General features: G+C 32.0%; 10 protein-coding genes and 1 long non-coding RNA gene across 13 annotated transcripts; 7 read left to right on the forward strand and 4 right to left on the reverse strand.

The window, feature by feature from the left end:
* The first annotated feature begins 7,460 nt into the window (after positions 1 to 7,460).
* LOC133703924 (transcription factor VOZ1-like) lies at positions 7,461 to 12,642 on the forward strand. 2 transcript variants are annotated; one of them, XM_062128672.1, is made up of 5 exons: positions 7,461 to 7,623; positions 8,490 to 8,750; positions 8,919 to 9,068; positions 10,890 to 11,412; positions 11,549 to 12,642. In XM_062128672.1, the coding sequence occupies exons 2-5, from the start codon at positions 8,523 to 8,525 to the stop codon at positions 12,115 to 12,117; spliced, it is 1,470 nt and encodes a 489-aa protein (XP_061984656.1). In that variant the 5' UTR covers positions 7,461 to 7,623; positions 8,490 to 8,522; the 3' UTR covers positions 12,118 to 12,642. The 2 variants fall into 2 exon arrangements, with proteins under 2 accessions (XP_061984656.1, XP_061984655.1); XM_062128671.1 differs by lacking the exon at positions 7,461 to 7,623 and adding an exon at positions 7,644 to 7,800.
* Positions 12,643 to 25,309: 12,667 nt separating this feature from the next.
* LOC133702555 (cyanidin 3-O-galactoside 2''-O-xylosyltransferase FGGT1-like) lies at positions 25,310 to 27,050 on the forward strand. The gene has a single exon (XM_062126863.1). The coding sequence runs from the start codon at positions 25,427 to 25,429 to the stop codon at positions 26,813 to 26,815; it is 1,389 nt and encodes a 462-aa protein (XP_061982847.1). The 5' UTR covers positions 25,310 to 25,426; the 3' UTR covers positions 26,816 to 27,050.
* Positions 27,051 to 30,357: 3,307 nt separating this feature from the next.
* On the forward strand, positions 30,358 to 32,421 carry LOC133702591 (uncharacterized). Its single transcript, XM_062126897.1, has 8 exons — positions 30,358 to 30,706; positions 30,874 to 30,911; positions 31,022 to 31,093; positions 31,181 to 31,267; positions 31,345 to 31,379; positions 31,562 to 31,647; positions 31,995 to 32,060; positions 32,137 to 32,421. The coding sequence occupies exons 1-8, from the start codon at positions 30,640 to 30,642 to the stop codon at positions 32,169 to 32,171; spliced, it is 486 nt and encodes a 161-aa protein (XP_061982881.1). The 5' UTR covers positions 30,358 to 30,639; the 3' UTR covers positions 32,172 to 32,421.
* An 892-nt stretch (positions 32,422 to 33,313) lies between these two features.
* LOC133702590 (ras-related protein RABA1f) lies at positions 33,314 to 35,158 on the reverse strand. The gene is made up of 2 exons (XM_062126896.1): positions 34,852 to 35,158; positions 33,314 to 33,953 (listed from the first exon to the last, which is right to left on the reverse strand). Exons 1-2 carry the CDS (start codon positions 35,070 to 35,072, stop codon positions 33,521 to 33,523), a joined length of 654 nt encoding a protein of 217 aa, XP_061982880.1. The 5' UTR covers positions 35,073 to 35,158; the 3' UTR covers positions 33,314 to 33,520.
* A 2,463-nt stretch (positions 35,159 to 37,621) lies between these two features.
* On the reverse strand, positions 37,622 to 41,777 carry LOC133703672 (WUSCHEL-related homeobox 9-like). The gene is made up of 5 exons (XM_062128280.1): positions 41,642 to 41,777; positions 40,508 to 41,278; positions 39,889 to 40,112; positions 37,831 to 37,989; positions 37,622 to 37,675 (listed from the first exon to the last, which is right to left on the reverse strand). Exons 1-5 carry the CDS (start codon positions 41,775 to 41,777, stop codon positions 37,622 to 37,624), a joined length of 1,344 nt encoding a protein of 447 aa, XP_061984264.1.
* Positions 41,778 to 60,494: 18,717 nt separating this feature from the next.
* On the forward strand, positions 60,495 to 61,525 carry LOC133702713 (uncharacterized). The gene is made up of 3 exons (XR_009843788.1): positions 60,495 to 60,607; positions 60,688 to 60,763; positions 60,896 to 61,525. It is a non-coding gene; the product is annotated as an uncharacterized LOC133702713 (long non-coding RNA).
* A 1,573-nt stretch (positions 61,526 to 63,098) lies between these two features.
* LOC133703044 (rac-like GTP-binding protein RAC13) lies at positions 63,099 to 65,027 on the reverse strand. Of its 2 annotated transcripts, XM_062127440.1 has the most exons (8): positions 64,926 to 65,027; positions 64,687 to 64,836; positions 64,500 to 64,587; positions 64,226 to 64,335; positions 64,040 to 64,103; positions 63,757 to 63,821; positions 63,619 to 63,684; positions 63,099 to 63,478 (listed from the first exon to the last, which is right to left on the reverse strand). In XM_062127440.1, the coding sequence occupies exons 2-8, from the start codon at positions 64,783 to 64,785 to the stop codon at positions 63,380 to 63,382; spliced, it is 591 nt and encodes a 196-aa protein (XP_061983424.1). In that variant the 5' UTR covers positions 64,786 to 64,836; positions 64,926 to 65,027; the 3' UTR covers positions 63,099 to 63,379. The 2 variants fall into 2 exon arrangements, with proteins under 2 accessions (XP_061983424.1, XP_061983423.1); XM_062127439.1 differs by having other exon boundaries at positions 64,687 to 64,994.
* Positions 65,028 to 74,693: 9,666 nt separating this feature from the next.
* On the forward strand, positions 74,694 to 75,923 carry LOC133703673 (LOB domain-containing protein 27-like). The gene is made up of 2 exons (XM_062128281.1): positions 74,694 to 75,241; positions 75,350 to 75,923. Exons 1-2 carry the CDS (start codon positions 74,694 to 74,696, stop codon positions 75,921 to 75,923), a joined length of 1,122 nt encoding a protein of 373 aa, XP_061984265.1.
* Positions 75,924 to 88,267: 12,344 nt separating this feature from the next.
* LOC133703923 (pathogenesis-related genes transcriptional activator PTI5-like) lies at positions 88,268 to 89,119 on the forward strand. Its single transcript, XM_062128670.1, has one exon. The coding sequence runs from the start codon at positions 88,373 to 88,375 to the stop codon at positions 88,910 to 88,912; it is 540 nt and encodes a 179-aa protein (XP_061984654.1). The 5' UTR covers positions 88,268 to 88,372; the 3' UTR covers positions 88,913 to 89,119.
* Positions 89,120 to 92,966: 3,847 nt separating this feature from the next.
* LOC133703674 (ethylene-response factor C3-like) lies at positions 92,967 to 94,817 on the reverse strand. Its single transcript, XM_062128282.1, has 2 exons — positions 94,782 to 94,817; positions 92,967 to 94,093 (listed from the first exon to the last, which is right to left on the reverse strand). The coding sequence occupies exons 1-2, from the start codon at positions 94,815 to 94,817 to the stop codon at positions 93,218 to 93,220; spliced, it is 912 nt and encodes a 303-aa protein (XP_061984266.1). The 3' UTR covers positions 92,967 to 93,217.
* Positions 94,818 to 102,024: 7,207 nt separating this feature from the next.
* On the forward strand, positions 102,025 to 104,216 carry LOC133702715 (GDSL esterase/lipase At5g45960-like). The gene is made up of 5 exons (XM_062127044.1): positions 102,025 to 102,342; positions 102,474 to 102,604; positions 102,717 to 102,950; positions 103,528 to 103,798; positions 103,911 to 104,216. The coding sequence occupies exons 1-5, from the start codon at positions 102,054 to 102,056 to the stop codon at positions 104,102 to 104,104; spliced, it is 1,119 nt and encodes a 372-aa protein (XP_061983028.1). The 5' UTR covers positions 102,025 to 102,053; the 3' UTR covers positions 104,105 to 104,216.
* Positions 104,217 to 107,493: the final 3,277 nt, after the last annotated feature.

Genomic DNA, 107,493 nt, shown 5'->3' on the forward strand with positions numbered 1-107,493 from the left:
ACTACAGTTTCTATAATTTTTTAGCGTGTAATAAAATTAGATAAAATATTATCATGTATAAAATTTACTCTAAACTAGTTTTTTTAAAAAAAAAATTTTAAAAAATTAATACATTAAAAAAAAATGTCCACGCAGTGCAAGTGAATAGTGAACAGTGCTTAATTGAAAGTGAACAGTGTAAAAAAAGTGAATATTATCATGTTAATTGCTTTGTTAATTGAATAGTGCAATTAAAGTGAACAGTGTAAAAAAAGCAAGGAATTCTTGCTTTTCAAATACTGCGTTTCCAACGCAGAAAAGAGATGGGATCCAGTGAACAGTATGCCTCCTCTTTCTTTAATCAAACGGCTGCAACTGCGTTTTAAATAAAACGCAGCCACAGCCGCAGAGCCAAAGGGGCTATACATGTAATGCTTGCAAGCATAGTTTTTAAATCTGGCGCAGTCCAAGGCCCGGGTTCCGGGCTTTGACCGGGTCATCGGGTCGGCCGGGTTAATCTCTATTTAAAAAAATTCAAAACAACGTCGTTTTAGTAAAAAAAACAAAAGTCAACGGGTTGCAACCGGGTTTTTGATTGGGTTTTGCCGGATCAACCTGCCGGTCACATCATGTCATGATTTTTTCTATTTTTTTATTAATTCGGTCTGGTTTCAGCTCTAGATCAGCCGGCTCCCAGATCGACCCGCCAAGCTAGTCCGAGTTTCAAGATTGCTTACAAGAATGTCGTTGACATTTCAATCCGTATTTTAGCGCAGGTAACAGAACTTCATAATAATCTCTCTCTCTCTCTCTCTCTCTCTCTCTCTCTGCTAAGCCATACGAATTCATTATGCCAAAAGCCCATCTCTTCTGATTGAAAACGAGCATTGGAAAGCTTTAGCAGGAAATGGATGTTATCTTGTCTGGATCTTTGAGAATAATGTCATGCCTTGTCGGTACAAGTTGGCTTATGTCATTAATCTTTTTCCAAGTTTTACTGCCACAGTGAGAAGATTTGTTCTACTTCCCAAATCTGGAGAGGGCTATCCTTTTCAGTAAACAAATTCAACAGCTTTGTATGGTTTGAAAAATCCTGTCCTGATGAAATGCATGTAGACACTAGAATCTGTAAACAAACTAGGATATACTATTATCAACATGCCCGATCACTGGCTTGTTATCTGCTCATTTTTTTCACAAAAGATTATCAGAACACGAATTTTCTCCGACGAACTATCCGGATTTGGTGTATTGGCAGGCATGACAGAGAGAATGAAGAAACTCTCACCGCCATAATTATTACAAGTTGTCTCCGTTCTGGTGTCTTATCCCATAGTAAATTCTGAAATACTATAGTCTTATTTCAGATAATGATAAGATACCGACCAAATTTATTGACATAAGATGCCAAGTGTCTACAATAGATCGACCTTTCTGTGACTAAGCACCTTTTAAGATTCTATATCAATCACGATCGGAATCTGTGGATGATAGTGGACGTGCCCTTTATGCCTTTCTTTCATTACTCATCTCTCTTTCTCACCCTCCAGAGTTGGCTGGCTTTTATTTTTTTCCCTTTCATGGTACATAAAAGTGAGTGTCGTTGGCTGGTTTCCTCCATGATTGACCAATAAAATTTGTCTTGCCAACGTTGAAATAAGGGAGTACATACCAAGATTTTGATAGGGTCATTTGACAGAAATTGCCTGTGTAACTTCTTGCCCAAGAGGGAGGTGTTCATCAGAAAGAACGGAAGTTTAGAAATTGATTTCATTGAGAAAATTGCGTGCATACTCTAATTAGAAAGACTTGTAGCAGCCGCCATAACAAAATCAGGAAAAAATAAAAATAAATTATATGACAATGAATTATATACAACTTGTAAGCAGAAAAAACAAAATCATGCCATAGCTAGTCGGAATTAATGAAATGTTTTTCCTGTCCTCTGTTAATTACAGAACAGTGGTATGAAAATTATGAAAGCTTTTAAGATGGACTAATTAGAGAATGATTTTCATTTTTTTAATCTATTAGTAATTTAAGTTTCTTGGAACATTCCTATCTTGTTCCATTTTACATTTTCTTAAATACCAATGATAATATTTTATTTTACAAGGAAAATATTTTTCGCGTGTCGCAATAGTTTTAGTTTGATGTCCAAAAAATAAGCTAGTGAGAATAAATATTTAATTTATTATAACAATTTAATTTACAAGAATGCGATGTTATACATCATTGTAAACTTGCAAACAACAAGTAATTATATCATATGAAGATTTTTGCATGCATCTAAAATAACATAAGAAATTGAAAAAGAATATTTGCATGCATGTCAATGTATTAAATTAAATGAAATCAAAATAGAATATTTGTTGAAGCATTTTAAAGAAAATGATCAAGCTTTGTTGTTGTCAAGAGTTAATCATTTGTTCTTAAATCTTTATTGCTCTTCACTTGGTACAAAATGATGTTTACAATAAGCTTTTCAAGATTCCAACATAACTACATTGTTTAGATGCACATCTAAACAAGGTCAATGAACCAAAAAAAATTATAACTCAAATATTTTTTACGAAGACTGAACTTAGCTCTAGATTGGAAGGAAAATCAAAGAAGAAACTTTACTTAAAAAAAAAAGTAAGTAGAAAATAAAAGTGAGGAAGAGTATGTAAAATCTAGAAAATCAATGTATAAAGCTCTTTTTTCAACCTTTTTTTTTTATAGTGTATTTTGGAACCAAAACAAACAAAGAATTAATTATGATAATTACTAGAATTAATTTCCACCATTATCAACTTTGGTTACTTGTCATAAAACTATAATTAAACTTGAATGTTTTAGCTTTAAATTTGTTTTGAGCTGAAAAGAATTGTAGAGATTTGAAAAAACTCTTCTAGAAAAAAATTGATTATATTCATAGGCTAGATTAGACAAAACTATAAACTCATGCCTAGGACCTTGAACTTGGAACCTAGAGCCTGAGGCCCGAGATCCAAAGCCAAAGCCCGAGGTCTAAAGCCCATGCTTAAGCCCGCGCGTGTGGGTTAAATCCATACTACTTTGCTTAGATTTATTTATGACCCTTCAACTTTCCACTATATAAACTACAAGAAAATCTATATCTTCTCCATGTGGGATAGAGGATTTTGAGTTTCATAAAATATGTCAAACTAAGGTTCTTTGAGATTAATTTCTTATTCACCTACAACTTTTTTTAATCATGTTAATGTTTCATGTTAAAGAGCTTTTGTTATAGAAAAAGTTTCAACAAAATTTTAACCCTAAAAGTGAGTACATCCTATTTTGAATTTGACCTCAAATATACTCATTAACAATGTTTTAATAAAACAAATTCCAATAATCCTTCACTTAAATGAAGATTTTTTAACCAAAATAAAGACTTGAAAATTTGTAGAGATATACTAATTTGGTGGAATAGGTAGCTTTTGACTTTGAACACATAGAGATTTTTTTTTTGGTTCTCACTATTGTATTTATTTTGGTTCTGAATAACTTCTAGATTTATTGGTGCTTTACAAAATTCAGCATTTATCAAAATTCTCAAAGAAACATTCACATTTCATAATCCAAGACAAAAAAAGAAAATCAAACCAAACCTATGCCTAATATATAAGACCAAGAACCTAAACCCCAAGTCCCAAGGTCCAAAGTCCATGCCCGAGCATGTGCATGTGGATTAAACAAATACTACTTTGCTTAAATTTATTTATGACCTTTCAACTTTCCACTATATAAACTACAAGAACATTTCATTTCTTTTCTATATGGGATAGAGGATTTTAGGTCCTTAAAACATGTCAACTAGGGTTATTTGAAATTAATTTCTTAGTCTTATATAATTTATTTTAATCATGTTAATATTTCATGTAAAAGAATTTTTGTTTAAAAACAATTTTCAACAAAGTTTTAACCTTATAAATGAGTATATTCCATTTTAAATTTAGCCTCAAATGTGCTCATTAATCATATTTTAATAAAATAAATTCCAATACGATTGCCATCTTGTATTGATAATAAAGGAAAAAAAAATAAAGAAAGTGAACAAAGATGACAATTTAACTTGAGCTCGATAGATATCAAATTAAATGCATAAGTTTTTTTTATATAGTTATTTAACCCAATATAAAATAGATATGATATGGATATTGTCAAACCCAATTCAAAATCTAATTCAAACCTGATCCAAGATATATATATATATATATATATATATATATATATATATATATATATATATATATATATATATATATCTGTGTGTGTGTTTACCTTTCAACTTTGTTTTTTCAAAGGAATTAAACCTTTTATGGTATCTCGTTGGAAGTATCATTAACGTTCATATGCATGAACACATTATAATTAAACAAATATATGGTTTGAACATTGAACTTGATATTCAAGTGAATGTGTAATGTGTTATTGCTTAATAATCTTTATTAAATTATTTTTAGTGCTGAAAGTTTATCCAACTACCAAATTAACGTTACCAACTAAATTTCTAGAATAAATAGACCAATCATTATAAATCATGTCATCAACTTTTGTATCATAACCAAATCCTGGAACAAAAAACCTCATTATCTCATCATTGTCATCTGATGTTTTAACTAAAGTCATGACACCCTCATCTTTATTATCACTATGTTTGGAGGAGTAACACTTATGTTAATCACTGTATACAATGTTAATCCTACTTGTCTAAGTGATCACAAACTTTTATAAACATATCTCTCACTGTCCTAAACGTACCAACACCAATAAAATGCGATGCTTATGGTCGAGCAGATATGAGTAAAAATACAGTAGCATATCCATACTCTATATTATTGGAGCTTCTATGTTTAGGTCAACTAATTATATACAACTCAATTATATTTGATCTATTTTGGACGAACAATTTCATCATATTCTCAAAATCCATATCACATGTAATTGGTATAGAAAAATATTGATGTTTTCCAACAAGATACCTTTAGGTGATATTTATTTTTTAACATCGTTATGATTCAACCCAAGTCTTCCATAAATAACTTGTTTGATATCTTTAAATGACATGCCTCTACCATTGACATTTAGGTGCATAAATGGCATACCTCTTCCATATATAATTGAATGAATGTTGAACTCAATATTCAAGTGAATGTGCAATGTGTCATTTCTTAATAACATTCATTATATCATATTTAGTGATGAAAGTTTATCCAATTACCAAATTAACACTATCAACTAAATTCCTATAATAAATAGACCAATAATTAGAAACCATATCATCAACTCTAGTATCATAATCAAATTCTAGAACATGAATCCTTATTATCTTATCATTATTATCTAATATTTCAACTAAACTCATGACACTCTCATCTTTATTATCATTAGGTTTAGAGAAGTCATATCTACACTAATCATTGTATGTAGTGTTAATTCTATCTTTATCACAAATTCTCATAAACATATCTTTCACCATCTTAGACGTGTTAACATTAACAGAATGTGATGCTTGTCTAAGTGGTCGAGCATATATGAAAACAAATATAGTAGTGTCTTTATGATCCATATTATAGGAGCTTATACATTTAGATCGATTAATCATATACAACCCCATCATGTTTAATCCATTTTGTATGAAAAATTTCATTATATTCCCAAAATACATATCACATGTAATCGATATAGATGTTCCCTAACAAGACACCTCTAAATGATCTCTTTTTCAACATCATTATAATTTAACTCAAGTATTCCACATATAATTTGTTTAGTATCTTCAAATGACATGCCTCTAGTAGCATTTAAGAACTTAATACTTTTGTCAATGTTAGTGATACTATTATTCGTACAATGAATAACGGTGCCATCTTAACGAAACAACATAAGAAGTTGAAAGATATAATTTGTAAAATAAAAATATCTATTCATAAAAAAATAATTAATCTCAAAATTCAATACAAATCCTAATTTCTATTATTTTGACCTTAATAATATCAATGAAAACATATTTAATTGCATTAATTAAAACCTACATTAACTTAGTTGAAACAAAATCCCTAATTACAACATTTTTTACCAAAATTTAACGCAAAGTGTAGTTGCTATGATTTCGATTATAGCTTTATTAATAATATCAATTGATTGAAAAATTAACTAACTGCATCAATTAATTTTTTTTTTATCTTAGTTTAAAAAATATTCTCAAATATGGCAAGTAACCCCAAAATTCAACTTAGGCTATAATTTTTCTAATTCAAACCAAATTGATTCCATAAATAACACCAATTGCATTAAAACACACATGATTGCTTGACTCAAACCCGAAATTATTTTAACATCAACAAAACACATAATTATCAAACACCACATAAACAATCATAAATCAAAACTTAAAATTCCTCAATCCAACAATAAAACCCATAAACTAACAAAAATACAACTATTCTACCTTGATTTTTTTTTACGATAGGGTGGTAGTTCTATCGATTGTCGTGGAAGGGAGGTTGTAAAGCGCAAATTGGATTGACGATTTACAACAAAAAAATAAAAATATTTGTGAAGAAAAAGGGAGGATGGTTTTTGTGTTTTGATGGAAGATTGAAGGCGATTTTCAGTAATTAAAAGCTATTCTAGTGATAGCTTTTAAGGTTCTAGAGCTTTTTTCTTTTAAAGGAGCGGTGGATTGTAATTGATATTCAGAATTGCGTTTCTATTTTGATAATCATAGTTTAAAATCGTGATTTTAATAATAAATATATTCAAACTATGTTATTTTTCTAATATTTTTTTAAATTGTGTCATTTCACTAAAATATTTTACCTTGTTTTCAAAATTTCTTAATGAACATGAATGTAGAAATTCAATTAAGAATTTTATAAAAACACTAGGAATTTAATAATGGCAGAGTTCCTAAGAGGCTTGATCAATAAGCTCGGTATAACAAAGATACTCATTTATGGTTTTGCTAGAACAAAATAATACATAAAGAGGGGACCAAAGATTATTAGGTATTTCAAGTGTAATATTCCCAAACGACTTCATTTAATTTTTTTTTAAATAATTAGAGTTGATTTAACCGAACTTATCTAGGTTTAGTCAGATTAATTATATCTGATAGATTAATTAGATCTTATTGAATTATTAGGTTAACCAAATATAATGGGATGAATATTTAAAATAATTTTAAAAAAACTTAATTCTATATTTACGATCCTTAGAAACTAAGATTCACGAGTTAAATCGAGTTTAATATTAATTATGTACACACGTCAGACGGTGAATGATCAGTGGAGAACTTCAACCACTCCAGATATGTCCAAGGTCCAAACCTATCTCCTCTACGTGCACAGGAGGTCAAACCCCGCAGGGCAAAACTGCAATTTACTTTAAACATAAGGGTAAAACCAAACCAAAACATCCAAATAAGTAGTATAAATCGCCACCTAATGAGCTTCTGCCGCGTACACATACATACATTCCCTCACACCCGCACCGAAAACATACCATTGTTAGAGACACACTCTCTTATCCATCACCCACACACTGTCTCTTTCTACAAAATCTCGCTCCCTCTAGAAAAAGAAAAAACAAAGAAAATGGGAAAATAATAAATTTAGTACCCAAAAAAATAAGGTAAAAAAATCAAGAAGAATCTTTACTGCTTTTTGTTTCTGGAATATATTTACTTATAAAGAGCTTTTTTTTTCCCATTTCTTTGACACCTTTCATTGCATAAGAACACCTCTCTTTCTCTCTGTTTTGTTTTTTTTGTTCTCTCTCTCGGTGAGAACTGAAAGAAAGATTTTCGTAGTAAGTTTGTGATGATCAGTGATTAAAAGTTTTTTTTTTATCTTGGATTTTATGTTATTTTTATGTCAATTATTGTATGTGTTTGGATTGTTATGGTTTTGTGTCAGTGATTTAGTTTTGCTTTTACTGATTTGCTAATTTAATATTTATAGAAGTGTGCATGTTGTTTAGAATTCAAGTGCAAAAACCTAATGATGAAAAAAGATGGGGGCGTGTTGGATTTTCTTGAATTGCTGATTTAGTTACGATTCTGTGCTATTTTTCAGCTGCTTTGATTTTTGTTATTTAAAAAAATGAATTCTATTATTGCTCATGCTTTCAAAGGGTTCTATGGACAATTGGGTTTTCTTTCTTGAGGTTAAACATTGATATTTTAAACCTTTTATTTGTTTATTTATTTATTTTGGTGGAGAATACTAATTCTTTGAAAACATGATCAGTCGTTAGTGGTGGTTTTTTCGACCGAATATGTTTTGTCAGGATATTTTATTGGTTGACATTTAAACTGAATTTATTCAAATATTTTCTTTTTGTTTATGGTGGTTATTGACAATAATCTAATTGGGATTTTCTTGAATGGCTAGTATGGAATTATTTTGGTTTAAGCTAACTTTACTTGAAAATGTGCTTTATGTTCATTGTTGATTAAATGCTATTGTGCCTGGTCTTAAGTGGAATTTTGGTTGTAGGGTTTTGTGGAGAGTAAAGGGAGTGTTACTGTGATGGGGAAGGGTTCGAAGATCAATTGTAAGTCAGCATCTCATAAGCTTTTCAAGGACAAGGCGAAGAACCGAGTTGATGATCTTCAAGGGATGTTCTTGGATCTGCAGTTTGCAAGGAAAGAAAGCCGCACGGTTGATGTGGCTGTCCTTGAGGAGCAAGTTCATCAGATGCTTCGTGAATGGAAAGCTGAGCTCAATGAGCCTTCTCCAGCATCTTCTTTGCAACAAGTTAGGATTGAATATCTTATCCCATTTATAGTCCATGTATATCTTTACATACCATGTATGTATGTGAGAACTTGGCATGTATTCAGTTCATGTGATGAGAATGCATGATATTTTGTTTGTACTGGATGATTATCATAATTGTGAATTGCAACCTTTGTGGGATTATAGGGTGGTAGTCTTGGGTCATTCTCAACGGACATATGCAGGCTGCTGCAGCTTTGCGAGGAGGAAGATGATGCCACTAGTGCATTAGCAGCACCAAAACCGGAACCTAATGATCAGAGCTTGCAAGTTGGAAACAATGTTGTCTTTCAAGAGGTAGGTTTTTTTTTTAACCTTGTGCAGTTATTTTGTGAGGTTTAGTGAGAGTTTGGTAATGCGGTATAGATTGCTTTTCAAAGGTGCTTTTCAATTGAAAATGCATTAAAATGAATTTTTTTTTTTGAAATCAGCACATCAAAACTATTGAAAACACCTAAAAAAGCATCAATTAATTGCACAATTTGAAAATCAAATTCAACCACAAAAACAAACAATCCGTATAGGCTTTGCTAATGAAAAAACAGATTGGAGATCTAGAATACGATTGCTGTTTGTTGTCACAAGGTAATTGAATTAAGCATGTGTTGGTAGAAAGTTCAGCTCTCTTCTCCCTTCTATTGGATATAGTTTTTTGCATGTGTCGCTTTCATATTTACAGCATTGGTTTGCTGTCCATGGTTATCAATCAAATCACTAAACAAGGTTGAAAGCCGGACTTGAGTGCTCATGCAGCTTAAAATAGGGAATCTTGAGAAGAAATATGGACCCTTACTTGTTTAGAAAGTCAGGTCTTTGGCGATTTCAGTTCAGTTATGTTATTAAGCTGCACTCTTGTGGGTGGAAGGCTTGATTTGGTAATGAATTGAATTTTAGAGCTTTATTCCAAAAATATGAAATCTGATCCAGTGTTCAGATTTTACGTAGAGTTGGCCATTGCATGGTAGGGTTCATGCAATGTTCACATCTTCTTTTAAGGAGTATTTGCTTTTCATATTTACTTGCGCATCCATTATGCGCTAAATGACAAAAAAGAAAGAACAATTCAGAGATTTATGCTTGAACTAAAAGGAAAAAAAAAGATTAACTTAATTCAATTCCACTAATTTTGGATTTGTACCCAACAAGTGAATTTATTATACACTTCAAGACAATTTTGTTAATTGATTTTAGTCCAACTCCTCCCCCAAATTTATTATTGGAGGCTGTAAAGAAAACCAAGGAATCTAATTTCCCCAAGAAATCTCAAGGGCTGGAATAGTATTGGTAGAGAGTGGAGAAGAAGATTATTGTAAGGTACTCTGTCTGTTGTTTTGTGCTTATTGATTCAAATGTTGCCCATGATGACGTTTGACTCTTCGAACCTAGTCAGAGTGCAAGTTAAAAAAATAAATTGCTTAGACAAGTATTAAATGGGTTTTGGTGATGGATGAGGTTTGGGGGATACAATAATGCACTGCTATAGGCCATAATGCAAAACTTGCTTACTCTACGCTCGCTTGGGATATTAATGGAAGATTAATGATGGATAATAACCTTCTACTCTTGGGTGCCAGTTATTTGCAGTTCTTTGTGTCTTATTCTATCTACATTTCATCTTATTTCTAGTCCGAGTCTGTCTGATGATTTGCCTTCTGAGTTAATAACATTTGAGCGATTTTCTTGAAATAAAATTTCATCTCGAGTACCTGCTCTATAGGTTATAAGTAGAAAATGTATATTATCTCAGCATAAAGTTGGTATATTTCTGGTGTATTCAGATCATAAAATTTCCTTACTTTTGTATGTTTTCTGCAGTTGTCTTGCTTAAGAGTAAACAAACTATGAAAAGATGTATAAAGTATGTTTTTTTTTTCAACTTATCCTCTTTGCTTAGTGACTGCATGGTGATTTAGTTTGTGGCTGTTTGTAGTCCTTGTGTTTGTTTGTTTTGAGACTTGAAATACTTTTACTTATAGCTTAAAATGGCTTAGTTTTACCTTGTCATGTTTTGAGAATGTTGCATATCTAATTTGCTTTATTTGCATAATTGCATTAACTTTGGTGTGTGGCTAAAACTGAGAAGGATGCTCACAGGTGATTCTGGTTTATTTGATGCAGGGATATGTTGTGAATCATGATCAGCAAGAGCATGTCTTCCCATTTGTTGATCAATGCAAAGACTCCCCTTCAGGAGTTCGTAGCATGGTGATTAATAACATGGAAGTGGTTGCTCAGTTGGAATACCATCATTTTGATTTACCTCAGAATTCTGAGCAAAACTTTTACACTGGTTATAATGGCATGGATTTGGGTGAGGATGCTACCCATCTTGTTTCCAGCTATCTACCAAGCATGTGTCCTCCGCCTTCAGCTTTCTTAGGCCCAAAATGTGCCCTTTGGGATTGTCCAAGGCCTGCACAAGGAGGGTTGGACTGGTATCAGGACTATTGTAGCAGCTTTCATCATGCTGTAGCATTGAATGAAGGGCCACCTGGACTGAGTCCGATTCTGAGACCTGGAGGAATTGGTCTGAAAGATGGTCTTCTATTTTCTTCCCTTAGTGCAAAGGTTGAAGGAAAAGATGTTGGAATCCCAGAATGCGAGGGAGCTGCAACTGCGAAGTCCCCATGGAATGCACCTGGTATGTTAATATATGTTGCTTTATGTCTTTGGTGAGCAGTAGCCATTTTTTTTATTTCTTTTTGAAGCAGAATATGTCTTCTGATAAATCCTTTGCAATTTTTGTATGTTCAATTAATTTTCTTCTAATATCACAGAGCTATTTGATCTTTCGGTTCTCAAGGGTGAAACAATTAGGGAATGGCTCTTTTTTGATAAGCCTCGCAGAGCATTTGAAAGTGGGAACAGAAAGCAAAGGTCATTGCCTGATTACACTGGGCGTGGTTGGCATGAGTCAAGGAAACAAGTTATGAATGAATTTGGAGGGTTAAAGAGATCATATTACATGGATCCACAACCACTGAACAATTTTGAGTGGCATCTTTATGAATATGAAATCAATAACTGTGATGCTTGTGCATTATATAGATTGGAACTGAAGGCTGTTGATGGAAAGAAGAGTGCTAAGGGGAAACTAGCAAATGAATCAGTTGTTGATCTGCAGAAGCAGATGGGGAGACTCACTGCTGAATTTCCCTCTGACCACAAGCGTGCTGTCAAAGGACGGACCAAAGTGAATGCTAAGGCCGGTGTCAGAAATGTTTATTCAGGCGCAACCCGGGCGGCACCAACCAATGAAGCATATGACTATGGGCCAAGTCCGCATTATGATTATCTCGTTGAGAATCTAGGAGACTACTATCTGACACAGTTTAAGAAACCATGATTGATGTGGAAACAAGCATTGTTTGTCGTCTAGTTGCATTAGCTTAGGCAACTTTTCATAGTAGTGATGCATGGGTCTTTAGTTTTCCATCCTCAATAACATGAGTTCAAGAACCTTTTTCACCACAGAATTGTGCATAGTTCGTTCACTTGAGCGCTGCCTGCATCACTGTTGAGGAAGCTGGAGCGTATTCTAATTTATTGAAGGTGAAGAAAAATGGCTGTTTGTCCTCAGTCCATTTTTATATAACTGATATGATATGCTGATTCACCCTGGAAAGTGGAAAATCACCAGAATAGCAAGTGATGGATGCAAACAATTGCTAATATACTGATATACTTTACATTTTTTTTTGGGAGGGGGGATTTAAGACTATGCTACTAATAGCTGCTGTTTTCATGCTAATGGAAGATACGTTTTCATTAGGACTTACCTGCTCTCAAGTATATGATATTGTCTGTTTAAATTGTTATGCTCTCTACTCTTTCTCAGGAATTTGTAAATATTAATTCGAAATTTTACAAATCTAGTTTGCAATTCCCATTTTCACGTTGTGTTGTTCTTCCTCTGACAGCCTATTGTGATACAAGATTACAGTGATTTTTCTGGAAATATTCATAGCCTACAATTATTTCAACTTCAGCTCACTCATTAACACAAACTGCACAAGCTTTATCACATACCTGTGACAGTCGTCCTGAAGCTCTCATGATATCATGAAAATATTTCGGTCAAAGCTTGGCCATTTAAAAACAACACAGGAACACTGTTTTGAAACCAAAATTTGATATCTTTCTCAAATATAATCTCTAAAGTCACCAACTCATCCTCTTCATTTTCCCAAATTTCTTTTCTCAAACCTGATATCTTTCTCAATCGATTCCAACTAGACTTGACTGCTTTCAATGACCTGGGATACCAATTGAGTCAAGAGTCAGCGAGTTATGTTCGATCCAGTTCATCTTGTTTTCCTAATCTTCTCTTTTCTAAGCATGGACCAAAACAACACAGATTCAAAGACTTCAAAAACCCAGAAATACATCTCTTAATAAAGCTTATTCACCTTTACTACAATAACTACGGGTCCGGGGTATCAAATTTAATTTATCATATTTACAAATTATAAACTTGATTTATTTATTTTCTTGTACTGAGTAGATTGAATATATCAAATTGAATTAATTTTTTGTGTGGATATTACGAGTTGAATTTATATTACTTATTTTCATGGGTTTGCATTTAAAGATAGATTTACATTATAAACTGTATGTGTCATGACACCTATAATATTAGGTTAATTTTTATATCTTGAACCAATATCAAATTCTAGCTATCTTCCCTTTTTTATTCAATAAAGAGACTAGTTATTTTTTTGTTATGTTAAAAAAATTCGATAAGAATCCTACTAATAAGAACTTTGAAACCAAAAATTTTCTAAATAAAATAAAATAAAATTAAAGATTCATTTATAAATTATTAAATATATAGATAAAAGAAGTATAAACCATACGAGCTAAGTCGAGTTAATTGATTTTTAAAAATTTTGATCCATCATTAAATCTATGATATTTATTTTTAAAATTTATTTATTTATTTATTTTTATAATATTTATATTATCTAATTTCAACAGGTGAATCATGCTAACTAATACAAATAGTTTTTTTAACACCACTTCTGATTTTGTACAAAGAGAATGGAGTATTGAGTTTCTAACACCCCTAGTGTTTTTGTCGATTTTATTAATTTCAACGGGTAAATGAGACCCTACCAAACGGTACGGTACCAATTATCTTAACGGATCTCTTTCCACTTGCTAACTTCAACTACAAGAAGAACGACGACGTTCCATCCACAATTCTTCCAACTCTCCATCAGCTCATACGTGACAATCAGCTATGGCAGCCTTCTCTGCTCAAATAAAAGCCAAAAGCCAAAATATCATTGTACTTACCGTGACAGAGATGGCCATAGGATTGCTGGGGGCACCATAAAGACGAAAGGCTTTCCACCACCAAAGATACATACATTCAGATATAAGTGTGTATTATTATAGATTTGTGAAAAAAATTATAAAAAGAATTATATAAAAAAAACTATTGTAATTTATAATATTTTTTTTAAAAAAACTACAAAGTTAAATTTTTAACCTGTTTAATATTTAAAAAAATAAAATCAACAAAGATAATTTTGAAAAAAATCATAAAAAACCAAAGGAAAAAAATCAAGCAGGAACACTATAGCAATCTATAATGTTTCATGAGAAAATTTAAAGTTGTAATTCTTAACTAGCTTAATATTAAAAATAATAAAATAGATAAAGATAATTTAAAAAACAATCATGTGGGGAAACACTATAGTAATCTATAGTGTTTTAAAGAAAAAAATATGAAGCTAAATTCTCAACCAGCTCAATATGAAAAAAATAAAATCGACAAAGACAATTCTAGAAAAAAAATCATGTGGGGAAACACTGTAGCCATCCACAGTGTTTTAAAGAAAAAAACTACAAAGCTAAATTCTCAACCAGCTCAACATTAAAAAAATAAAATCGACATGAAAAAATAATTCTGAAAAAAAAACACAAAAAAAATGAAAAGAAGAAGAAGATAATTTTGAAAAAAAAAGAAAAAAAATAAATAAATAAAGAAAAAAAACATGTGGGGAAAGTTAAAGCTAAATTCTCAATTAGCTCAATATTAAAATCATGTAGGAAAACATTGTAGCAATCGATAGTGTTTTGTGAGGAAATATATAAATTCTCAACCAACTCAATATTAACAAAATAAAATCAACAAAGAAAATTTTGGAAAATATCACAAAAACACGAAAGGAAAAAAAACCATGAAGGAAAAAACTGTAGCAATCTATAGTGTTTCATGAGGAAATCTATAGTTGTAATTTTCAACCAGCTCAATATTAAAAATAATAAAATCGATAAAGATAATTTTGAAAAATATCATAAAAAAAAAAATCATTTGGGGAAACATTGTAGCAATCAACGATGTTTTAAAGAAAAAAATTCAAAATCTAAATTTTCAACCAGTTCAGTATGAAAAAAATAAATTCGATAAAGACAATTTAAAAAAAAATCGATAAAAAAAAACATGTAGGGAACACTGTAGCAAGGCAAAAATCATGTGGAAAAACACTGTAGCAATTCATAGTGTTTTAAAGAACTATAAAGCTAAATTTTCAATCAGCTTAATATGAAAAAAATAAAATCGACAAAGATAAATCCGAAGAAAAAAAAACAAAAAAATCATTAAAAAAACTATGTGGAGAAACACTGTAGCAATTCACAGTGTTTTAAAGAAAAAAACTAAAAAACTAAATTCTCAACCGGCTCAATAGTAAAAAAAAAATCAAAAAAAACAATTCTGAAAAAAAAAAGACAATTTTTGGGAAAAAAACAAAAAAGAAAAAACAAAACATATGGGGAAAGCTAAAACTAAATTCTCAACCAGCTCAATATTAAAAAAAAAATTCGACAAAGATAATTTTTTTTAAAAAAACATGTGGGGAAACACTGCAGCAAAACAAAAATCATGTGGGAAAAACACTGTAGCAATCCACAATATTTGTTTTTTTAAAAAACTAAGAAGTTAAATTCTTAACAAGATCAATATGAAAAAAATAAAATCGACAAGGACTATTTAAAAAAAAAGAAATAAATCATAAAAAGAAAGGAAAAAAACCATGTATGAAAATATTGTGGCAATTCATAATGTTTTTTTTTTTAAAAAAATACATAGTTAAATTCTCAACTAGTTCAATATTTAAAAAAATTGGTAAATATATTTTTGAAAAAAAAAATAAAAAATAAAAAATAAAAAAACAAAAAAAAAGAAGAAGAAGTCAATTTTAGGGAAAAAAGAAAAAAAACATGTAAAACAAAAAAAAAGCAAAAAAAAAAACATGTGGGGAAAGCTACAATACTTTCCCCACGCCTTTTAAAATGTGTGTGCGTGTGAAATGAAAAGCTAAAATATGTGGGAAAACACTATTTTTCATCACAAATTAAGATGGATTACTATAGTTTTTCTTTACATTATTTTTTTTATTAAATACATGTTTCTTTTTTCATTTTCTTTTCTTTTTTATTTTTTTACTATGATTTTTTTTAAAATTATTTTTATCAATTTTATTTTTTAATATTGAGATGGTTGAGAATTTAACTTTGTAATTTTTTTTTATCTTTCTATGAGGTTAGCGTGATTTGCAGGTTTATCGAGGTAACCTAGGTTGCCCCAGCTTATGAATTTTGTGGGTTTTTTTTTAATTAAACTTGGTTTTTTTATAGTTTATTGTTTTCTCATATTGTTAAAAACATATTTTTCAAAAAAAAAATCATGTTATTAAACTTTATAAAATAATAAAATCATTGTTCACCCAACACAATTGTACTGTGGATTACAATAGTAATTCACAATGTTTTGCTTTCTTTTTTATATATATTTTGAATTTTTGTTATAATTTTTTTTCAAATCTATTTTTGTTGATTTCATCTTTGAGAATTTAACTTCATAATTTGCTTCTTTTTATTTTTCCTTTATATGAGGTTGGCGTGGTTTACGAGTTTGTCAAGGTAACCTAGATTGCTCTGTTTTACGAGTTTGGCAAGTTTTTTTTAATTGAACTTGACTTTTTTTTATGGTTTATTTTTTTCTCATTTAGTTAAAAAAATAGTTTTAGAGAAAAGTGATGTTATTAAACTTTATAAAGTAACAAAAATTAAAGGGTATAAGGAAATTACTGTTCACCTATACACATTGCATTGTGAATAACAATAGTAATCTACAGTGTTTTGCTTTCTTTCTTTTTTCTTTTTCTTTTTGAATTTTTATTATGATTTTTTTTTCAAATTTGTTTTTGTCGATTTCATCTTTTAATGTTGAGATGGTTGAGAATTTAGCTTCATAATTTATTTATTTTTATTTCTCCTTTCTATAAGGTTAGCATGGTTTACGAGTTTACTAAAGCAACTTGGGTTGCCTTGATTTACGAGTTTGGTGGGGTGTTTTTTTAATTGAACTTCACTTTTTTATCGTCTATTTTTTTCATAAAGTTAAAAAAATAATTTCAGAAAAAATTATGCCATTAAACTTTATAAAGTTCATGGACCTATTCACATGTTTGTTTGGTTAACTTTGTTTGTGGGTCTAGTAAGTTGAAATTATTTAAATTAGTTTTTTTTTCATCCTTATATACTGGGTTAATTGAGAATTCAATTTTATAATTGGTTTTGTTTTGCCTTTTATGAGGTTCATCTCGGTATTGGGTTGGTGTTTGATTTCGCAATCATATATTTTTGTTATCATATAGTTAAATAAAAAATAGTTTTGAAAAAAAATATAATCTTAGTGGAGTCCATAACTCAGTTCACAGGTTTGGCGTACTAGCCCGACTTACCCGATTCACAGGTTTGACGAGTTTACCTACCGATATGATATGATTTTATTTTTGTTTTTGGTCTTTTAATCATTTTTAATTTATTTTTTTAATTTTATCATTTAATATTGAATTGGTTGAGAAATGGACTGCATTATTGATTTTTTTTTTTATTTCTAGGGGTAATTGTCTCAAATAAGCGTTTATTTTTAGGTTGGCGCGTAATTTTGTAAGCATTTATTTTTGTCATATAATTAAATAAAAAATTTATAAAAAAATTTATTAAACCCAATAGAGTCCATGACCCGAGTTATAGGGAGGTCGAGGTCGATCCTATTTGTCATTGACTCATTTTTTTTATAAAAAAAATTATCATCTTGAAGTTTTTTTAAAAAGTTAAGTCGTATTTTTATCGATTATTAAAATTGCATTGGACCTATGAAATTGATAGATTTAAGTTGAACTAGCTCTCACATGATTTAATAAAAAACTTGAGTTAGACAAAAAATTAAGTAAAAAGATTTCAAAATTAACCTATTTGGTCAGCTTTAATAACACTATTAAAAAAATTCTCCGTGCTCTTAATTTATTTTTATATATAAAAAATATTAGTTCAATCCGCAGCAGAGCACAAACTAATATACTTTTATATATATAAAGGCAATATTTACAAAAGCTAACATGAGGCTAACTTAGTGTAAGGTTTAGGTTATTGGTTAAATGAGTTGATTTAAATTAATAAAATAATTTTTTAAGAAAATCAAAATAATATCATTTTAAATTTTTTAAGTCAAACTAAGTTTTGGTTGGGTTGATTAGATCACGGGTTGACTTGCTAAGTCGACCAATATAACTCTAAGTTGAGTTTTTTTACACCCTGCTTAGTTAAGAGAAAAAATAGCTAAATCGTAAGACAACTTGTCAGACCAGATCAAGTTTAATAGTAATAATCAAAGCTTATAAGCATAATGAGTGTTATTTTTATGAGAAATCATTTTTTTATAAAATAGTTCTATGTATTAGCTCAATTGAAAGAGGAAGGAGTTTAAAACAATATTTTTTTTCTCTTTTTGTTGCAATGATTAGGCAGATATACATGATTAGATTAAATTTTAATAAGGTCTTATAAATCAATAACAAGAACTAGGGAAACTAGATTGTTTTTAAATTGAAGGGGAGCTAGATCCATGTTATTTCAAAAGTCTTTTTTATATATAATTTGTAAAATATTATGAAATTGTAACATAATTTTAAGATTGATTTATTTAGATTTTATATGAAAGTGATTCTAAGATATTTAAATTCAAAATAAGTTCACACTTAAAATTATAAATTAATTTTGTTTCACATTAAATTTTCAAACTATAAAAACATTCAACCGACTTATTAAACTTCGATCTCTTTATATGTTATTTGTTCTATTTATGTCATAAGTTAAAATAGCTAACTGTTTTTTTTTTTACTAGTCTAAGGCTTAATATGACAAAACCCACATGTTACAAGGTTAAAATTATAGGATAACACCTTATAAGTTTCAAATCAAGATTTATTTGTTAAAGTTAGTTTTATTTTTCTTTTATATGTTAGAAAGTTATTATTGATGTTTAGGTGTTGCATGTGTTAATTTTATATGAAATTGTTGTAGACAAATGATGTTTATATTTCACTAGATAAGGTGCTCATGCTTACACCGCGAGCGGGTTATCTCACTTCTATAATGATTTAAAATGATATAATATACAAGCGCATCGTTGAAACATGTAAGAGAAGGATCAATGATGAAATGTAAAGGAACCATTATCAATGATGAAAGAGTAAAGTGGTTCAATGACCCATCAAAATAATAATAATAACAAAAGTTCTAACAAAAAGTGTTGTTAACGACCTTTAGGCATTGTTCTTGTTGCTTTTGCGAGGATAAAAAAAAAGAACATGCAATGAACAAAAGAGAATAGCAGGTCTAAGAGGTAAAGAAACCACATCACAAAATATGAGTATTATTAATAGTTAATCCATAACTTTGGTTGAAGTTCTTTGATCGCATACAGAGTTGGAAAGGTAGTGACCTTGCTAGGGGAAACAAAATAGGTTAAAAAGAGAAAATAACATGTATAGAACAAAAGAGAAACAATTTATATAGGCTAGTAAAAACATGAAAAACAAAGATGACACAAGCGCGCGCGCACACACACATGTCCCTTCAAATAAGGGACATATGAGTAGCTCTTGTAAATCAAGAGAAACAAAACAGTTTGAGCAACAATCAATCATATGTAGAAGTTTTCCTTATTAATGCAACAATATCATCCAACTCTCTTACATTTAAAAATTAAGATTTATTTTGTTGGAAATTCTGTCAATTTCCAAGGTCAAAATCTGATGCTTCCAAAGATAAATTTATACATAAAAATGCACAAGCTAGTGAAAATAAAAGTTTCATATGTTTTTTTTTAAAACACTGTAGCAATCTATTCATAAAAAGATATAGTTCCACTTTGCCTATTTTGTAACTTTCTTACATGGAAGGATTTTCAGATCAATGAGAACATCAATCAAACAACTTAATCTCCCATTAGGGTTTATTTATTGTTGTTGTTGTTTTTTTTTTATCATATAATTAAATGAAATGATCTTATTTAAATAATCTAGTAGGGTCTATGACTCGAGTCATGATTTTTTTTCTTCTTTAAAACACGCTAGCAGTGCCTAAACATTATATTTTTTATGTTACAAAAAATTCAGCCTAGCCCTCTGCAAAATGCAGATCATCTATCTAGTATAACCTTAAGAGCTTGTTTGTTTTTGTAATTGAGGTTGAGGTTTGTGCATGAGATCCACCAAAAAAATTAGAAAAAAACATGAAAAACTAACTTTTGTAGTTGAATTTTGTGCATAATTGGATTGTATCCAACCTCAACATCAACCATAACCACAAAACAAACACACCTAAAACAAATCTAGCTTTATACTTTCAACACTTCTTTTCAAACTAGGTATGTTGACACTCTCCTTCACACCTAACTTCATTCATTCCAAGCATGTCCTTTAATTTTTCAAAGCTCTTGAAGGGTAATGGTTTGGTAAAAAAATATCAACCACTTACTTGAATATGTGGCAATATACTAACTCCAATCTTCTATTTAATATGATCTTTGATGAAATAAAACCTAGTTCATTTTTTCTCTTCTCCCATATTATATTAGATTATTGGCTAACTTTATAGTTAATTTATTGCCCATATAAATGATATTTGATTTTTTTTTGGATGCTTTAATATAGCTAGCAAATTATTTAATAAGATGGGCTCACAAATTGGTGAGCTCAAATCCTTGGATTTTTTTCAGCTATTTAGGTGGCCCAACGACTGAAGTTTCTATCATTAGCTTAACCCGACACCTTACCTTGGTTTTTATCCCCAATATGCTCTTTTATATGTTTTTTGTAGGTTCTTAGGAATCAATGTATAAAGTTTTCATGCACACAATATTTTATTCATCTATGTACATAATTTTTTTATGCCAATAGTTATTTCTTCGCCAATATTTCTACTAATGACGTGTACGACACATCATAATTAACTACATCTCCACCAATGGTAAGCATCACACGCTCCTCAATATTATTTTATATTCCTAGGCTTATGCATAACACACCACCATGGTTAGTCAATAGGTTTTTTTTTTCTATATGAAAAGCATTGGTTAGAATTGACAAGCATCCTTTTTTTCTCCAATGGATTGCCAATTCCACAACCAATGATAAGCACCAATTTTTCCATACAATGATATGTCTCTTTCTACATGAAAAATATTAAAAAACTGGATGTATAAATATACCCTATCACTAGGGACAAACATGATATGAGGTTAGTGATTACATGATCTTCTAAGAACGAACACCTTCCTCACTAAGTAAAAGACTTTCCACTTTGTCATCAAGTATTACACACTCATCTTCAATGAATATGTCAAAACAAGTTCAACTTAGACAACTACGATAATCTTATAGATCTAGATAGCACATCTAAAATGTTAGAAGTATCTTAGAACTTGTGACATAAAAGAGTTATGTCATATGTAAAATTCTCCTAAAACAATCTATAGATCTACTTAAGTGTCGTACAATAGCCTTTATCATGGCTTTATATTTAGTTTACATGATGTTTGTGTTAAATAACAATAAGTTATCATGTTTATATAATCAACAATAGCAATAATACTCATCATTTCATACCAACACACACATACAATGCATAATAAAAATCATTCCACTCACCCAGAAAGTAGAAGCAAATCGAACAAAAGACTCGAAACTGAGGCAAATAAATCACTAGTGTTTAACCAGAGTAGTATCTGTAGAACCTAAATGAATAAATAGGAGATACTAAAAAAAAAACAGATCGAAGAAGAAGTCTAAACACTAAACATACTAAGACATAAATGAAAATGCTAACCAACCGATCGACTGCCTCTTCATTTGTTTGACTGTTTAAAATAAAACAAGCCTACCTCACAACTGTTTCCCCAACCGGTCAACCAACCATAACCCAAACGATTGACCGCGTCTTATATCCAACAACCGATCGATCGGTTCACTTATATCGGTCGACCGCTTGATCGGGAATCCTAAAGAATCTCAACTTGCAATCTATTTTGATCTTACCCAATCTCAACAACACATTCAATAACATCAAAATAGTTCTATCCCAACCCTATACAGTCCAGATACATATTATAAAACATTCTAACAAGTTCTCCACAATCGATTCCATCAAAAACATCAAAATCATTCTAACCCCAAATTCATTCATCGAGCCCTAGCATGCCAAAATTACTGTTCATAATCTAAAAATTAAAGAGTTAAGGATGATCTTACCTTGTTACCAGTCCCACAAATAGCCCCAAACCAAAAAGCCTTCACGCCTAAGCTTAAGGAATTGTCTAGAGAAAACTCCAAAAGTCATACTACTTGTTTAAACATTGTTTCTCTTTTGTTGTACTGGATAACTTTTAATGTTCTTTTATTATTTTAGAAAAAATGATTTCCCTATGCTTGGGTTATGAGCTGTTTTAGGCTCACTAATGGTCTTGAGGCCTTTTAGGCCCTAAGCCACAACCTGGGTCTTACACTTAGTTTGTTATAACTAATGGGTTAAGGTCTTATCCTTATATCATCAGCTCTTGATTCCTTATAATCAATGGTTGAGGCTTATCATCTAATAACTATAGTTTTTTGGTTCAGGTAATCACTAGCTAGGTTCTTTTCAACTTGATTTTAGTTTTCTTAGGTTATATTTAATCTTGATTGTGGGTTTAATGGTTTTTACCCTCCGGGTTCGCATCAGTTAGTATCAAAGCAAGACTTTAAAATTAGGTTTTATCTATTTATGTTATTAGGTTTTTTATTTCAACTTTACCTTATTTTCTAGTTTTCTCTATGTTATTGATTTTGTTTTTACCCTAGTTTTTATATCTTGAATCTAGCTTATTCTCTAGTTTAGCTTGATGTTGAGTTTTCTTTGAAATTTATATAAAAAAAAAAGAAAAAGAAGATCAGAATCGCAAAATAAAAATAATATTTCTTGCAAAAATAAGGCAACATCCAAGCAAGTAGATGATTTCAGGTCGAATCTTTTAATGGAGGGGGGATGATGAGAATTACCAAACAACACCACATGATCCATTACATATTCCAATTCAGCCTATTACAAGGTCAAGAGCTAAAAAGGTTAAAGGAAACTCAATGGGTTAATTCAAGATATTTAAGCTTTATTTTCTATAAAACTTGTAGATTCGACTTATTTTCATATTTACACATGAATTGGGCTTCTTATCCTAATATCCAGTTTTATGTTAATGCCCATAACTTTTGATCCGAGCTGAAATTTTGTTAAATGATTCTAAAAGCCTTGTTTTCTATAGGGTTAAAAGTTTATAGTGATCAGACATTAAGAAGGTCTTGCAATAAAGACAAAAATCTACTATATAAGAATTGCATTAGTTTTCTAATTGATTTAGGATTCTTTTTCCTATTTTATTTAGAACTTTTTTGTTATTTTTCCAACCTTGTTTGGAACATTTTACCTAGTATAAATATGATTATTTATCTTATATGTAGGTTTTAATTAATTAGAGATGGGTTGATTATTAAAAAAATAAAACTTGTGTGAGAGGGTTTGCTCTTACTCTTAGTTCCTCATGCAACTTTTTCAGAAACTTATCAAAAATCATATCTTTGTGACATTCATGCTTATACCTATGGTTTTTGGTTTGTTATAACCGATGGGTAAGGGTCCTATTCTTATACCTTTGGTTCTTGGTTCATTATAATCAATAATCGAGGTTTTTCATCCAATAGATATGGTTTTTTTGGTTCAAGTAATTACTTGATCGAGTTCAATCTTGATTATGGGTTCAAGGGTTCTTACCCTTTGGATTCACATCAATTCTTGTTTTACCAAGATAATCAAATGTGATAATGAAAAGAATTCTATCAATTTTGGTTCCTAAAAAGAGAAGAGTTTTATGGTTGGTTTTTTGTGTACAAGTCTTGCTAAATGTATACTGAAGTTAAGTTTCATTTGTATAGTTCTAGTATATACTTAGTATGTATGCTAGGTTTCTATTTTAATATTTTATGCAAGTTTATATATTTTTTTAGTAAGCATGATAATCTTTTGTTATGATTACAAGTTTATCATGTTATTATTATTTTACTTGATTATACTAATTAAGTTTTTTGTTCATTAATTTATCTAATAATTATGTAATTTTTGACAACAGGTTATTTATAAGGTATTAAAACGGTAAGACCATATCAGCAATGACCTTGTGAAATTAATGCCTTACATCTTATTACACCGTTCTTTACTAAGAGTTCTTATGCTTTGAGATCAAGTAATATCTTGTATTACCATTAGAGGCAGTGTTGTTTTGCACAAAACCTCTTTTTCCCCCATGCTATATGCCTGTGAGAAACAGGCCCCTCATGCAAATATTTATGTGGTAATTAACAAGTTAAGCTGTCAACCCGAGTTTAAAGAAAGGATTAAAAAAAAACTGAAATAATTTTCCGAGTAATTCACGATCCAAATGTTTAACAATCGAGAGAGATAATTGCTAGTGGTCATTTGTTTGTTCCATTCTCTGTTGAAGCTTTGAAATAGTAGTTAAAAAAAAAGACTGGACAGCCGTGTTCCACTTCCTCAGAATAGCATCCTAAGCCCTAACTTATCGTTTCTTTTTTTCTTTTTCGAAGCTCCTTGCATAGCCAGGGGTGTCTGGCTTGAAAGTTCAGTAGCTTTTTTAATACACACACACACTACCGAACTTTACCGAACTTTCAAGCCTATATATATATACACTTTTATTGGATACCATTAAAAAAAGCTTATCGGTAGCTTTTTTTAGTGCTATCCAATAAAAGTGTGTTTATATATAGGCTTGAAAGTTCGGTAAAGTTCGGTAGTGTGTGTGTGTGTATATTTGGCTTAAGTGAGATATAATTTGTGCTTTTAAAAATACATATATATAAACACACTTTTATTGGATAGCACTAAAAAAAGCTACCGACAAGCCTTTTTTAGTGGTATCCAATAAAAGTGTATATATATATAGGCTTGAAAGTTCGGTAGTGTGTGTGTGTGTGTATTTGGCTTAAGTGAGATATAATTTGTGCTTTTAAAAATACGGTACACCTCCAAACCATACACACGTTGTCTAGTAATCGGTTACCGAGCGCGTGATAAAGCTGTTTAAAATAGATCAGTTTGAGTAATACATATGAGGCACAGCAAAGCTGTGCTCATTTAAAAGTAAAACCTCGGAGGAAAACAGAAAAGGCATCCATAATTAGCGCGAAGGTTTAAAAGTCGTCTACTTATAAAAATGGCCAGCCAATTGTAAGGCTTTGCAATCTAAAATGAGCTCCAACATAGCAGCTCGGAGCAGCAAAGCCCTTCACATAGCTATGTATCCATGGTTTGCCCTAGGTCACCTTACTGCATTTGTCCATTTCTCAAACAAGCTTGCAGAGAGAGGCCACAGAGTCTCTTTCTTCTTGCCAAAAAAAACTCAATCCAAGTTTGAGCCTTTCAATCTTCATCCTGATCTCATAACCTTCATTCCTATCACTGTCCCTCATGTTGATGGCCTCCCTACAGGCACCGAAACAACTACTGATGTTCCCTTCCCTCTGCATCCTCTTTTAATGACTGCGATGGATCTCACAGAACATGTCATCGAGGACCATCTTCGCATCCTTAATCCTCACTTCATCTTCTTTGATTTTACTCATTGGTTGCCGGAGTTGTCACGCAAGCATGGTATTAAATCTGTGCATTTCTGTATCATTAGCCCAGCTACCATTGGTTATATGTTAAGTCCTGAGAGAAAACTTGAGAGCTTGACAGCAGCTGATTTGATGCAACCTCCGCCGAGTTTTCCCCCGTCATCAATTAAGCTGCGTGCTCATGAAGCTCGAGGAATGTGCGCTGTTACTGTAAAACAATTTGGAAGCAACATTTCATTTCAGGAACGCAATATATATTCTTTAAGTCAATGTGACGCTATTGCCTTCAAAGCTTGTAGAGAGATGGAAGGGCCTTATTCTGATTATATTGAGGACCAATTTGACAAGCCTGTGATTCTGGCAGGTCCTATCGTGCCAGAACCACCAAACTCAGTCTTGGAAGAAAAGATTGCCAAAATGTTGGATAGCTTTAAAGCTGAAACTTTGGTATTCTGTGCCTTTGGGAGTGAATGTATTCTTAAGAAAGATCAGTTTCAAGAGCTGGTTTTAGGTCTTGAGCTTACAAGCTTGCCCTTTTTCGCTGTCCTCAAACCACCTATTGGAGCTGAAACAATTGAGTCAGCCTTGCCAGAAGGGTTCGAGGAGAGAGTTAAGGGAAGAGGACTTGTTTATACGGGTTGGGTCCAGCAACAGCTGATCTTGAGGCATCCTTCTGTAGGATGTTTCGTGACTCATTGTGGATCTGGGTCGTTGTCAGAGGGTATGGTAAATAAGTGTCAATTAGTCCTCTTGCCAAATGTTGGAGACCAAATAATCAATGCAAGAGTAGTGGGTGGAGATCTGAAAGTTGGAGTTGAAGTCAAGAAAGGTGAAGAAGATGGCTTGTTTACAAGACATGGTGTCTGCGAGGCAGTGAAAGCTGTGATGGATGATGATAGTGAAGTGGGGAAATTGGTGAGAGCAAACCATGCAAAATGGAGAGAGTTTTTGTTAGGCAAAGAGCTTGAAAACTCTTATGTTGATGGTTTTGTCCACAGGTTGCATGAACTTTTGGAGTGATCCGGTTTGATGAATTGAACTGTTTTTGCCTCTATTTTTTCTCTCTCCCAAGTATACATGGCCACATTATGCAGAGGCACGCAGCTTATGGCTAGAAATATGCCTTACCTTAAATGCTATGTTGTTATAAAACTGGGTAATTGGTGTTAGTTTAATATTTCTTGAATGTAATCGGTTGGTTACATGTTTTATTATTATGTTGTTATTAATAAATATTTAATTTATCTTTTATGTTTATATTTTTAATATTTCATTAATACTGTAAAATTTTAATCGGGAGAAAGCTTTATTTCTTTTTTATTTTTAATATCAAAAATAAATATTTAATAATTAAAAATCTCATACCAATTATTTACTTTTATTTTATTTTATTATTATCAGGTTTTCTCAAACATCGTAAAGTTTTCTAATTGGAGGTTTACATAAAAATAATAATATTGAAGTCTTATTTTACAAAAACTATGTAATTAAGTATGTATGTGTATTGATGTACAAGGGGATTATTAATTTATATATAAGTGAGAACTATGTGTTTTTCTAAGTATATTATCTTACAAATTTAATGAATTATTAATTTACCCAAGTTGAGATTATTAAAAAAATTTATTTAATCAATATTATTAATTTAGAGAGTAATATTTTATCAAGGTTATAATATATGCATTATTTAAGTACGATTACATGCATACCGGTATATAACCGTTACCATTACCAGGAAGAAAGAAATCATGCACAGATTTTGGGGTATATATATATATCCTTGAGTAGGAAAGGATTTCCCTACCCTATTTTGGGGTATATATAAATCTACTGCCAAATATAACCCAAAGACAGAGTTCTATATTTATGATTACTGGTGAGCTCCTCTATGGCAATTGCCTAACTTCTTCTATGTCTTTATTCTTGGCTAGGCATATGCAACATTCCTGTCAATATCATAACACAAATATAAGAAGAAGAAAGAAGAAATCATTAGGAAGATGATCATCAATGGCTTTTCAGCTCATGCTCTGATTGCATGCATGCTGATAAGGTAGTTTAGCTACGTGTATTTTCAAACTAGGACTTACCAGATCTGCGCTTGCAACGGTTGAATCACAATCAACACTGTTGCGAAACTCCGAATCCGTGTCCACAGCTTTGTACCTCCGGCTTGGTAGTCTGGATATTTGGTCATCGGACGCCCCTCTCTCGGCAGACCCCATGCTCATGTTGTAACCAATGACAGTGCTAATGAGAAATATGGTGATTTTGATTCTCCTTTTGCTTTCACTCTAAAATTATTTGTTTATTTAATAGCAATTTTTGTGAAATTGGTTATTCAACTTGAAGGCAAAATCCAGGATAAAAGGATTTGCAATGACACGTAATCGTTTATTTTATTTTATTTTAATTTTTTAATATAATTTTCTCGATATATACTGAGGGAATATATCCGTCAGAAATTTACCAACAGAAATATTTTTTTAGTATTTTTGTTTGTATTTATCAATTTTCTAGTAGTGTATAATATTAGATTAATTAATCTAGAGTAAAGATAAAATTCATTGAACAAAAATGTTTTGCAAATAAAATTATAAAGTTGTTATAATTATAACATTACTATTGTATCAAAACATTGTTTTTAAAATATTCATGATTGATACTCTTTTAAATACTAGACATTCATTAAAACTATAAAAACTTATACATATTATATTTTTTTATTTATAAAAAGAATTGCAATTATTCTCATAAGTTGAGGTGTGAAGGATACCTAGAACTAATACATAGATGTTTATCATAAGACATGTACACTAAACTAACATGCATGAGAATTTTATATAGAAAGATCACATATGTCTATAGAAAGGCTCACATGACAGTCATGTAAGTAATCCTTAAACTTAAGATCTCTAAGTCATCTTATATAAAGAATGTTATGTTTTGATCCTGTTACATGTTATCTTAATTGAGGTAACAAAATGGCATATATTGGGCATAACATGAACTATATAAAGGTACTTGAGTAATAAAGAGAGGATTCATCACCTTAAGTGAATTAAGAAAAATGTTTCATCTATTATCAAATAGTATTGACTGAGAAATCTTTGGTTAAGGTGAAATGAGATTTGAAAGGAGTTTCAAATCTTATTCAAACAATCAATGACTATTACGTAGAGAATAAATATGATTTAGTATGACAAACATACTTCATACTTTAATGTTAAATTAAAATATTACTGATGAAAAGATATTAATTACACTGAGACATCGGTCACTAAAAAGTTAAGTCAAACCGCTAATGACTTTTATAATATTTTGGAGATCATGACATGTTACTAGACAATGCATCTAATTTTTAAATATAAATTAATTAATAATAAATTAATAATAAATTAAATTATTTAATTCTATTTAATTATAATTATAATTTATATTTGGGCCAACATATTAGAAACTTAATAAGTTATACACATTAAGAATCATTAGTCAAAATTAAATTGAGATGATTTAATTAAGTATTACTTGATTAAAATATATTTTAAAAATTAAGGACTAGATTATAATTAATACATGGATTATATTTCTACACCTAGAAAAATCAAGTAAGGACTTGATTGAGTTAATTTCTAAAATTATCTTAAATTAACATATAAATATTATTTAAGGAGCAAATTGATATTTTGTCAATCTTTATTACTGGCAGCTCGGATATTTTTATTACTATATAAAGTCAACGTCGAACCATTTGTCTTTATAGGGTTTTTTAGATTTTTCTAGCTATAAATAGCAAGTTATGCCTCTTATTTTATCAAAAAAGTGGTTATCTGATAGATAGAAAACTACGTAAACATAAAATTAGGGTTAAAGGAAGAAAGGTTAAAATTCATCATGAACAATAAAATCGATTGGGTTTAAAAAGTCTTAATTAATTAAAAAAGTTAAGGGAAAACTAACGAAACAATTGTGAATCATGATTGATAAAAGAAAAGTAATTGACCAGAACTAAAGCTTACATGATACATTAAAAAGTTTATTTCTATTTATAGTGGGAATCCTTGACAAATTAAAGTAACAATGCGGTATAATTTAGTTAAGATTCAAGACATTATTAACAAAAAATAATTTGTATTAAGATTCAATATATTTTTTATTTGATATAATTTACTTATGTAAGACTAGATAAAATTTAAATACTATATTAATATAATAAATGAGATCATCCTATTACTAGAAAAGATGAACCACCTCACATGATCAATAAATAGTTAGTTAGGTTGGGATTATCATGCATTAAATAATATTTATTCAGTTTAAAATTTAAAATTTAACAATTAAAAATTATTTAATAAATATAATAAAACATGCGAAGATTCAAATCCAAATTTTCCTTTTGGGTTACAAGACGCCAAGGAGGTTGAGCGATCTGATCTGGGCTAGGCCTGTATTTTGATTTTCAGGCCTAGGCTGGCCTGCTTCACTGTGGGCCCCAAAGCTTTCATCAGGCATCTATCGCATCTTCACCGTGTGATCAACAGATTTACCACGTAAAGGCATCGAATCCATGTGGACAAAACAGACACAATAAAAAGTTCCCCTCCACCGCACGCTCGTCCAAGTTTTCTCCTCTAGGGTTTTGCCTTTGGAACCCATCCATCCATCCATCCATCCATCCATCAGGAAGGATCAAATCAAATCAGATCAAGTCCTCCTCTCTTCCACTTCTAAATCAAACAGAGTACATCTTCCTTCTGATTTGAACTAAAAGCCTATCAATCCTTCTCTTTTCCCTTAACTTTTGATTTTATTTTTTTGAGTACTTATTGTTTTGATTTATTAAGATGGGAAGAGGAAAGTTTAAGGGAAAGCCTACCGGTCAGCGTCACTTTTCTACCCCTGAGCAGATGCGTAAGATTGTCTTCTTCTTCTTCTTCTTCTTCTTTTAAAAAAAGAAATTGCAGTTGGATCTGGATTATTATTTAACCATCTATAAAGTTGTTGCTTTCTGTTTATTTTTTATTCTTGTAAAAATTAAGGTTTTTTTTTATTTGTTTGTAATATTCGATTTATTGCAGTTGCTGGCACCTCAACCCGTCCTCGCACGTTTAAGCGGGTATGTCTCTCGTCTTATCCCAGCTCTGATTAGTAATTGTGTTTTTTATGTAATTGTTTTGGTGAAGTTGATACTGTGTGTGAGAGAGAATCTGTATTTAAAATGCTCAGGAGGAAGCTGAGTATGAAGAGGAAAAGAGGGAAGAGGAATCTGAGGAGGAATCTGAAGAAGATGATCCTGATGTTAGTAATTATTAAAGTATTTACATTTTTTATTTTTTATATATTTGGAATGGCTTGTTAATTGGAAATTGATTGAATAATGTTTAGCAAAAGCGGAAAGGAACTCAAGGTATTATTGAGATTGAAAATCCTAATTTGGTGAAAGCGAAGAACTTGAAAGCTAGAGATGTTGATGTAAGTTTCGGTTTCTATGTATTTTTAGTGATTATATTAGATCGAGAAGTAATGCTGTTATTATTTGGTGTTTTCAGACTGGGAAAACAACAGAGCTTTCAAGGCGTGAAAGGTTAGCATATTGTGTATTGAAGAAGGAATTCGTTTTTTGTTGAGATGTAGAGAAGATATCAAACTGTTATGGCTGTGCTGAAACAGGATATAATATGTTGCTCTTAGGGCTCAATCTTTAGGGGTTCTAGATTATACCTGAAGAAATCTTGTTTGACAATGCTTGCATCGATTCTTTTGCAGGGAAGAGTTAGAGAAACAAAGGGCTCATGAGCGATACATGAGGCTGCAAGAACAAGGGAAAACAGAACAAGCTAGGAAAGACTTGGGTAAGAGATTATATGCTCTTTGGGCCTAATGTGAATATTTTGTATTCGAGCATGGGTTGAAGGTATTTTTATATCCGCCATATTAGTGTGGTAGGAAGTGAAACGGTTACCTCTAATGATTTAGATGTCATATAATGGTGTGCTATTGTATGGTGTGCTATTGTATGGTGTGACATGGTTAGCATGTCTCAGGTTTGTGGGCTTATCCCACCAATATTACTCTTAACAATCTCATTAGATTTCTGTGAGATGGCTTTGGTCAAAGAATGTTTCTTTCCTTCTGTGCTCTATTTGCAGCCCACATGTTTTTCCATCTTTTTAAGTTTCATATTCTATTTTTCATGCAGAACGATTGAGTCTCATCCGCCAGCAAAGGGAAGAAGCTGCGAAAAAGCGAGAAGAAGAAAAGGCTGGTATGGTTCTAGGAGAAACTGCTTTGCCCTCCAATTTCATGTTTTCTTGTAAATGATAGAAACTGTGTATTTGCAGCCAAGGAGCAGAAGAAAGCAGAATCTCGGAAATGACCATAGGAGGAAAGTATCAACAATTAGTGCCCTCCATAATATGCTAGAAAGAACTTGCTAGTCGGCCTATAATATTCCTATCTTGGTGGACAATGTTATTGGTTTTGAAAAGCAAATAGATTATTTCATGCTTTTTAGAAAGTTGAACTTTAATTTGTATACAGAATATTTTGATTGTATTGTATTTGAACATCCAGCTGTAGCATTTGATGCTATTCTGAATTCCAATTCTCAAACCTATTTGTTCGCAGCTTTCTACGTGTCTTCTTGGGAATGCCTGAACTGTTGCCCCTGCACTATGATAACCATTACTTGTTTTATATTATTGAACATGATTTGTCACTGTTGCGAGTCCTCGAGAATGGAGAATCCAGTTATGGTGTGATTTTTTTTCTTCTGCAAGCCCTCAACTCTGGCATTGTTGGCGGACTAACCGAAGGATTGGGTGAGTTGGTTGCAAAAATAGCTGTTAAAATGCTTTATGGTGTCGCTTAACTTGGGAAGCAATGTATGGCACATTGGAAAGGTAATTGGTGTGCTCAGAGTGTTATCTATTTTTCTTTTTAAATATTTTACTTCATTTCTAGTTTTTATTTTTTAATAAAAAATCAGAAAGCCTTTTCATTTTTTAATGTTTTCAAATATTATTTCAATTAAGAAGCTAGAAACTATCTTCATACTGTATTATTTTCTATTTGAAGATATATAGTAATGGAGAATATCGTGTTCAAAATGAACTTGTCTTTTTGGATATTTTTGACTTTTTTTTTTCTCATCTTAAAAGTAAACAAATCCTCTCTCATTTGAGCGTTCTTCATTAGAATTAAGGGATAGCTTAGTAGATGCATGAAGGAGTCCACCTACCATAAACTTATTAAAAAATTGAGCAAGCTTATAATTATAACATCTCATTGATTTAAATACGATATGGTTCTTACATTTCTATAATTTAAATTAGATGCGTTACATGAATAAGTTGAAAAATAATATTACCAATAAAATGAATTTTTAGCCTTGAGCTTTCAGTATTCCAGTCTTTACACGTTTATGACCTAGACAACCAAACTTCACATAAAACTGCAGCTATCACATGGAGGGAGGGTGGAGGCAAGCAAATACTTTATCTGGAGAGGAACAACAAATAAAGAACAATAACATTTTTAGGATTCAAAATGGGCTCCAAATTCATCTCTAGTTCTTAAAAAATAGTAACATTTAGACTGTTGGAATGTCTTTTGTCAACATAGCATATTGTCGTGTGGTCAGATAAACCTGTATGGAGTCCCAAAGACGACAATCTTGAGGCTCATAAAATCTCGGAAGAGAAACATTTCGAAACTTTGCAATACTCATGACGAGCAACATCCAGCCTTTTTCACAGCCGAGACATCATCTCTGCTTCCGACATTAATCGTCTGTCCTTTGGGCAAGTATGTTGATTCATCTCCAACGTCGAGAGCCTTCCTGCTTACAACACGGTAGATCTGGGTTAGCACTTCTGTGAAAGCATTTTCAACATTCATTGACTCGAGAGCAGAAGTCTCCATGAAAAATGTGCTCTCTCTTTCAGCAAAACCCTTGGCATCCTCAGTGGCAACTGCTCGGAGGTGACGCAGGTCTGCTTTATTTCCTACAAGCATGATCACATTGTTAGCATCTGTGTGATCGCGAAGCTCCTTTAGCCATCTCTCCACATTCTCGAATGTAACATGGCGGGTTACATCATAGACTAGTAAGGCTCCAACAGCTCCTCGATAGTATGCACTTGTTATAGCACGGTATCTTTTGGGGGGGCAAAAAAAAAAGAGTTAGAAATAAGACAGCCGAATTTGCAACATCATCATCAAAACAAGAAATCTTCATCACATACTGTGGGAGTCATTATTCAGGAGTTGCCCTCTTCCTCTCTTACAAGAAGGTAGGGTCCATGAATAATTTTCATGTTGAATCCCATGTTTATACGAGAAAAGAGGATGCAATTCTTGATATACCTAATGATTTCTCCATTTTGCATGAATTGTAGAATTATGAAACCAAATAGAAACATTGGACAGCATAGGCGTTGCTTGGTTATATTAATCTAGCCCTTCTACTTTGTAAAATGATCATAACAAGGAAGGATTGCAAACATTAATTAAATCCTCCCAAATCATCAAGGTAATGCCAAGAGCGTCTTAATTCTGATTAATGAACTGTAATTTCGTAGATCCCAAAAATCACCTTCACATCACCCTGTAGTTCCTTACAATACAATCTACCGGTCATTCTTAATTATGGATGTTTAACGTCAAACCCTCCACCGTTCCATCCTGATCATGGGCATGGAACAAGTGCAAGTAGTTACAATTGCACAGCCGTGCATTGTCAACTACGCAAAGCATTTCTATGGCATCAAAATTGGCCAAGTCTATCACCATTAATGTACGTTAGAATTCATTATATTGAATTCCACATTTGAACAATTCATCATGTATTGCCTATAATTTTCCAAGTAATTTAATATTTTTAGTTATTGAGAATTCAAGAAAAGCCAATATTCCAATCCAAATAATCAAAATCACAACACACATTGTTATATATTTTTTTCTTTTTTAAAAAAAAACAACAATCATGACATGAAAAAAAAAAGAATTGGATGAGAGATCTATAAGAAAAAAAGAGGAAGGGAATGTGGGGGAACCTTTCTTGGCCAGCAGTGTCCCAAATCTGGGCCTTAACGATTTTATCATCAACGCGAATGCTGCGAGTAGCAAACTCGACGCCAATGGTGGATTTGGATTCGAGACTGAATTCATTTCTTGTAAAACGAGACAAGAGATTGGATTTGCCAACGCCTGAATCACCGATCAATACCACCTTAAACAAGTAATCGTAATCATCGTCAGCTCTATAGGCTCCCATTTGATGGGTTTCTTTCTCCTTTTTTTGTTATGTCGTTTTAGCCACCTTTTATATTGAGTTAAGGTGGTTTGGAGAATGACAGCAGGGAAAGGATTATCTAAAGCAAATTCAGCAATGCTGTTTTTTAAACACAAGAGGTGGTTTGTGTGGGCTTTTTTTTTCTTCTCTCTCTTTTTTTTTTTTAAAAAAAAACAAATGAAGGAATTATGGGCTTTTTATTTGGATTAAAGTTACGGTTTTTATTTTCTATTGACTTGCACCATTTACACAACAATTCTTCGGTGAATAGTTGCATGAAAAATAATCTTTTGCCAAATCATCATCTGTTCAGATGTGATGTAGACGAGATTCGATTAGAAATGTACTTAATTTCGCCGGGGGCATGCCCTTAAAAAATATAACAAAATTAAAACATAAAATAATTATTTTAAATTTATGATGGTGCATGTTAAAAATAAAATAAAATCATTCTCTTTATAATTTTAAAACCCGGCCTAATCCAGTGAATTGATCTTAAACTTAGTTTATATAAGATTAAAACAGAGTCGGGTTTAAAAAAATAAAAAAAAAATCAGAAATGACCTGACAGGTTGACACAGCAAAACTCGGTCAAAAACCCGGTTGTAACTCATTGACTTTTATTTTTTTGTTTTACTAAAACTAGGTTGTTTTAATTTTTTTTAAAATTAACTCGAGTGATCCGATAACCCTATGAAAACCTGAAACTCAAATCTTAAACCTGAACATGTTCAAAAACTATAATTCCATTAGAGCCATGAAATAAAAGCCACTTCGTTTGTGACATGGCCTGATGAGATGAAGTTCTTGTTTATTTGTTTGTATTCTGATGATAGATTAAATTTTAATTTTTTTTATTTTAATTTTTAATTTTTGAAAATTATTTTAATGTATTGATATTATAAATAATTTTTTAAAATAAAAAATATTATTTTAATATATTTTTAAATAAAAAACATTAAAAAAAATAATCTTTATTATATTTTTAAATAACCCGAAATAAGAAACCAGTCCGATTGATTCATAACGTAAACGGAGTGAAATGGAAACTGGAATAAAAGACAGTCGGAGCAACTTCTCCCATTCTCGGCACAAAAATGCACATTCATGCATTTATTAATGGCTGATGCATGGCTAGGAGAGAAGATAGAGGAAAGAGAAGACGAGAAGAAAAGGAGGTGAAGGAAAGAATGGGTCATCACCAGCTACTGGGAAGAGCTCCATGAAAAGATTCCAAAAAGACTTTGGAAACAATTTTTTCTGCCTGAGTGGGCCGCAAATTGCATTACTGTGTTCTTTTGATTCGTTTTCCTTCAGACTTGATTTTTTTAATGCTTTATGGCTGCCACTCATCTTTGTTTTCTTTGGCAAGTTCCTCCTTGGCTTTCATGGTGTCAACTTCCACCGATTCTTATCATAGCTTGCCTATCACTGTTTTGGGGACTCTGGTTTGATGATTTAGGTTATAAATTTGGTAGATTAATTCGAGTTGATTTAAATTATTATTTCTTCTAATTTTTAAATAAATTTTAATTTTTAATTTCATCTTTTAACATTAAATTTATTGGAAATTATACCTTATAATTTATTTTCATTTATTTTCTATCAATTTTAAGATCTCATTAACCATATCATTAATTTTATAAGTAAACTCGAGTTAACCTAAATCGATCTTATATATTGTTGTTTTAATATTTTTTTGTAAAAAATATGTTGTCTTAAATTCTTTTAATCAAACTATATTTTTAATAGTTGTTTAAATTGTCATTTAACTCACCAAATCAACTAAGTCATATTATATTAAAAAATCAATCTTTAGAGAAAAAAAAGTCCATCCCTGGTATTATTTTTACTTGAATTTGTTAAAATTAAAAGAGATTTTTTTTTTTTTGATTATCATGGGTGTCCGAGCCAGCTTGCGCGCACCTCGACTAATCCCACGGGCCCTGAAGTTAACGACCATGTAAGCCTCCAGTGGCCATCATATGAGCAGTCATAGGGTTTGAACCTGAGACCTAAAAGAGAATTTTATGATAGGGAAACGTAGATAAGTGTCATTGATCTTAAAGGAAGAAATAGTACATCAAGCGTAACAGTTCGAAGGGAATACTACTTTTAATTACAAAAAAAGAGTTTCGAATCCAAACTTTATGGAAGAGGCCGGGGACATGAGCTGAGGGAAATAGAAATTCAAGTATATATTCAAAACTAAGATGGTATTTGGCTAAGATCGATACAATAACTGATCTTGCTAATGTATTAATCTTTGGATTTGTAAAACTTTATTATCCTAACACTATGTTTTAGCGGGAGAACCACTTGGCTTATCACGCGGGTCTGAATCTGCATGCACAAGATTGTCAATTGTCCAATGCTTTCCCATACATGTAATTGGATTGACCACAGAGATGTGGGTTTCTAGGTCATCGCTAGATAAGGTCATGGAACTTGGGTTAGAACAATCCCATCGAGCTATCTGTTCTTACACAGAATCCCTATGGTGGGAGCATGTAGTGTTGACCATAAATCAATCACCACTTGCTGCTGCCCCTGCATCTAGTTTTCCTGGCACGCAAAATCACAGCCTACGGACAAAAAAACAGCCACCATACTTTCCATTTCTTGGTTTTTTTTCCACTCACTTTGGATACCCCAGAACTTGGAATCCACCCAAAAAATTGCAGCCTGAGGACATAGAGATTGGTTTTGTAAGGAGCTTTTGTATTCATGGTCATCATACCTGATGGTTCATGAAAACCACAGTGCTCTGTGTGTTGTAAATGACGTAGATGAAGAATTTTGTGACAGAAGAGTGGTAATTGATACATCCAAATCGCTTAGTCAAATCGAAGTAGAAGTGAGTATTAGCACTGTTATCGCCAGTGTGCACGTAAATAATCTGCACCAATCAATCAAAAAAGTTGACCCTCTCCCGTCAACAACTACTCCTATCTCTAGTCTGTATGTTCATTTCTGCCACAAAAGTTCAAATTCATTGGATATTATTCGTCTATAACAGCAATCCTTTCCGTTTTCGTATCAGTTTCTATGATTCGTGCAAGAAAGTTGTTCTAATTAGGGCTATTTGTTTAAACCCTTGGGATACATGTGAATTGGATACTTGAACCCTAAAATCCTGGATGGGAGAGGCAACAGTACACTTGGAACCTTGCAGGAATGTAATAATTAAACCAACAGAGAGTTAATATAAAAATATTTTTGAGGGATTATCTAATAACGCAGTGGAAGTTTTTTTAATTTTTTATACCTTGTTTTTTTTCAATAATGAACCCACCACTAAAAATAAAAATACAATAATCCCACAGGATGCAAAAACAAAAATAAAAACAAACTCTTAATATTTTTTTAGTGTTTTAATTAAAGATTTATTGAAATGATATTAAAATACTTTTTTTTACTAAATAATCATAACTTTGAATACTATCATCTATAATTATTCTTCTAATTAAATTAAGAAGTTATATGTTCTTCTAATTAAGTAAAGAGTTTTTGACAATACAAGGATGAGCCTATGCAATGCAAGCAACTTAGGTTCGGGGATGTATTAGTGAATAAAAATAAAATCATGGAAAAACCTCAATTTTATCCGCAATGTATTATGCATTATCAATTGATTTTCGAAATTTTTGATTTTATCAATTATACTTCAAATATAATATATAAATATTAAACAATTTATTTTTAAATATATTAGTAATGGTTAAATATAATCGTGATATCAATAACTTGGGTAATTATTGCATAGCTTAGAGAAGCTAAAATCATCTAATATTTTTAAACATGAAAATGATGTTAATGTTTGGTTAAAAAGTTTTTTAATCTAAATTTGAAATTGGTTAGGGCAGCAATAAATATATTAAGATTTTATAGGGTAGATTTAGCCCACGGCACACTGTATTTCCCAATGAAAAAAATTGAATTTTTTTCGGGTATAGTTTACACCACTCATGAGATCTCCCCTAGAGTTTCTTCCAAGTAAGCAGCCACTACGAGGCGGTCGAGGTCATGGTAACAAGCCAAATGACAAATTCATGAGGCTACAGTATGGATTCCTTCAGCAACAAGTCAAACCTAAAAGCTGGCAGAAAGTATGGGAATGATATCAGCTCAGTTGGAAGTGAGTTCATATTATCCGCAAACATTCACTTCCCACATGAGTACATGTACATGAATCCATTTTCTCCTAGCTACACCCTAGGGGGTGTAAACCGTAGAGACTATAGGATATATATAAATTGATAAGCATATTCCATATATATATATTGCTTGAACAAGGAGCAAAATACATTTGGTCCACAAGTTCTAATGTTATCTTAGATCCATTAAAAGAAAGTCAATAACTAGCAGTTCGAACAATAAAAAAAAAAAGAAGAAAAACTAATTCAAACCCTAAGAAAGAGAGAATTAGAAACTAAGATCACAAGCACGGAACCACAGCTAGCTCCCATCTCCTCAGAGCTAGCTTCCACGCTTCTATATCTGCAATCCGAGAAAAATTCACCAACAATCCATTTAGTAAACAAAACCTTCACTGTTCACACACAGGAAATAAATGTAACTTGACGTATATCGATCAATTTGTGCGTGTAGACTAACTGGCTCACATTCTAAAATTTCATGCTGCAAGGCACACTTTTCTGTGTAATTCAAACCCCAATGCCAATATGTTAAGAAATTCTTGGTCAACCAATAAATACATAACCTTCATTTCTTCTCAAGAATCTAAATCATAAAATGCATGAAAAATGGTCTCAAGAATCAATAGAATCAAACTCACATGTTCACTCATGGAAAGGGGTACCAAATAGTAGAGAGCGCCGTGCTGGAGTGACTCCAGGGTGATACCCCACTCGTTGGTGTGAACAGGCTGACCAGAGGAGTGAATCAACAGAATATCATCACCAAAAGCCTCTCTCACATTAAAGGGTCCCATAGCTACTTCAAATGCAACATCATTGATAAACACCGTCGACCTTTCATTGCCACCGGACATCCCTAGACCTGACAACCACAGAATCATTTTCTCTGAAAAAGAATGTCAAAGCTAATTAAGCCATGGTCAATCAAGCCATGCACACGTCCATCTAGACAAGATCGCAAATTGGGGATCCAAAATGAAAACTCTCGCATCTTTGAGTCCTATATAGAGTATATGCTATTTTTTCTTTCGTTCAATAAATAAAAGATCTGCTACTAAAATGTTTGATAGATATTATTCTCCAGTCACTTTCATGAAATCTTGGGTGAATTTAGCCCCACTTGGTAAATTTTTATCAATTCATCAAAAAAGAATCTCGGCACCATCACATTTCAAGAACATGCTTGAGCTTGTTTCATCACGTGCTTGCAAGAAGGGCATTAAGCAAAATTCTAAAACTAGATAAAAGATTTGTTACCTTGAATTTGACTAATGGTGGATTGAATGGAAACAGTGCTAGTGTTAGCTGAAAGAGGGAGAGGAGGAGCAAGATCGATGCTATGAGTAACTGGGGAGGTGGCAGTGTAACTGAGCTGCGGTTGCATCTTTAGGTTTCTCTCTTCATGGTTTACTTTTTTTGAAGCACTGGAATTCGTTATCTCACTAAGCAAGAGACTAGGGCAAGGCCCAACTGTGTGATCTTGAACATGAACCACATTTGAGAGCTCAGAGAAGCAAAACCCTTGAGTAAAAGCCACAGTTTCCCCTCCAGGCTGTTGAACGGGGAAGAAAAAGGGTTCAGACACAAATTCATTTTGTGCTTGAAAATAGGTCTGGCTAACTGAACTGTTTGGCGAATTGGAAGCATCAATAAAAGTGGGAGAGCTCAAAGAGAGAGTCCTTTTGGACACTTTCGGAGAGGATTTTTCTGAGGAAGATGATAGAGACGATGGAGCTGTGAGAGAGGTAGTCACAGGTTTGGTGGTTGAAGGGGTAATTTGTTGTTGTTTTGAGTTTTGAAGATTTCTCAGCTTGTGTTTGCTTCTTGATTTTCTGTTTTGAAACCAGTAAAAGACGTTGGCATCACCAACTTGGCCATACTCTTGTAACTGAGCTCTGATCTTCCGTATCTCATCCCTTGGTGGATTAACCATCCCAGAATTGAAGATTGCTTCCAATATGCGAATTTGCTCAGGTTTTGGGTTCCATCTCGGCTTTGGCTCTGGACTTCTCTCTTCACATCCAGGAACTGCTTGCAAAACATGGTTTAGATGTACATAATCTATTAAAAGCCCTCATAACAGTAGCCATAGTATGATCATTTAAATGAGCACTTTCTCGGGTTGGAATTATGAAGTACACACTGTAAATCATTCTATTATTTGTCAACAATTAATATCACTTCCAGAGGACTATATAAAAAGGATGATTAAGAATACATTTATATAGATAATGACAAATTCAAGAGTGATGAAGTGGGTGACGGGCTAGAAAGCCTAGGCTTTGTTTAGGAGTGAAAAGCATATGCGACTATCATTGTAGAGAGTATGAAAAAGGATAAAACTTACTTAAAGATAGATAATCTATAATTGCAAATTTTAGTGTTTATTACCTGATGCGTAGGGGTTTCTGTGGCAACCAGTTGACATGAGAGATGAAGGGTTGATGTCATGCTGCCATTGGTGGTGGTGAGGGTTGCAAGGTTTCGACTTAAACAAACTAGGCCAGTGTCTGTTTGATGAAGCCATGATGACAAAAGGCCAAAATCTTAATAAGTAAACACCTTACTCTACAGTAGTCAATAAAAAGAGAACCAAGAAGAGATGATATATAGCTCTTTTGGTGCTAGCTATGGCTTGCGGTGCTGAATGCCCTAGCTTGGCAAAACACAACATCCCTTCTTATAGCCTCTTCACCTACCCCTGCGTTCATTTTGTCTCAATTAATAAACAGTGCTCCCCAGCTCCCAAAGAAAATATAAAAAGAAAAAAATTCAGATTATATATGTAAAAAATGCTATTGAATATGAAATAATTAAGTTTATAAAATAGACAGAACCACACAACAGGAATCGCCTGTGACAAGATAAACCAGAAAGGAAATGAAAATAAATAAAAAGGGAGGAGAGAAAGTACACTCCCATCCCTACCTTTCGGTTTTGCATTAAAACTGAAATACTTGTACTATACTCAAAGTACAAGCCAATCCCTTCGAACAAGAGGCAAAGGAGATAAAGAAAGAATACATGCTGGGCACTTAATTAGAATCTTTATCAGAGTTGACACATGCAGAAGCTCTTAATAAAAAGTAAAATAAAGTGAAACGAGAGAGAGAGAGAGAGGGAGAGAGCTAGTAGCTTTAGAGAAATGGGTACTTCTCATCGGTTTGTCTCTTTCTTTTTTCATGTACTAGCAGTATATTTTCTTTCCTTACTCAGATTTCTATAGAGTGGATTCTCTTGCTTCATCACTTTAGTTTGCTTGCAGGTTATTAATGGTGGTGAGAGAGGGGATAATAAGTGAGGGATTATTCTAATGGAAGAGGTTGTTGCAGGAATAAATAGGGTAGAGAGGATGGTGTGGAGTTTGAACTTTGAAAGTCAAGAAGTTAAGCGGTGGCATAGCAATTCGCATGTAGGGTTTGATTGGAAAATGGTGGTGGTACAGTAATTGCTAGCTCGACTTATTTTGGGCAAAGCAAGCCGTGCTTTGGATTGACTCGAGGGCCTTTATTTATTTTTTGTTGCTTAGATTTTTACTATTAGTCAAGCGTGATTTTACTTGTCAAAGATTCATCAATGTTTTATCTCTACGTTCTTAATTCCAGATCTTCAAAACCGAGTAGATTAAATGCTAAACTGAAAATTTGGTCTAGAACAGAAGATCGGAGATAAGAGTACTGGAGCAATACTTGCTGATTTTAGAGAGACAAAGGCTAAACCCAAAATCAAAACAAGCTAACTGAAGACGGGCCTCATTTATCGAACTAAAGGCTTCATTACTTTCAAGTATATATAATTAAGAGAGAGCCTTGTTATAAATATACCTTTATCAACCCTTGATCCGAGCTTTCCACCGAATCAATATTCCTACGATAAGAACTTGTAACTATATAAGAGAGGATGAAATATACCTTTAATTATTTTATCATCTTCGGAAGTTGCATAAAATTACATTAAAATAACAATTAGGTTTTTAGCACATGTTAAATTATTATAACAATCCAAAACTGATTTAATATTATCTATAACACTTTCACCAGTGCGAACTTTTTGACAAATAATGTTTTTGACGCATATTAAATTATTACAACAACCCAAAAGATTTAATTTTTTTAGTTACTACTACAACAATGGTTTTATATATTTTCTCTCATAACTCAAAATTAATTGATATAACTTAGAGGTGTAATAAGACATAGCAGATTCAATTGTTCTCTATAATTTTTACTGGTAGATTATAAGTTATTTTTAAATTTGTCAAATTTCATGCTTGGACCTTTTTTATTTTTTCTTTTCGGTTAACAATTTTGAAAACTGTTCATAATTAGTAAGTAGTACCTTGACAATTAATGAAAATCCTCCCATCTTTGCTTATTAACACCATTTTAAAAAATAAATATTAGTTATGTTAGAGTATATTAGAGTACATTGCTTTAGATTGTGACACTTGTCACAATCTTAATATAGTGGATAGTTAGTTAATTAGCCCAAGTCTGTTAGTCTGTTACAAACAGATATATAAACACAACTATCTCGTGGTATATGGAACAATGCAAAATAAGAACTATTATCAAGTATTCTCTGTTGCTCCTATCTCTCTGTTTCTTCTTTCTTTCTGCAGAATTATAGATCATGTTAATCAATTGACATAACTTAACATGGTATCAGAGCTGATTATTGCTCACGCTTGAAATTTCTAGATCCTCTGTTGCTTCCGCATTTTACTGTTATTTTCTCTGCACTCACTTATTGTTCTTCATATTTGGAGTATATAGTGCTTCGTTGTGATCTTCATCTTGAGTTCTATTTCTTTCTGCAACTTGCACAGCAAGTGTTTGGTGTATTGTCTCATCCACGGATTAAACTTGAAATCCTGATGGTGACTGCTTCGCAACTCCAGTTGCTTCAATCTCCAGTTACAGCTCTTATTTCCTCCATTCCTACATCAGTCAATGTCAAACTTGATGAATCGAATTACCTCAATTGGAACTTCCAGATGCAACTTTTACTTGAAAGCAATGGAATTATGGGGTATGTTGATGGTTTGCTCCCCTGTCCACCTCAACATTGTTCAATCTCAGCTGAATCTGGTATCACCTCTTCTTCCTCTCAATCTGATGAATATATAGTATGGAAAATGCATGATAGAGCGATTATGCAATTGATTACTGCCACATTATCACCGATTGCTATGTCCTGTGCAATTGGTAGCACTAGCTCTAAAGATTTGTGGACTAGAGTAAAGGAACAATTTTCCACTGTGTCTAGGACTAGTATTTTTCAGATGAAATCCAATCTGCAAACCATTAAAAAGGGTTCAGATTCAGTTTCACAGTATCTTCATCGAATTAAAGAGGCTAGGGACTACTTGTCTGCTGCTGGGGTATATTTTGCAGATGAAGACATTGTGATTCTTGCCTTGAATGGCTTACCTGCTGAGTATAATACTTTTAGATGTGTTATAAGGGGAAGAGAAAGTGTGATCTCCTTGAAGGACTTTCGCTCACAATTGCTTGCAGAGGAAGTGATTATTGACACTTCAGTTAATTCTCCATTCCTGTCAGCTATGGTTGCTAGTACAGGTGACACATACACACAAGGGAGTTTCTCTCCACATCATGGGCAGTCTCAGGTGCCTCCTAGACAGTTTCAGCCATATAATGGAAACAAGAACAGGGGTAAAGGTCGATTTACTCAAGGCTCTCGATTCTTTGCTTCTAGACCAGGTTTTTCCTCCATGGCATCTGTGCTTCCCAACTCACATTCTGGACTCCTTGGTCAATCCCCTACTCAGCAATTTCAATATCCTTCTGCACTCATGGTTCCAATCTGTCAGCTATGCAACTTTGAGGGACACACTGCTCCCTTCTGTGGAGCTTCTCCTCCTAAGAGAACTAGATGCAACATCTGTGGTAGAAGCAATCATACCTCATGGTATTGTTTCTATAATGATAAGGGTCCAAATTACATTGCTTCGTATTCTCCACAGTCATCCTTTTCTCTGCAGCCACAGTCTCTGCAGTATCCTTCATATCCGGCTCCCTCTTCACAGAACAGGGAAGTACATCAAACTCCTATGCAAGTTATGCAGCAATATAGTCCACTTCAGGCGTCATCCTTACAGAACCGGGAAGTACCACAATCTCCTATGCAAGCTATGCATACAGTGATCCACTCTGCCTCTCCAGCATCTTGTTCCTCAGGATCTTCTCAAGTGTGGCTCACTGATTCTGGTGCCATGAATCATATGACGGCTGATTTGGCGAATCTATCGCTGGCCTCCCCATATCCATCCACTGAAACCATTCATACTGCCAATGGTGAAGGTTTGACAGTATCCCACATTGGTCATTCTACTCTTCATTCATCCATTTCTCCAATCAAATTACATTCTGTGCTTTGTGTTCCTCAAATTACTCAGAATCTGCTATCAGTACATCGTCTTTGTCTTGATAATAACTGTCGGCTCATATTTGATGCTCTCTGTTTTTGGATTCAGGACAAAGTCACAGGGAGGATCCTTTACAAAGGGCTGTGCAGTAATGGATTGTATCCTATCCACTCTTTCTCGCCTGCAACCTCCCAACAGCCTTATCAAGCTACAGCTTATCTTGGTCAACTCGTTCAGTCCACCTTGTGGCATCATAGGTTAGGTCATCCTACAAATAATATTGTTTCCTTGATATTAAATAAAGCTCACGTGCATGTCTCCAAAACACCTACACCTCTCATATGTCATCCATGTCTTGAAGGAAAGTTTAGTAAACTACCTTTTCCACAGCATGTCAATAAGTCTGTAATTCCATTTCATACTATTCATACTGATTTGTGGGGTCCTGCACCATTTATTTCAGTTGATGGTTATAGATTCTACACTATCTTTGTTGATGAATGTACTAGATATTGTTGGATTTTCCCTTTAGTAAATAAATCTGATTTGTTTTCTACCTTTGTTGATTTTTATTCCTTTGTTTCTACTCAATTTGCCTCCACCATTAAAACTCTTCAAACTGATGGGGGGTGAGTATACCAGCAATCGATTGAAACTTTTTCTTCTTAACAAGGGCATTTCCCATCGCCTTTCTTGTCCATATACTCTTGAACAAAATGGGGTTGCAGAGAGGAAACATAGACACATAATTGAAACCACTATCACCTTATTACGAACCGCTAAATTGCCATCCAAATTCTGGTCTTATGCTTGTCAAACAGCCACTTATCTAATCAATCGTATGCCTACTGTTGTTCTTCATAATAGCTCACCATTTGAGATGTTATTTGGATCCTCTCCAACTATTACACACCTTCGAATTTTTGGATGTGCTTGTTTTCCTCTTCTCAAGCCTTATAATAGCACCAAATTGCAGGCCAAAACTACAAAATGTGTGTTTCTTGGATATGCCACAAAATATAAAGGTTATCTATGCTATCATGTACCAACAATGAGAATGTTTGTGTCTAGGCATGTTATCTTTGATGAGCATCAGTTCCCATACTCAGATTTAGTGTCTACCCCTTCAAACACACTCCAATCCAGTCCGCTGTCTTCTTGTCCTGTGACTGTTGTCAATACAGCAAATTCCATTGTCTCCCCCAGCTCAGTGTCTCATTCTCACCCCTCTACCACTCATACACCTGCCCCATCTACAGACTCTGTTAGTCCACAGTCCATTACTGCTCCACTTTCAGCCTCTCCTCTGCTCCCTGTGGCACCTGATATCAGTATGCAATCTGATTTAGATTCTCATGGCTTTATTCCTGATAATCTACAAGTGGTGCTGTCCATTCCTACACTTAATCTTCATTCAATGCAGACTCGAAGCAAGAGTGGGATTATAAAAAGGAAAGCTCTCTTAGCCACTATCCAGGTTCCTGCGACCCCTGAAATGCAGTTGGTTGAACCAACCAATTACAAGGCTGCCCTTAACATTCCTGTGTGGCTACAGGCCATGAAAGAAGAAATTGATGCCTTACATACTCAAGGCACTTGGAGTTTAGTTTCATTGCCAGCAAACAGGAACCTTGTTGGCTGTAAGTGGATTTTTAAGATCAAGAGACATTCTGATGGTTCTCTTGCCAGGCACAAAGCAAGGTTAGTTGCTAAGGGCTTCAGTCAGGAACCTGGATTGGACTATGGGGAGACATTTAGTCCTGTGGTGAAACCTACCACAGTCCAGTTAGTTTTGGCTCTTGCTGCACATTTTAACTGGTCTCTACGACAGTTAGATGTCAAAAATGCACTTTTGCATGGTATTCTCCAAGAGGAAGTCTACATGTCTCAACCTCCTGGTTTTGAAGATCTCAATCATCCTCAACTCGTCTGTAAACTACATAAATCCTTGTATGGCCTGAAACAGGCTCCTCGCGTTTGGAATGACAGGTTTACTCAGTTCCTTCCTTCTTTGGGTTTTGAAACCACTTATTCTGATTCTTCGTTATTTGTCAAACATGTTGGACATGAGATTGTGGTGTTGCTTCTCTACGTGGATGATATCATTATCACTGGGAGTGCGTCTGGTGTGATTCAGCAAGTCATTAGTGCTCTTACTTCTGAATTTGATCTCACCGATTTAGGCTCCCTCCATTATTTCTTGGGCATCCAAATTACTCACACTGCTGCTGGTTTATTTCTGTCCCAGACCAAATACGTTGAGGACTTGTTAGCTAAATCTGAAATGAGTGAGGCTAAACCGTGTGATACTCCTTGTCTACCTTATCATCGACTCCTCAAAGATGATGGGGAGCCTTATCCAAATCCTCAGCTGTATAGAAGTCTTGTAGGAGCTCTGCAATACCTCACTTTCACCAGGCCGGATATTGCTTTCTCTGTACATCAGGTTTGCCAGTTTATGCAGCACCCTATGATGTCTCACTTTACTGCTGTTAAGAGAATCCTACGATACCTAAAAGGCACTCTTAAGTTTGGTCTCTCATATACTCGAGGCGATTTACAGTTAAAGGCATTTAGTGATGCTGATTGGGCAGGGGATCCTAATGACAGGAGATCTACTACTGGATTGGTGGTCTTCTTGGGTAACAATCCCATTTCGTGGTCCTCTAAGAAGCAACAAACTGTTTCTCGATCTTCCACCGAAGCTGAGTATTGTGCCTTATCCTTCACCTCAGCTGAGTTGGATTGGATAAAACAAATTATTAGCCTTTCTGCACATTTCGTTGCCTGGCGTGCCTGTTCTATTTTGTGACAATCTATCTGCCATTGCTTTGTCTTTCAATCCTGTTCAGCATCAAAAGACTAAGCATATCGAAGTGGATGTTCATTTTGTCCGCGAAAGAGTCTCACGTCAACAACTCTCAGTACAGTTTGTGTCTTCCCAGGAGCAGTTTGCTGATATCCTTACAAAGGGGCTGAGTGCTCCTCTATTTCACACTCATTGTTGCAATCTCATGCTTGGTTCCTCACCGCTTGATCTTGCGGGGGGATGTTAGAGTATATTAGAGTACATTGCTTTAGATTGTGACACTTGTCATAATCTTAATATAGTGGATAGTTAGTTAATTAGCCCAAGTCTGTTAGTCTGTTACAAACAGATATATAAACACAACTATCTCGTGGTATATGGAACAATGCAAAATAAGAACTATTATCAAGTATTCTCTGTTGCTCCTATCTCTCTGTTTCTTCTTTCTTTCTGCAGAATTATAGATCATGTTAATCAATTGACATAGCTTAACAAGTTAAATAATACAAATAGAAAAAAAATTGATAAAAAAGTATAGTTTGATACATGTTGCGTTTAGAAAAATCTTGACAAGAGAAATTCAACAGTATCAATAAAGGTCTTTAATGGTGCACAAAGTGTGTCACATTCTTCTTCTAAAGACATGTGAGAATTACAATTATGAGAAAAGAGGAGAGAGAAGAAAGAAAGAAAGAAAAAGACCTTAGAGACACACCAACGCTCCAATTATAATACCTCAAGTACCATCAGAAAAATCCTGATGAGAAAAATCCAATGACACTAAGAAAATTTACCAACGGTGACTGGAGTGAGCCACACTCCCCGTCTAAAAACAAGTGAGAAATTGCCAATTATGACTAGTTGGTTCAATCACAAATTAGTCTCCCATCTAAAAAGTATGTATTCATTAATATGGCCATAAATTGTTCCACAAATTAACAAAACTCTAAATGTTATGGGTAAAACACTATGTAAAAAAGCATTATTCACACTCTTATCTTTCACTATGAACTCATTGTGGCATATTGTACTTTTTTTCACATCGATTGCATCCTTATGAGGTCAAATTAAAGCCTAATTATTTCAAATTCGTTGAGAAAGAGCAAGATTGAAAGAAAGGGGATTGAAGTGGAAAAAAAAAACAAGGAAATGGGTGGTAGTTTAAAAATTGTTATGAAAAGTTCACTTTGGCTCTCATACTTTTCAAATTATAAACTTTCAATTCCTATATTTTCTGAAAATTTATTTTTAGCCCAACAATTTATTTCTTTTATTTCTATGTCCCTGGTTTGAGATGAGAAAAAAAGTTGTTGAATTCTAGTGGTATAAAGAGAATGTTTCTGTTGACAGCGATTCCAGCCACTAAAAAGAGTGATTTTGATATCAATGGGTTTGAATATTAGATTAGGAGAGTGGTAAGGGAATGTATTACACACATGTTTGTAGTCATTCCTACTTTATTTTAGAGTATTTCATGTGATTATTAGTGACTTGTCTAAAGATTTAGGTATCTTTGAGAATTATTTACTTCTTGAGGATTCAATGTATTTTTGAGGCATTAAACTAATAAAGTATGCTGTATTTTTAGTGTCAAATTTGTATATTATGGAGTGTTAATTGAATTCTCTTTCTAGTGTGAATTGACGTGTTACATCGGAAACAAATTATTTTCAAGTGTCATTTTGTATTAAATGACATTTCTATCAAATTCTAGTATAACTATAAATAAGTTGAAACAAAATTTCTATTGAATTTATTTGGAATAGCATTATGATAATTATAAAATAGTGCATAACAATTTGGACTCTCTTTTATTATGTAATATATGCTTATGTGTTCATCACAACAAAAAGAAATATAGAATTCTATCTTAACCTTGAGTATTTAGATATTAGTATTAAATATTTTGGATGTTTTATCAAAGCTATATAGGTAATCATCTCATCATTATATATGCCTTTAAAGTTAACTAAAAAACCTTTGTATCGCTTAGTTATTAACTATGTATTTAATCACAGATGAATACTTGAATGCATATGTTAATCAAAATAACTTTTGATGTATTTTATCACAGATGAATACTTGAATGCTCATGTTAATCAAATGACTTAGGATAATTATATGTCCACTTAGATATATAAAACAAAATTCAATATCATGTTAAAAATATAAACAAATATCTTTGCAATACATAATGAATGGTTAATTTAGTTAAACCTTTATCTTTGCCCCATTCTATGTTATTACAGGAGAGTTTTTTTTTTATGAGTTGTGTTATTTGGTTGTGGAAAATTATTTAGCTCATTGTATTTGATTACGTATAATGTTTTTAAAATTTTGGATGGGATCCCGTATAAGGAAGGAACTTATAAAATTTCATTATAAATAGATAGATGAACTAAAATGAAAAACTCTAAACCATAGATTGAAAGTTTAATTGAATATGCGTAGTTATTTAGTTATATTGTTTAGATGCAAAGAAAAAGTGTAGGGTCTAAATGCAACAGTTGTGTTTTTTCAAGCAGTAATGTTCATGAGCTTTTGATGTATTTATATGTCAATCATAAAAAGGCACCTGATACACCTATTAACAATACAAGCTCATCAACTATGAGTCATATATCTAGAATCCCATCAGCCATAAATCCTTATTCTAACAAGTTAATAGTACAATAAAAGCTAGATTTAAACATGCAAGAAAGTTAATTTTCTTCAAACATAATATTAAATTAATGATTAGATGTTTATATAGTTTAGAGTTAATTAATTGACTTTCAAGTTCACAAATATTAAAGTTGCGCAAACAATAACATCGATGATGAAAATATTAATAAAAGCATCTTTGTTTTAATGGAGCTAGCTTAGAGATTATCCAGAATAAATGCATGTGGTTGATGCTTAATGAGGAAAGTTTAAGGTTAATATACATTTAAAAAAAACTTATAACTAATTATTTTATTCAAATGATTGTAAGTAATTTTTTTAGTGGCATGCTACAAACTTTGGGGTTTCCAAGCAAGTCTAAGAAAATCATAGCATAACCAAGTAAGTTTTAACGTGTTAAGTTTATAACTTTTGGTAAAAATTTTAATTTTTTTATTGTTATATTCTTCTTAGTTTAACAAACTCCTAAAACATGTTGCATGATTTCTGGTATAACTTGCACACCTATACTAAAAGAAGAGCGAAGTCAGATAATTTGTGGTTCAAAAAAATTTTAGACATTTCCACATCACTAAGAGTAATTGGAAGAAATATCTAGAGTTTTTAATTTTATAGAGTTTTAGAAAGTGGTTATGGAATGGATCCTCGAGAAGAAACAATAAGACTCGTGGTTCTAATAACAATGATACCGGCAAGTCACTTCTTTTTACTAACGATGCAAAGCATCTCATAAAAGTCTATTTTATTTTTAAGTATTTTTCTTAAAATGATAATTATTTGTGATAACGTTTAACTAATGATTTATTTTGAAAACTACATGGCTTGGGCACGAGCCAGCTCCAATAGAGTTATACATGGAAACACATATACAAAAGAAAGACAAACAAAAAATAATGCAACAATTTGTGGATATCCGAGCTAAGGCATTTATTGTAAGTAAACTTTGAAACTTTTGTATATGTTTTGGACTTATATTTTTGCATCCATATCTTTGTCTTGTTTTTTTTTATGGGAATAATTTAATGTTGGAATGCATTTCAAACACGAAGAGGATCCTTTAACCCATTCGGAATATGATCCGTAGTTATGGTCGGAGCCTAGAGCAACAAATGGACTCAATAGGAATCAAGTTTATGGTATCTCTATGACTTCGACACGATATATGAGGTCGTTTATAGTGTCTTGATCATAGATACCCCACAATCCAACTCGAGGCAGCCATCACCAGTCACTGAGGAGTTAGTTGAGCAATGAATTGGTGTTTTGAGGGTTGAAATGGAAGCATTATATATATAATTTGAAATATTAATTCAACAAATATAATTTCAATTCAAATCCAAAGATAAATTAATTTGAGATAAAGCAATTCAAATTTCAAACATAAGTAAAAATATGGGAGTTGACCCGACAGACTTGATGAATTCAAAAACAACCTAAACGGCTGATAAAAATATAGTTTGACTAAAAAAAATAATAAGTTGACATCTTTTTGTTTAAATGTTGAGACAACAACATATTGGATCGAACTGGGTTATAAGGCCATAAGACGATCTAAGTCTACTCGGGTTAACTTTTAAAATCGATGACCGAGGTCATGAGATTGAGATAATTTCATAGATAACAATCCAAAAAAATAACAAATCATGACTTATAATCAACCAAATGTTGAAGATTTTAAATAATGAAAGAGAAAAAAAATCAATTAAAAAAATAGATAAAGAAAACTCAAATCAACTAAGTTAGCTTGTTAAACCTAAGAAACAAATCATGAAACTGAGATAACCATAAAAATAAATCACAATAAAATTATAAAATCTAATTTCCAATAAATCATGTATTGAATGATAAAATTAAAGTAAAAAACATAGATGCTTTTTTAATAAAAAATTATTATTTGACCAAAATAAAACGGTGATAACAAAATTAGAATATTCTAGCTAAAATTTAACCAAAATTTCTATAACAAGCCAAAATTATAAACAAAATAAAATTTATTCAGGTTTATTATGTTATACCAACTATTCCGAACAGAAAAATATACAATGTTTGAATTAGAGAAAGAAATGAGTACATTAAAGCAACAAAAGTCTCTCCCTACTCCCATTCTATTATTCCAGGTAACAATGACTAATTAATTAGTAGTAGGTTCTGTCGGTTCCATTCCGACATGCAAAGTTCACACTAAATTGGATGCTTGCCATTTCACCTCCCATTCTATTATTAAAATCCTCTGTCCACTGCCTTGCTCTTGCATTAAGCAACTTTATGCAACATGGCACCGTTTCTCTTCGATACAGATAAAAGCCTCAATCTCATTTAAGTTATCGGTGGATCCGATCGAAATGTACCTGTGCATTATACAAGTATAGAGGGCTCGAGCGCAGGTCCTCCGGAGTCAGGAAACTTTTTTAGGAAATCAAGAACTCGAAAATTTATTAGTTTTAGTTTTAAAATTTAAAATTATTCCTTATAAAGAATATTTTAAAGGTTCTTACTAGTCTCCTTGCCTCTGTGCCTACTCGAGCCATCTGCACTTGAATTCAAGAACATCGTCAACGTCTCAAGGATGTTCTCCCACACGTAGAAAATGTAATTAGACTACAATATTCATCCTTCCGAGGCTAGGTTGACTGTCCATTATCTCTAAAATTAGGATCATATGAAATCTGAATATTAATATAGGAGGTGCCTGCAAACAAAGACTCTAGCTACTTTGCATTCCCTAAAATGAATCCATGACATTTTTCTCTAAAGAAAATAAAATGAATCTCTTTCAATTTAATGAAACATGGTTTCTTTTTCCCAACCCTGACACAAGTAACATGGGACCATATGGACTCTATATAGTTATGTTAGATCACTTCTCCCTCTGTCTCCCTCTGCCTTCTTGTTTCGGGGCAGACAGGTAAGAAGGGAGCAGAAAGTGTGGAAAACGATCAAATTAAAGGTACTTAGAACCTGCTGGTGTTGCAGTGCGATCTTGTTTTTAAAAATTCTTGAAATCTTTTTAGTTTTAAATTATTATTTTTTATTTTAAGATTATTTTAATATATAAAAAGAAATTAAAAAATATTATTTTAAAATAAAAAATATTTTAAAAAAACAACATATATTATACTTCCAATAAGCTTTCGAAAAACTGAAGTTTACTTTTGTACTAGTAAAGTTGTTTTTGGCGCTTTAGCTATAATTCACTTCCTCTGCAAACGGGCGTACGCTGGTTAAAAATGATGAGTAAGCACAGTTGTGCCATACCCTCTTCACTTTAAGTCTCTTTCTTTGCAGTCCTGAGGGGATCTTCTGCTCTTCTGTACGACGTAATATTTATTGATTTATTTCTAATTTTATGTCACTTTTCCCTTTCTAATCATTTTTTCTTTTCTGTTCCCAACTATCTGTCTGTAGGAAGACGGAGAAAGTTATTCACTCTGTGAAGGTTTTTTTTTTTCTTCCTGTGGTGATATTTCAGTGCATCCATATTTGTTACCTCATCCTGATGAGTTCTTCACGGGTTTGAGCACTTGATTCGTTCAAGACCTCTTCTTATTTATAATATGGTAACAGTCTCGTTTATTAATGGAAAAAAATAAAATAGCCTCATTTATAAAGTGTTTAGAATCTTAATATCTTATTCTCACTTTAAATTTAGTAAAAAATTCAGTATGATGCAAACGCTGAGACTTTCTATCATAATTCTAGCACTTACCCTTTCAAAATTACACCCACATGATTCCAAACAAAGAATACTATAACTATAGCTAATGCTAATTAAAGTTGAATTTAATACTGATAACGTAGGCAAACATACCTTGGGGTTAAATCATTACCCATATAGAAGTAATACCAATATTCCAAAACGTCACTTGCTTACCATACTAAGCTGTGGAGAGGTATATATACTAGCTAGCTAGTTAGCTAGCTAGCCATGAACATTTCCGTGTACACTTCTCCTTTGTAAGCCAAACCTTTCTTCGAGAGTTTAAAACTCGCACATGAATACATTAAATGTGGGTATTTAAATATTTAAAGGCAACATGAAATGGACACTCATGCGTGCCTTGGCTAGAAAAGCGCTAAACAGCAGTCACTAAATGCAAACGTGCATGTAGTAAATACCCAACATCCTATGATTTAATGCATAAATTTGGGTGCACATGCAACTAACATATAATATTTCGATGTATGTACACTTCTTGAAATCTTTGGCACTGAAACTTTGGAAGGATGAGGAGGAGAGAGGGCAAAAATTGATTTCGAATGTTGTTTCCTTTAGATGTTTGCTTCTTTTTTCTTTTGTTTTTTTTTTTAAATACATGACAATTACATTATGCATATTTATTTTAATACAATCATTATTGATCGGCACATATATATATAGTTAATGATCATCATGGTCATCTCTATAGTTTAATAATCAAAAATTTTATGATATGGAAGTTTGTAATAGATTTGACACAATTAAAATTTCATTTATGATATGGTAAAAATACATGTCATTGAAAAAATCAAGTAACGAATGACATGAGAAACATAACTCTAAGAATGGAAAATAATTTTTACTGAATTGGGAATAATGTACTTGAGATGTACATCTTGGGAATATAAAGTTTATTAGAAGATATATTTGAGCATTGGTTCGTGCTCAAATGTCACCCTTAATGACTATATAAAATTTATATTCTCAGGGATAAGAATATACACTCGTACATGTTGGCCCTCACCTCTAATTTTGAAGTAGCATTGTTTTCCATTAAGTGTCAAATTTCAAGGGTTTTTTTAAAAGAAAAGGAAAATAATGTTTTGTAACTAGCTTTTTTTATATAGAAAATTAATGTCTTTTGCATCTATTGAGATGGGACAAATGAACAGTGGCTAGTTTAGTTATATCTCATAATTAAATGTAACCTTTTATAGAGCCCACCGTTAAATAAAATACTCACAAAAGAAACAATAGAGCCCAATTTTATAATTTTGAAATTTTAACTTTAAGAGCCTAAAGTTGGTTTATAAATTTATTGTTAGATGATTAAAATAAATTCATTTTAAATTTTATTTAATAATTTAAGTTGTTAGATCTGTCATAATCTAATTTTTTATATCTTATTTTCAAAATATATTCCAAACAACTTAGCAGCGCACAAACTTATCATCTTTTCCTCTAATCCATCAAACCATGTTGTTCCTATGGTTTTTTGGCATTGTTAGGTCTAATTTTTGTGTTGTTTGTGTCAATTTTGGGGTCGTTCAAGTTTTTCTTAGCTTGGACAAACTTTATAGTGTTGTACTTTTTTCCTTTAAGTAATTTACTCGTTGTACAACAATGAAAGCCTAATTGTATCCTTGTACTGCTTTGTCTGGTTATCACCTTGTCTTTACCTCTAAAACAATGAGGATTAGATTAGATTAATCCTGAGATTTATGTACTATCAAGATATCCTAGGTCTAGACCCTTCCCCCCCTATAAATAGGTAGATAAGTTGTAGGTTTTGAAATAAAAAAGTAAAAGAAAAGGATGTAATAAAAGAAAAACTAGAGAAAAAAATATGAGAAACTAAAATATTATAAATCTATATTAGTTTTTATTTTTTATAAGTTCAAAAGTAAGTAAGAGAAAGTGGATTTTCAAAAAACATAGGAGTTCAACCACACAACCCAACCAACTTAAGTTCTTGCCTTTCTAATTTAGGCATACCCTTCCATTTTATTTTTTAATTATATTTAGTACTAGTCATTCATAGGTATAGCATAATGGTGTTGTGGTGTATGTTTCCTATTATTTTCCAGGTTTATTAGTTATGTTCATGCATATGATTGTTGTAGTATGCAATTGAAACCTTTTATTGTGATATACATTTCTTCCTGTGATAAACTTTTACCTCGCATTGTTTCTGTTCATGAATGATATATTTTATAGTATATGTAATTTTGAAGTTTCGTAATGCTAAAGTTGTTACTCCTTGTCCTTGATAAAGATGCTTGATTCATAGAAGTCTATGTTAACATTTATATTTGTGAATAATACTAAAAATTCTATAGTTTTTATTCATTGAAGACTTGAAACTAATTCTTTGTTATTAACATGTGAGTGTCATAAGATACCTTTGTTTAAACTTGTCATCCTTGGCTTATGTCCCTTCTTAGTTGTTGCATTATAGTGTCTTTGTAGTTGTTTGTTCTACACTATTCATGAGCTTATAAATGTCTCTAATATTCTATTTATGCTTGTTGGGTTTGTCTGGGGGATTATTAAAGAAAAAATTATAGTTTATCTTTTAGGTTTCTTCAAGTCATCTAAGTCTAAGCTCCAACCAAAGCATCTTGTTTGAGACAAATGTGTGTTCATGTCACGCTATTAAATGATATTGGACATATTAGGACTTTTTGCCCATTAAAGATGAGAGCTTTGGACCTTCAAAATCTTTTTTTTTTAGGGATTGTGATTAGTACTTGAAAGTGCATTTTTATCAAGGTTTTATATCATCATTTTGCACTTGAAGTATCAATAACTCCTTAACTAAAGCATGTTTTATAATAACATATCTAATTATATAAGATACCTTTAATTTATGGTAAATGTTCATCTTAAATGCAGGCTTATCACATAAATGAAAGAATTGATTGATGAGTTGAACTACTAAAATTGAAAGGACAACAAGATGGCCAAACTTAGAAAAGAGATGCTGGTGTAGTCCAAACTGAAACACTATTCGGTAATTGGGTCATATCTGGAGCTGTAGATCTTGGATTTAGATCCATTTTATATGGATGGAAAGATAAGATATAGGCCTACAACTTTCATGTGGAGCCCAAGATTTAACAAGGCTATTTTCAAGTCCAAATTGTAGCAACAAAGAAGAAGTCTGAATCTGTCCTGCAGCCCAGACACTGTTCAGTGTTCAACCCATATCTCGAGTTCTAAAAGTCCAAATGATCTCAAATTTTTACCCTGGAAAGATGAGACAATTTCCTAGAACTTTCATGTTAAAGTCTGTTCAAATTATGACGTTATCAATGACGTTTTTGGCAGACAAGAAGATAAGAATTGTCACCAAGTCAAGATGTGGTCACCCACTCATCAATTAGTCAACAAATCAATAGTTCCAAATTTTGGCCTATAAAAAGAGGCATTTGCCATGTATTTAGGCATCTTGGTGTTCAGATCAAAATCATGCTCTTGCTTTCTCTCTTTGTATTGCTTATGCTTTGCTTTCATTAATATCAAGTTTATGCCTTTCATTTCTTTCCTTTACTTAGTTAACTTTTATCTTACTTATGTTCTTATCTTGTTTATTTATGTTTCTTTCTTTCATTATGTCTAGCTAAGTTAATTATGTCAAGGTGAAAAGGTTACACTAATGGTGTAAGGATAAGTATAATATAAACTCAACATGGACTTTAATGTTGGATACTAACATGCTTTATATTTGTTATCTTATTCACTTTTAATATTTTGCTTGTTAAATGGTTAATCTAGATTTATGTTGTATAACACTTGGTACAACAAATACTTGGCACTGTCATAGCCCATACTGTATGGTATAACCGACACCTGAGCTAGGAAAGGACTTGATTTGTTGTTAACATAAGTTATAATCATGAATGCCTGAAAACATTTACAAGTATTAGCATTATTCGAATAAGATAGCTAATGTAATCATGTTAACAATTTATAATCTGATTGGAACCTCCTTGTGTGTGGTTTCCAATTGAATAATAAGGGTTTATACTATACTTGTTTGAAATACCATTAGTGGATCCTCTAACCTTGACATTTGTTGTTATCATTGTTTAATCCTTACGTTAATCTTTCATCTCAAAGTTCTCATCAACTTCTTCCTCTTCTTCTTCACTATTATTATTATCACTATTATTATTATTATTATAGTATTATTGTTGCTTATAATTTATACAAGTAACCTCCTTGTGGTTCGACCCCGGTCTTGCCGAGTTATTTATTACTTCGACACTCCTGCACTTGGGAAAAGACATCAATCTTTTGATCGTGTCAGATTGCAAAACAACTAGTCTAAGCATGCTATCCTTGATTAGTTTCCCCTCATTGTTGCTATATTACAATACTTATGCTATTGTCCTGTTTATATTGTTGTAACTTTTTTTTTCTTACTATGATTGTTGTGTTTTGCGTCTAGGAATTGCATTACAACTTAGGCTAGGTTTTATTTTGGGTTGGTTGAGTTAGAAAATCCAACCAAAATAGGTCTTTTAAAACATCAAAGCTGGTTTATGAAATTGTTATTTTTGAAATTGTAACTTTAAAAGCTTCAAAGCTAGTTTATGAATTTATTGTTAGATAATTAATATAAAATCATTTTTAATTTTGTTTAATAAATCTAGCTGTTTTTAATTTATTTTTATTCAATTATTTTCTATATATTTAATGGTCGAGACCTTTGTTACATGTAACGTTGATCAGAACTCTTCAAAATTAAGGGGAAAGGTATGCTATTAATAAAAATTAGAAGTCGTCACCTAGTAATTTAAGAAAATTAAGGATTCTAAAATCTGCATTGAATCCAAAGATTCAGGTAAATAGTTATTTATGTCTAAGGAAACAACAATGCCACCCTTTTTTTTTAATGAAAATTTACCTTTACTGTGTTTTTCTTTTAAATTCATCTTTTTTATTGTCTTTAATTATGTTAATTGTTTTTAGCTTATCCTTTTTTTTAATTAATTTATAATTATTTTATGAAAAAATTGATGTCTAAAAACAGGAGACGCGTCAATTTGCTTATTTGAAAATTTTTTGGCATCAATCCCTTCTATAAAGAGATTTGTTTTACTGGAAAAAAACTTGTGATAACGATCCTAAATAAAAGACTTATTAAAATAGGTTGAATTAAAGTTCTAGTTTTTTATTTCTAAATTAACACCTAAAACTTTTCAAATTTTATTTATAAGATTTGCTTCAAACATTGAAAGTAAATAACAAAATGTTTTTTATTTGTTTTTTTAGAAACAACCAGGGTTAAGTTTTTGAGTTTCTTTGGTATGTCAGTCTAATAGGCCTTTAGATTTTGACCAAGTTTTAATGAATTTAATAAATTTGTTATCAAGATCAAATATGCGTACAACAAACAATTTTTTTTAGAAAAAAAAAGAATATTTTATTTAGATGTCAACTAGGGGTGTTCAAAATAACCGATTAACCGAGAAAACTGATAAAACCAAAGAAAAATTAACCGAAAAAACCGAATCAAAATTAAAAACCTATTAAACCGATTTAAAAAACCATAAATGTTAACAGGTCCGGTTCGGTTTCGGTTTTGACCCAGAAACCGGGCCAAACCGACCCATTAAACAATTAAAAAAAAGGCAGTATAAATAGTTAAGTTAACCTAATCCCTCCCTAACCCTAACATCTCAGTTCTCACAGAGCCGTCTCCTTCCTTCCTACTTCCAACAGAAAATTCCCAATCTTCAATCTTCCTTTACCATAAGCCTTCTTCATTTAAGAAGCAACGACAACAAGGTAAATTTCATCTTCTTTGATTCTTTGTTTCGTGGGTTTGAAAGCATATTCTGAGTCTATTCCATCTTCATCTTTCCCAGAAACCGTCTCCATCTTCATCTTTCCCATAAACCATCTCCATCTTTCAGGCGTCTTCATTTTAGCAACCACAACAAGGTAAATTTCATCTTCATCTTTGATTCTTTGTTTAGTGGGTTTGAAAGTTTATTCTAAGTCTATTCCATCTTAATCTTCATCTTTCCCAGATTAGGTTTGTTAACAGCAAGGTAAATGTTGTTTTCTTAACAGGCCCCACACCTTCACCACCTCCCATTAGTAAAACTGCAGGCAAATCAGGGTCCAGTTCAAGCTCTTCTCTTAACTCATCCTACATAACAAGAAACAAAAGAAGCAGTCAGTTGAGCAAATCATCGTAGTAGAGCATGTGTGATGCAAATGTGCGATCACAATTGTGCACCTTCAAAAGAACTGCAAAAGCAAAAGACGGTCAGATGGGCAAGCCAAAAACACGGATTTGAGAATCTTCCAACCCATTTAGTGCAACCCTCTTAGCTACCTCCTTTGATGGGCAGTAGCATCTATTCCAAAAAAACCGGTTCAAACCGAACTAGAAAAAACAAAAAAAAACCCTATATATTAAGGGATTAGGTTTCCCGGTTTTTTCCAAAAAAACTGGATTTAACCGAACCGGACCGGTTCGGTTTGAACCGGTTTCCGGTCCAGTTCGGTTGATATTCACCAAAAATACTAAAATTCGGTTCGGTTGGTTTTTTGAGTCTAAACCGAACCGAACCGAACCGTGAACACCCCTAATGCCAACACAAAATTAAAACTCTTTTTTATTTTTTTATTTTCATGTTAGGAAAAGTATTTTTTTTAATCGGATATTTTCGGTTTCTTTTCTTTTTCTTATAAACAAACACACTTAATATAAATTTGTTTTCTGAAAATAAATATAGAATATGCAAGAATTGGTTCTTTTGAAAGTGGTGGCCGTAATGCACACAAAGTATACATCACATAAATTTGATGTTATTTCATTATATTTCTTTATTTTTTTTAATTAAACTTAACCCAAACCCATGCATGTTCACTTTTTTTTTTCAACCAGGAAACTTTTTGAATTATCTTTTTAAAATGGATTGTTCTTCCATTTCTTATGTTTGTAGGTTGATGGATTATTCTTTTTTAGTTTTATTTTGAGCCCGCTTGTTTTTATGTTTCACTTTTAAAAAAAAAAAATTTATTTTTTTATTTGCTTCAAATTTTTTTTTTAATATTTTCAGATTGTTTAATTTGATGTACCGGTAATAAAAATAGATTTTAAAAAAATAAAAAATAATAATTTTAATGCATTTTCAAACGAAAAATATTTTGAAAAATAATCTTTATTATAATACCAAATAGACTTTTATTTTCTTTTCAAAATCTAATTTATTTTATTTTATTTTTTATAGTTTGTTTTTATATTTTTTTTAAAATCTTTTCTCATTAAACTCAATCGTGATCATTTTTTTTGTGGCATTAAAATAATGGTCACATTAGAATATGATAGATCAAAGTAACTAAGCGCAACATTTATCACTCAAATATTTAAAACTAAAGGTTGTTCATTGAAATATAAAATTAATTGAAGTTTGGAAATTAAAATTGCATCTTATGACCTAATTTACCCGAGAAAATGTGGTAAAAATTAATTAAAAAAAAAAAGGAACCATCCCTAGGTTTCATTTAGTATGATTTATACTTCTAAAAGAAATAATGCATCAAGTACTTAAGTTGGCATTGGCCTCTTTAATCATGAAACATTCTTGTTATGTATGGGAGAGTATCAGGACAAGATCCTTCAGCAAGCTTCACTTAATTTCTTACTATTAAAATTGTGTTTGAAAATATAATAATAATTATGTTTTAATATATTTTTTATTTAAAAATATATTAAAATAATATTTTTTATTATTTTTAAAAAATTATTTTTAACATCAGTATATTAAAACAATATGAAAATACTAAAATTATTATTTTAAAATAAAAAAATTAATTTTTTTTAACAGAATTAAAAGATTTTGAATCTCACACCCCAATCAGCTAGATCAATAAGCTAGATCAATAAGCCAGAACTCCGAACCCCCCATTAGCTTTTCTTTTTAGTTATTATTAAAGATAAGCATTGGATTCAAGTAATTGACTGTATATTTACCCTCTTAAAGGAAAATGCCAAAGGTACTTGAGAGGTAATAATGTCTAACATTCCCTTAGCCTGGAGACTTGGCAACGTTACCCAAGCAGGCCGACTCAGGATATGAGCTGCTATCTCGTTAGAACACGGATGCGGTTTGGCTTGGGTTTAAAATTCTTTGGGTATGGTCACTTTATTGCTACCAAAACCATAACCTTTGGCTGAGTGCCAACTCCAAAACTACGTGAACAAGCAGCCTTGCTGATTCCAATAATTGTTCTTATATCATCGTTTATACTTGATGCTCTCATATGAATCATATCAACCCTTTCTCATGGCAATGCATGAGCAATAGATTTATAGCTTAATGCAGAACAATCTAGCCAATGGTTACAGGAAAAAGGAAAAAAAAGGGAACAAAATTGAACTGATGTACAAAACTCATATTACAACTTTAGGCATTGAAGTCCTCCCTGTGGATGTTACATAGCTCCAAAGGGAACTCACTTGTAAAATAAGTAATTCAATAAAAATGGACTGTATTCCTTTGAAAAATTTAGTAAAGCAAATTCATGGCATGAAATTGAAAGGGGCTAGAGGAAAGCACATGTTCTTTGCTTGCGGGGTTTCTTTTTTGGTTTTGGTGGCCGCAAAGCAACCTTTATTGCAGCATCAAACACAGTCTTCACATTCTGAAAAGCAAGGATCAAGAAAGAATTATACTCTTCAACACTTTAAGAGGGTTTTTTTCCTTTTATGATATGCTGTAGATGATTTAAGATGATGCTCGCCTCTTGAATTGAGTTTTAATATATCAAGTATATCTATTTACCTGTTGTGTTTTGGAACTGCATTCTATGTAAATTACAGCACCGATCATTTTCTTCAATTCTTCACCCTGCACATCAATCTCATATTTAGGAAGTCAACAGTTAAAGGAATTTCATAACTCTTAAGTTGGATGACATGCCTGAGCTGTTGTTATTGTTGTTGCTCCAGGATGATCAATTAAGTATTGCTTGTCTTCTCGCAAATCTGCAAGTGGATGGCAAAACTATAAAATCAGACGTGACAGAAACATTGGTGAAAGATCAGTTACGAAGAACAAGTGACCGAGGAAACAACAAATACAGACGCAGATGCAAGACAAATTTACGTTCTCTTGAGTCTTTTGAACATATATGCAAATGAATTGTCATTTACAAGAAAGTTTTCCAACCAAGATTGTTCAGGTTTATGATGGTATTGCTTACCAAGCTTGGTTCCTACAAGCACAATTGGCACATTTGGAGCATAATGCCTTAGCTCAGGTATCCACTGCTTAGTGATGAATACAACAATATCAGTCAAATTTCTATTTAGATGAAGGTGTTAAACTGAGAAAAGTTTTTAAAACATTTATGAGAACAAAAAAGATTTTAGACCAGAGAGGAAATAACCTTTTTATAGATATTCTCATAACTGGCCTTGCTAATGAGAGAGAAGGCCAGTAAAAACACATCAGCTCCTCTGTAACTCAGTGGCCTTAGCCTGTTATAGTCTTCTTGCCCTGCAATATGGCACAATTCATCACCCAAAGAATTCAAAAGGTATAACTTAAGAAAACTTCCATGGCATTCTTACACAATTGAAGTCAAGTCAATCCAGAAACTACTCCAGATTGGCTATATGGATCCAATTCGCATCTCAATCAAGAAAATACAAGGAACTTACCTGCAGTATCCCACAATCCAATATTCACTGTACTACCATCTACCACCACATTAGCACTGAAGTTGTCAAACACAGTAGGAACGTAGTCCTACACAGAAAAAAGAAACAAGAGCACAATATAACATTGGAATTAATTTCATGCCTTCATATTGAAATAATCCATCACAGGGAAGAGTAAAAAATGTACCGTTGGAAAGGTGTTGCTAGTATAGGAAATGAGCATGCATGTCTTTCCTACAGCCCCATCTCCCACAGTCACACACTTGATAAATCTTGCTGTACTCATTTTCTTGATCCCTAAGCCAAGCTGCTGCTACTCTTCATATGTTCTATTTCTCTGCTCTTACAAATATATAACAAAATGTATAATAAGAAAAGAAGTAGCTTAAATACGAATATTTAAAGGGAGAGGCTGGCTTATACAACCTATGAGCCTAACATCACCCACTAGAGCAGAAACTCATCCAATTTAAAATGATTGTTGCAAAGCTTTTCTTTTCTTTAAGTGCAAGGCCAGAGCTAAGATGTGGGTAACAAATTAAGTAGGTTTGGTGCTGGTTGTTGGTTAAGTGTTAGAGAAGGGAAGCAACAAATGATAACGACAAGGAAAGAATTGCTTGATTAACTAATGCAACAATGATGGAAATTAACAGGAAATAAAAAAGAGTTAGCCAAAAGAGGTCAAAAAGTTGTAACCTAAAAGTGTTTTATGGCTGTTGCCATCATTATTGGTGGTCTGTGCATATCTGAGCATAGAGCTTAGATCAGATTAGCTTGCCTGATCCCACTGATGTCTTCTGCTTAGGTCCAAAGTAGAAAAAACAGAGTTTAGGTTACCTGTCCAGTGTCTACTGTAATCTTTGTTATAAAGTCTATTAAACTGAAAACAACAATTGATGGGCCAAAACCTGTAATGGAATGGGAAGTCCAGACATAAAGGGCTCTATAGTTTACTATGTGGGCTACTACAGTATAGAAATAGCTGCTACAAGTTTTTTATTTTATTTTTTTTATCCAACATGAATTCAGATGCTAATACATGAGCATGCGCAAAAGGAGTGTTCGTAAGCAGAAGAGCTGCAAAATTAAGGTGTCTTCTTGAATTTCTTGCTTAAAAAAAATTAAAGACAAAGCATTTTCCAAGAAAAAGCTTTTTAAAGTACAAATTTAAACTGCTACAACTCAACTTTGTGCTGGAAACATTCAGTTCTAGTTCTATTCGAATTATTAAACCATATATTTCAAATTCATTATGGATTTTTGTATGCAATATTCGAAATTTTGGGACAATTTCAAAAGGAAACAACTTTATCTTTCAAATATCCAATCATTATGGGATTTTGTATGCAATATTCATAATTCTGAGACAATTTCGAAGGTATTTTGTTATCTCATTCGAGAAAGGCTTTGAAGGCCAACGTCCCAAGGTTAAACCTCACAACCACCGATCTAGCACGTGCTTATATTGCCTGAAACTAGCACTTCCAGTTGTTTTGTGTTAGAGACAATGGAGAAATCATCATCAAGGTTTAGAGAATATTTGAAAATGCGTGGAAATTATATTTTAAAAGTACTTTTTGTTTAAAATAATATTTTTTATGTTTAAAATCGTTGTGATTTGATGATATTAAAAATAATTTTTAAAAAATAAAAAAAATTCATTTTAATACATTTTTAAGTAAAAAAAACTTTGAACCGCCACCGCTACCACAATTTCAAATAAACACTTACCTTTCTATGAAAATGAAAAGCTTCTTTTCATAATCATCCTGATATGCCTCTATTAACCATAAAACTCAATGCTTAAAGCATTCACTGTATTTCTTGCTTGAAAAAGTGGGCTAGGTGTTAATGACTAAAGGAAAATGCCATGACTTAATTCCATTGAGAAAGATAGTATTACATTCATTCACAAAGGGCTAAAGCCAGTAGCAATTCCAGCAAGCATCGCTCAAAAACAGGGGACCTCAAACACCAAACCTGTAATTCATTCCTGGCCCAGTTGGCCCAGCGAAGAACCACACACCGAAGACACAGTACTCCGAATAAAGTAGCTTACTAAAATTAAAAGCTAGATTTATGTTTCCCTGTCGCCCCTGAAGATGACGCATCCGGTAACGAAAAATAATGGAGTTCGTTTTAATTTATAAGTAAAAACCCTTAAATATTAAGAAATTCTAAGAGCACTTAATTTTATATTATATTGTCTCCTATTTTATATAGAAAAAACTAAAAACCCCTAATAGTACTAATAGTACTAAATAAGAAAAATAAAATTGAAAAAAAACTAAAATCAAATTAACTAAGAAGAATATTTATTTTTTTAAAATAGCTCATACATTAATCCTCCCGAGGTAGAAGAAACTTGTCATCGAGTTCATGCATCGGTCAAAAACCATCCTCTACTTTGAACATTTTTTTGTGTAACATCTTTGCTCGGGCCACCTCATCATTGGTTATACTAACATGATTTTACAATAACAATATTTAACGCGGATAAAAACAACACACTAGTTCTTAGATGTTTCTTTTTTTAGAGAGAACTTTCTCATTTCCACCTATATAAGTATGTTTTGTTCAACAAACTCTTTCATTCATGATTATTCAATAACACACAACAATTAACAATAAAAAATCATTGAGCTTTGATATATGTCATCTACGACCTCTAACCATGGTGATTTGAATACATACAAAAACAATCATCAAGAATCATTGGGCTTTGATATCAAGTAATCAAGTCAAGAACGAAACATAATGAGGTTTTTATAGTTCAAAACCCTCAAAAATAAAAAACACCGCCCCGTCTATAAGGAGACTCCTCAACAACTACCTTACAATTTCTCACATATATTTTCGAAAATCCTTCACTTGATTTTTTATTTAAAATAAATCACTATTTAAATAATTAACTTTAGCATAATCATGTTTATAGGATTTTTTATCAAATAATCTCATGATAATTACTTTAGCCAACCTTCATACGGCTATCCAAGTGTGAAGCCAGCTATGCATTGTTGGCAAAGTCAACAATGTTGGGCACCAATTCGGTGCCACTTGCAGCACTAATTGGTGCCCCTTTGTCCTTTGCTTGGATGCTTACCTATAAATAGGCAATGCATCCAAGCTTATTTTACACAACACAAGAGAGAAATAAGAGAAGAAGAGGAGAGTGAGAGAAGGAAAGTAATCCCACATAATTGTGAGGTATTTGTGAGATAGTAAGTGAGGTGTTTTCTCCTAGTAATAAAGAGATTTCAGTTGTTCTTCTATTGTTAGAGAGAGGTTGTAATTCCCACATTACTTAGTAAAATCCTTCTATACTAGCCCGTGGACGTAGCCAGATTGGGTGAACCACGTAAATTCTTGTGTGTCATTTCTCATTTTATCTTGTCCTTTGCCTTTTATCTTGTCGGGTTTGCATGCCAGTATCCTAACAGTGGTATCAGAGCCTTCTTGGTTGGTGTTGTTAATACACAAAAGTTATTCGTGTATACGGTTACTATTCACGTCTATGACACTATTCACCTATACGACACTATTCACTCATACGGTACTGTTCACATAAGTTACTGTTGGCGTATATAGAAAGTCAGTGCGGTGATTAAATACAGTCTAGGAAGTTCTGTCTAAGGAGATTGGGTTTTAAGCGGGATCGTTTGTGACCCCTCCAATCTTTCCTAGGAACTTACTTAGTGAAGTATTATTCACACGATACTATTTCTGAATACGTTACAGTTCTGTGAAACGGTGATAGCTGAATAGATCACGGTGAATAAAATGGCAGCAAAGTACGAGATTGAAAGGTTCAATGGGAGCAATTTCTCACTTTGAAAAATGAGAATCAAGGCAATTTTAAGGAAAGACAATTGCTTGGCACCAATTGGGGATTGACCCGCGGAGATCACTGATAATGCAAAATGGAATGAAATGGATGGCAATGTTATTTCTAACATACATTTAGCATTAGCCGATGAAGTATTATCAAGTGTGGCGGAAAAGAAAACAGCTAAGGGGATATGGGAGACTCTAACAAAGCTATATGAGTCCAAGTCTTTGCACAATAAGATTTTCTTAAAGCGAAGACTTTATACCCTTCGAATGGCAGAAACCACGGCGGTGACTGACCACATCAACACAATAAGGACTCAATTTTCACAACTCACTACGTTGGGTCAACAAATAGAGGAAAGTGAACGTGCAGAGCTTCTACTTCAAAGTCTTCCAGATTCGTATGATCAGCTCATTATCAACTTGACCAAGAATATCCTCACAGACTATTTAGTCTTTGATGATGTTGCAGCCGCCATCTTGGAAGAAGAAAATAGGCGTAAAAATAAAGGAGACAGAAATAGTTCAAACCAAGTAGAGGCATTGTTGGTGTCAAGAGGGAGATCAACGGAGCGTGGCTCCAGTGGGAGTCAAAAGCAAGGGAGGTCCAAATCAAGAAGAAAGAAGACTGTGAAATGCTATAACTGTGGCAGAAAAGGGCACTTCAAAAAGGATTGTTGGTTTAAAAAGGGTATAGAGAATACTGCAGAGTCATCAAAACCTCAAGGATGTGTTGCAAGCACCTCAGAAGATGAAGAGGTTTTATATAGTGAAGCAGCGACAATCTCTACAAATATAGAAGAGCTCACTGAGGTGTGGCTAATGGATTCAGGAGCAATATGACATATGACTCCTAATCGAGATTGGTTCCATACATATGAACCCATCTCTGAAGGCTCAGTGTTCATGGGTGATAATCATGCTTTAGAGATTGTTGGCATTGGCACTATCAAATTGATGTATGATGGCTTAATTCGTACTATTTCAGGAGTGCGGCGTGTGAAAGACTTAAAGAAGAATCTTTTGTCCGTAGGACAATTTGATAGTCTTGGCTGTAAGATTCAAACAGACAATGGAATAATGAAAATTGTTAAAGGAGCGTTGGTGGTTTTAAAGGCAAGAAAGACAGTTGCAAACATGTTTGTATTAATAGGAGAAACACATCATGAGGCAGATGCGTCAATCGCATCAGTTAGTCCTGCAGAAGAGAAGACGATGATGTGGCATCAAAAACTAGGCCACATGTCAGAGAAAGGTTTAAAGGTTCTTTCTGATCAGAAGTTACTCCCTGGGCTTACAAAGGTTACTTTACCTTTTTATGAGCACTGTGTTACAAGTAAACAACACAGGTTGAAGTTTGGCACATCAATAACTAAGAGCAAATGCATCTTAGACCTGATTTACTCTGATGTTTGGCAAGCACTGGTTGTATCCTTGGGAGGAGCAAGATGACTTCTCCAGGAGATGTTGGGTGTATCCAATTAGAAGGAAGGCAGATGTGTTCACAGTCTTTAAAACTTTCAAAGCACGGGTGGAACTTGAATCTGAAAAGAAGATCAAGTGTTTGAGGACTGACAATGGAGGAGAATATACTAGTGATAAATTTGATAACATATGTCAACATGAAGGTATCAAAAGGCAGTTCACAACGACATACACTCCACAACAAAATGGAGTGGCAGAGCGGATGAACAGAATTCTATTAGAAAGAACAAGAGCAATGTTGAAGGCTGCAGGTCTAGGAAAGTCATTTTGGGCAGAAGCAGTCAATACTGCCTGTTATGTGATAAATCGATCTTCGTCAACTGCAATTGAGCTGAAGACACCGATGGAGATGTGAACTGGAAAACCAGCGGATTATTCTCGATTGTATATATTTGGAAGTCCTGTGTACGTGATGTACAATACACAAGAAGTTAGCAAGTTGGATTCAAAATCCAGAAAATGTGTATTCTTGGGATATGCTGATGGAGTGAAGGGGTATCACTTGTGGGATCCCACTGCCCACAAAGTAGTCATCAGCAGAGATGTCATATTTGCATAAGGTAAAATGTAAATGGAAGAACATAATAGCATTCTAAAGGAGACTACAGCAGTCCAGATTGAAAATACTCAGAATCATACTTCTTCTGAAGCTGCACCAGAGCATGAAGAGCAAGAACAAATAGAGTCTGAAACTCCTGAAGTTCGGCGGTCGACTCGTGAAAGAAGACCACCGGCTTGGCACTCAGAATATGTTACTGAGAGCAACATTGCATACTGTCTTCTAACAGAGGATGGAGAGCCATCAACTTTCCATGAGGCTATCAAAAGCACAGATGTATCTATGTGAATGACAGCAATGCAAGAGGAGATTGAAGCTCTACACAAGAATAACACTTGGGATCTTGTTCCGCTACCACAAGGAAGAAAGGCCATTGGCAACAAATGGGTTTACAAGATAAAGCGTGATGGCAATGATCAACTGGAGCGGTATCGTGCAAGATTGGTGGTAAAAGGATATGCTCAGAAAGAAAGAATAGATTTCAATGAGATATTTTCCCCGATGGTACGACTTACTACAATCAGAGTAGTCTTGGCGATGTGTGTTATATTTGATCTTCACTTAGAGCAGTTAGATGTGAAAACTGCATTTCTTCATGGAGAACTTGAAGAAGAAATTTATATGCTCCAACCAGAGGGTTTTGCTAAAACAAGCAAGGAGAACTTGGTTTGCAAGTTGAACAAATCTCTATACGGTCTCAAACAGGCGTCGAGGTGTTGGTACAAGAGATTTGATTCCTTCATAATTAGCCTTGGGTACAACAGACTCAGTTCAGACCATTGTACATATTACAAGAGGTTTGAAGAAAATGATGTTTTCATCATTCTGTTGTTGTACGTGGATGACATGTTGGTAATAGGCCCCAACAAAGATCGAATGCAAGAATTGAAGACACAATTGGCTAGGGAGTTTGATATGAAGGACTTGGGACCAGCAAACAAGATTCTAGGGATGCAAATTCACCGAGACAAAAGTAAGAGGAAGATTTGGCTTTCTCAAAAGAATTATTTGAAAAAGATCTTGCGACGCTTCAACATGCAAGATTGTAAGCCAATTTCCACCCCACTTCCTATTAACTTCAAATTATCCTCAAGTATGTCTCCTAGCAATGAAGCAGAGAGGATGAAGATGTCTCGAGTACCGTATGCATCAGCAGTGAGAAGTTTAATGTTTGCCATGATATGTACAAGACCAGACATTGCACAAGCAGTGGGAGCAGCTAGTCGATACATGGCAAATCCTGGTAGAGAGCATTGGAATACTATTAAGAGGATCTTGAGATACATCAAGGGTACCTCAGATGCTGCATTATGTTATGGAGGATCAAAATTTATTGTCAGAGGTTATGTTGATTCAGATTTTGCTGGCGACCTTGAGAAAAGAAAATCCACGACAGGCTATGTGTTCATAATTGTAGAAGGAGCTGTGAGCTGGGTCTCTAAACTTCAGACTGTTGTCGCGTTATCCACAACAGAAGCTGAGTACATGGCAGCTACACAAGCTTGTAAAGAAGCAATATAGATGAAGAAACTTATGGAGGAGCTCATGCACAAACAAGAGAAGATTCTTTTGTATTGTGATAGTCAGAGTGCTTTGCATATTGCAAGGAATCCAGCGTTTCATTTAAGAACAAAACACATAGATGTTCAATATCACTTTGTTCGCGAAGTGGTGGAAGATGGAAGTGTAGATTTTCAGAAGGTTCACACAAAAGAAAACCTAGCAGATGCTTTGACTAAACCAGTCAACACTGACAAGTACATATGGTGTAGATCCTCTTATGACCTAACAGAAACGTAAGCAGCATGAAGATGACAAGTATAGAAAGGATAGAAGAATCACAGATGATCAAGTGTGAAGACTTGATTAAATCATCAAAGTCTTCAAGTGGGAGAATGTGAAGCCAGCTATGCATTGTTGGCAAAGTCAACAATGTTGGGCACCAATTTGGTGCCACTTGCAGCACCAATTGGTGCCCCTTTGTCCTTTGCTTAGATGCTTGCCTATAAATAAGCAATGCATCCAAGCTTATTTTACACAACACAAGAGAGAAATAAGAGAGAAGAGGAGAGTGAGAGAAGGAAGTAATCCCACATAATTATGAGGTATTTGTGAGATAGTAAGTGAGGTGTTTTCTTCTAGTAATAAAGAGATTTCAATTGTTCTCCTATTGTTAGAGAGAGGTTGTAATTCCCACATTACTTAGTAAAATCCTTCTATACTTGTCCGTGGACGTAGCCAAGATTGGGTGAACCACGTAAATTCTTGTGTATCATTTCTCATTTTATCTTGTCCCTTACATTTTGTCTTGTCGGGTTTGCATGTCAGTATCCTAACACCAAGGACAATTCATAACCTTGTTCTTGATCATATAATAACTAAGTAAGAATCCATAACTCTAGTTTCGATCTCTTGATGACTAAGTAAAATTCATAGCCTTAATCCCAATTTCCTAATAACTAGGTAGAGTTCTCATTCCAATCATTAAATATTTATTTTCTTAATTTAACCTTATCATATATCACTTTATCTGACCTTAATTTCTCTCAAATCTTATTTTAAAGTTTTTATCCCTTAACAATCACTCTTGTGAGAACCTAAAACCCTTATTTTAGGAAAAACAAGAAAATGAGAAGAAGAAAGCTTCATTTTTCCTCCCATAACAGTCAACCAACTAGAAATTTATAGTTTTTCCACTAGGCAAAACTTTCTTGGTTATTTTTAATAAACCTCTCAGCTACTAGTACAACTTACACCGTAATTTTACTAATTTTATCTATATTATCTCATAGTATATCAATAAAATTTCTCCCCCAAAAAAACACATGTATTTATTTTATTTTATTTTTTCTTTCATCATGATGTACCATTTTTTGATAAAAATTCATACATTATTTAACTAAAGGGTTTACCATCATTGTGTTTAATTAATTAATACCTATTTAAATTCCTTGAATATTTTTCATATTCTTTATGAAATTTTAGTTCAGGGATTTATGGAGGAAGCCTATTTGATAGTGTCTTTGCACATAAGCTACTAAAAAGAATCAGAAGAAAATTCCTAAATTGGAAAGTGGCGGTTAACGACAATGTTAGGGAGTTTGAAAATGTTGTTAGGGGGCTTTGAAAAAGTTAAATTATTTGTTTAATAGCCTTCTTATCCTAAAAATGACTTAATTAAAGGTAGGATCCAGCAACTAGAAGATCAATTCATGTTGAGTTGTTAGGGGGCTTTGATTAGTTTTTTTTTAATTGAATCTTTGAATTGAATCAATGGAATAACAATATTCAATCATGGAAAAAAGAATAAATTAAAAAAAAAATATTACCGATAGAAACTAAAATAGACTTGATATTCAGCCAATCCTAAGTGTTATATATTCCCTGAAAATCCAGTGGGTAAAAAAAAATTTCGTTTAAAAATAAATTATCCCGTGACCATTTGTGCTCATGTTATCATGTAATAAAAGATCAAAACTGGAACATATAAAGAAAAATGAAATGATAAAGAGGAAGAAACTGAGCTTTAACCAGAACAATGACAACACGTCTCATAATTCCACCATAACTACACCACTTTGGCATAAGATATGACGAAAATTATTCACTTTTATACAGATTACTTAAACCACATTTAAGATTTCTTAACATTAATTAAGCACTAATGAATCACCTAATTATTATGACTATCACTCTTTCATGTGGAACTAAAAATTCTCATCCAATGATCTTAACGTGTAACCCGTCAAATTAATTGATTTGGTTCATTTGAAATAATTTAATATATTTTTTGTATGTTAATCTCAAAGTTTAAATTCAAAAAGTAAAGAAAAAAAAAAGAGAGGCAAAAATCTTTGAATCAACCCGTTATATTTAATAATATATAATGGCTTTAAAGCAAATTAGGAATCTTAAACTAACTAATATTTTAACACCAGATTTAAAATTGGACTAGAAATCCCACATAGATTCGGATTTGGACACCAACAAGGCTAATAGAAGTAATTTGAACCGCCACAAGGAAACCTTGTGCTAAAACATTGGTTTTACTTTAAACTTGAACTCCAAACCCTCTTAAAGAAAAATCTAAGAAATCAACATTCGACTTGCAAGACTTTATCGGCATAAATTCGCTCTTCATCGAATTCCTGTAAATCTTCCTGAAGATTAATGGAGTCTTACTTCTCAATTTTGTTTTAATTCACATGCGATTAACTTAAGGGCTCCCGTATATCCTTCTTCTAGCTAGCTCAAATAGGGGTTTTCAAATTGCGGTTTGCTGCAGGTTTTTTCCCCCCCAGAAAAATATCTGCTCAACAATGTCCGCTAGAGGCATTATCGAAGGCAACAGTAGTAATAGTGCAAGCAAGTGTGCATCATGCAGGCATCAAAGAAGACGTTGCCCCAATGATTGTATTTTCCGTCCATACTTCCCATTAAGGAAACACGAAGAATTTGAATCTGCTAGAAGGGTTTTTGGGGTAAGCAACATGGAAAGGATGTTAAGAAGCCTTGAAGTTCAAGACAGAGCAAAGGCGGTTGAGTCCATGATATGGGAAGCATCATGTTGGAGCAAAGACAGCATTAATGGGCCTCTTGGGTGTCTGAAGAGACTAATTGATTCAGAAAGACAGGCAAAACAGGAGAATCAGCTGCTGCGAAAACAGTTGTACAACTTAAATCAGTCTGGAAGGAGTACACTTACAGAGGAGAAACAGCAAAACCAAACAAACGAACCAATGTTAAACATGGAAGGATCAGCGAATGATAAGGTTTATGCTATACCTAACAGTGGCATTGCCACAAATTATTATTTTGATAGCGAAGAAGGCATGGAATTGCACTCGCAGGGGAACAGCTATACACGGTGTGGTTCGGTTAATCCTTAAGAGATACAGGGAGGAAGATTTTTACACACAATACTTCAATCTAGTCCTTTTCCAAACTATGAGATCAATGGAATTACTCATGTAAGAAATATTGGCAATCATGGTAATGTGGCCCAAGCACCTTCTACCCCCAGCCCAACTGTACAGATGCAACAAAGAAGAAATCAAGAAAGCCGGCATCAAGCAGCTAATCCTTCTTTTCCAATTAATCCTCAAGAGATTGATCAAGGAAGAACTATAGTGTCATTGTCGCAAGTAAATCCTTTCCCATACCTATACGGGAACGAAACTTATGTAGGGTATATTGGCCTGGATGATCATATTGGCCAAATACCTTCTGTTCACAGCCCAATTAATGTACAAGCACATCAAATAAGAAACCAGCTTGATGAAGTTAGCAGTCAAGCAGCTTTCTTTGATACCCCACTGGCTAATCATCATCAAGAGAGTCTCCCATCAGCTTATAATCATCAATGGAGAGGTTTCCATGTACATGGCCAAGCAGTGGTTAACCCTACTATTGTTCATGCACAACAAATGTTAGGCCAGGGAGTGGATTCTCATAGATCAGCGAATGTTGCACCAGAACCAAGTAGGGTCAGAGGGACAAATGTTCTTCAGGCACCTTATCATGTTGATAATCAAAATAATGTAAAATGAACTTCGAGATCAGGCTTCTTAATTAGAGGATATTTTTAATTTTCAACAACTACAAAGCCCAACCCAAAGCACTAAGGTACATAAAACAATGACCTTTTTTCCATATTTAATTGCTTATAAAATATTCTACACGATTTTTTGATATAGTCCTATAAATTAGTGTGTGTGTGTTAAGAACATTACAAGCAAGCTTCGAAATTCTTTTACTTTGCATCTCCGAGCAGTTTCTGTCAATCTAAAAACAAATACTAGTAGAAATTTTATTCTTTAGCTTATCAAAAAGAACAAAAAATCGTTTGCTTTCTTTTGCATGGTTTATCACATGCTGCTCTTCTTCACATGGATATATATATATGATTTTGTTTTATGTATTTGTTTATTTAATTAATAAGTGTGCGTTTCTAATGTCGGTACTTGTGTGATTTATATGTTTAGTGTTACAAATATGCACAAAATGCATATCGAAAATCTAATTTAAAAACGATAATGAGAGCATACAAATTATAATTTCTGAATATATGAGGTTTTTTTTTTTTTTTAACTTTTCCTTTTGAAAAAAACACTTCCCTCAACACGCATAATTGTGTACATACAGACTAGACTTGGCCAATCTACGCCGCGGTTCCGTATGTATTATGCTGTGAGTCCATATTTTTTTCTGAAAAATACATTGTCTAGTGATGCAAGTGTCTTTCAAAAAAATAATAAAAATTAACAACTCCTGTTATAGTTTTGACTAGTTGTAATAAGTTGATTTTATTTTTATTAAAAATAAAATAATAAATGACAAGAATTAACCAAAAAAAACAAAAAAAAAACTGTGATAACTTCATAAAAAAAAACTTGATAAATATATAATTGGATAAAAAATTTAAAAAAAAAACAGTTAAAGTAAACTTAATGTAGCTTAATATACATTTAGTTTGTGTAATAAGATGCGAGCAACCTTGGATTAGCCCACAAGATTCATGGGCCATATCATGACATCAAAATTGCTTAATAGCAAAGAAATTGAAGTAAACCATAAAGCTAATTTTTCAAAAGAAAAATAATGTCGAACAATGAAATTAAAAAAAAATAAGCTAAATATTTTTTAACTCGCATTAACCTTTCAAACTCATGACCTGAATCATTAGGTTGGAAGCACTATACATGAAAAAACTGTGAAACACAATCCCCAGCAAATTAAATGTTGAATGATAAAATTAAAAAAAAAATCAGTTATAAAAAAGAATCCAAAAAATATCAATTAGAAAAATGAGGATAAAAATAAATAATTTTTTATTGAAGGGTGAAATAAAAAAAATATATAATATAATGAGGATTAAATTGAAAAAAATGGATTGAGTGATGAAGTTGAAAACCAATAAAAATTGCATAAAAGGATTATGAAAAAAAATCTTAAATCAAAAGAATGAGAGCCAAAGTGGAAAAAACAACATATTAAAAATGAGGATTGAATGATGAAATTAAAAAAAATCAAAACTTTACAAAAAAGCCAGAAAAAAATTAAAAACCACAAGAATAGGGACCAAATTCGAAGGCAAAATAAATTAAGGGGCAGCTCTGAAAGTTTAGAGAATCAGACATGAAAACCAAGAAAGAGAAAAAAAATTAAAAAAATAACTTTCAGCACCAAACTGAAAGTTTATTCAAAAAAAATGTCATCCAGACATGGAGGGCCACTAAGAAGATCTAGATGCTACCTCGAAAGCCACCATTTGGTTGTTGGGTGATGTTGCACCTACAGTCAAAAACCACAATAATTTTTCATGTACTGACACATGCAATGCACATTAGCTTTTTTTTAATATTTATTAATTTTTAAAATATAAATATGCCCCTGCCCCACCTAAAAAATAAAAAATATTAAAAGTATGAGAGGATTCATTGACCAAAGCTATTTTTATTCTAATAATTTAATTATGCACTTGAGGTTGAAATGGTAAAAATACCCCAATATGCGAGGTTTATTTTTTTTTATTATTATTATTGTTCAAAGAATCATATAAGGACTGAACTAGCCCATTAGTTTTATGCCATAAGAGGGATAAATTGCCAAATTTGTATGCCATAAGAGGTAAAATTATAATCTTATTGTCACAACCAGTAGTAAATCTAAATCTATAGCCACTAGTAAAAAATAATTGTTTTAACCCCTTTCCTTCTAGTTTATTTATGATTGTTATATGCATGTCTACTTGGCTATATAAGCTAGATAATATTAGTAGCGTAAGAGGTCAAAAGAACTGTCGTTAGATGATATAATGTAATAAATGAAATATTGTCTACAGAGAGATATGTGCAGTTTTCCATGTGAAAATAGAGAGAAAAATGAAAATATTCTAAATGTTAAACAAATAAAGAGTAAGTATATATTGAGAATAAAATTTAAAAGAGAAATCTATACAATTTTTTATATATTTTTTTCAATGTTTAAAATATAAAAGAAGTGGTTTGTTTATATTTTAAAAAATAAAAACAATAAAGGACACCAAAAAAAACCTAAGTATCATGAAAAATTAAGAGACTAAACTCAAAAATCATGAAATCTAAGAGATTTTAATAAATATTTAATATATATAATTTATAACACTAAGTTGCTTTTTTAAGTAATTTGGGATGAATTCGACATCATTGTCATTTTTGTCTGTTGTTGTATTTTTAGTTTTTAAAACAGAAAATATAAAATAATAGTAGTAATTAACTTATAGTGAGCAGAGGAGCTAACAATGAGGGAGAATAAAAAAACACGATCGAAGGAAAAACTCTTGCAGTAGCTCCAGTGTTTTATCAATTCAACAAATTAACTCTTTTAAAAAAGATTTTATTAAAAAAAATTTCGTATTTAGAAAATTATGTAGATTCTGTACAATTATAATAAATTCCATTAATTTAAAAGATAAATACCATCTCAAAATCTTCAAACAATCTATGAAATAAAAATAATCAAGCTTTTTCAAGAAAAAAAAATGAAAACGTTTCCTTGAAAAAAGAAATATTTTAAAAAACTAATTGCAAAAATTTTAGTAAATAAAAAAATCGAAGACACTTAATCATAAAAATTTTAAATAATGTTTAATAAAAAATTATTTTTTATAATATTCTTGAAATTAAATCTACTTTTTTTCAAAATAAATTTTAAAAAAATATTGCAAAATACTCACCATTAAAATATTTGAGAATGCCTAAGAATGTTTTTTCAAAAGTATCATATAATCAATGACTAAGAAATATTTTTTTTTAATATTATCAAATATAACAGTTTTATCTGATATTGTTTTATAATTTCTTAAACATATTAAAAAATTTAAATAACTAAGTATTTTTTAAAATTTTATCTGATCATTTCAAATTTTTTTCATTCCATAATATTTTATTTCTTCATCATTTTACAAGTTTTAATTATTGAGTATTATTAGAATTGTTTTTTTTAATGTTTTTTATTCCATAAAGAATATATTAATATATATAGAATTAGCTACATTTTTTCAAATATAGGACAAATTTTAATCAAAATCAATTTATCAAATTGATACAAATGCATGGGTGATTTTGAGGTTTTTCCCAATGTCAAACGCGCCCTTGACATGCAATTATAAGGTTGGGAATTTCATTTCGGAGCATCAAACAAATTGGGTTTAGCCTATAGAATACAACAATACAGACCCAAAGAGAGTCCATAACAAGTTAAATCCGCATGTGGCGTATTAAAATTCCGAGTCCTGAAAACTAATAGAATCCCTGCGTCCTTTATTTATTTATTTATTTATTTTCTATCCACATAACCAACATTTTTGCCCCATGAGTAGACCATTCAACCTTGCTGTCGGTAGTTAATTAGGCAATAAAGGAATTAGTGTTAGTGGTTCGTAACCAGTCATCGGGTTTGAATGGAAAATCTTGAAAATTAATTTAAAATTGGGCTTTTAATGATCTAATGGAAGATTAAGATCATACACAATTAATCACATGCCAAAGTCAATAGTTTGAAAATAAAATCAACTGGGGGATTGATGGATTTGCCTTTCTGTGGTCGTATGTAGGTCCAAAACGTAATTGGAAAATGAAGAGCCCGACGGGCGCGACCATGCCTCAAAAACCAAACAACAATTAGTTCTCTCACTTGCAATGTTAGCTCCTAACCTTCATTTGTTGTAGAATTCTTGGATCACTTCGAAATGAAAAGGAGATTATGGTTAGTGTTTCCTTCTCCCTGAACCCAATGAGTTAGCATACTCCCTTCAATATGTGTGTGTGTGTCTATAGTGAATGTTGTTATTATTATTTATCTCTCATAATTTCTTCTACTTTTTGTTTTTCTTTTCTTTTCTTTTCTTTTCTTTTCTTTTTGTTTGGATGATCATGGTGGTCTGGGTGGTTAGGTTAGGTTTTTTGCATCTATTTAGAATGTTATATATGAGAAGGGATCGAGTTGAACCTCCCAAAATAATTAATTTGTTTTCTTTTGAAGATTATAGGGCTTTTTTGAAAATTTTATTTTTAAAAAATATTTATTTATTCATTAAAGATTTTCGAGATTTTCTTCTGAAAAAATAATTTTTTTGTATTTATTAAACATTTCCAAAAACATTTAATTGATAGTCATCTTACTTAACAAGTTTGATCTCATTGGATAAATCTTGCAAACATAATATAAAAGTTGACAATATTTTTATTCTTTTTTACAGAGTTTTATTTGCCAAATCGACGGAAACACAAGGGCTAGTTTGAAGGGTGTTTCCAAAACTCAATCGAACGTGTGAAAAACGAACACCCGCCGACGAGGCTTCAATACATGCCATTAAAAGCCTTAGTGGGATCAAAACGTGCTGTGGGGTAGCAAGCAAGAGGCAAGGGATCGAGTTGAACCTCCCAAAATCAGCCTCCACTAAAGATGGATTACCCCTCAAAATTCACCCAAAGGAGGATGGGTGAATTGGTGAGTGAAGGCTGGATAGGAATACAAATAATGTTAGCTTTTAAAATATTGAATTCTTTTCCAATTTATTTTGTTTTTCGTTTTGTGAAATAAGAAAAAGAAAAGAATTGCAGGTGAGATGAGAAGAATTAAGTAGGAATTAAACAAGGTATTTCTGGAATGAAAGCTACTTAACGAAGGATGGTTAATAACTTGATGCTAGTCATGGGGTCGTCCGATTATTTTTCATACTACAAGTACCAATTAACCAACTTAAATTAAGTACAGGGACTAAGTTATCATTAACTTTTAATAATTTCCATCTTCCCTTTGTCTCTTGTTTTGGCATTTTATTGTATTGTAGACATAAACAGTAAAATACCAAGGCTTTTTTCGCTTTAATCCTCAAAATTTTTAAGAATTTTTTTTTTCAATTTTATTTTCCAACATTGAGTTTATTAGTTGCTGCAATTCATAATTTATCTTGATTTATTTTTTATAAAAATATCTTAATCTCATAACTCGGGTCGCTAGTTTTGCTAGTTAGCGTGTTGACTCGGGTTATTTTTTTGTCATCTTTTAAATTATTACTTTTCTTAACTTCAACCTTCAACATTGGGTTGATTGGAAATTGTGTTTCATAATTATTATTTTATTTGTTTTTTATGGGATTATTATGGTCTCATGACTTGGATCGCGAGTTTTGTGAGTTAACCAGGTTAACTCAGGGTTTTTCGTCCTTTTTATTTGAATATGTGTGTTTTTTTTTTAATTTCATCCTTTAACATTTGGTTGGTTGAAATTGGAATTTATAATTTTTTTTTTACTTGCTTTCTATGGAGTTATTTCAGTATCCTGACCCAGGTTTGGCAAGTGAACCTCAGTTGGCTCGAGTTATTTTTTGTCTTTTTAATTTTTTTCAATTTTATTCTTCAACATTAAGTGGATTGGAAATTATGTTTCACAATTTGTTTCGGTTTATATTTTATGAGGTTATCTCGGTCTTATGACCTGAATCATATTTTTTGTTGTACTTAGGTTGACTCAGGTGATTTTTCGTGTTATTTTTTTAATTCATTTATTTTTAATTTTATTCTTTAATATTGAATTGATTAAGAATTAAGTTTCATAATTTATTTTGATTTGTTTTATATGAAGTTATCCTAATTTCATGATTTAGGTTTGATAGGTTAACCCGAGTTGGTTCAGCTTATTTTTTTAGTTAAATATGTTTTCATTTCCATCCTTCAACATTAGATTGATTGAAAATTAAGATTAATAATTTTTATTTATTTATTTTTTATAAGGTTATCAAGATCTCATGACTTTAAAAATAGATTTGGCAAGTTAATCAAAATTAATATAAATTGATCTAATATATTATGATTTTAATATTTTAAAATATAATTTATTTTGAATTTTTTTAATTAAATTATTTTTTTTAATCGATCATTCAATTTTTTTTTCAGTTCATTTAACCTACTCATACAAAAACCAATTTTTATATTGTTTTAAAAATATTTATCGGAAAACACACTAACAACATTATTTTTTTTAATGGTCAAAGAAATATTAATCAGACCTAAAGCAAAATATAGGCAATGATGGACTTGTACCTACTGGTGGATAGAATCGTAGTTACGTCATACGCTTCTTTTATTCTAACCACGTGAACGTGTTTGGTCTTCGATTAAAGCCCCCTTTTCTTTCGTCAAATAATTGTCTTCTGTTTCTTCCATGAATTATCTTTATTTATTTTTTATTTATTTTTTTTTTCTTGTCTTAAAATCCATGTGAGACTGTGAGTCATCCAAGGGACCCGGCAACCATAGTATTTACGATTGCGATGAGCTCATAAGGATTGTCAAAGTCAACATCTAGAAGGGTCCCTCGTGTCACTTTCACTGGTCATCCTGATGATGTCACCGATGATGCAACCACTGGAATCTAAGATTAAAATAGGCGATTACGATTTACAAGCCAGCTAAGAGGACCATCATTCATGAAATAGTTTCTTTTTAGCTTTTAGCACAGTAAAAAAAAACAATTAGTAAAATATTACACTTCAAAAAATATTTTTTAAAAAAATAATATAATCTGATAAGTCACAAGTCTCGTACGGACTTGTGAGTCTCATCCTAAGCATGCGACTCCAAAAAAATTAAAACCTCAGCCTCGTTTCTTTTCCTTTTCTTTTCATATTTCTATTCATATTTTTCATCGTACATTGTGACCGACCGTGCTCCATTATTATCTCGCTCTCCTTCCACAGCGAAACGCCCATCTATAAACCATGACACACACACACACACACACACACACACCCAAAAAAAGACCAACTCTGCACTTGAGATTGTGACCTAATGGTTATAGTAGGGACTTATTTTGTTCTTCAGCATCCAGGTTCGACTCTTTACATGCACATTTATTATTTTTGTGGTTCTTACTTGTTTACTGAGTCTGCAGGGTGTTCAGTGGATTCAGGAATTAATCATGGTGCATGTATATTAACCCGAACACCCCGGGTTATATAAAAAAAAAAACCAGACTCTCTCTCCTCTCACAAACATCTCTCTATTGAATTTTGGTGGTCATGGCCACCACCCATATTCAACATTGACATATATTGCACATTTTTTATTTATCAATTTCAACGGTCGGATTGAAAATTATAATTGTTATTGTAAAACTTGATAATTATATATTTTACGTTATAATTCAAATCTGATTGTTTTTTCATTACCCGGATTGTATCACTGATACATGAGCATTATAGGCTTGTTTTTTACTTGGACAAGTTAAGGTGGTGTAAGCCTGTCCACAAGCACTTTAGACCCATATATGAATGATTTAAGCTCGTTCATGAACTAAGATTGTTTTAAGATGTAATTAGATTAAGAATTATGAATTTAGTTTAAATTTTTAAAATATATTATGTTAACTACTGTTTAATTATACATTGTAAATTGTTATATGGAATGAATTGTGATGTGTATTGATTTTTTTTAATTGTATTGGGAAGATGGATTGAGGCTTGTGTTTATGAATTGTGATGCATATGTTGTGTTTTTTATTTTTTATAGTAAGGAGTTGAGAGTTTAGAAAAAATTACCCTCGTCATGTTTTTTAGAGAGTTGGATGTCTCGCATGCGACTTACAAGTTATAGATAAAACTTAAAACCCACCAAACTATATTATTTTTAAAAATATTTTTTGAATTGTGATATTTTATTAAATTTCTTTACTTTAATAATGTCTAAAAAATTCATTAAACATGTTGTTACAATTCATGTATAGATATTATAATTATATATTATATTATAAAAACAAGTAAAATAAATTGAAGATTTACTATGCTGCCACTTTTGACATAGAGAGAATTGCATATTCATGTCACTGTCCATGAGTTTTTTATAACCTTTACTTTTTTTATATCATTAAACTTTTCTCTTTTTGTTATTTGTCCTCGTATACTATATTGAAACATTTTTATATATTGGAGTTTCTTTAGATTTACATTTTCACACATTATGAAAAAATTATTTCTAATTAAGTTGCATAAACATCATTAGTACAACATAAAGTTATAGGGTTTAGTTTAAACAAATAAATAAAAATGATCATAATTAATATCATTGAAAAAAATATCCTTTTGTACTGTTTTACTGTTGAAGAGGTACGCATGTCTTTCTACACTTTGGTCCCTAATGTTTGAAAACTTTCATTTCAATCATAAACTTCATTTCTTTTATATTTAGATCTTTGGAAATTATGAGATGAAAAGGAAAGTTATTGGGAAGAGAGAGGAAAGAAAAAGATCTTGCTCGGTCATATTTCAAAAATTAAAAAGAAAAACATTATTTACGTGTTTGAGTCTTAATGAATAGTATCAATGAGTTTGTCTTGATGAATGAAGTTCAATAAAGGGGGTTTGAGTCTATAATAATTCAAGAAAAAGTAGATTAGAGTTTGAAAACTTTGGTTTGTTTTAATTTTTAATTTATAGACTAACTAAAGTTTTCCCTTGAAAATTGGGTTATTTAGGTTGTAAAATTTTGTTAAAAATGATCAATGAAAATTTTTTTATCACTAATTTTGTTGCTATCCAACAATTTTCAGGTAGCGTTTTAAATAAAATTATGCTAATTTTTAGATAGCGTCATAAATAAGTTTTATGCTAATTGATGATATTTATGTGATTTTCATGATTTAAGGATATTTATGGTTTGTTATTGGAAATTTTCTATTTATCCCTTTATATTAATTTGTATTCCATTCTAAATTATGGCATGATTGATGGAGAGAAAATGGAGAAATTCTAATCCAAAAATAAATAAAAAATAATTTAGTGGTTTTGAAAATCATTATTAGTGAGGCTGATGACGCATCGAATAAGGTAGATGTACTAGGCTAGTCAACTAGGCCCGATAATTCTTGGTTCTGATATTTTTTTTAAAAAAATGTTTTTATTAATTTTTTAAATTAACTCATAAAACTTAAAAATAAAGTAAAAATAATAATTCTTTCGAGATGATATTAGTGAACTATAAAGTCTTAGGAGTGAATTTTATTGAGCTATTATTGAACATTGAGAAAAAAAAAACTCCAATGATTTCCAATATATTTGAATTAATTATTAAAAGAATTAATTTAGTTTGTGACATATATATGATCAAAAGTTTTATTAAAAATTCATGCAGCTGTATAACTGTGGAGGTTAAGAAAACAAACTGTGTTTACTTTAAATTTGGAATAAAATGGTCAACAATTTGGGTTCTGAAGGGATAAGATAATTCAAAACTTTAAAATTTTACTAATTACTGAAAATAAATTTGAGATTTCACTCTCAAATTCCAGCAAAATGTTAAGGGTTTCCTCCATTAATTTTGATTTGGACTTGAAATAATCATGCAATGATCCAAGACTCGTACATATATGACTTTGTGTGGAGAAGGCATAAAAAACAAGGAAACAATAGCATATCCAGTGTATAATAAAACAAGTGCTCCGATGAATACGTAAATATATATATCATCATGATGCAAAAATAGAAATATAGGCACTTGAGGGCCTAACTGCTGTGGTTAACCGTGTGACTTGTTCCGTCCCTGTTCCGGGTTCGACCCTCTATGTGCACGCCTGTCACCCCCGCGGTGCCTAACCTGCTCCAGGGCTTGCAGGATGTCCAGTGGGCTGTGGGGAATAGTCGTGATGCGCGCAAGCTGACCCGAACACCCAACGTGAATAAAAAAAAAAAGAAATATAGGCCATAATATTAAATTAGGCATCTATTGCACCAGCCATGACAGACATTTGGTTAATAATTGATAAAGGTGTCAATGACACAAATCTATGATCCTAGTGTTGGAAAATTTAAATTATTTAAATAACATGGTTAGTTGATATATTATTTTTCTTATAATTAGGTAGATTGAGGGGGGAAATGATATTTTTATAAGTAATAAATATTGATAAAACAACTAGCTGACACCTGTGTGGCACATGACTACACGTGGGTGTTGGCGTGCGATGTTTATTGATGCTTAAATGGTGGTTTTTAGGACTGATATATGTGTTTGGACAGCTCGTGCGACGTTTAATTTCATTCTTCTTTAAGTTTTTTATATATCAAATTTGTATTTATTTTTTTAATTTTAATTTAATTTATTTTTAATTTTTTTAATTGAATTTATTTTTCAATTTCATCATTCATCATTTTATTTCATTTTATTTTTATGTTAAATTTAGTCCTTATTCTTTTTATTTCTATTTGTTTTACTTTGGAAAAATTTTGATTTAAATATTTTTTTTAAATATAATCCTTTAGATTTATTTTTTTTTTCTTTTCAATTTCAGCTCTCAACATTTGAATTGTAAGGACGTGGTTTAACTTAAAAAAATTTCAAGATAACATTTTTTTAAATATTAAAATGACAACATATTAGATCAATTCAAGTCGACTCACTAATAAAAAAAATAAACTTATTAAATCCACATTGATCATGAATCCAAGTAGATTTAATAATTTTTTTAAATCAATTTTTATTTAATTACATGATAAAAAATAAGCGATAGTAGTTAAACAGCCAAATTAAATTTACAAATTGATTACAATGGATTGTAAAAAATACTTGCTAATATTACAACAAATATTTCTATTGTTTTATTCAAGAACAAAGTGAAAATGACATGAAATTTGATAAAAAAAAATATCAATTATCTTAATATTTTTTGAAAACAATATATTTTATATTTTATATTTTATATTCATTAATTTTTAAGAAATTAATTTTATTTATTTGAAGAAAAATTAAAAAAAATAGGCCAAGCGCAAGGGCTTGCTAACCCAGGCCAGCACTTGGGTTTTTTTTTCTTCTTAAACAAGACATATGACATGTCGTAAACAGAGGAGAGTGATATTTCATCTGTAGAGTTAGACAATGTCTTATCTGCAAACCTAATTTTTGATCTCTAGAGAGTACTGGAAAATCTAGTTGGTATTTGTTTTTGTTCAAAAACTTAATTTTAATTTATTTTTATCTAAAAACACCTAGAGAAAACCCTTATGAACTTAAAAAAACTAATTCATTAACTTGAAAAAAAAAACAAATACAAAATGGATTAAAAACATAAAACTAGTTTGGAAAAAAAAACCTCTCTCTAAAATATTTTAATAACATTTTTTCATTAAGAGAAAGATATTGATACCAAACTTGACTATTATTTTCAATAAAATTCAAGCAATCAATTTTTCTCTCATCATCCGTGTTTCTATGATTCTCTCTTTTTCTTTCAAACTCTCACAAAGAAATGTAAATAAAATTATATTATGTGCTTGAAAGGAAATTTGAAAAATCTAAAGGAAATCTTAACTTAAAAGGTGCTGACAATTTTTATTAAAAAAAGCTCATATTTTTTTTCTTTAATTTTGACTTTATTCTTTTTTTTTTCAAATAATAAAATTAGATTCGTTTCCATAAAATTTAATGAACTTTTAGGCAATAATGTTGTACAAAGTCAATAATGACGTGCTACAATCGTATGTCACGACAAAAAGACGACGTGAACACCATCCATTGGTACTCAACTATTCATGTGCCTTTTCACCTTGTAAAATAACAGGAGAAAGATACCTTCCAGGGGCAAATTCATCTATGCCACGTGCCTACAAGTTGAAGGTATGTTCGGTATGCAAGGTAAATTATCTATTTTTAAGTATATTAAAATATATATATTTTTAATTTTCAATATCAGTACATTAAAAATATAAAAAACATTAAAAATAAATATTAATTTAATAATTTTTCAACCAAATGTACTATTAAAACACTGTAAAAACCTATCCAAGTACTGTTCGGGTGGTTCCGTGAACTTTCCTGAATAATAAAAGTTCGGAAGACCCCACGCAACCTGTCGAAGTTTAAATACAAGTCTAGACCCGTTTTACACTCTTCAAGCTTCTTCCCGAAACCCCAAAATCCCACGAAATCAACTGCAGCCAAATCCCCTTCCGAGCAATAAGCAAACCATGGTATTAAGCTCCCAGAGCCATGAGCTCCCCTTTAATGAGAATGACTCACAAGACATGGTCATATATCAGATGATCAACGAGGCCAGTGCCCCGAATAATATACTTCCGAGAAGCCAAATCAACACTTCAGGCATGCTCCAACCAGCGAGGACAGTCATAGCAAAGAAGCATTACCGGGGCGTGAGGCGTCGGCCATGGGGGAAATATGCTGCAGAAATTCGTGACTCCAAAAGACACGGAGCTCGTATATGGCTAGGCACATTCGAAACGGCGGAGGCGGCTGCCCTGGCTTATGATAGGGCTGCTTTTAACATGCGTGGCTCTAAGGCCCTCCTTAATTTTCCAGCTGAAGTGGTGGCTGCTATATCAACTCAAAACTGTCAGCCAATTTTTAGCTCAACAAGGACGTCAAGTAAAAACGCTATGGATTCATGCGGTAGCTCTAGCACAATAACTATTGCAACATCACAATCTGAATCAGAGAGCAGCACAAGTGGGGAGTCACGCCGTCAGGGGTCGGATATCCTCGAGAATTGATTTCTCGCTTTTGCTTAATTTTGTTGAGATAGCGAGGGAAATCTCTACCTGGAACGTTTTGAATCGTTCTTTTTTCTTTCTTTATTTTTTGTCTTGTTTTTTTTCTTCTTTTTATCGTTTTTTGGGTTTTGTATATAAGAAGATGTCAGTTTGTATGGTTTTAGAGTGCATCAAATGCACAAATATAATTGCATCTTTAGAGTGTTATTTCGTAATAAGAGAAGTGCCAGAAAGGCCAAAGAGCAACGAAGAGTTATAGGGAACTAATTATTATAATTAACTCAACCTGTCCTAAGATTTAAAGCTGTGATTAAAAATTGAAGTTCATACGCAGTGTCTAAAAATCCTAAAATCGGAAAACCACTTGCCTGTCTTACTGTGGTTCAAACGTTAATTAATGTGGATGACCTGCCGAAAATTAATGTCATTGCATCCAAGAATTATTAATTAATATCATTTGTGTTTAGCAAGTACAATATAAAATCCCTCTAGGAAACATTTATCAAAATAATATTTTTAACATTAGTATATTAAAATATCTAAAAACATAAAAAAAATAATCTTTTTTTTAAAAATTTTTACAAAAATATTTTCCAATCACAAAAACAAACAGTAACTTCATCTATCTATTCTCCCTCACATAACTGTGCAGGACTTTGATAAATAAAATCACCGAAACAAATTATGGAATTGATATTGGATTTGTCAAAAAACATGCATTTCTTATGTAATTGGGATATATATGAGATGTGGTGACTGAGGTGGGCACATGATTTGGTGGCGTAAATGGAGGTGCTGAGGGCGGTCCAAGAGACCAGCTTTGGTGGCAAAAGTCTTGTTGGTGCAAGAATTTATTTGTTTTTTTCCCTTTCTTTTATCATTTTCATACAGGGCCATGCCATTGACTGGTTCAATTCAATATTCCAATATCACGTGCATGTTATTTATATAGTATATTGGGACATTGAACTTTTAAGGTTTTGAATAGTCATGTGATCGTGGAATATTACCTTCACGCCATATATATATAAAACATCCCAATTTCTTAAATTCCATGCTTGCAAAGATATTAGGTTCACGTCAAAATGGTTCAAGAATTGGTCGGCTAATTTGTAGTGATCAAATTTGACCAAAATTGCTGTAATCAATTATCGAAATCGAATTTGAATCTTCCTTCAATCCTATTTCCCACCTGCCCTTCAATTTAGATCAAAGATCAGAATCAAGACGTCCCTATCAGCGAATGAGTATTTCATTTTGTTTCCCTTATTTGACTTCTTTTGGCCTGTAAGCCTTCCAGCTGCCACCCGCACCAATATAAGCATTGAAGAGGTCAAGTGTAATTAATGGGGCTATGTATAATATTTGTTTTTTGTCTCTACAATTTCCATGGCATTATACTTTAGTTCCCGAGCTTTAAGAACCAATCCTCCAGTCCTTAAAGTTTACCTCGAGGGATGGATTGACGAGTAGTTTTTAGAGCACTAGGAGCTAACATTTTGACATGGGACGCTAGCTAGAGAGTTTAGGGAGCAGATCGATGGACGAAAGTTCGAGAAGACAACTTCGAAGGGCAAACATAAACTGTTGCTTTATCGGTAACTTTTGATCCAAAGTATCTAGTCTGTGAAAATCTTACCCATTTAAAAAGCTGATTCAGAGGCCTAAAGTGTCGCAATGGCTATAAAGCCGTCATAGGCCTTATCGAAGTTAGGATCCATTTCGAAGTTCTACTTCCAGACCTTTTAGTGATCCAAACCTCCAGATCTAGACCATGCTGCTCTTAATTAGAAATTATAGCTTGCATCTAAATATCCTTTTTTATTTTAGTATCAATACCAAAATTTATGCTATTTTTATTTCATGTTAGGCCCTTGGTCTTCGGGAACAAATTTTATATCTCCGAATTTTCAAACCTGCAAGTTTTCTTCAACAATTTTAACTATTTTTTTTAGGGTTTTGAGGGCAATATACCCTGTTCTATTTTTATATGTCGTGTCACATCCGATTTCACTCAAAATCAATTCTCCAAGAAAGTGTACAAAAGTTTTTATCTTGAATTTGACAGAGGAGGCCTTCAGCTTAATTTGTTTTTGGTGTGCATCTCTACAACTTCTAGGTCTCTATAAATTCAAAACTTGCTGGGCCTCTTTTCCTCATCGACAAAATGGAATATTCCTTGCTTCATATACATCCATTAGTCATTTCTTTTATCTTATTCAATCTTTTCATAATCCTCAAATATGGTATATAGAGCATCACGTTGTTGCAACTAGTTTTTTACCCTCATTTTCCCAAGCCTTTTCAAAAAATAAAATAAACTAACAGAAATAATAAATATAGAATTTTCAAAAATAAATATATCTTTTTAGTGTAATTCCGTCGATCTAGAATGATTTCATAATATATGATGCCTTCATGTATTTTATTTTTAATGATAAATTTTTAGAAAAGAGAAAATAAAGGACTAAAATTTAAAAAAGCAATAATAATAATAAAAATAATAAAAATGAAATGAAACGGAAAGATTGGTGAGTAAAATAAAAAAATTAAAAAAAAAGAGGGAATAAAATGACCTTAAATTTATAACCCTCTCCCCAAGTAACTGAAAATAAGATATAAGAAAGGAGAGGATAAAAACAAATATAAATAAAAACAAAGGAATATATATATATATATATATATATATATATATATATATATATATATATATATATATAAAGAGAAAAGAAAGAAAGAAAAACCAATATCATTCTCTCGAAAAAGAAATGACTAGTTCAAAATAGAAAAAACTAAAAAGAAAAAAACAGAGGAAAAATCACAATAATTATCTCTCCTTTCACCTTGCCAAAGTCCGGCAGCCATGATTCTCTCTTTGTTTTCTAGTCAATCTTACTGACCGCCATATCCTCCAACCAAAACAAAGCACACTAATCCGAAACATCTACAAATCAAATGTACTTTCCCTTCTCTCATCAAGCGACCACCACCTCACTAATCATGCACTGTTCATCCTTTTCATTGCCATTTTCCAAACCCTCACGCTGTTAAAACATGTTAAAACACTCAACACAACCCAAATCATTGTCCTCTCTCTAACCGAGCCAGTTCAACCCACCCTTGAACCTTTCTTGAACCGACCTCCACCTGAATGATCACACCACCAAGTCATTGTGCAACACCAAGCAGACCTGAACCACATCACCAACGATAGTAGTAAAAACCTAACACATAAAAAAACTTGTTTGAAATGGAAGTAGAAAAAGGGCTTAAACCACTCGTATTAGGAAAAGTGTGAATCACTGTTAGTGGTAGCCAGTGGAAAGGGATTGAAAGCTTAAATTTCTAGCATTTGTTTGCAGGTTTGGTGCCCGCGTATGAAGTACATTCACCGCCATCCCACATGCGGCAAACATGCCAGCGCGTCCAGCACATGTGCCACCACTATGTACCAGTTCCTGTTCCAGCAGTGTTCCAGGTAAAACAGCTTTCCCTCCTGTGACTCATTTTTATCTTTTCTTAGTTTACTCTTATCCATTTCCAAGCCCAAAGTTTATCGAAATGTCCCATGCCACACACATTATAGGAAGATTAAAAAAGATAAATCGTATGACTAATGAACCTATAAGCAACAAACTGTTCATTTGTGCATCAAGCTCCTTCCTCAGGTATAGGGCATTATAAATGGTATCAAAGCCATCCCTAGTTTACTGTGGCAACTAATGCTACATCTTTGTGCAGAGTGGGAAGACACCACTTGAACCCATAGGAGCCGCCTCTAGAATCCTAAAGTGTTCAAGGCTCGATCATGGACTATGATATATTGTAGTGCGAAAGGGACATGACAAACTTAAGAAGGTAGAATGTCATGTCCTATATGTCACCTCTAAAGATTATTGGGAGATTGAGTAGATAAAAGGTATGGTTACACATGTTCAACAAGGAATATTTTTTTTGGGTAGGGAGGATAAGAGGCCTTTTTAGTGCTACACTTGCAAACCTCTCCCTGAGTTCGGGTGCATTATAAATGATATTAAAGCTGAGCCTAGCCATGTGTGGGAACCATGTCCTTTACGGAACAAAATTCTCTACCTTTGTACAGGATGAGAGCTACTTCTTGAGTTACCGGAAGGAGCCACCTCTAAATATTCCTACACTTTCTGGGGCTCAATCCAAGACCATGGTTGTGGTTTAACGGGGACATTAATTACACACTTAAGAGGGAAAGAATGTGATGCCACATATCCCATATCTAAGAATTATGACGAGATTGAATAGAACAAAAGAAATAGCTATGTTATACATCTATAAAGAGGAAAACAAACTGTCCAGGTAGTCACTCCCCAGGTCCTGAAATCCTACCACGTCGAAATCATCCACAGACAATTCTTCTACGCAAGCCATTCTCTGAAGTCCAGGTTGTTCCATAATTATCAAATCATTGTTCACTTCCCAATCTCTTGATACCCTTCTTCTAGGGATCACTGAAACTTTGTCACCGCTTCCCAGAATTGTGCAAGACGTGTCACACTCTTGTGAAGTTGTGGTAGATGAAACACTGTAGTCATTTTTGGAGCAGTCAATGCCCATTGCCTTGGCTACTGTTTCAAGTGGGAAGTTGAGGTATGTCTTGGGGCCTCTAATTCTCAAAGCAGCCTTATCATAAGCCAAAGCTGCTTCCTCAGCTGTTTTAAAAGTTCCAAGCCAAACTCGAGCTCCTTTTCTCGAAGAGTCCCTTATCTCTGCTGCATACTTGCCCCAAGGCCGCCTCCTTACTCCCCGGTAGTGTCTGGTAGTCACTTTCTCTGTTTTCACAGTATTCTCTTTGGAGCTTAAGCTGCTGGGGCCTTTGTTTTCTGCTCTATCATTGGAAGTAAGTTCTTTATAGTTAATTTCAGGAATGATTCCATCAAGAAGTCCCTCCCAGGACTCAGTACCCATCGATATCCATCTGCCTAGACCTGGTAGCCTTTCTAGAACCTCCATTGACCCATCTCTACTATCAAGACTAGGAAATTCCTGCGATGATTTAAACTCTTCTTGTTCGTCATTGCTTGTTACTCTGTCTCCTCTATGTTCTCCAATGTAGCTTGCCCAAACATTCTCTAGAATTCCTTCAGATATTGCACGATGATCACTTTGTATAGCCATGTTGTCATTTACATAACAAACAAAAGCTAGCTAATTTAACACAAACAAAAGAAAGGGAGGATGATTGGAAAATGTTAAGAAATTTATAAAAGGACACGCGTGATCTGTTAATTAACAGCTAACCTAACCTAATCCCACTACATTGATGGGATTCTAATCCAATGGGAAACTTGTGCTTTAATCCACTGAACAGCTAAAGTTTTGGAGGATAATAGAATTTGATCATCAAGAAAGAGGTGGATTTGTGTATTTTAAGGCTTCTCTGTTGACTTGTGTGCATGCATGTTCTAATCATTTGCTAGGATTTATCTGTGTACGCCCTGTGTGCTCTACATATATATTTTATTGGAAAGCCTTCCAGTAGTTCATGATCTGCTGAGACGGAATTAAAGGATTTGAAAGCTGGCAGGAGAATCTGCTGAGTTTTATATTGCTCTTGCTTCGCTGTATCTTATATATAGAATACAAGGAACAAAAACAATTAAATAAGGAAATTTGTAAATAAAAATAAAATATAGGGACAATAATAAATTGTTTTGAAAATTATAGTGACTTATAAAGAGAAACTTTGTCAAGGCCTCCATCACTTTACTTAAATTTTTGGGAAAAAAAAGTGTAATAAATCATCTCATTACATTACACATTTGATTACATTACATTAAAAGTTGCCAAACATAAAAATTTGTCTTAGATCTAAAAATTGTTGAAACACCTATACTGGCCATTTCTTATCCCCAGATGCGGACTGAATCATTTCTTACATTACATTACACATTTGTTTTAGTTCAAGCATTATTTGGAGATAGTTGCTATATTATTACACCAACTTTGCACCTCTTTTTAATAGAGTGTATGAAATGTTTTTTTTAGTACATCGATTCTTTCAAAATTTTCAATCAAACATGTTTGTCCTTGTATTAATTTTTCTATTATCTAATGACGTTTTATTTCCCCTTAAAATGCTCCAACTTTCATTTTATTTCATTCAAATACTTTAAAAAATCATGTTCCCGTTGAGATTCCTAGTTTGAAGGTCCTTTCCAGGCATTGCTTTTCGTCTCAAATCTTACCACTCGGAGGCCACAAGAAAGCATTCTTTATCTCTTGATTATTTACCAGCACTATTGAATACGCAAAGAAGTAACTCCATGAGCCAGATGCTAGCTAGCTTTTTAATTATTGAGCTGAAGGCTTCTGTATAGAAAGCGTTCTGCTGCAAACTTTTCGAACTGTTATAAAGGTTCTGTATAGAAAGGTTCCTCCAAACTAATTGTGAGAGGAACCTGCATATCATGTGGTTGCAACAGTAAGGATCTTGAATACAGTGATGGTCAAATAGCCTAAGCTATTAGGTTATGGGGCCATCCTTATTTAGAAACACTGAAGCTTTTTTTTTTTTTTTAATCTTTAATTCAGAGTAAATATTAAAGTTTTATGTGCTGGTCTGGTCATTGGCTTTGAAAAACAGACCTCCATCTATAAATTACACTACAGGACCAACAGTTTCAGAATTTTGGTGATCATTTCTTGGTTGGTGATCAAGAATGTCACCTTGATTAAAATAGAGATAGAGCAATAGCTGGGCATAAAAGAAAGAAAGAAAAATAGAATCACACGCTTGGAACATCAACATTCGAACCCAGAAGGAAGGTATGTACATGCTTGTAACAGAAGCATCAGTAGATTTTACACGGATTCAATGCATTTGAGTGAGAAGACATATAATATTATTATTAACTGCAATGTCAAAGGGGCACGTCAGAATCATCAGCCGCCCGGCCCGGGAATATTTTAGTGCCTTGAATGCTTAATCAATTTATCAACTCTTTTGCTTCTTTCGTACGTACCGAAATGATCTCGTTGCACATTAGTTTTTTTATATATTATCTAAGTTGAGTTCTTTTTTAAATTATTTTTTATTTAAAAATATATTAAAATAATATTTTTTATTGGATTTCATTTTTAGTATGTGCCTTAATTTAGGATCTTGTTTTTTCCTTTTCACTCCGAGGTTGTACAAGTATTTTTTTTTTCATGAGGGAAGATAAGAATAAAAATAAGGAATATGAATTAATTAAAAAAATAAAGTGAAAATGAAAATAAAAATAAAAAGTGGTCAAGAAAATTACACATAGTTTTTTCTCACAAGAGAAGATAAGAATAAAACAAGGAATATGAATTAGTTTATTTTTTTAAAATGATATATTTTTATTTATTTATTATTTTTATCATTATGACCCCTCAATCATGAGACTACCATCACCATGATGGTTAAAATATTATTTTATTAATAAAAATATTATTATTATTGTTGTTGTACATATTCCACCATCATTTCCCCACCACCAGCTGTAATGTTGACATAACTTCTAAAATATATTAACATTATTATTATAATATTATCACTATCTCATAATCTACTTCTCCTTCTCGAATACCTTCACTAGTATTACAACAATTATTTTTATTATTTGTATTGCCATCAATATTTTTGTGATTATTTTTTAATCTTTAATCACAATTTTATTTTAACCTGATAACACTTTCCTACTTACATTTAAAAATTTACTTCGATTAAAAGATAAAAATACCCCTGTATATTCACAACCTATATCTCAAAAATATAATTCTTTTTTTTTTCTCTCTTCAATTAAAATCTCATCTCCCCCCCTCTCTCTCAAAATCTATCAAAATTTACATAAAATCTCCACGTTATAATTAAATTTATCGTCAATTTCGTACTAGAAATAGGAAATAAAAATCAAACACTATAATTATCTATTAGCGTACAAATCCGTGTTTTATTAAACACAATCACAACAAAATGAACCCTTCAATAAATAAATAAAACCATAAATAATTAACAAATTTCTATATAAAAAAAGGGAGCCTAGAAAAGAAAAAGTAAATCCCTCATAAATATGCTATAAATAAAATTAGGCGTTGTGGTTTTGTGTGCACATCTGGTTGGTGGCGAGGAGATGGACTAGTTTGGGTTGGTGGAGGTTTGGATAGCGGCTAGCTATTGATGGCTGAAGAATGGTGGTTATTGTGAAGGGTTACTAATGGTTTGAGTTTGTTGATTTTGCTGTTATGGTGGTGGAAACGAAGGCATAGCTATATGCTATCCTAGATTTGATGGTTGGGTTGTGTTAGTCTCAGTTTTGTCACCGCTTAGATGGTGGTTTTGATGGTGGAGAAAATGGCTAGGTTTGGTGGTGGAGAAGAAGATGCGGCTGAGCTGGTTCTAATGGTACTCTTATGACACCTTTTATACTCACTTGACATTCTCTGTTGAATCATAGATTGAAAATATATGTATAAAAGAAATATATATGGGATTAATATATTGTTAGATTATATCCTATTCTATTGTGTTTTTTATTTTCTGAGTTAATTTGGATTTGTTTTTCTATTTTCTTCTTCCACTTATAAAGGCACTTTGGGTAAATATTCTTGCAATTAAAACTAATTTCATTCTTTATGAAATTCTATTTAATTTGAAAGAAAATATTACTTAAACCTTAGGAGGTTTACATTAATTTTTCTAAATTTTATTTTGATTCTTTATTATTATTCCAAAAATAGGATTAGAATTAAAATGTCATTCCGATTCCTCTACTTTCATTTTGAACCTTTTATGCTTGCAATAAGTTCAGCTTCATCACCATGGGCTTGTAGTAAGTTCAGCTTCACCATGGACGCCATGCTGTGCCTTATTCGTCCAACATTTATATTTTCATAATACATTCTTCTTCGCGGAGAAATCATCTCTTTAGCAAAACAAAATCTCCTTCATTATAAGGATTCTTTGTGAGTTGGACTAAAATTAATAAAAAAAAAACTAAGAAACTGTGAAGTAACCGACTCTAAAAATAAAAAATTAAATGGGACAACCATCTAGGTGGTGGCTTAGTGATAAAAGTTTAGGATTAAGAGGTTTGCTCTCTTTGTGGTCTCAGGTTCGAGTCCTGTGATTGCTCATATGATGACCACTAGAGGTTTACATGGTCATTAACTTCAGGATCCGTAGGATTAGTCGAGGTGCACGCAAGCTGGCCCGGACACCCACATTAAACTAAAAAACTAAAAAAATAAATCAAATGGGGCACATTGAATTAGACTAACCTCGACTTAAAATTAGATGAGATGACCATCGATCCTTATCTTGAAATTAAAATTAATTTACCAACTTCATAGGTCAAATAAAAAATTAGGTTAAATTAGAGGTGACCAATCTTATAAAGTAAAATCGAAGAAAACCAATCTCAATTTAAAATTAAAACCAAGTCAAATATAAAATCACCAACCTTATAAAGTCAAATCAAAGGCACCAACTAACTTCATTGTGGAATTTTGAAATTATAAAAGAATTGTTTAGGATTCAAATTTGTTTTTTTTTTAGAAAACTTGTTGGATTTTTTGAGAGTCAAAAGTAAAAAACAACATTTGTAAGAGTCTTTTGAGAAGGGAGATATCTTTATGCACAAGTTTTTCAAGAATATTCAAGTGCGTGCGGAGGATTTTGCAAGAGTGGTGCAACAATAATATACAATAGAAATTAAATTAGATTGCGAGTCCGATGCTCACTTGATAGAAATATAGATATTTCTTTCGAGGTTTAACTTCCCTATTGACAATTAAAATCTACGTGCTACTTTCATCTTAATTTCTTCACACCACTAAGCTCACTAGCCTGCCCAAGTTTGCTTGGGTACAATATTCGCCCAGATGTCTGTGTGTAAAATAACAAATCTAAAAATAATGTCTTTTAAATAAATTTATCTATTTTTTATTTTTATTTAATTTTTGTGTGCAAGAAATCTTGAAAATATAAAAAATACAAAAAGGGGTGTAGCTGGGGTTGCAATTGGACCAATATTTGAATACCATCAATAAAAATAAAGTTTGAAAATTTTTAAAGAGAAATGGGATTGATTCGGTTTTATTTGACTAAATTAAGAGAAATTAAGGTTCAAGGATGAGTATGGAATAATTAGCCTAATTATAATATTAATTAAGGGCTTGATTGAAAGAAAAATTTAAAATTTGAAATTTATTTAAAAATGAAGAATTGGAAGACCAAGGATCAAAATAAGTAAAGCTTAGATTTTATTTCGGTCAAGGGCTGAATTGAAAGAAATTAGGAAAAAAGATGGAAATTGACCAAAAATAAGAAATTGAAAGACCAAGAACCAAGGAGCAAAATGCGCGGAAATGGAGGTACTATGATGGAGTTTGGCGAAATTAAATCAGAGATGAAACCTAATTCTGCTGGGAAAAAAAACGATGTCGTTTCACTCCTAGTGAAATGGTGAATTTTACTTGAATTAGAGAAGAACGGGCTGTTGAAGTTTTGAAGGAAACAATGCTGTTTTGTTCATGATCTTTGCAGACTTCTGGTCAAAAAGATAGAAACGGCTACTTCTCACGCCAATTAAAGGCTTGATATTGGTCCAAATTGAATCTACTGGTGGCATAAAAATGAAAGAAACGTGGTTTCTAACATGTTAGCTAGAATCTTGGTGCAAGAAATTAGAGTTTGGGCCAAAAGGTAGAAATGACTATTTTTCACATCAATTAAGGGCTTGATGTTGGTCCAAATTGAATCTATTGGTGGCATAAAAATGAAAGAAACGTGTTTTCTAACATGTTAGCTACAATCTTGGTGCAAGAAATCAGAGCTTAACTTCCAAGATTCACTGCAGATTCTGAGCTAAACATGCCCACTCAATCAGCCTCCCTTCAAAATGAACAACCATCCTTTCCATTTTGATGTAAGATTTAGCTTTTAAAATCTGATCCTATCTCTATGAATCAAGCAAAGAGCATGTTCTCTTGTATGTTGGCTACAACCATGATACAATAAATCAGGCTTTAATTCTCAGAATCAGCTATATATTTCATGTCAAACATACCCCCTCAATCAGCCTCCCTGCAAGACCAGCAGCTTAGCCTTCCATTTTGATTCAAGATTCTCTCTGATTTTCTCTTCCTAAATCAAGAAAAGAAGGATTGATGCTCAACGTATAAACAAATTTCCAATATAGAATCCTGATAAGGGCAGGGATTTATTTTCTTTTATAAAAGGATCAATATGCACCTATAAAAAAGGAATCCAACAGGACACTGGAGAGAAGAAACTCGTGAGAAGAAAGGAAAAAAGACAGAGAGGAACAAAATAAGTAAGTGACAGAAGAGGAGAAGAAGGGACAAAGCAGCATCAGTTTCTTTTACTGCTACAATTTCTCTTCTAATTCCAGGTCTGTGCAAGTCGTCCTTTGTTTTAGCAGCTTGTAAAAACCATGACCAAATTGCTCTGTATTCTTCTTTATATTTGTTAGATTACTACAATGTTTTGAGTATATTGTAGGAATCTTTCAAATCAATGCAAAAACATGATACACGGGTTTTTTTTTTTTTTTTAACTTGATTGCCACGTAACTTGTACGGAGAACTTTGAAAATTTAAGATTGTAAGAACTGAGAACCCCTCACTTACGGGATGCTAAAGTAATTTGAACTTTTGTCCACCTTTCATTTCTTTCCTCTTAAAAATCTAATGCTGACATCTGCCATATTCAAAAGTAAAAGAGAAAGCAGTTCTCATTCTTGGGTTATATTAATGTGATTATAATTATTTTTTAAAATATTTTTTATTTAAAAATATATTAAAATATTTTTTTTTATTTTTTTGAAATGGGTAAGAAAACATAAAAGGTGTTATTATGATATGGTCATGGTTGAATGCTGTTTGAAATTGTATTTGCGGTTATTTTTAAAGTGATTTTTACTTGAAAATATATTAAAATAATAAATTTTTTAATTTTTTAAAAATTATTTTTAATATCAGCGCATCAAAATGATCTGAAAACATAAAAAATTATTAATTTAAATAAAAAAATAAAAAATTTTAATTTTTTCAAAAATATTTTTAAAATACAAAACAAACATAACCTTATAATTTTTTGTGTTGAAAGTGAAATATATATATATATATATATATATTGAAAGTATATATATATATATATATATATATACTTTCAATATATATATATATATATATATATATATATATATTGCTTTATTTCTAGCCGCAGACCTTTACAAACTTTTATTTTTGCGACATGTAACTTGTTTTAGAATTGATATTGAAGTTTTTTTAAAAAAAAATATACTTTTTTTTTAAGGAATCGATGCTATATTTTTATAAATGATCATAATATTGATGTCTTTTTACAAGGTGTTTTTTTTTAATAATAAATAAATAGAATAATTAATAGTAATAACAAAAATCAATTTAGAAGAAAAATGTATAACTAAAGTAATAATTTATAAGAAAGGATGTTGGGACTTTTAGGTTGTTGAAATTGTCAAACTTCATTCACTTAATAATTCCTATTAATTGGCAACTGAAAGTACCTTTATTCAACCTGTAATTCCAAAGCAAGATATGATATGCGAGGTAATGATGGGTTTGTAAAAGCGAGTAGGATATGATATGAAGTGAAGCTCGTGCCACAATTTTAGTACAAGTCTAGTTGTTGTGATATCTGCAATTGATATCAAAAGCAGTCCAACGATTATTTTTACAGAATCACGAAACTTCCAATCATTGTCCAGGTCATCTTTTTGATAGTTTACTCCAAAGTCTTAACAGTGGATATCATCGTACAGTGGTTTGTCTAACTATGATACTGTCTAATTCTGCACAGAAAGCTTTTATTTGGTAATGGTGGTTTGGAACTTCCGACATATGAGGTAATTTTTATTTCCAAACCAACGCAACTGCAGAGCCGACCAGCCAATGGTCAGATCAATCCTTTCTCTTTTTTTCTTTTTTAAAAAAGGCGTTTCTGTCAGCAAATTCAACTGGTACGTGACCCACCACTGGAACCCAAATTTATGGGAGGCCTATAAAAGAGAGGAAAATGGTCTTATTCTTACCACTAAGCTCATCAGTCCTATTATAAAATCTACAGCTAACTTTTATGGAGAAGGATTGTACTAAACAGCATCTCCTTCAACATCTTCTTCGTCTCGTTTTCTATCTGTTAATATTCTTCATTCCTAATACTTCCAAGGCCCTTGCAAATCCAAGAGCTTCCAATAATTCAGCTCCGGCAGTCATAGTGTTTGGAGACTCGACTGTCGATCCTGGGAATAACAACTACGTGAAAACAGTTTTTAAGGCTAATTTTGCACCCTATGGAAAGGATTTTGCAAACCACGTCCCAACAGGAAGGTTCAGTAATGGGCGGCTAACCCCTGATTTTATCGGTAAGTTAACAAGTATTCATTTTGATGGTGAGAGTGTGAATATGTTGCTAATATATATATATATATATATATATATATATATATATATAGGAACAGAATACATAATTAATTATTTGAGTTTGTATAATCAGCTTCATATATCGGTATCAAAGAGTCTATACCTCCGTATTTAGACCCTACTCTTAGCATCGAGGAGCTTATGACTGGAGTTAGTTTTGCTTCGGCTGGCTCCGGATTTGATCCTCTTACACCAAGAGTGTCCGTACGTCTCTCTCTCTCTCTTTCTCTTACACACACAAAAACACAAACACGTACACAAAGCGGAGCTAAATTAAGCTTATGTTCAATCCATGGTTTCTTATGTTTTACCACAGAATGTGATCGGCATACCAAAGCAACTGGCGAACTTTAAAGAGTATAAAAAAAGACTGGAGTCCGCAATTGGGACGAAAGAGACCGAAAATCATATCAACAAGGCATTGTTTATCGTCAGTGCTGGCACGAATGACTTCGTTATCAATTATTTTACTCTGCCAATCCGACGAAAAACCTACTCCGTCTCAGATTACCAGCAATTCATCCTGCAAAAAGCCACACAATTCCTTCAGGTTTTGTATTGTGTTTACGTTCACTTTAGAATTATATATATTAAATTATTTTTCACCTTAAAAATTTATTTGCACTTGAAAATCACTCTACACAAAAATTTATTTAGTGTGATGATTTTATGAATTTCCAAAAAAAAAATACTTTTTACATCACAGTATCAAATATGTAAGCAAATTGTCTTAAAACTTTTGACAGCATCACAGGATCCACAACTTGATTCCAATCCATGATCACCCCTTTACTTTCAGTAACAGATAGGTACCGGAGCTACAAAACCCGGCCTAATTTATACTTAACTCTTGTTTTTAATGTCAACGATGATCGAAAGACTATTCAATTATTTCAATACTATAAAACTAGTTAATTAATTTCAATTAATCACTACGACTAATTTGTAATTAACTCTTGTTCTTAACATTATCCTTATTTCTAAAGACTTGACAGCTCCTCCTCTCAAACCAAGAAAACAAGACTTAAGACTAGTATTATTAATTATGGGGCATTTATCCCAGATTATCTAACCAAATTATAAGTTTTGAAAAATATAACTGATACTACATTATGCGACGATTTTAGGATTTGTTTGAGCAAGGAGCAAGAAGAATCTTATTTAGTTCACTACCTCCAATGGGTTGCCTGCCAGTCGTTATCACCATGTTCTCGAAGCATGCCATCTCAGAACGTGGTTGTCTTGATAATTATTCCTCCGTTGGACGACAGTTCAATCAGTTGCTACAAAACGAGTTAAATCTCATGCAATTTCGATTAGCAAATCAGAGTGTTAGGATCTATTTAACTGATTCGTACATAGCTCTGACTGACATGGTTCAAGGGCATGGAAGGTCTGGTGAGTCTATATAAAATCTCTAAAATTAAACTGATATAAAATCTATAAAATTAAACTGATATATATATATTCTGATCATGTTATTAATTTATTTTCCCTCCTCCGTTTCAAGCATTTGATGAAGTAAGCCTTGGCTGCTGTGAAACCGGTTACTTGGAAACAGCAATCTTGTGCAATCCAAAAGCATTTTTGTGTCCTGATGCATCAAAGTACGTATTTTGGGATTCAATACATCCAACTGAGCAGGTATACAGCAATGTTTTTAAGTCCCTCCGTCCTATAATTGATGCTATCATCAGGGATTAATATTCATTTATTTTTCATCCTAGAGAATGTTGTGGAGGGGAATTTCCTATTTTTTCCCGTTCCTTTATGGAAATTGTATACAATCAGAAGTCATCATGTATGACCAATAATATTTAATAGAGAAAATAACTATGCATGTGATATGTCGCCTTCCTAAAATAAAATGGTGATGGAAATAATTAAGAAAATCAGATTCGGCATTAAAATTACTAAAAAAAAATTTATAAAAACAATGATGCCTTGATTCAATTGATTTCTATGGTTTTTTAGTCCTCAAACTCTTAGTTTCTACAAATGTGTCATGATTTTTTATTATTTTGGTTTAATTCTCACCTGATGACAAAAGTGTGGTAGGAATATTGTTTATTTTTCCTTGAAAATTAAGGTATTTTTTATTAGTTTTTATAAATAAAAAAAACTTGGTGATTAACTAATTTTTGTTTTAATGGACATGATTGCGTGAAATTGGATTTCTCAATATCTAGTATACAATGATTCATAATTTAACCGCGGTTTAAATTTAACCTCGGTAATATGTGATGATGTGAATTGATTAAGTTTTGTAGATTTCTCTTTGATTATTTTGGTTAATTATCACCCAATCATGTTTTGTTTTTACCAAAGAATCAACTTGATTACTATAAAATCCTTAAAAGGGTTTGTAGACTTTGGTGTTTTAAAAAAATTTAAATAAAAATTCTTGTTTTGTTTTTATTGAATAATTTACTAAAATCCTTGAAAGTGTTTTGTCCGGATGATAATTGAGACTTTTTTATTTTAAAATAATAAGTTTTATTTGAAAAATTAACTCAGTTAAGATAAAATCCTTAAAAGAGTTATATTATTGTAAAGTTGAGGCTTCATTATTTTTTAAAATATTATATATATACAATTGTTTATAAATATTACTTGGTTTTTAATATATATATTTTTTATTTTCAAATAACAAGTTTTATTTGAAAAATTAACTTAGTTATGTCAAAATCCTTAAAAGAGTTATTATCGTAAAATTAAGACTTCACTAATTATATATTTATATAAACAATTTCTTATAAATATTACTTGTTTATATAAGCAGATTTAGAATATGTTTGGGAACATGGTACAAATCGCATTCATAAAATTTTTTTTATTAAAATTTAATATGTTTTGTATGTTTTAGATTGTTTGATGTACTGATGTCAAAAATAATTTTTTAAAAATAAAAAAATTATTGACATACATTTCAATACAAAAAATTAATTAAAAAATAACCACAACCACACTATTAAATACACTCTTAAACTAGTTCAACATAATCTTAAAAAAGCTAATTAGGTTGAGTTGCCAGCTTTAGGCTCATTGTAGAACATAGCCTAAAATATAGGCCAAAAACCCAATTTATTAATAACTATCATATTGGATCTAATACTCTCGTATTTAAACAAGGATTAAATCTTATTATTAGATCTTAATTTCAAATCACTGTTTTAAATAAACCCTTTACTAGCCTCTGAACGACATTAGTTATCAGCAAAAAAAACTTAATTTCTTTAATTTCTGTACTTAATTACTATTTAATTCAGACTATCCATCCATGTTAGATATTAGCCTCTGAACGACATTAATTGATTAATTATTGTCCAATTAACTATTTGAATTTGTTCAAATTAATTAAACCCTTTACTAGTGATTTAGTCGCATATTCAAACCTTTTAATTTTTAATTTTAATTAGTTATTTAAGCTCTATGTGTATGTTTTCCGTTAGATTTACCATAATTTGTTATTGGACCAAAGACAGCCATGTCATGATGGACATATTGTCCACTTGATTCCAACTCTACTAACAACATTATATTGGAAATTAAGAAATAAATTAAGAGAAACTGAAAAAAATAAAGCATTAACGAAGAAGTTAAACATTGATACAAATAAAATATATTTAACTGTGGAATATCCTAGGAAAATTAAAATAAATAAAAAATCAATTGAAATTAAAAAGAAAATGAAGAAGAAAAATGCAAATTCATATTCAAATATTTCCATAACTAAAATCTATCTCCTTGATCCATCTCGATCTCTTACTGATTACTTATAATAAAAAAAAATATGCAATTAATAAGATTTAACTTTTAGTTTTAGTTATTAATTACTTCATTTCTTGTACTTCTTTTAGAATTTTATTCAACAATAAATTTTAAATGTATTTTACTTTATTTATTTATTTTTTATGTTTCCAATTTCAATTTAATGTATAGTGCGAAATCAAGTGAACATGAGCCATCATAACAGTAGCTACTTTCAACTAATTAAGAGATCATGGTCAATATAATAGAAAAATGGACGGAAGATTTAAAATAAAAATGTTTTTTGTACTGTATTTGGGTTGGTTTTTTTAAAAAAATAATGTAAAGTGTAATATATTTAGCTTGAAAAAATATTAAATTGAATTTATTTTAGTATTTTTTATAGTTTTGATGTGATGGTATTAAAAAATAAAAAAATATTATTTTAATATATTTATAAAAAAAATATTTTTAAAAAATACTAAACAGAGATTAAGTTACAAATACAAATGAATGGTCTAAAATAGTATAATTGGGTTGGTTGATGAGTTAATTATAACCCTTCATGTGGAGATGTTGATCTTACTAATTTAATAAAATAATAAAAATATAAAAATCTGTGTGTCTCGTTGCATTTTTCGGGTTCTAACCTAATATATATACCTAATTTTTGGCCTAATGAACAACAAGGTAGTCCAAAGTTCAAAGATCACTACTGCTTTGCAAAACAGTATTTGATTTCATCAAAATAATTCCACGTTTCTTGTCTACCTCAATTTGGGAGATAAAGAGCCTGTTTGGGAACGCGGCTGCGACTGTGTTTTTAAAAAATTTGAAAATTGTTTTTTTGTTAAAATTTAATATGCTTTGTACGTTTTTTATCGTTTTGATGTGCTGATGTCAAAAATAATTTTTAAAAAATAAAAAATATTATTGACATGTATTTTGACACGAAAAGTTATTTGAAAAGCACCCATAACCACACTGCCAAACACGCTCGAAGTTGCTTATGCTGGTGGGTTTTTAGGCAGTGATCGAGCAGACAAGAAGATATAGCTGCCAGTTTGTTTGTTTGTTATAAAATAAATAAAGGATCCCTCAATCTCAATGTGCCAAAGAGTTGGCCAATTGGGTGCGGTGTGATGTGGTAAGTGAGAAAATGGAACATGGTTTGATTTCCACTACAAATCTAATATTTAATAGCGATTCCTGCTATGGAGGAAGATATCTTGATCGAGCTAAGAGTTAAGACATATAAAAAAGAATTATTATGTAATTTTATAATAATTAAAAATCCTAACTGATTTTTTAAAAATTATTAGATAAATAATTGATTTAATTCA

This window comes from Populus nigra, chromosome 9 (assembly GCF_951802175.1).
Source record: "Populus nigra chromosome 9, ddPopNigr1.1, whole genome shotgun sequence".
In the NCBI taxonomy this organism is placed as follows: Eukaryota; Viridiplantae; Streptophyta; class Magnoliopsida; order Malpighiales; family Salicaceae; genus Populus; species Populus nigra.

Excerpts from the sequence above, each read along its gene's own strand:
- LOC133703924 (XM_062128672.1), top strand. The coding sequence starts at position 8,523 with ATGGGGAAGGGTTCGAAGATCAATTGTAAGTCAGCATCTCATAAGCTT. Across the intron at positions 9,069-10,889 it reads ACAATGTTGTCTTTCAAGAG|GGATATGTTGTGAATCATGA; the intron begins GTAGGTTTTTTT and ends TATTTGATGCAG. Across the intron at positions 11,413-11,548 it reads GTCCCCATGGAATGCACCTG|AGCTATTTGATCTTTCGGTT; the intron begins GTATGTTAATAT and ends CTAATATCACAG.
- LOC133702555 (XM_062126863.1), top strand. The coding sequence starts at position 25,427 with ATGAGCTCCAACATAGCAGCTCGGAGCAGCAAAGCCCTTCACATAGCT.
- LOC133702591 (XM_062126897.1), top strand. The coding sequence starts at position 30,640 with ATGGGAAGAGGAAAGTTTAAGGGAAAGCCTACCGGTCAGCGTCACTTT. Across the intron at positions 30,707-30,873 it reads TTCTACCCCTGAGCAGATGC|TTGCTGGCACCTCAACCCGT; the intron begins GTAAGATTGTCT and ends GATTTATTGCAG. Across the intron at positions 31,094-31,180 it reads CTGAAGAAGATGATCCTGAT|CAAAAGCGGAAAGGAACTCA; the intron begins GTTAGTAATTAT and ends AATAATGTTTAG.
- LOC133702590 (XM_062126896.1), bottom strand. The coding sequence starts at position 35,072 with ATGGGAGCCTATAGAGCTGACGATGATTACGATTACTTGTTTAAGGTG. Across the intron at positions 33,954-34,851 it reads GACACTGCTGGCCAAGAAAG|ATACCGTGCTATAACAAGTG; the intron begins GTTCCCCCACAT and ends CCCCCCCAAAAG.
- LOC133703672 (XM_062128280.1), bottom strand. The coding sequence starts at position 41,777 with ATGGCTTCATCAAACAGACACTGGCCTAGTTTGTTTAAGTCGAAACCT. Across the intron at positions 37,990-39,888 it reads CCCTTTCCATGAGTGAACAT|ATTATTTACGTGCACACTGG; the intron begins GTGAGTTTGATT and ends TGATTGGTGCAG. Across the intron at positions 37,676-37,830 it reads TGGTTTTCATGAACCATCAG|GCTGTGATTTTGCGTGCCAG; the intron begins GTATGATGACCA and ends TTTTGTCCGTAG.
- LOC133703044 (XM_062127440.1), bottom strand. The coding sequence starts at position 64,785 with ATGAGTACAGCAAGATTTATCAAGTGTGTGACTGTGGGAGATGGGGCT. Across the intron at positions 64,336-64,499 it reads TGGATTGTGGGATACTGCAG|GGCAAGAAGACTATAACAGG; the intron begins GTAAGTTCCTTG and ends GCCATATTGCAG. Across the intron at positions 63,479-63,618 it reads GCAGTTCCAAAACACAACAG|AATGTGAAGACTGTGTTTGA; the intron begins GTAAATAGATAT and ends CTTGCTTTTCAG.
- LOC133703673 (XM_062128281.1), top strand. The coding sequence starts at position 74,694 with ATGTCCGCTAGAGGCATTATCGAAGGCAACAGTAGTAATAGTGCAAGC. Across the intron at positions 75,242-75,349 it reads CAGGGGAACAGCTATACACG|AAATATTGGCAATCATGGTA; the intron begins GTGTGGTTCGGT and ends TACTCATGTAAG.
- LOC133703923 (XM_062128670.1), top strand. The coding sequence starts at position 88,373 with ATGGTATTAAGCTCCCAGAGCCATGAGCTCCCCTTTAATGAGAATGAC.
- LOC133703674 (XM_062128282.1), bottom strand. The coding sequence starts at position 94,817 with ATGATTCAGTCCGCATCTGGGGATAAGAAATGGCCA. Across the intron at positions 94,094-94,781 it reads CTGGGGATAAGAAATGGCCA|CTAGCTTTTGTTTGTTATGT; the intron begins GTATAGGTGTTT and ends GTGTTAAATTAG.
- LOC133702715 (XM_062127044.1), top strand. The coding sequence starts at position 102,054 with ATGGAGAAGGATTGTACTAAACAGCATCTCCTTCAACATCTTCTTCGT. Across the intron at positions 102,343-102,473 it reads GCTAACCCCTGATTTTATCG|CTTCATATATCGGTATCAAA; the intron begins GTAAGTTAACAA and ends TTGTATAATCAG. Across the intron at positions 102,605-102,716 it reads CTCTTACACCAAGAGTGTCC|AATGTGATCGGCATACCAAA; the intron begins GTACGTCTCTCT and ends GTTTTACCACAG.